Here is a 144179-nt window from a genome sequence, read left to right on the forward strand (position 1 = left end):
CTCTTTCTGGCAGTCGCACACTCGCTGACACTCATCTTTGTTTTTTCCTCTTCTTCTTTTTGGCGGTACAAATAATTTGATTCTAAAATGTTTTGTAAGAGGTGTGCATAGTTTTAAATGTGCGACTTTTCAGTTCGGTCGATTCTTCTTTTTATTATTCTTATTATTATTTAGTTCTTTCCAAAACTTGAAGGTTAGATATTTTGTTTTTTGGGCATATTTTATTGTTTCTACAACCATTTTTTCCCCCATATAATTTCATGTATATAGCGCTGCCTTGACTGGATTCCACCCTGACACACTTACACACACATACCCATACATGTGTGTGTGTGTAAGTGTGTAATAATTGACCCAAACAGACTCCGGAGACACTCTTATATGTGTGTTCTATGAATTAAAAAAAAAAAAAATGCTCTGATTTCCGTTGACTGAAAACACAATGTCTTTGTTGTTGTTTTTATTTTGGATGAAAAGTCTTCCTTTGGAACCGATGTCCACATCACACATGAGAACAGTGGACGTCGTGTATGTTCATTTGTATGATAACGCCGGTGATGTCATCATGATGTCAGAGCCGCCCGCTCGCTGTGGTGGTTTTGCCTCTGTTGGCATGTTATGTTTCACAAACCTTTTCTTTTTTTTTTGTTTTTTTCCCTTCTTTTCGTTTCTTTTCTTTTGTGTTTTTTTTGTTAAAATACCATTTCTGTTGTTGACTTCAATAAACATGCATTTGGGTTAATTCCACCTGGGTCGTTGTTGTTTCTTCTTCAAAGAAATATAACACGCATCAGTATGTCTAAAATCCTTAGTTGTCTGTGATGTCATATCCAGTAAACATGTTTTATTACAGCATAAATAATCAACAGGTCCTAAAAAGGCCTACTTTTTTAAAATTATTATTATTGTGTAGTCAGAGGTCATGTCCACCAGAGGGCAGTGCAACACAATAACTCAGTGTTTCAAACACTCACAAAAGGTCACTTGGTTGTAAAATGAAAAAGTGACTGACTTTAATTCCATTAAATGTGCTTTCATATTGGTGAGCGTCTTTCTCTTATTATTATTATTATTATTGCTAAAATAGGATTTGTCAGTGCCTCGTGATTCTTTCTTTCTTTCTTTCTTTCTTTCTTTCTTTCTTTCTTTCTTTCTTTCTTTCTTTCTTTCTCATCCTTCTATTATTGTTTCCACATGTTGATGCTGAGGAGGGACGGATGTTAATAATCAGCCCTGTGTTGCACATTTAGTCGACTAAGTACTGTACACAGCTGTGTGTGTGTGTGTGTGAGTGAGTATATACAGTGGTTTAGAGGACAACGTGTTAAAAGGTAAGAACCACATTTTGTCATGCAAACTTTAAAGAATTTAGAGCTTTATGACTTATTTAATCAATTCAATCAATCAAACCTATTTCATCACATGCCTTTATTTAATTAATGTATTTTTTTATTCCCAATTTTTATCGGTTTACCTCATTGCTCTTGCGCAGTCATAGTCTTCTTGGTTTTATTCTCTTTGACTTTAATTGACTGATGTTCTTTTTTGACTTTGTCTTGATTCTGTCCCTGTGCGTTTCCTGTTTTTGCTTTGCTTTAAAAACGTATATTATTATTCTTACTATTATTTTTATTATTATAACCATTGTTGAATCTATTGTTGTTTTTTACATTAAAAATCATAGTTGAAAGGGCTGCAAATAAGGATTATTTTCTGAATGGATTAAGCTCTACTTTATTTTCTCGATTGCTGTTTTCATTTATGTGGTTCTCTTTCAAAAATAACAATAATAATAATAATCTATATTTAAAAAAAAAAAAAAACATATAGGATAATAAATCATTTTATTGCCTCTCAAATATTTTCCATTAATTTTCAGGTTCAAAGTGCAGTTCTTGTTGCGGCCACTAGGGCGCCCTCCACCTCCTCATCCTCCTCTCTACGAAGTCCTAACGGAGCTTTGGAGCAGGAGGAAGAGGAGGAGGAGAGAGGGGGGGGGCACTGATTGGAGAGAGAGAGAGAGAGAGAGAGAGAGAGAGAGGTTCAGTCTTGTTTAAATGAGAATCCATAGGAGGTACAGAGAGAGGGAAAAGGGGACGCAGATTGAGAAATCAGGAGAGAGAGAATAATATGGCACAAAAGTAGAACCAGGCTTATTTTACGCACAGGAAAACCGGAGAACGACTTAAAGAAAGGAAAGAAGGAGAACGGGGGAGGAGAAAAAAAGAAGAAGAAGAAGAAGAAAGCAGCGGAATTCTTCCATTAATGTGTTTTCTCCTAATTTGTCCCCGTTTTCTCTCATGACTCAAAGAGGATTCCGGCTAAATCCAAGCAGGTCGAGAGGAATTGATGGTGTCTTTTCGGAGAAGCAGAGCCGAGGGGAGGAATCTGAATGCGCTCGGCTGAACCATGCCAGCTCTGTGGATCATAACTTTGGCTATCACTTTGAACCAAGGTGAGCGATGGTTTCATGCGTAAAGGTGAAAAAAAAAAAAAAAGTGGCAGCGCCACAAAGTTTCCTTTATCTTTCATCTCTCTCATCCTTTCTCTTTTTTTTTTTTTGCTGTTGTTGTTGTTGTTGACTATCTTCTATTTTCCGCTGCTGTGCGTCTCTGGCGCTTTTTGTGTTTTCTGTGCGTCTGGCACAGTGCGCGCACGCGTTTGCAAAAAATGTGTTGTGCTGTTATGGATTCGTGCCGCTCTGGACATCATCATTACAGCTCAGTGGCGCTGGAGAGTTACGGAGTGCTCGGGGTCTCTGATCCGCTGGGATTTAGAGTGTAGTAAACAAACAAACAAACAAACAAATAAACAAACAAACAACAGCCCAGACATTCATTTCTGTCTTCAGTTGCACGTCTAGGGCAGACAGATGTGCAGCAGCGTCTGCACGCGACATTGTTTGACGTGACCTTTGAAACGCATGAGGGGATAAATGTGGTTGACACATCACAAACGCAGTGTGGGTCAACGGAGGAGGCGTGCACGCGCACTTGCATTTATTTTCTTTTGCAAATACACACACACACACACACATATAGAGACACATGCACAGACACACACACACACGCACATTGCGCATAACCTGCCAGCAGGGGATGATAGATGAGACGAGGATGCTGTGCACAGTCTGGTCGCCCGGTTTTAACATGAGTCACACCGGATCAATTTCCAACGCACGCGTCCACGCACATGCGACACGCACGCGCATTGCATCAATTTGTGTCTATGTGTACATATATATATAGAGAGAGAGAGTGTGTGTGTGGAGTAAAGACATGTACCTTTTTAAAATGAAAAATGTGTGTGTGTGTGTGTGTGTGTGTGTGTGTGTGTGTGTGTGTGTGTGTGTGTGTGTGTGTGTGTGTGTGTGTGTGTGATGACCCAGTGCATCCTCCTCTTAGCATGCAAGCAGAGTCTCGCGTGCTCGTGCGCGCGCGGCCTCGCTGAAAAAAGCGTCCAGGTGCCAAGAAAAATTCATATTTTACCGTAAAGACGGAGACGTATTCACTGAACTGGAGAAGAACCCCATTACTAATATTAATGTCCCTGTTTATCGATCACCTTGATAGATTACCCCTCTCGCCCCCCCCCCCCCCCCTCCCCCTCCTCCTCCTGCTCTCTCTGTTTACACACACACACACACACACACACACACACACACACACACACACACACACACACACAGAGACAGACACACACACACACACACACAGATAGAGGCTACAGTAAGAGGCTGAGTGTGAGTTTGTGTTTGAGGACAATCACGGCTCGGAAGACAGAGGTGATGAATTGTTGTGGTCTGCAGCCTTGTGTGTGTGTGTGTGTGTGTGTGTGTGTGTGTGTGTGTGTGTGTGTGTGTGTGTGCGCGTGCCTGTCTCAGCACCTGGGTCTCCAGTGATGAACCACAGACTGTCCTCTGCACAGACAGACAGACTGGAGACCGCCTGAGTGGAATAACACAGGATTTAATATGATTATGGTTTTCAGACAATAAGAATGTAGAAAACAATGAGAAGGATCTTTTCAGAGGAACTCATTCATTCATTCATTCATTCATTCATTCATTCATTCATAGTCTACCGCTCATGTACAGCGGACGCTGAAGTCAATCCCAGCTGAGAGACAGTGTGGACAGGTCCATTACAAGACATAATATTACTGTTATGTTTCTGCTTCCACTGCCATTTTGTTTCTTATTTCGCTGCTTTGGCTCTTTTATTGTTTCTGATTATGGTTCATTCAGTTTGATTCTCAATCATCCCAAAAAAAAAAAAGAACAGAAGAGCAGAGGGCAGAGCAGAAACAGGTAGGAAAACGGTAGAAAACGCGAGAACAGTGAGAACAATGGAGCTCAGCAGAGGACAGACGGAACAGCAGACGGTAGTAAAGAACCGCAGAAAATGGGAGCATAGAACAGACATGGAACAAACATAGAACAGCAGAGAATAGACAGGGAACAGTCAGAACAGCAGAAAAGAAGATCATAGAACAGCAGAAAAGAACAGACATGGAACAGCAGACAGTAGTAAAGAGTAATGGAGAACAGCATAAAAGAAGATCACAGAACAGCAGAGAATGGAGACAAAACAGCAGACAGCAGAAAAGAACAGCGGAGAACAGACATAGAACAGCAGAGAACAGACATAGAACAGCAGAGAACAGACACAGAACAGAGACAGAACAACAGACAGCAGAGAACAGACATAGAACAGCAGATAACAGAAAAGAATAGCAGAGAACCGAGCAATAGAGAACAGCAGAGAATGGAGACAGCAGTACAGGATAGAACCTAACAGAAGAGGACAGAGTAGCAGTTAATGGAGACAGAACAGCAGAAAAGAACAGTAGAGGACAGACATAGAACAGACATAGAACATAACAGAAGAGTACAGATCAGCAGTGAATGGAGACAGAACAGCAGAGAAGACAGCAGCAGAAACAGAGCAGAGCAGAACCCTGATGAGTTCCTCCAGCTGAGCCGGTGTAAGCCTGTAAATGTGATCAGAGTGAATCCTTCCCTCACTTACAGCTGCTGCTGTCTAATGTGTGTTTAGCCTGTTTGGACTGTGCAGGTGTCTGTTGTCTGTTGTTTCTCTCTGCACTGACAGCACAGACTGTGTCTCTGAGCAGAGCTGATTTAGCGCTCGCCTCACAAACACAGGCCAACTACATCGCTGTGTGGTTGACCGCATGTCTGCGGGCTCCGGTGATCACCATACGGCCGTGTATGTGTTTATATATACAGCATATATATGTATATGTGTGTGTGTGTGTGTGTGTGGTGGGGGCTGATGTAGTGTTGCCAGTGTGATCCGACCAAACACTGCTCTGCCAGCTTTGGTCTAACCACAGACGAGGAACTCCCCGCTTCCCCGAGTTGATTCTTGAACAGCACTTTTGCTTGAGCTGAACTTTTTTTTTTGTTGCAGCCCCCGATCGTGCAAGCAAAGCAATTCTCGCTCTGCAAGCACCTGTTCTATCACACACACACACACACACACACACACACACACACACACACACACACACACACACACACATGGACATCTTCCTTTTTCTCTTTTTCTACCATCACGAGAACAGAGCGGAGGCTCAGATGAAAAGAGACAGAGCTAAAAGACAGAGAGACGGAGGCAGGAGGCAGACGAAGAAAGGAAGAGACAGCGGGGTTCGCTCCTAATCTGTTGACAAGAGGGGATGTTTGAGGATAAACAGAGGCGGAGCAGGAGCGCTCAGGAAGCTCACAGAGAGAAAGAGAACGGGGCCCCACTGCCCCCCCCCCCCTCACTGGCTGGAGCAGCTCAGCTGAACCATCAGCATGTGATGGTCTACGTTGGGTTCAGGAGGCTCTGAACAAACCTCAGAGGAGAGAAACTTTTTTGCCTCCAATCTCCGCCTTTTACCCCGGACTTTCAAATGTTGATGTAACGTAGAACACCGACACTATTTAGTACAACTTGAGTCAGTCTTTGAAGGGACAATATGTAGTATTTATGGGTTTATATAACCCAAAATCCACTTTTTTATACATATTATGTGCTCCTGCATTGTCTAGTCGCTGTATAATATTCTTTGTTTCATTTTCGTAGTGTTTCAAAAAGTCATGTAAAAATAACATGGTCGCGGGCCGCTACTGCATTGCCACGACGCCATGTTTCTACGGGAGCCTGTACAGAAAAACGCGAGAGAACAAATCAAGCGTCCCTTTACTTGTAGCGGAAGTCCCGCCTCCTCTCTCTCCGCTTCGTCTGCTACGGCCGCGGTAGCTCCGCCCTCTCCCTCGCCTCACGAACCTCATCTGCTGACACGGAGAAAGACGACGAGGACGACATTTGACCGGCTGAGGATACCGTAGCGCTCAGGGAAGGGAGGGGGTGAGCAGAGGAGCGGTTCTTTGTTGTAAATTTCAGCCTCTCCTCTAGATGGCACTATAGACTACTTACTTCACCTTTAAATGTTTGCTTGTAGATCCCTCTCCCAGACAGAGAATTGAAAGTTATAACTGCATTCGCGGGCATTTTAAGACCACAACACACATGTATGATTCACACACACATACACAAGATTTTTCCAGTAATGTCTAATTATTTTATCTGTACTATCTCATTTAGTTTGGTTATTGTATTTTTGTTTATATTATGTGTTAAAGTTGTATGTGAGTAAAATCACATGGCCTACTTTTAATTTGCACTTTCATATTCAAAGTGAAACACTACATATATATGAATGCTGGGCACGTTAACGGCGTCAACGTTAACGCACATTAACGCATGCCGCGTTTCCATGACGACTGACCGGAAAAAAGACGCGCGAGACGTCATGTTTGCGTGACTCCCGATTGTTAAAATGAGTCTCTAAAGTAACGCTTAGTTTTCAAAAACAGAGGCACACATACGCAGTAACACAGGTACGCTGCTTATTTGCAGACCGTTCCAGTTCGAGTGTAGGCGCGCTAACGGCGCTAACGGAGCTAACTGGTAAACGGTGCCTGCTGCGGCACTTAAACGTGACGGTCACATGCGTCTTTTTCCGGTCAGTCGTCACGGAAACGCGCCATGCGTTAACGTGCGTTAAGTGCCCAGCGCTAACATGTATTATGATTAACACTATTCAGATATATATAAATATATCTAAATTTCTTTCAAATGATAAAATATTTGTCCTCCCACACCTGATCACCAGGGGGCCCCCAAGCAGCCGCTTAGTTTGCTTATGTCTCGGGGCCGGCTCTGGCTAGCTCACTATTGTTGTTTTAAAATGCTAATGTTGCGCACATCGGAACTTGTGTTCGATCACATGATCGCGGTATAAGGTGTAACAGGAGCATGTGAGCATCATCTATTACATGTATGAATAACAAACCCGACCTGAAGTGCTTGAATACTGTGTGAATGTATTGACTGTGATGCTAATCCTTTAGCAACTAGCTGAGAGTTAGTACATCGTGCGCTCATTCAGCGACAGACTGATCCATATTAAATGTTAACAAAAAACAATAAAATAAACTAAACTAAACAATCTGGTCACATTTACTACACTCTTAGAAATAAAAGTGCTAAGTAGAACCATATAAGGTTCTTCGTCTTGCTCTCATAGAACTCTTTTTGGCCCCAGGTTTATAAAGGTTCCACCAAAAACCCTTTTAAAACCCTTTATTCAGGGAAAAGGTTTTTCAGAAGCAAATGGTTCCAGGTAGAACCTCAGCACTTCTAGAAAGACCCTTTTGTAACCCTTATTTCTATAAGTGTACAACAGTCACAGATTTCTATGCATACTGGAAAAAACAGATCATATTATACTCAGGATTAAAAGCTGCTTCATAAATGAGTTTGTTAGCGTTTGTGATCGTTCAAAGACAAAAAGAAACATTCCAGATGATTTCTTTGTGTCCCTGCACATTTAGAACACAGTGTTCCAGCGTGGGCTCTCACTCAGGACTTCTGCCGTTCCACATGACATTGTAATTAACAGCAAATTTACTGTTTATCTAATTACCATAAACTAAATAGACACTGACCTCTGGGCTTCCTGAAGGTCTCGAGCCTCGTGGTGGTTCTCTGCCAAAAAGGAAAAAAAAACAGCAGTGGACCAGAAGTGATGTAATGACATGTTGCTCTATGAGTATATATATATATATATATATATAAAGGAAGGATGATATTAATACAATTGCACCGATAACATTGTCAGTTAAACATCTTGGTGGATTTCCTCATTGGAAGCTCCACTGATGAGCATTTCTTGCATGAGCAGCCTCAGGACCAATCAAACCCCCAGCCTCGGCCATTAGTGCCACACTGTACTGATTGTGCCGTAAAAGCAAATATAAAAGGTTGACTGACTCTGTGTCTCTAATTGGTTGGTTAAAAAAAAAAAAACCCTCCAATGTGAAGCCTTGTACTCTCAAATGAAGATAATTAAGAATGACATGACGAGTGCAGTTTAAGAGCAGAGCAGAGGTACAAACAGCAATCATCCCAAAAGTATCTGACAGATATGACCATCATTATGACACAGGAGGCTTCATCTGAGGTACATCAATAATAATCATCAAAATAATCACCACAACTAGCTACAGCAATGTGTGTGTGGGTGTTCCACGTTTCCATAAGCACATGTGTACATGCCTGAGGGTTCCACTGATACTAGATGAGGTTCCGTGTGTTAAACGAATTTTTCCTTTACAGTAGCGGTGATTCCTCACCGTGTTTGTCGTCTCTTAGCGTTGACTTGTACGTGTGTGGGATTACTTTCGTAATCGATTAATCTGTGGATTATTTTCTCCATTTATCGATTAATTGGTCGGTCCATAAAATGTCAGAAAATGTCGATCGGTGTTTGTCAAACCTGGAAATGACGATGTTCTCGAACGTCTCGTTTTGTGCACAAGTGAAAATGATTCAGTGTTTATGATTTGTGGAGCAAAAGAAACGATGGAAATATTCACATTTAAGAAGCTAAAACAATCAGAAATCTTGTTTTAATCATTAAAAAAGCATCAAACGGACGATTCATTTAGTAATTAGTCGTGTCAGGAATCGACAAGTTGCGATGGGGTTGGAGGTTTAGATTGAGCGTGGCAACGAGCCGGTGGTGGGCGACGCCGTTGAGTCCATCGGCCCTAGGAGCGGGTACGACAGGGATATGGAGCTTTGGTGGGGGTTTTTTGGACGAGGGTTTCGGGGGGGGGGGGAAGCACTACTCCGAGTGAGGACGTAGCCCAGACTATAGCCGGATGGGAGAGATCTTAATCACTTTCTGTTGTGAACTTCAAATTCAAGGTTTTCAAGGACTGTTCATGTTACAGAGAAGTTGCTCATTGTCGTACAGCTGTGCTCCGAGCCCTGACGACTCCACTTTGACTTTATCGACGGATAAGTCGACCTGAAAAAATTAAAAGTCGTTAATGCTCTTCACTCTTAGAAATAAAAGTGCTAAATAGAACCATATAAGGTTCTTTGGCTTGTCCTCATAGGAGAACCCTTTTTGGCTCCGGGTAGAACCTTTTTATAAAGGTTCCACGTGGAACTCTTTTGGAGGGTTCCACCAAGAACCCTTTTAAAACCCTTTATTCAGAAAAGGGGTTTTAAAGGGTTCTTTGGATCAAAATGGTTCTTACTGGAACCATTAGTGTTACCAAGAATCCTCGAAAACCCTTTCTTTGGAAAAGGGTTTTTCAGAGGCAAATGGTTCCAGGAAGAACCTCATATTGACCGATATTTCTGACTCAACTCTCACCCCGGCTTCCCAACTGTCTTGTGATTGGCCAGTACCCGGAAATGACATATTTAGCACACCCGCTCTCAGAAGCACAGCTCCCCCCTCTGGAACGGTGGATGCACTGCTACTCATTATCAGAACATTGTTTTAACAATGTTTTAAAAATAGCTTCGTCACAACTCTTTGACCCAGAGTCAGAAGACACTGTCGCTCGTGAAACACCTCCACAACGGACGTTATTCTTCTTCTGCGGTTCAATGTACGCATCCGGATGTGCCCGGACTAGTGCCTGGAGCAGGAGGATCTGCTGTTCAGGAGAACCGCTGTTTATGTAACCGGACCGGGTTTTTTCCGAGATCTCGCTGAGCCTGAGATTAGCATAAAACACAGCGTTCTCAGCAGTGGCTGAACTGTTTGTTTTGAACCTTCAGGGCTTCGTAAACAAGGTAACGACGCAGATACACAGCAAGTAAAAGAACCCTTTTGGAAACCTTATTTCTAATAGTGTAGTGTGGGGTCTGAAACAGGTAGATGACTAAATCAAGGCCAAGATCAATGTCAAGGTCAGGGTCAATGTCAAGGTAACGTTATACCTAAACCAGCTTAGCACATGATGATAGTGACAGTGAATAATAGTGCTTCATACTAAAGGACAGGATCAAAAGAACAGTGTGAATACAAAGGATACAAAGGTTCCAATACAATACAGGATAACAATCAAAGCAAGATTAAACAACATAAAGACAAGACTGTGTGTCATTCTCTTCTCAAATTGATGTGATGTGGACACAGGTGGACATTAAAAGTCTGACCAGGCTTCAAAAGATTGAAGAGAATGTGCCGATCCTGACAGAAAACATTGTCTGGTATTAGACGTGACCCTCATCAATCTAGCCGATCTGTCGGTCTGAATAATGGAGGCCTGAGAAGGAGAGGAGGGAAGAGGGGAAAAAAGAACAAATATCAGCTCGTACAGGAGGCTGGACAAGAAGACGGAAGATGAAGCCAGGAGAGGCATTTCAAATGAGAGGGTAGAAGGTAACACAGGAGAGAGACGGGGGGAGAGAGGAATGAAATGTCAACGGGGAGAGGATGGAGAGACAGGAGTGAGGAGAAAGTGTCAAAAAAAAGGAGGTGAGATGTTGTGTTGTTGAGGAACAGGAGGATTTTATCTGTTGACGGGAGAGAAGTGTAGTTAAGGACGGATAAATGAAGGTGAATGAGAGGAGAAGGGAATTTAGTTGCTGTCAATAAAATCGCAATTAGATATTTTATCGAAATGGTGCAGGAGAGGAAGGAAGGAAGGAAGGAGGAAACAAAGGAGGAGAATGTAGATGAGAGGAGGAAAGAGGAAGAGATTGATGGGTATTCGGTGGAGGAGGAAGAGGTGTGAAGGAGTAAAGACAGAGGGAGGACATGCTAATGAGGAGGAGGTATAAAAGAAAGGGGGGGTGCAGGCGTGTGGATGAGGAGGAGGAGGAGGAGAGATTTATGTGTGGAGAGGGAGCAGAGGGAAGGAGCCAGGCCTGTTATGGATGGGGCTCTCCTGGGAGAGCAGCTCCTGGACTTCTCCAGGCATTTCCAGGCGTATTTCACCGGCCGCCACGAGAAGCTGCTGCACGCTGCAGTGCACAAAGCGCTGCCCCCCTCGCCCTCAGAGTCCTCAGCCCACCGAGGATAAATAAAGCCAGTGCATTTCACTGCATGTGTGTGTGTTCAATAAAAGTGATAAAAGGCTGGAAGTAACCCTTAGCTTTTGTGGGAGGGGGGGGGGAGAGGAGCGAGAAGCCAAAAACTGTCCGCCTTGACAAAGGATGTCAACAGGAATGGTTTTATGCTTCTCTCTCTCTCTCTCTCTCTCTCTCTCTCTCTCTCTCTCTCTCTCTCTCTCTCTCTCTCTCTCTCTCTCTGTGTGTCTGCACGTGTTTTCTCGCTCGCTTGCCCATGTCTGGGAGTCTCATGTGTGGAGGTGAGCGAGCGAGCGAGAGAGAGAGAGAGAGAGAGAAAACACTTGAATGGGCCTCCCACATAAAATCCATTCAGAGACATCTTGAGGAATAAGAATGAGAAATTGTCCGACGCAGTGAATCAAATCAATCTGATCCATTACAAGATGGCTATCAGAAGGTCTCCCCACACCCCCCCCCCACCCCCTTTCCCCCGTCTTAGCCTCGGATTATGCACACTGCTGCTGGGTAAGTGTGTGTGTGTGTGTGTGTGTGTGTGTGTGTGTGTGTGTGTGTGTGTGTGTGTGTGTGTGTGTGTGTGTGTGTGTGTGTGTGTGTGTGTGTGTGTGGAACAATTATTCAATACCGTACGCGGCACCCAGTAGCACGTAATCAATGAAAGAATTGCTCAGTTAACTCGTGATTACTCGAATGACAGATTGTTAAATTCAAAAGGGGCCGACGCGAACTTGCCGTTGCATCTGAAATAAACGCGAACTATAAAGTTTTGTTGCGACACACGACTGCCACACGTACCAGAGCGAACCAACAACTAAATACTAACGAGTGCATCATCCAACAGCATTTTCAGAACTCAGCAGATAATCCGACTCCTCACCCCCAGTCTCGCTCCATTTCTGATCCAGTCGTATGTTGTAGGCTGAATCTCAGTACTGATCGGTGTCATTGGCTTCATCCTCGGCTAGAAGGACTGAACAATGAACAATGCACAATGCAAAGCGGACATCTTGAGCCGAGGACACGCGACCACGACCTTCACAGTCGTTACTGATTCTGAAAAAGACTCGTTCCGAGGTCACACTAACCCGATTGGTTTCAGCAGATTTTATGACTGAAAGAACAAGGGAACTTTCTGCATGGAGTTTGCATGTTCTCCACGTGTGTGTGTGTGCGTGGGTTTTCTCCTGGTTCTCCGGCTTCCTCCCACAGTCCAAAAACGTACAGATTTGGGGATAAGGTAAATTGGTCACTCTAAATTGACCATAGAGAGTGAGAGTGAATGGTTGTTTGTCGCAATGTGTGGCCCTGGGATGGACTGGCGAACTGTGACCCACCTATCGCCCCATGTCAGCTGAGATAGGCACAGCACCACCACGATCCTCTGGTGGAGGATAAAGAGGTAGATAATGAATGGAATGACTAACTGAAAGACTGGGGGCTCATCACAGACGACATGATTTATCAAACCAACTGAAGCCAAATGAACGCGTCTTGCGAACTCTTGCGAGTTTTGATATCGCTGCTACTTCCTGTCGTCTTCTCCTTCTGATGCTTCCCGTGTCTCACCTTGTTAGCACTTGGGTCGGTAATCCCCTCAACAGAATTCTGCAGCAACTCAGCAATGTCAACTGTCCCCAACCAGTCCTGACCGGTGCAGACTCTGCCCAACTGTGAATCATGGGTAAAAAAAATCGTTTGTTGTCACCTGGTGTGACTGAAGCGAAATCAGAGTCTTGTCACATCTTTGCATTGATTTATTACAATTAGAGAATTAGTACTTTTTGCACACACATCACTTAGTGATAGTGAATTTGACCTCTGCAGTTGGCAGCACTTATCTGCACCCAGGGAGCAATAATACAGGGGATTGATTGGGTGCCTTGCTCAGGGGCTACCCCAGCCCTTGACCTGTCCTGGCATTTGAACCAGCGACTCCCTGGTTGCAAGCCCGGTTCCTTTCCTCTTGGCCATGGGCTGCCACACATTTAATGTGCAATGTCATCGTACAACAAATTTGAATTGAGTTCGATTTGAAAACCGTTGAGCTAATGCTACAGCTAACCAGCAACCAAAATCCCACCTCTGCTCCACCCTCACACGCCATTGCACAGCCACGTTTGCGATCTCGTTGTGAGAGAAAAAGCATTTGGTGTGAACACAAAGTCATTGTTTGCGTTGTGTTACCTACATCCTAATGCTAGAACTAACCGACAGCTTGAATCAGGGTCACTCGATCCCATTTTCCCTCCTTTTCTGATGCAACGTCCGGACACCACTGAAAGAACCTCAGCGGCAATCAGTCGTGCAATATTGCGTCGTACGGGATGTTTACTCGAGCAATTTGAGCGCATTTTTAACTTGAGCAGCTGAAGCAAACGACCCACATTTTGCATCTCCGCGTTGGCCAGTTCGTCTGGAACGCAATAACGTTTAAAATCCGAGTAAATTTGGATGGTTTGTGCCTCAAACTCCAGGATCTTTGTTTTGTTTCCTTCCTCACGCACACTAATTAGGACACTGATTTTGAAGCGCACAATCATTAGTATCTTAGCTCTTGGATTTGCGTGCTCAAGGTTCATTGATGCTCCAAAAAGATTGTAGAAGGTTGTGACATCAGCAGTAGCGACGCCGTCTTTTGTTGTTGAGTTTTCTTACCGACTCTCTCCTCAGAACGTCGTCCGTTTCATGCACATCTGAAAGCTCTCAGAAGACGAGCGCAGATATGAAGAACAATGAGAGCGCAGCATGGGGAGGAAGCCCACACGAGTGACGCGCAAATGATTCCACGGCGACAGCAGTGCTGCATTATTGTGATTCAAGTTGTTTGTTTCATCCTCGTATAAAACACGGTCGGCTCAAAGAAACTCTGCTAAGACGCCATAGCCAACTCAAACCAAAGCCTCTGTTAAAGGAAACATTTGTAATATTTTAATACCGCTTCTTTTGAAAAAAAAATCCAACGCACGACGTTCGTAATCCTAATTTTTCACACCCCACAGACTGAGCGTGCACTTAAATTAACACTTAGTGCCTTCTAATCTTCCTCAGAGACGATCCCCCCCCCCCCCCCCCAAACTTATTCCACTTATCAGAGACTGAACTTGTGCTGCTAAATGATTTCTTTGCACGGCAACGATTTTTTTAAGTTTCAAGATATCCCCCTTCATCCCCCCGTTTATTATTTCTGCTCCTTTGCCGGGGATTTTTTCGACGGTGATAAAAGAAGCAGCGGCGGGGTTTAAAAGATGGAGATGGACAACATGATTACAGATGATGAAAGCTGGTATCCATCACCACCCACTCTGTTTGTGTTTCCATCCTCCCCTCTTCTCGCTCTCTCTCTCTCTCTCTCTCCCCCTCCCTCCCTCCCTCTCCCTCCCTCGCTCTCCTCTTATGTTTTAATGTAAGTCGATAACTATCAGGAACTGATAACACCCTATGGGCTCTGCTCCGCTCCGCTTGGCGAGGCTTGATGAGGCGAGTCGAGGAGGAAAGGAGGGAGAGCTGGGTGAGGTGGTGATGCCGTGTGTCGGAGGGGAGGAGGGAGAGAGAGAGGGTTGGTGGTGACACTATCTCCCCTCGGTGAAAGCCTGATACGCTCGGGTGCAGGAGATAAGCTCGCAGCTCACAGCGGTGGCAGCAAAGTGAAGAGTGGGCAATCGCTTGTTTTCCATAATGGTGTCACAGGTGGATATTGTGTCAGGCTGGGGGATTTGCTTTTGCTCTTACACCGGACGTCAACATTGAGTCTTAGTGATTCATGACAGCGTGCACTAGACAACAACAGGAGGCTGTGATGAAAGCGGTTAAACAGAAATGAAGCCTTTGTTCTTTTTCCTCATCAGCCTGTGATTTCCTCAAAATGTCGTCCATGCAAAGAATTTTATGACAAAAATATATTCCCTTTGTCAGATTAACGTTGTCCAAGTGTGTGTGTGTGTGTGTGTGTGCTGTGCACATTCACAAAAAAGAAAAAAAGATGGGGCAAATGGGGGGGGGGGGAGGGGGGGAGCAAAGACGCAAAAGCATACGTGTTGTGGGGAGAGAGAGAAAAAGATAATTTCTTAGCTCTTCTTTTAAATAAGTCTGTTTCTATAGCAACCGTGCAACCAGCCACTGGAGAGAGAGAGAGAGAGAGAGAGTGGGGAAAGTGGGGGTGCACCGGAGAGAGACAGAAGGAGGGATAGAGTGAAAGAGAGAGTGTGTGTTACCATAGCAACGGAAGAAGAAGGAGGAGGAAAAATGACTTGGAGAAACTTAAAAAAAAAAAAAAAAAACATATAGGAGGAAAAAGGAAAAGGCAAGATAAGCAAAGAATGAGCGAATTTACAGCACTGCAGTGAACGGCCGTGTGAGTTAATTAAAAATGTGATTAATTACTCATTGGAAAAAAAACTATTATATCACTTTTATTGTAGAATTGAATAGTGGAGGCTAAGGATGCATATTCTCTCTAACGAGATAAGTTGAGGTGACTAACGGTGCAGAGAAGACGATCTTCTACACCAGTGATTCTCAAAACTTTTTTATACCGAGTACAACCTGAGAAAATACGGATATACTCTCCAAAGTAACATCATTATCACCAACGTTAAAATACAGTACAGTGGTGTAAATAGACTTTTCACATTACTTTTTGCCCTTACCCTGGGATATACAGTAGAACAGTATTTTTCTCCCAAGTACCAACAGAGGAAGCTTGTGTACCACAGGTGGTACATGTACCACAGTTTGAGAAACACGGGAGGTCTACACATTATTGTACAGAAGTTGAAGATCGTACTCAAAACCTGATCAGCTTAAGATCAGATAAGATTCAGCTCAGTTTAGATCTGTTTATTTATGTCTCTGTGTCTGGGAAGTGTAGCCGATGCACATAAGGTGTCTGAAACCTGTATTTTAGATGACTAGTGCAGTGCCCGTAGGACGTATGTACTCATACAGCGGTAGCTGAAGAAGGTTTTTCAGTTATGGTAATGCATGTTAAGAAACGTAAAGGCTAACAGAGGTTGCACAGTGTTTGTATCATGTTAGCCCTACGCTAATGCTAATCGTAGCCTCGCTAGCTCACCTTTGGAAAGAAGTAGCATGCTAATGCAAAAATAAATATGTCCTTGTGTATTGGTGAATGGACGCCTCGTCGTTTCAGTGTAACGCCGTGTTCTGCGGTGAACCGTGTGAAAATGTCTCACCCACAGTGAGGACAGCCTCTTCACTCCCACCTCCCCGCTCCAGACAGCGCAGCTACTGCTGATGAGCCGCTGCCTGTCTGGTGTAGCGTGATAAATCAGTGAAAATTAAAATTCCTCCAAAAAATTTGAAAATGAAGGATGCACACCATCGGGCCATGCTCAACTCATATCCAAAGTCTTAGAGCGATCTGACTAACGGTCAGCGAGATATGCCTGTGACAGACAGACAGACGCAACTTGCTTTATAGATAGATGTTACAGTGGAAACCAGATTTATCAGGTTTTCACACCTTAGATGAGGAATGTTTGCCCTATGATACAAAAACTTCTTGACAATCGCATATGAGTCAACTCTGCCCTGTAGAAATAGCACCAAATATACTTTGTTCAAAGATGTTAATTATAATGTTTTGTTTCTACACTAAACCAGACTGTAGCCGAGTGCTGAATGTTAATGACTAAACATAGTCATAAACACTTTAATTATATTTTTTAATGATAATATGGCACTGCAAAAGATACTTTTTGTTGTTGTCAGTGGTCAACGTTCTATATTTCCTCTTTATGTTGTAGTATAAAATGTAAGATTTAAGATTTGCTCTTGAAAATGATTTGTGTAAGGCAAGCATAATATCTGCAGGCTGAAAGACCTAATTTATAGGTGAAAAAGAAGGTTTCCAACTATTAATTTGAAATATATCCAGCAAAAACATAGTTCATAGATCTCTAAGGACCACTGAGGGTTTTATTTACGCCGTGAATGGGAGCTAAAAACAGAAGGAGTGACTGTAGACGCTTGAAGTAAGGCCTTGCCGTGATAACAGTGGGTCTGTCGGCCGCCTGATTGTCCATTCTCAGCTCCTGACCACACATGACCTCCATCTCTGTGTGGAGAGGGTGAGTGAGCTATCAGAAACACAGAGAGTGACACCGGGAGAGAGAGAGAGAGAGAGAGAGAGAGAGAGAGAGAGAGAGAGAGAGAGAGAGAGAGAGAGAGAGAGAGAGAGAGTGAGTGAGTGAGGAAGGGAGTGGATTGATTGAGAGTCCCACAGGTTCAGACAGCTCTGACCACAGAGGCCTTGATCTGTTTCCCTGAAAGCAGCGAAGCTACATGATGATCTGAAATAAGAGCCGACATGGGTCATGTCGGGGGAGAGTGACTGAATTCTTTAACCTAAACTGGTAATACGGTGTGTGTGTGTGTGTGTGTGTGTGTGAGTGTGTGTGTGTGTGTGTGTGTGTGTGTGTGTGTGTGTGTGTGTGTGTGTGTGTGTGTGTGTGTTGTTTCCTATATAAAATGTGTTCAGTGCCGCTTTTCTGAGCATGGGATTTTACAAACAAGCAAAACATGTCTTTACTGTGTTCAAAATCTATATTTCTAGTTTATCATTATCCATATTTACATACAATATACCAGCATGGTTGGCGTAGGGGTTAGCGCTTTTACTGGGTTGAGTTGAGTTGGCTTGGGTATGGCTTGGGGCTGGTTTTGGGTTGGGGTTGGGTTGGGGTTGGGGTTGGGGTTAGGTTGGGTTGGAGTTGGGGTCAGATTGGTCAGATTGGTTGGGGTTGGGGTTGGGGTTGGGTTGGGTTGGGTTGGTTGTGGTTGGGGTTGGTTTGGGGTTGGAGTTGGGTTGGGTTGGGTTGGGTTGGGTTGGGTTGGGTTGGGTTGGGGTTGGGGTTGGGGTTGGGTTGGGTTGGTTGGTTGGGTTGGGTTGGTTGGTTGGGGTTGGGGTTGGGTGCGCATGGACAGTGATGAACTAGATACTAGAAGATAGAAGATATAGAGATAGAGATAGAAGATACTGCAGAACCCAGACCTGCGTGTATACCAGTGTCCGCGATAAGTGAAGTGCACTTCGGCGTATGCAGCATGAGCACTTCAGACTGTTATGGCGCGTTTCCATTGTACAGTTCCAGCACTACAGGTTAGGGTTATGTCTATTCAACTTAACTTTACTACTCAGTTTGGTATCAGACACGTCGTTTTCCGTTACTTTGATTCCTTTGTCGGGCCGTCACGCTCGTGACTCGTCCAGTGACACTCTCTGACCAATCAGTTGCCGGCAATCTGTCGACGTCAAGCCGAGTAGTGCTAAAACTGTATAATGGAAACGCGCCATTGCACACAAACACTCTCACTCTTTCTCCTCCAGTCTGTGCTGGCTTACCTTCACCTGCGCACCGATCATTAATCATTAGATTAATCAGCTCCACATGACTCTCTGTGCTTCACACTATAGCAGTCTTTTGAATATCGTCTCACACTCAACATTTGGCGAAGAGAGTGATCTATTTTTTACGTCAGAAGTGATGTAAAATGGATAGCAACACTCGAGAAGTGAGATGGTTGCAGCTCCTTGGAGTATGGTTGACCTTGCCAAGAAGGTTTCAGAAGTAGCTTCTACTGCGAAACTGGGTAGCGGAGGTGTCGTGTGGTGCTAATAATTGTGGTGCATAGTTCAATCTTGCCACATGTAACGACTTCACTAATACGACTGACCCCTTTCCTATTGCCCGTGCGTGTTAACACGTGTTGGTGGCGACACATGTTTCAAAGTCATTACCTGAGCACTTCACATTATAATGTCAGCCTGGTGTCTAGGCTTCACCCGAGTCATATTTTCATTAAAACCCAGTTTATTGCGGAATAATTTTACCCAGGATTAAATGCATATCGTAACCTTTTCCATTTCAGACTGAAGCCAGATGTTAAAAAAAAAAAAAAAAGCCTAATTTACACAAAAGCTGGAGCAGACCAGCTACTGCTCCCACCACGTTGTCTTTACTTGGTGGAATGTCTCGGCAAAGCACACAGGCGGCCCAAAGGTTATTTGGTTTTGAATTATTAAACTGCCAGTGCACTTTGTGAAACTTTTTTTTTTTCCAATGTAAAATGCCTTCACTGTAAAGCTGTAGGTGCACGATCTGACAGTGAGTGTGAGCCGTTCACAATGAAGCTCCACGTGCTTGCGCTTTTGTACATTATTCTGTTTTTTCTCCAGCGCTCAGAAAACACCTTGTAGATTTTGTCCTTTGAAACGGCTCGTGAAAAAAGTTACCTTGTTATAACGCTGAACTGAGCACAGTGAAATTAATAGGGTTTTTGGAACAAAAGGTTTTCAGACAGACTTCCTAACTCTTCCCCAACACGGTTACTTAATCCCTTATAATTAGTCTGCTTGTTTGGAAAAGAGCAATACACATTTTCTCTCTCCGCATCTTTTTGCTCTTGACTTAAAAGATAAAATCGTTAAAAAAAAGTCGTTTGTGAAGCTTACTGCCTGTAAACATCCGCACAGTCTGGCTTTGAACAGCAGTTATGATAAACAGTATGCAGTCGTTAACGATTTACATTCCTCATACTGACTTGCATAGACGTCTAATTATTTTTCCCGAGAAGAATGGTGGTCATAATTAGTCCTTTGCTCGGGCCAATTTCTCTGCATAAATGATTCTTTTTGGATTTAGCGTCGGTGAACTCTGACATGAGACACAACAAAACAAAATTGTTTATGGTTCTTTTCATTTGCTTTTATGGGCCATCATTGTTTGGTAAATGCACCACAGCGGATAACGAGGAGAACATCGTGAATTCTGGCCGAGCTCGCACAGGACAGCTGTCTATTTTAACTGTTACGTTGGGTTGGGTTGGTTGTGGTTGGGGTTGGTTTGGGGTTGGAGTTGGGTTGGGTTGGGTTGGGTTGGGTTGGGTTGGGTTGGGTTGGGGTTGGGGTTGGGGTTGGGTTGGGTTGGTTGGTTGGGTTGGGTTGGTTGGTTGGGGTTGGGGTTGGGTGCGCATGGACAGTGATGAACTAGATACTAGAAGATAGAAGATATAGAGATAGAGATAGAAGATACTGCAGAACCCAGACCTGCGTGTATACCAGTGTCCGCGATAAGTGAAGTGCACTTCGGCGTATGCAGCATGAGCACTTCAGACTGTTATGGCGCGTTTCCATTGTACAGTTCCAGCACTACAGGTTAGGGTTATGTCTATTCAACTTAACTTTACTACTCAGTTTGGTATCAGACACGTCGTTTTCCGTTACTTTGATTCCTTTGTCGGGCCGTCACGCTCGTGACTCGTCCAGTGACACTCTCTGACCAATCAGTTGCCGGCAATCTGTCGACGTCAAGCCGAGTAGTGCTAAAACTGTATAATGGAAACGCGCCATTGCACACAAACACTCTCACTCTTTCTCCTCCAGTCTGTGCTGGCTTACCTTCACCTGCGCACCGATCATTAATCATTAGATTAATCAGCTCCACATGACTCTCTGTGCTTCACACTATAGCAGTCTTTTGAATATCGTCTCACACTCAACATTTGGCGAAGAGAGTGATCTATTTTTTACGTCAGAAGTGATGTAAAATGGATAGCAACACTCGAGAAGTGAGATGGTTGCAGCTCCTTGGAGTATGGTTGACCTTGCCAAGAAGGTTTCAGAAGTAGCTTCTACTGCGAAACTGGGTAGCGGAGGTGTCGTGTGGTGCTAATAATTGTGGTGCATAGTTCAATCTTGCCACATGTAACGACTTCACTAATACGACTGACCCCTTTCCTATTGCCCGTGCGTGTTAACACGTGTTGGTGGCGACACATGTTTCAAAGTCATTACCTGAGCACTTCACATTATAATGTCAGCCTGGTGTCTAGGCTTCACCCGAGTCATATTTTCATTAAAACCCAGTTTATTGCGGAATAATTTTACCCAGGATTAAATGCATATCGTAACCTTTTCCATTTCAGACTGAAGCCAGATGTTAAAAAAAAAAAAAAAAGCCTAATTTACACAAAAGCTGGAGCAGACCAGCTACTGCTCCCACCACGTTGTCTTTACTTGGTGGAATGTCTCGGCAAAGCACACAGGCGGCCCAAAGGTTATTTGGTTTTGAATTATTAAACTGCCAGTGCACTTTGTGAAACTTTTTTTTTTTCCAATGTAAAATGCCTTCACTGTAAAGCTGTAGGTGCACGATCTGACAGTGAGTGTGAGCCGTTCACAATGAAGCTCCACGTGCTTGCGCTTTTGTACATTATTCTGTTTTTTCTCCAGCGCTCAGAAAACACCTTGTAGATTTTGTCCTTTGAAACGGCTCGTGAAAAAAGTTACCTTGTTATAACGCTGAACTGAGCACAGTGAAATTAATAGGGTTTTTGGAACAAAAGGTTTTCAGACAGACTTCCTAACTCTTCCCCAACACGGTTACTTAATCCCTTATAATTAGTCTGCTTGTTTGGAAAAGAGCAATACACATTTTCTCTCTCCGCATCTTTTTGCTCTTGACTTAAAAGATAAAATCGTTAAAAAAAAGTCGTTTGTGAAGCTTACTGCCTGTAAACATCCGCACAGTCTGGCTTTGAACAGCAGTTATGATAAACAGTATGCAGTCGTTAACGATTTACATTCCTCATACTGACTTGCATAGACGTCTAATTATTTTTCCCGAGAAGAATGGTGGTCATAATTAGTCCTTTGCTCGGGCCAATTTCTCTGCATAAATGATTCTTTTTGGATTTAGCGTCGGTGAACTCTGACATGAGACACAACAAAACAAAATTGTTTATGGTTCTTTTCATTTGCTTTTATGGGCCATCATTGTTTGGTAAATGCACCACAGCGGATAACGAGGAGAACATCGTGAATTCTGGCCGAGCTCGCACAGGACAGCTGTCTATTTTAAGCTATAGCTGCTGGCCAGCGAACCATTAGCCTGTTTTACACCGATAGCAAATAGCCATTAGGCGTAAATGCACGCCAGTTAGCCAAAAGCCATCTGCCACACACTGCAATTATGGCACTTTAAAGTGCTGTTGGTAATATAGTAATTATGACTTGAGCATGCATTAATGAGCCAACACAATAGTAACTGCATCTGGGGAAAAGGGGGGGGGGGGTTTCAACGATACCTGCGGTAACAGTCTGTCAGGAGCGTGGAAGCTATGAATACTGATGTTTGTTGGGGGTGCATTAGTTTGTCCGTAAAAACAAAAAATTATTTTTTTTGTCACAATTTCAGTGCTGTCCAAAAGCACTTTGTCCTTCCTTCGAGCTCGGCTGCAAAAGCTGATGAGCCTCTAAAGCAGCAGGTGCCCACTGTTACCTACCATCTATCATTTATACAGAAAACAGAAAAGATGGAAAGCTATAGAGCGCCGGAGATTGTGCGACTCAGCCAGGGAAAGCTTCTGCCGAAAAGAAAAGGTGTCAGTACCAGTTTAGAGCTGTCAGAGTTCACTGCACACTTTAAATCCACCGAGATCTGGCAATATATCACAGAACCTGACAGACTTGAATGTATGTGACCCCGTACGATGCCACCAGAAACAACCCCCGGAGAGCAGACATTATCCCAAACCTGCAGAATCCATTGCTTTGCGAGTTCCCATCACTCTGTATTCTGTGCTGGCTTCAAGTGCGTTTCGTTGGCAGCGATCCAACTCTGCCGTCTCTCGGGTTCTTCGGTGAACTGGTAAATGTTTGCACGTTTTTGCTTGTCCGTGACTGTTTTGACCGTCCCGAAGCAAAGGAGCTATCCACCGTATTTGTATGCAAACAGCCACCAAAGAGACGGGGGTTGGCTGGCATATTGCTTGGCACATACACTGTATGGACAAAAGTATTTGGCAGTCGTGAATCCAGGTGTTTCAATCAGGCTTTGGGTTCAGCTCTTTATCGCAAATGAAGGACGATCTTGACAGCGTACCAAGACATTTTTGGACAATGCTGTGCTTCAAATCTTGTGGCCACAGTTTGAGCAAGACACTTTTCTATTCCAACAGGACTATGAAAGACATAGTGTGATGAGTCTGGTGTGGAAGAACTTGACTGACCCACACATCAAGCACCTTTTCCCATAGAAACACTTCAAAATGTGTCTTCTAAGAAGTGTGGAAGCTGTTATAGCTGCAAAACCCCATCTATATGTATTTGAATACGTCAAAACAGTCGGTTCAAAAAGGGTCATACTGTCTTCTTATATCAGTGAGCTTAAGTTTGGTTCAGTCAGACAGAAAAATACGTTTTTTTTTCATTATCTCGACCTCTTCCTGTGGTCTTCCTCAGTCGTCTTGTTTCCTGTTTTAGGTTCGTCAGACAGAAAGGACTGTGACTATGCCCCCTACTGTCTGAGGGATCTCACATCCTATCACACACCTGGAATGCTGTCCTCAACAGACAGGGGGCGTAGTCACCCCCCTGCTGTCTGTATGAAACAGGAAGCGTGACACGTCACATGTAACGTCACATGACACCTTGTGAGGAAGACCAGAGGAAGTGGTGGAAGCATGTCAAGGTAATCCAAAAAACTTTGGGTTTTGAACAGCACAGCCTCAATATGATGTTGCTTTAGTTCCAATTGTTGCTCGATGGAATTGTGTGACTGAGATTAGCCACAGGAGTTCTATTAGCTGTTATTTATGCCTAAAACTAAATAAAACCAAGTATAAATTCTCTCACAATATCAGTACTTACATGCACCCATCCACGTCCTTTGAGCTCAGCTGCGATGGCTCTTGATGAGCCTCTAAAGCAGCAGGTGCCAACTGGATTACCCGGCTAGCTATTAGCTATTAAGTGTTATTTATATATAAAACAACAACAACAACAACAGAAATACTTCAGTGACAATTATTGTCCTAAAACAGTTCTGCACTGTGTCCATTCTTTGAGCTCAGCTGCGATGGCTCTTGATGATCCTCTAAAGCAGCAGGTGCCAACTGGAGTTGGTGAGTTGGTGTTAGCGATTAGCTTTGTTTAGCTCTCTGTACTGTTCACTAACATTGGGCCCATTGAGACTCTGCTGCTGCTGCCACCGCTAACTCTCAGCGTAAAAAAAAAATCCACATTTGGTGACTCTTTTCCTGGCAAACGACGTCGTCAGCTCAACGTTCAGGTCGACCGACCTGACTCGTTTTTCGTCAAAATTTTGCCACCAGCCTTTTTCGCGTTTCACAATGTTCTGATTAAGTGGTACAATGATTGCAAATCTGCTGGCGTGTTTGCTGAAGAGTAATTACTAGCGTCTGATAAGTGTCCCGGGGAAAGTTTCCCAGCAACGTGATTTCCACCGAGGCTTTATCTCAATTGAATGTGATTGTCTTTGCCGAATTTGGCTCAGCCCTGATCCTGGAAACTGGCCTTTTCTTGCGCACATGATAAGACAACAGATTGCCTTGTATGCCATCCAGCCAAGAATAATGCTGCAAGCTGTAATAATTTACACCATCCAGCTGGGTTTCTCCGCAACTACATGCTTTTAAGAGAGAGAGAGAGAGATAATGCCGCTGCTCACTCTGAGGCTGAGAATCGTGAATGCCACGTTGGATGCATTAACTCTCAGACTCGGATGCATTAAGATGCTCATAATGCATCATACAGCATAAGCACATTGATGCAAATTAGCTGTTAGGCACTTCAGATACGGGGTGGAGGTGTGGGGGGGGGGGACATGAAGAACGAGGTTTCACACTTTCTTAATGTGCCTTTTGTGTTGTTTGTGCAAGCGTGTGCATGTGTGTGTGTGTGTGTGCGTGCACGCCGGCCTTGCATCCCCTCTCTCATGCTCAGGATCCCTGTGCTTGTGTTACTATGGGGACGCCATGCTTCCTATATCTCTCTCCTTCCCTCTTAACCCCCCACCACCACAACCACCTCTCTCATTCCCTCTCTCTCCTTTACTCAGTGGTTTCAGTGTTACCATGGCGACACATGTCTGTCTCGCCGCGCGCTGCCTTGCTACCTGTTTCACATGCTGCCCTTCTCGCTGGGTCAGCCTCTTCGTCTGTTTGTCTGCGTCGCCTCGGGGTGTTTGTGTGCCCCCCGCCTTTCTTTGTTTACTCTTTTGTTTATTTGTTTGTTTATGTGTTAGCTGGTAGCTGCCTGGCTGTTCTCCTGCTTCCGTCCCCAGTCTGTGTTTGCTTGCTTTCTGTCTCAAACACTTTTTTTTCCTCTGTCTCTCCGGCCACCAGGCTTTTCCACCTCTAATCCCTCCTCTCCTCTCCTCTTTCTTCTCTGCTGCTTTGCTCTGTCATTCTCTCATCATCACCCCCCCCCCCCCCCCCCCCCCCCTCCATCTCTGTACATGTATATGTTTTTTTTGTTCTTTTTCAGCCCCCTGACTCGTTTGTTTGTTCCCACATCAAAATGCAAGGCTATCCGTTGAATGTCACCGGGAACACACAGTAAAAAAAAAAAAAAAAAAAAAAAAAGAAGAAGGGGAGGGATTTAGGTAATTTTTGCAGACAGCAGCTGTTGCTATGGCGACACAACTTTTGGATTTGCTGGGGAAGGCAAGGGATGAATAAAAGGATAGACGGAGGGAGAGAGAACATGTGTAGTGATTGAAAAAAAAGACGGGAGGAAAGAAAGACGGCCATATTCATGGCTCTTGTAGCACACGTTGTCCCTGGTTTGTCCTTTCAGCACTTTGTGTTTCGGACATTTTTTTTTAAAACAAAACCTCTTACCTGAGGACAATACCATTAAATCTCTTCACGATCAAAAACCTAGACCAGGGGTCTGCAACCTGCGGCTCCAGAGCCTCATGTGGCTCTTCAGCTCCTCTGCAGTGGCTCCTTGTAGCTTTGAAGAAAAATGTGTTTATTTTCTATTTTATTTTCATATTTTTGACACTTTATTGTAGAGATAAAGGCGTGTATGAAAGTGTTTTTGATATTCTGTGCATGTTACATTCCAATGCGATATATGTACATGAAGAAGTACATATTTGGAGTCCTTCGCATTTTTAGATCCATGTACGTATGCCAGGCAGGTTTTCTCAGTCATAAACTACATAAAATCGTTTTATTTCAAATGTCATAAATGGGACAAACTGTAGTTCTTTAAATATAGTATATTATGTAAAACTTTATACATGATATTAACTTAATTTGAAGATTAAAATAGGTTTTTCTTTGGCTCCAGATTAATTGCATTTGAATGGAGAAGTGACAAAATGGCTCTTTTCATTCTAAAGGTTACAGACCCCTGACCTAGACCATAATGTTTGCTTCAGCTTGGGGAAGAAAAAGACATATTTTTAATAGATTTTTTTGCTGGCAACGATATTCTGATCTAACTCTGGTTACTAATGCGTGTGGAGAACTGCTTTAGTGACCTTTCAGTGGAACATTCTGACCCAAAAATATGAAGAAGAAGAAGAAACAACAAAATCCAAACGCTGCCGTCGTTCTATTTGTTTTTCATCAATCACGAGGTAAATGTCTGTTATTCAAATCCCTTTTTTTTTGCACCGAATCTTTCACCAGTCTGCGCGTTAATGTGTTTACCCCCCCCAAAAAAAGCACCTTATTATAATATGTATTTGAATATTCAAAGTAGGTAGGCAGGGGGTGATGGAGGAGACTGGAGCCTTTGGGTATTGATGTAGAGCTGTGGAATTAGCTGCGAAAAACTTCTATTTATTCAAGCTGTGAGCACTGGAATATGAAACGTCTGGGGGGAAGGAAGAGGGCAAAAGACCTTATCAATGAACCTGGAGAATGAAAGAGGGAGAGTGGGAGAGAAAGAGAAATGCTTGGTGGAGGAAAAAAAATAAGAAAGGAAAGAGAAAAACCAGATTATCACTGAGCAGAGAATTGAATTAGAAGGAGAGAGTGGGTGACGACAGAAAGGGAGATTAGGAAGCGGGACAAGGAAAAGGAACACAAGTGAAGAAAGAGAAATGAATGAAGAGGAAAGACTGAAGGGAAAAACAGAAGAATAATAGAAAGATCAAATGAACGAAAGAGCGAGGGAATGAGGCAAAGAGGTCAGAAAAACCCTCCACCTCTGGACGCCGCGGATCGTTGATGGGAGCGCGAGTTGACGGACGTCAACGTTTACTTTTGATTACGTGGGGAGGGAGTGATGGAGGGAGGAGGAGGAGGAAGAACAGGGGGAGGGAAAAAGTGAGGAAATGCCATGAATTCCATTAAGTGGCCAGAGAAACCACAGATATACTGAAGGGGAGGAGGGGAGGAGGGGAGGAGGGGAGGTGGAGTGACAGAAATGAGAGAAAAATACAGGAAATGGTGGAGAGGTGGAGAAGGAGGAGGGGGGGCAGAGGTTAGACCACCGTACAATAAGACGGATAGAAAGAAAGAAAGAAAGGGGGAATTCTAAGGCAGGGAATGAAGTGCTCGATTCATCACTGCGCTCCTCTGTGGTCCTGACCTTTGGAAAACGGAGTTAATGTTGGACAAGGCAGCACTTAACATTCTCATGGCCTCTATGTTTGTTCTTAAATTGTAAAGAACAGAGCGTCACATTACGCCTGTCCGACTCCTCTCTACACTCACAAACCTTTACAACGCTCTCAGTCAGCGATAACAAGGTCCTGTGGGATAACAACGGGAAGACATATAAGGTCAACTCTTAACGTTTCACATTGTTAAATAATCCCACCGACCAATCATGACTCAGTAATTCCAACTCAATTCTTCTTCTTTTTTTTCTGCTTTGATGCTCCGTAGCATCATAGTCAAACGTAATGATACAGACGGTGGTTTAATAATAATATTGTACATTTGTGTCACGTTCCCGTTGTTTGCTTTGTTTCGGTGTGTGTTCTCTGTTGGAACAAATTCAGCGGAATAGGGAGGTCAAATAGTACTGATGGATAAACTCACTGCTGTTTCTATTTGTGATTCATCCACAATGAGAAACATCGCCCTCGGGTGTGCACTGACTAATCGTGATCAGGTTTATATTCTGCAAACAAATCAACAGTGAAAATAAACGGCAAGAAGGATTTAAAAAAAGAAACATCGCTGACTTAACTTCACCCCTGCAAATGGAAAACACAGTCGGATGGACCAAATGACTAAACGTGATCTTTTTTTTTTTCACCCCTCCCATTTCAAATGGAGTAAAACTGACCCTTCTCGGCCTGGGAAAAATTGCAGAAACTTTGAGTCAGGAAACCTTAGATAAATAGTTTGTTACCCGGGGAATATGCTCGAGCTGGAGACAAAGACGATTTTTTTTTTATTAGCAGCAGAAAGTGTTCAGGAGATCAAGGAGAACTTTTGTGCTGCGCTGATTTTTTTTTTTTAGAGTCGAGCAGAAATGCGCGCGGCGTCTTTGAGCGTGTGTTTGAAGGATCGTCTTTGCAGCATATTTTCAGAATCCCAGAGCAACTACAGACGAGATGAACCACCGGTGGCTTCATGTGGTTTGTCACTGTGAAGCACAAACAGTAGTTTTTATTCAACCTTCATCAAAAGATCCTTTTTTTTTTTTATCAATAATTTGATGATAGCGATGCATGAAATTGGAGAATTGTCACCCAACCCCTTGGCGTTTCAGGAAATATAAGCTTTTTTGCTTTTGTTTTTTCGTCATTGAACATAGTTTCCTTATCATCGACAGCTGCAGCAGGCAGTTGTTTGTTTAAGTGCTCAGCACTTAACAGCAGACATGAAGACACAGTTTGTTACCAGATGAAAAACAACACGGGACATTTAGCAGTTTATATATCCCCCACAGGAATGGTTGGTTTTAAAAAATTAATGGAAATGCCTCCTACTGTACCAGGCTGCAAGTAGAAATTTGGTCTTATAGTTTGTGTTCAATTAAACTCTGGTGGTTTCACGTGGTTTGGTAATAGTAAGTGATATTTGGATGATTACTTAATAATGTTAGTAACAATCAGGTCAAAAGTCTGATCTTAGTCAGACTAAGACAATAATTTGTTTTCTTAATGTCATGTAAACTGACTAAAATCGAGCTAGTCTTAGTCGGACTAACATACCTGGATAATGCGTTTCATAGTCCGATTACTCTACGCTTAGTCTGACTGGAGTCGGACTTGGCGTTTCGTGTATGCGCCAAACTTTTTCTCCCCGGTCTCCCCCGACGTATAAACTTAAAAACCGCAGCCCGATCCACTCGGACTCTGCAAGTTGTCCGATTGTCTGTCTTAGTCAGACTAAGGCCACAACTCGATTAGACTGCATGCAAACCTGCTGACTGATAGTAGTCACTAACACACTAATTGGATTTGTATTGAAATTAATTAATTAAAAACATTTATGGAAATGCCTCCTACTGTACCAGAATGCATGTAGAAATTTGGTCTTATAGTTTGTGTTTAATGAAACTCTGGTGGTTTCATGTGGTTTGGTAATAGTAAGTGATATTTGGATGATTACTTAATAATGCTAGTAATAATCAGTGCATTTACATGCACGTTAAAAGTCTGATCTTAGTCAGACTAAGACAGTCATTTGTTTTCTCAAAGTCATGTGAACTGACTAAAATCGAGCTAGTCTTAGTTGGACTAACATACCTGGATAATGCGATTCATAGTCCGATTACTCTACGCTTAGTCTGACTGGAGTCGGACTTGGCGTTTCGTGTATGCGTCAAACTTTTTTGACGTATAAACTTAAAAACTGCAGCCCCATCCACTTGGACTCAGCAAGTTGTCCGATTGCCGGTCTTAGTCAGACTAAGGCCTTAACTCCATTAGACTGCATGCAAACGTGCTGACTGATAGTAGTCACTAACACACTAATTGGATTCGTATTGAAATCACTGATTGGACAAAAACATGCAAACAGTGACTCATCACAATGAATCATTTATGCGACATTTTAAATGGACTCTCTCCCAAATGTATCGCCCTCAGATCGATTCTCACTTCACAGGTTTCTTACAAAGTGTTTTCAATTTAGTCCTTTTTTCGTGGTGGCTTCTCCATTACATGAGTCCATTTCTCTTGTATTGCTTCCAACCACAAATACTTTACCCTCCGCTATAATGACCAGTGTCAGCTGGTGTTGTAACCTTGAGTCGGGAATATAGTTTCTCAGAAAAACCCATTTCACCACCTTGTGTCGGCGCTGATACTGTAACTGTGCCTGTTTGAGAGGAAATAATGAGAAAGTGTTTCTTTAATCATTGCTGGAGCCCTGTAACAATTTCCTAGCAGGGTTCGTGCCAAGATGAATCAGTCTGACGCTCGGGCAGGCTTTGAACAAATGCCATGGATATGCAGTGATCCCAATAGTAACAGATTATTTGCATTCAGAGATAGTGTATCTGGTGCGAGCAGGTTCCAAGAAAAGGTTGATTTTGTGTTTCACCACGTGCATGAAATGGGTTTTGAAGCTGTGGTCGATTGCTCCAAGACAGCAAGGGGAAGCAGCTCGGCTTCCTCTAAAATGTCATCAAACATGTACTGTGTGGTGTTTACGTTTCAATATGCGATTACTAGTCCGTTCAGAATCGGCTGTTTATCGCGGATGGCAGATCGTCTTACGTGATTTCCCCGTAGCAGCCTCCGCATCGAACCCAGCTCAACGGTGGTTTGGACAATTGCGGCAAAAAAAAACGTCACTTCCACAGAAGCTGAGCTTCTCCTGGAGTCAATGGAGCAGTGGAATGAGGTGTGCGGATGATTAGAGGATGATGATTGGAGGAATTGTGTGAAAGGCGGAGCCAGGATTTGATTGACACCACTGCAGAGTTTACACTCTTAGATATAAAAGTGCTAAGTAGAATCATATAAGGTTCTTCGGCTTGTCCTCATAGGAGAACCCTGTTTGGCTCCAGGTAGAAACCCTTTATTCAGGAAAGGGCTTTTAAAGGGTTCTCTGGATCAACATGGTTCTTACTGGAACCATTAGTGTTACCAAGAACCCTTGAAAAATACTTTCTTCGTGAAAGGTTTCTTTTTTTAGAAGCAAATGGTTCCAGGTAGAACCTCAGCCCTTTTAGAAGGAACCCTTTTGGAACCATTATTTCTAAGAGTGTAGAATCGGACCAGGATTTGTCATGATCATGTTGGCTGTGTGCACAATGCTGCTCTCACAGCATTGTGCACACATATACACTTGTCCTGTCTCTAATATTGGTAGGGGAAATCTGGCTTTCTCCAAATATTGGTGGGGACATGTCCAGATTATTACAGCCAGCTTAAATTGGGATTGGGCTCATAATGACAGTTAATAGGTCGGGTCAGTTTCGGACAGATTTTGCACAGCCTCGGGCTGGGATGGGCGGGTTTTTGTGGGTCTGATCTTAACTCTAGTCTGTAGACAAACAGCTGGTTGTTGTGTGTTAGCTGCTCGGTGATATAACCCGTTTTGGTTTGTACACTCTAAATAAAAACGCTGTTATAGCATTTAGAGTTTCCTTGTTCTAGTCGTCCGTTGCCCTGACTTGAGCTTTCCCTGTTTCAAAGATGGGTTTGAAGTGATATTTCCTGGTGTCCTCCTCATGTCGTGTATGCGTATCACGTTGACTGTGCAAAACGAAGCGTTTGCATCGCTGCACCACCGTTGTGAAATTGCGCCTTGCATCGATGCTGTGATCTCATTATGCGGAAAAATTTGTGTCGCTTTCACTGTGAACGCAGCACAAGAGGGTTTGCCGAACGTAATCTCATTTTCTTAATAAAATATTGACCTGAAACGCAATTAAGTTCCAGACACGTCAGCATTGAAAATATTTGCATCTTACGTAACGGCGCAGTCATTAAAATTTAATTAAAAATGCAGCAATTTTTTCGGTTCAAGCGTTTCCCTCAGTTTTGAGCAGCCCCACATAAACACCAGCTGGTAGACATGAACACACTGTCGAAGTGCTTAAAGGCTCTGTCACACACTAAATGACAGACATGAAGAGCTCACTGTTGTTGTTTTTCCAAAGGATGCAAACAGTTGATTTTGTGACTGCATGCTGTTGTTGGAGTTTGTTTTGTTTAGTTATTTTTTTTCCCCTTGGGAAGAGAAAGTCAACCTTCCTTTAGTGTGATGTGTCTGACAGAAGCTCGACGTTCACTCAGGCCGAGAGAGGAAGTGAGCTGTTTGTGATTCATGCCTTTGGGTCTTTGATATTTGGGAAAGTTTACCATATGCAAAGGCCGGGGTTTTGTGGGTAAACACCGGAGCAGGTTTGTTTGAGGACTGTTGAAGGGGAAAACAAGCAGAACGAGATAAAGAGATGAATGTGAGCGCATCATCACCGTGATCATGGTAACACGGGACTGAGTCTTTGCTGAGATTTGTTTTGAGTCTTGATTACTTTTCATGACTTTCTTTAAAAATCATTGATATTAGCACAGATCCTAATTACAGAGTCAGATCACATGCGTTTACATGGAAACATGGAATTAATGTTATTTTACAGTACTGTTCAAAAGTTTGGGGTCACCTATACAATTTGTTTGTGTTTTCAATTAAAAGTCACACTTTTATCCATCAAAAGTTGCAAAATGAACAGAAAATAAAGTCGACATTGACAAAAGAACCAGCAAAACAGTTTTCAGCTGCGCTAACATCATCGCACATGGCTTTTCAAGGGTTTTCTAATAATCCAATAGTCTTCTAACGTGATTAGCAAACACATCGTACCATTAGAACACTGGAAATGGGCCTCTATACACCTATGTACACATTCCATTAAAAACCAGACGTTTGCAGCTAGAATAGTTGTTTACCACATTAACAATGTATAGAGTGTATTTATGATTCATTTAATGTTATATTCATTTAAAAAAAGGTGCTTTTCCTTCAAAAATAAGGACATTTCTAAGTGACCCCAAACTTTTGAACGGTAGTGTATAATGATGGAGAAACCAGTGTCAACGGATTTTAAATAAAGCACTTTAAGAGTTTTACTCGTTCATTGTTGACGTCATTATCCTCAACATGAGGGTCCGATGAACCTCTGCATGTTTTTGGACTTTGGGACAGAGAACCTGGGGCAAAAAACCAACGTGGGATTTGAACCGGTGACCTTATTTCTGTGAGGCGCTGTGAGTGCAAATCTACTACACTACTCCCTCGTATGACCCTTTTTAGATTTTTAAGATTTCTTAAAAGGAATGCATAATGCATGAAAATGCATATGGTGCTTTAACCGCCATGCAAGCTGATGCTGTATGAATCAGCTCCAGAAAATGAAGTAAATCATCATTATTTTAGAAAAAACCTCTTTCCACTTGTATGCTTTATGTTGGCGCTTTCTCTTTGACCCTTTGACAACATAGGAAGTCAGACAATATTAAGACCTGCTCATTAATAAATCTGCATCTTTAATGCATCAGTAATTAAAGAGTGAAACTCTCTATTACCCCTGGGTATATCCCTGCTATTCCTGTACTAATGTGCTTTTTTTTTTTTTTTTACTTAACCTAGATTTTGAACGCTGGCTTTTGCTTGAGTGTGTTTTTTTTAACACTGTGACCGAGCTCTTATCTCTCAGGACAACAGGAGACGAAGAGTTTTGTTTATTTCACTTTAACGTTTGACAGAACGACACGGCACCTGGTTGAGATGGATTACGTTCTCAAATATGAGACATCTTGTTGTGTTGTGATACCGCGTGTGTGTGTGTGTGTGTGTGTGTGTGTGTGTGTGTGTGTGTGTGTGTGTGTGTGTGTGTGTGTGTGTGTGTGTGTGTGCTGTTTAAGTGTGTGTGTGTGGAGGGTCAGACAGAGCTGCTTCCCTGCTGATAGTCCTGTGACTGAGATGTCCTCCCTCCAACCTCCTCCTTATCTCCCCCCCCCCCCCCACCACCTCCTTCATACTTTGTCTAATGAAAAACCTTCTGCTGTAAACAGACACACACACACACTCACTCACACACACGTACACACACATACACACTGGTAGAGATGCATTTGCTGATATGAACACAAGAGCACATGCGGTATTTGAGCAAAATAAAAAAAAAAAGCCCACAGACACACTCTGACTCTCTGCTGTCATGACATATGCATGTGTGTGTATAATGCACACACATGCACGCACACACATGCACACACACTTGTCCCATGGCTGCATGTGTGGGAGCAAACGAGGCGTCTTTAAAAAGCAAGTCCTCCAGCCCGACTCCACAGAGATCACTTTTCATTTCCCTCCTCCCTTCAGCGGTCGGTCACAAAAACAAGATTTCTTCACTGATGATTTTAGAGTAAAAAAAGAAGAGGCAAATGAAAAATTCATCACATTGGAGGAGAAGTCCAAGATTGAGAGTGTGTGTGTGCGTGTGTGTGTGTGTCTAATCTTCAAAGAGAGTTGTTGAAGGGTTTCAACTTGAAGAATTAGGTTTAGATCACAGGATTAGAGTAAAGGTTGTGGTTAGACATTCAGTCATTGTGGTTAGGTTAAGGGTCTTGAATGCATTATGTCAGTGAGTGTCCTTACAAAGATAAAAGTGTGCATGTGTGTGTGTGTGTGTGTGTGTGTGTGTGTGTGTGTGTGTGTGTGTGTGTGTGTGTGTGTGTGTGTGTGTGTGTGTGTGTGTGTGTGTGTGTGTGTGTGTGTGTGTGTGTGTGTGTGTGTGTGTGTGTGTGTGTGTGCGCGCAAGTGAGTGTGCGTCTATGCACAAGAAATTGAATTGCTGCATCTTTTCTGTGTCACTGCTAATGTTGCATGTCGCATGAACCTCCGGGGGGCTGCAGTGGTCTACACACACACACACACACACACACACACACTTTGTGCTTCATTCATAGTGAGGACCCTCATATTGTGTGTAAAACTGGCCCTTACTCCCGAAAAATCCCTTTAAAGATGCAAGGACCAGCCAAAATGTCCTCACTCTGTGTGGTTTATACCATTTTTTTAGTGCTCACAAAGCCGCCGATACAAGAACACACACACACACACACACACAATTTAGACTTGTACGGTGCCTTTCAATGTACTCAAGGCCATACACACACAGAGAGAGGAAACGACAAATGAGAACAAAGGACAGACAACTATGGTGGCGAAACTTTTTATTATTTTATTTTCAAATTTTTATCAAGCATTAATCAGTACTTAAAGGTGCATTTTGTAATAAATCTAAAGCAACTGGACCATAAAATCCTCCTAATATGTCACAGAGACTCAGGAATAATGTTCATATAACAAACTGAACTCACCAACAACAACAGTACAGACAAAACATTTGCTTTAAAACAAATATTTTGCAGACTGCAAATCATGTTTATGTTTAAAAATCGTGTTTTGGCATGTGGCGCCACCTACCGCCGTCTACCAATCATTGCAGTCAGTAGAGGCTCAGCTGCCGAGCAACCACGGGTTGCCAGTTACGTCAAAAAAACGAAACCTAATTTTGAATTTGAATGTAGTAACCGTTTTTGGCCACATTCTTACATATGGCACCTTTAAACCTTATACAGACTGCATTGCCTACCAACCCCTAACCCTCAACCCACCAAAACACATCAGACACACGTCTTAATCCGAAGCACAAACAACACCTATAAATCAATGAATCAATATTTTTGGCACACACTAGATTAGGGAACACATATTCACCATTATCTAACATGCATATAAGTTGCATACTAGCCCTTTATTAGTAATCATTAAGCACGTATTAACACCTTATTCTACAAAACCTTATTCTACCTCTATTACGACATGAATGAAGATTTTTCCTACATAAGGTGTTAATAATGTGCTTAATATTTACTAATAAAGGGCTAGTATGCTACTTATATGCATGTTAGTAAGCACCTAGTAAATGGTGAATATGTGTTGCCTAATCTAAAGTCTTGGGTTATGAAACTGCACTAACAGTTTCCCATCAAAGCTTTTGTCCGCCTAAGAATGAGAAAAGTGGTCATGAATTTGGGGAAAATGTGGTAATTGAATGCATTTTGTATGAAGGCAAAGAAAAATGGTTCACACGGTCTTCTGTTTTGAGAATGTGATTCATGTTCATTCATGGCAATCCCCCCCCAAAAAAACCTCAAAAAAATTTTATATTATTATTTAAATCCTTTGTGAATAGGTGGATTTAGAGCATGTTGATTATCTGATGGTGATTAAATGAGTAAGATTTTAACTTAAACTTAAACTGACCCTAAATGAAACCTCATTTTCACTTGAGTTGTTGTTGTTTTTGAGATTCAGTAAACCAAAATGCTGCCCTCGCTTTCCACAAAGTGCAAAGTCTTTACAAAGATAGAGACACAAGCACACACACAGACACACACAGACACACACACGACATGCCGTGTTCCTGCTCTGCATCATGGGAGTTCAAACTCTTCCACTGTTCAGAAACCGGAGCATGTATCTGCTGTTCGAATTGAGTGGAGAGAATCAATTGTGCTTGTCATAACACACAGAGACGTGTGAGTGTGTGTGTCTGTGTGTGTATGTGTAAGTGTGTGTGTCTGTGTGTGTGGGGGTGCAAGCAAAATGTGGAGGAGTAGAGTTTGACCTCAGGCTACTGGCTAATTAAACCTCTTCCAGAGAAATAAGGGAGGCAGAGAGAGAGGGAGAGGGAGGAAAGGAAAACAGAAAAGAAGGGGAAGTTCACATAGAGATTGAAAAAGAGAGACAAGGAGAAAATTAGAGGGAAAAAAAGTGTTGGGGGGGGTTCTGGAGTTATTTTTTGGTGAAGTTATTTGAATTGAGAGTTAAAGTGTGTCATTAGAAAATCCCTCTGAAGTGAATTTAGGATTTTGTGGTTCATTAATAAAAAAAAACGTGTGTACCAATTACTAATTTATGCTCCTTAAATTTCTCATCCGAGCTCATAAATTCAAATATCACGACATTAAAGAGCAGTTCGCTTGCTTTATGTGTGACGTGACGCACAATTGTTGCAGTGCTGACACTGTCTGAAGTGCATGTGCGTGGTCAGGTGTAATGAGCTTTAAAGCCACGCTGTGCAACTTTGTTTTTCCCTCAACAATGTTGGTACTCTGCACCTTCCTGCACCTGAACCTCTGTTCTTGCATTATATAAGTTTAATGAGTGTGACTTAAACCTGTAGTGCATCAATATAAGTATATATATACATGACGTGTGTAAAAAAAAAAACACTGGGTGATGTCTTGTACCTCAGCAATGAGAATCTTTCAACCTTATTGATTTGGTTCAGAGCTGTGAAGAACAGTTTTTTTTGTACAGTAAGGTCTCAGGGTCATTTTTTTTTGGCTTGTCCTCATAGGAGAACCCTTTTGGAGGGTTCCACCAAGAACCCTTTTAAAACCCTTTATTCAGGAAAGGAGTTTTAAAGGGTTCTCTGGATCAAAATGGTTCTTACTGGAACCATTAGTGTTAACAAGAATCCTTGAAAACCCCTTTCTTCGGGAAAGGGTTTTTCAGAGGCAAATGGTTCCAGGAAGAACCTCAGCCCTTGTAGAAGAACCCTTTTGGAACCCTTATTTCTAAGAGTGTATGGACCAGATGCTGTATAATGCGGGACGACAGACCTATTGAATTACTCTTTTTTTATTATTTCCAGCACAGTAGAATCCACAGTCAAGAGGTTCAGCTTCTTATAAGTGACTTAATTCCCCCCCGTTTTACACCTGGCATTTGAACGTCTCCTGTGTTCCACATCAAGATCCCTCCTGCTCTTTTTCTGCAAATATTATTTCCAGCAGCAGACCGACTGCAGCTCACAGGATGTGAAGCTGCCGTACCAACGAGCAGAACAATGTTAGTTGCATGTGAAGTGAAGAGTTAAAGTACGGGGGGCGAAGGGGAAGAAGTCGTCCTCGGCAAGCCGCAAAGCAGAAATGCACTGGAGACGCATTGCATTTATACGTCTGTTCAATGTGGTCCCAATGCATCTCAGGTGTATTTACACCTGTATTTACAAGTCGTCAGGCGATTTCCAATTGCAGTCCGATCACAGAAAATGCAAGGTGTAAAGGGGGCGTTATTAGCCTTTTGTGGCTACTTGCTTTTGTCTCATAGACTCCCTTTACACCTGGTATTAGAATGTGTTTTCTGTGATCAGATAGCGCTTCACCACATGCGTTTACACAGGGTGCAAATTGCCAAAATGGCAACTCCTGTTGAGTTGGGGCCACGGTTCCGATCTACTTCTTTGTTCAATTTGGTCTACACTCTTAGAAGTAAGGGTTCCAAAAGGGTTCTTCTGCAAGGGCTGAGGTTCTACCTGGAACCTTTTGCTTCTGAAAAACCCTTTCCTGAAGAAAGGGTTTTACCAGGGTTCTTGGTAACATTAATGGCTCCATTAAGAACCATTTTGATCCAGAGAACCCTCTAAAACCTTTTAGGTGGAACCCTCCATAATGGTTCTTGGTGGAACCCTCCAAAAGGGGTCCAGGTAGAACCTTTTTTTTATAGGGAAAAAGGGTTCTCCTATAAGGACAAGCCGAAGAACCTTATATGGTTCTACTTAGCACTTTTATTTCTAAGCGTGTATAACATCTTCCCACCAAGTTTCGGGAAAATCGGAAATCGGAACTCCATTTTGGCTCTGTTATCACTTTTTAGGGGGCGCTATAGAGCCCTTGAGCAACGAACGGGTCCGAGCACTATGCCAATAGCACATTTTCGCCAGACCTGACCTCTGTGCAAATGTTCAAGAGGTTTTATTTACGTTAAACTCCCTCAAAAATGACCACAATGATATAGAATAATAATATTACTAATCTGAAGGATAACGATAGGTTCCTCGCACGAATTGGTGCCAGGAGCCGTTCAGGCATTCAGGTCAGCTGATCCCTGAGAAAGTACAGTGTTTACATTGAAATACAGGGAGTGAATCACTTTTTCTCAAACACTGTAACCTTCTCTTACTTCACACACCTTGCACATCTTAAACTGGACAACACATTCACAGCACTAAGTCGAGGCTTGGAATAGCAATTTTGTGTTTTAAGTGTTTTCAACTCTCTCCGGTAATTAGCAAAGAAGAACAATAAGTTAAAACGGGGGGGGGGGGGGGGGGAGAAATCATCTTTAAGGTCTCAAAGACATTACTTTGTGGGCGTTGTTATAAAGAGAAAAGGCTTTGATGCACTGCTCTTCACTAACTTTGATGTACAGTAAAATGATTGTCCCTATAGGGCAGAGCGATTTATGTGCTAATATTTTATAGCAGTAATTTCCCAAGCAGGAGTACAGTACCACGCAGAGCCGGGAAACATAGATCAGCCGAAGATGGAAAATCATCAGGATCCACTTTTACTGCAGTGTGAGGCCAACACGAGTGACTTACTTAACGATGCTTTAAGAAAGAACGGAATTGTAGGGATTTGCTCACATTCACAAGAGCATTTTTTGTATTTTTTTATTTAGCTCTTGGGAGAAACCTGAGCAGAATATGTGAGACGCACCAACAATTGCACAGATGAATCAAAGTTTCGAATGATTATTTTCCTTTGAGATTAGGAGCGCTAAAAGTATTTAACTTCCCTATTAAATAAAACAAAATGATCATGTGAAACCTTTTCACTGTGCTCCATTTACGACTAATATACTAGTGCTGGGCGAGTGTTAAGGGCGTCAATGTTAAAGCTAACACTAGCGTACGTTAACGCATGCCGTCTGACCAGAAAAAGACTTGCGTGGCGTCATGTTTACATGCCGCGGCACCGGAGTCCAACCAGCGTTTACCAGTTAGCTCTGTTGGCTCCTTTAGCGCTGTTAGCGCGCCTACAGTCGAACTGGAGCAGTCTGTTTATTAAACGAAAAGAGCAGCGCTACAAATAACCAGCGTTCACCAGTTAGCTCTGTTAGCTGCGTTAGCACCTTTAGCGCAGTTAGCACGTCTACAGTTGAATTGGAGCAGTCTGCTTATTAAACGAGTAGTGCTACAACTAACCACTGTTTACCAGTTAGCACTGTTAGCTCCTTTAGCGCCGTTAGCGAGCCTACAGTTGAACTGGAGCAGTTTATAAAACGAAAAGCGCTACAATTAACCGCCGTTTACCAGTTAGCTCTGTTAGCTGCGTTAGCGCACCTACAGTCAAACTGGAGCGGTCTGTTTAATAAACGAAAAGTACGCTACAAATAACGTGCACTATAATATACACATGAACAAACTACACAATTTGCTCCACAGCAGTACCTGTACTCACACACACACACATATACAGAAAGTGACCACACTTCAGCTGAATGTGTCGAGAGAAAATAGGATTTCTCTTTCTTCTGTCTTTTTCTTTCGTGTGTGCGTGCGTGTGTGTGCGTGTGTGTGTGTGTGTGTGTGTGTGCGTGTGTGTGCGTGTGCGTGCGTACTTCCTTTGCCTTTGCCCAAGATGTTACCACAAAGCTCAAAGAACTCTATTGTCCGACTGTTTCTGCAGCAGCTTGAACTAACTCCACGACTTGTGGTCGTGAGTTTTGAGATTTGAGATCAGTAAAAAACACACACACACACACACACACACACACACACACACACACACAAACTGTGTGGATGATTGGAAGACGGAAACTTAGTTTGTTTTATTCCAATTGATAATTCTTCTTTCAATGAGGCTGTTTTTCACCCGAGTGACGGAGGGGAAAAAGCGAGGAAGAGCGCAAAACAAGAAACACGCCGCGCTCATTTCTTATTCATGCGGCAAATATACAATCAATGTCCCTTTTTTCATAATTCATGCTTCATTTTAAATATTTCGCTGTCAACGAGCCAATTAGTCATAGTCAGAGATGATGTATCCGCTCATCCGTGTGTGTGTGTGTGTGTGTGTGTGTGTGTGTGTGTGTGTGTGTGTGTGTGTGTGTGTGTGTGTGTGTGTGTGTGTGTGTGTGTGTGTGTGTGTGTGTGTGTGTGTGTTGTGTGTGTGTGTGTGGTTGCAGTTTTTCTTAATCTCATGAGTCTAACTGTGCGTGCTAACTTGTGTCTACTTATTTTCAAGTTTTCAGCTTTTGTACCAGCGGTTGTGTTGGAAAACAAGCCGACTCTGCCAAACAGGCTGCTGGGTCTGGGCAAAGGAAAGAGAGTGTGTGTGTGTGTGTGTGTGTGTGTGTGTGTGTGTGTGTGTGTGTGTGTGTGTGTGTGTGTGTGTGTGTGTGTGTGTGTGTGTGTGTGTGTGTGTGTGTGTGTGTGTGTGTGTGTGTATGTGAAGGAGAAGGAGGAGGAGGAGGAGGAGGAGGAGGAGGAGGAGGAGGAGGAGGAAGAGTGTGTTAGGGGTTTGGGGGTTCGTAGAAGGAGGAGGGAAAGAGTGAAAAGCCTAGATTGAAGTTTGGTCTGTTTGTTCTCTCCCCCTTGTCCCACTTACATGTCTCCTGAGGAGCCCAGAGAAGCAAGGCAGCCTGGTGTGTGTGTGTGTCTGTGTGTGTGTGTGTCTGTGTGCATGCATGTGTGTGTGCGAAGCAGTGACACAATCTAGAGGAGAAAGAAATGAGCCTAAAAGGATCAGGATAAAGAGATAAACAGATGGATTGAAAGAGACTGACAGTGGAATGAGGAACGATGAGGGAGTGGAGACATGAGCTGGAGGAGGGCAAACACACACACACACACACACACAGCTGCGGCGCGGCGTGTGATTGACGCGGACCCACAGACACGCCTACAGAACTGAACCAAGGATGAGCAGGAAAGAGAGTGACAGTGGTGGAGAAGGGAGAAGACAACCCAGAGATGGAGACGCGGCCATTCCAAAAGCTGGAGACGAATCAAATCAGACAGCAAACAAACAGACGGACGGACGGAGCAACAGTCCCTCGCCGTTTGTGTCCCAGGTTCCCTTGTGCTCAGAGTAAATGACCCCAAGCATTTGTACAGTAACTGTAAAGAAGCGTCGCCGACAATAAAAAGCTGCGTCTACTCTTAAAACAGTGACAATAAAATAAAAAATGAATTTAGATTCGATCTAAACTGAATAATTGCAACATAAGAAGTTGCAATTATTCAGTTTTGCAACTTCTGTTTTGCAAGAGGTGACCTGAAAAAGGCCATCTCTTTTTCTTTCTTTTTACTTCCTGCATTAGCTCCGCTTCTGCTTGTCCATGACATTTTCTGACCGCAGACAAAATGACAACAAACAGAAAACTCTACATCAGGGGTGTCTAACATACGGCCCGCAGGCCAGAACCGGCCCACCAGAGGGTCCAACCCGGCCCGCTGGGTGAATTTGTGAAAATTGAAAGTCAAATGCTATATTTTTCAGTTCCAGATACCTGTGACTAATGTTCACTAGTTCCCTGTGACATGCTTTGGTCAAAACACCTTAAGGATGAAGCACCACAGCAGTTCAATCACTCTGCCAAAACAGCCCTGCTCAGAACGCTCGCTTTTGAGTGCCTGTCTCTTTAAATATGCAAATGAGACACAGGAAACTACGTCAGCGTCACTGAGGCCCTGGCAGCTAACAGCAGTTAGCATTTGGAAAAGCCATCATTTGCCGACTCTAGCCGGCACATTGCCGTCATATATAAAATGTAAATCCTCTGAGGCTGGAAGTTTGTGTAGAACTCTGTGCTGCACTGTGCAGCCAAGAATAGAACACTTCGCAGACTTCCGCTCTTGCCTGCACTCTCGCGTTTTTGAGGGACAAAGCGGATTCCAGGAATGTCTTGTGACATAGCAAAAGACATAGCAAAGAGTGCGGAAGTCAACATTTTATTTCCTGTACTTAGACTGAGGAGGACCACAAAAACATGTCATCTTTTTTCACTCATAGGGCCTCCAGAGTCCCAAATATAAGTATTAAAATTATTAAAAAGTTGATTTAGCATAATATGTCTCCTTTAAATGTAGAACAAAGGGAAACAAATATTGTTGTTTATCAGTTATTATGCAAATATTTTACTGGTCCGGCCCACTTGAGATCAAATTATGCTCTACGTGGCCCCTGAACCAAAATTTAGTTTGACACCCCTGCTTGTATATCATGAAAACTTTAGTGGGTTCATGTTTTTCTTCTGTTTTCAGAGCAGTAAAAAAAAAAATCCCTCCCACTCAAAACTTAAATTTCATCAACAGAAAGTAAAACTTCATCCACACAGGAAATCTGTGCAGCAGTTTGAGTGCCGTCAATCTGTCAGTGTCTTTGCTCTGAGAGGCTGCAGCTGTGCAGAGAGAGAGCGAGACATGGAGAGTGTATGAGAGAGAGAATGAGAGAGAGAGAGCATGGTGTTTTTTTTTGTTGTTTTTTTTAATCCAACCAGAACTAAAAATCACTTTTGTACAGCAGCACATTTTTTACCCAGATCACATTTTTGAAATTGCATTTTCTTAAAGACAGACTTCATTTCCCTTAATTATCAGCAGGATGGCTGCAAAAACAAAACAGTCGATTGTTGAGTCTCATCTTTCGCTCGTTTAAAGGCGCCATATGTAAGAATGTGGCCAAAAACGGTTACTACATTCAAATTCAAAATACAGAGGTCTTTTAGGTTTTTGGTGTTGTTACGCAACAATGACGTCAGTAATCCATAATATGGGCCTAAACTAAGATAATACAATGGTTTACATAATTTTTATATCCCTATTAACAAAGAAAATACTTAATTTGTAGCATACTCGTTTCGCTGCTTTCGGCGCCATCTTTGTAATGTCAAAGCACGCAATGCATTCTGGGTAGCCCTTGCTCCCAAGGGTGGTCTCGGAAAATCTCAACATTGAGGGCAAATAGCCCTTAAACTTGCCCCATAACTTTATTTTTCTGAGAATCGGGACAGCACTTGCACTAGAGGGAGCGCACATTTTTGAGATTGAGGGTTAATCAAAGGAATTGGAATTCACCCTTCGTCTTGTGGTACTTTTGTACCGAGACACAAACTGCGGTTCGTGAAGTGGAGCAGAAGTAATGAAAAGTCATTGCTCACGCCGTCTCACTGCAATTTTGCTCACTTATTTATGCCACTGTATTTCAAGGTCGGTCATAATTACGGTACTTCTCGAGCTCAGTGTGTTCTCAGGTGTTACTTGGTATAAAAGGTCTGACAACCGCCTGAAGTAGATGTGAAATACCTGATTGTGGAGGTTTTTTATTGTAAGGCGATTATACTCTTACACATACTGTACTCGTGGCTGCTGTTTACAATTCCTGCCAATAAACTAAACCTCTTAAACGTTACACACTGGACCTTTAGTGTCGACAACATGGGACGATGATGCGCTCAAATATTACCTTAACACATTGCTCTTAAATTAGACATCAGGCTGGGAATGAAAGAGATCCCTGGCCTGAACTACACTTCCACACACACTAGACTTCAGATATGTGACAGACTCCAGATCAGCACACGCATTGACACGAAAGGCCAAATTTTTCTTTTTTTTTCCCACCTTTTACGTACGTTATTTGCAGTACCAAGATCAGATCTTCAAAGTCTGTAGCAGCTGAGGTGTCTTGCACTCGCATCAGAGGGAAAAATGATGAATGTTGAATGTTGAATGCCGCTGCGCTGTGAAGTTCTGTCAAAAAAAAAAAAAGAGAAAAAAAAGAAGGACTCCAACGCTCGGCTTTGGCAAGCTTTCACTCACTCTCAGTGCAGTTCTATTATATCTATGCATTAGGAAAACGCAGGAAACGGGCGAGAGAAATGTCAGGCAGTCACCGTGGGGAGGGTGAGGAATTTTAAGTGAATTTTTTGAAATGCAGGGAAGAAAATAAAATGCAAATTAGGTGTGTTTCTGTCAGCAGCGTTGCAGGGAAATAAATTGAATTTCCTCACGGACTTTCAAGAACAGATTTTCTATTTGGAAACTTGTTATCGTGCTTTCGCGTCGGGTTGTGTGAGTGATATTTCATGCTTTCGTTTCCAAGATAGAAATCAAGACACTGCTATTTTGCATAGTGAACCACTGACCATGTAGCTGCACTTGAGGGAAACATGTACTTTTTTTTTTTTGCTTTTCCAGTGGAAGGTCATGGTTTACACAGAACATCTCACAAAACTATTCCTTAACCTGCAGACCTTTTCTCGTTTTTTCCGAACTCGAGTGAGTGTTAAAAAAAAGGTTGACATTTACATTCTCTCCTGTTTTAGTTCTTGGACGGCAGCCCTGCATCACTGCAGCAACCCGATGGAAACTCACTGTAACTTAATAGCGATTTAGATAAAAAAAACCACATGAACATTTGTGTGGCAGCAGAAGCTCAGAATTTCTCTTTTTCTCATCATTAAGACTAAAGCGTTTCCTCGGCCCCTCGGGTTCGCGGTGCTACGGCGACGCTGTTTCTTTCCTCCTCTAACTTCACAGCAGAATCTCATCTCCTCTTCTTGCCTCGGCGGAGTTCACATCACCGATTCTTATTGAAGGGGAAACCTTACAGCCACTGCTGAGCAAGGTCGTTATTTGGATAATGACTAATCTGCTCTCGACTTAGTTCCATTCCTCTGATCCGACATCCAGGTTGGAGTCAGAGGATGTGGCTAATGATGTGGCTGCAGAGTTGTCTGGGAATGTGGAGAAGCACACACACACACGCAGATGAGATACTTACCATCATTAAAGTGTGAGTCTTTCACTTGCTGCTCGTCTTGTAAGTGCTTGTAGGCTCTATTTGACCCACACATTTGACATTAAAGGTCACATAGAGTGGTCCTGTTGCACATATATGTGAGTTATGGAGGTCTACTTACATATATTAACTTGTTTTAATGGTCAAAATCCTCCTAGTTGATGTAAACGAGCCGATTGAAATCTGTCCTTTTCGAAGCGCTTATCAGTCGCGCTATTTCAGCCATAAATCTCGCCCGAGAAGACAGAGTGTGTTGTGATTGGCCAGCCAGCGTAGAGCCTTCCCACCTGTGTTGTGATTGGCCAGGTATCTGGAAGTGACGTAATCTATCACGTCAGCTCTCAGAAGCGCAGCTCCCTCTCTGGAGCGGTGGATGCATTGCTACTCATTATCAAAACATTGTTTTAACAGTGTTTAAAAATAGCTTCGTCACGACTCCCCGCCGCAGTCCCTTTATGACTTTAAACCGGAGTCAGACCCAGAGTCAGAAGACACTGTTGCTCGTGAAACACCTCCACAACGGACGTTATTCTTCTTCTTCCGTTCAATGTACGCAACCGGATGTGCCCGGACTAGTGCCCGGAGCAGGACGATCGGTTGTTCAGGAGAACCGCTGCTTACGTAACTAGTACAGGATTTTCAGTGATCTCGTTGAGCCCCGAGATTACAATAAAACACAACGTTCTCAGCAATGGCTGAACTGTTTGTTTCGAACCTTCAGGGCTTCGTAAACAAGGTAATGACGCAGATACACACCAAAAAAAAAACAGCGTTAATTGGAACTTCCGGTCTAGGTCCGCTTTAACACCATTAGTACATTTTCTTTCCCCCCTGAAATTCCCCTTTAAATATTATTTTCCGGTTCAGCTTCCCGTCTCATTTTGTGGTGAAATAGTAAAAACAATGTCTCAATACCTTTCAGTTGAGAGAAGTGTGACAGAAAGGTGGGTGGAAAAAGAACTGGAGAGGAGAGAACACAGAGAAGGAGTGTGACAACTCGGTACTCGACTACATTTCCATAGATTATATTTGTTGATGGACGACTTTTAAGGCTGAATGATGTTGCATTATTGAAACTCAAATTATATAACTTAATCATAAGTTTAAAAAAGAGGAGGAAGAAGAAGAAGAAGAAGAAAAAAAATAGGTTGCTCACATTGCTGAACTCACAGAAAATCACACAACCCTGCAGGTCTACATCAGCGTTTTACAGCGGCACCTTTTACTTTAGCTCTCCAGCACATTTATAAAATGTGCCTGCTTCACTGAGTGCCCTCAACCTGCAGTAGAAATAAGCAGCTGTTTATAGCAACAAAAAAAAAAGAATAATAATTTTAAAAAAAACAACGCTGTGACAATCCTACTGTTGTTTGCAGACCAAAACAAAGCCAAAAGGAGAGTGAATGCCAAAATTGTCAGCGCTCTGATAAATGCTAATGCAGCTCAGTCTGCTGACTTTGTGTAAGGAGGCAACTGTTTGCCGACAAATCAGCTATTATTGCTTCATGAAGTGATTATATCTCAAGGCTCTCTGTCTGTTTCTGGCGAAAGAAAGAAGAAGAAGAAGAAGAAGAAAAAAAACAGAGCGTCAATGTTTTAGTCGGAGATGTTTGAAAAAAAATGACAAGACAAGAATCATTATTAAAAAATAAGGATATATTTGTCTTCCGTTAAAGACCTGCTGTAAAAGTGCTTGTCAGGTATTCTGTACTGCAATTTTAATAAGTGCTAGACTCTCATCTCTGAATCTCTGTAATATTATTCTTTTCTTGTGAAGACACTCGTTGACAAACCTTTTCTCTTGTGGTGTAATCTATCTATCTATCTATCTATCTATCTATCTATCTATCTATCTATCTATCTATCTATCTATCTATCTATCTATCTATCTATCTATCTATCTATCTATCTATCTATCTATCTGTCTATCTATCTACTGTGTCTTTTAGCTAGCAAACTTTCATTTTAGCTATCTCTCTTTATATATATATAATTTTAGCTAGCAAACTTTCATTTTATCTATCTATCTACTGTCTTTTAGCTAGCAAACTTTAATTTTAGCTATCTCTATATATATATATAATTTTAGCTAGCAAACTTTCATTTTATCTATCTATCTATCTATCTATCTATCTATCTATATATATATATATATATATATATATATATATATATATATATATATATATATATATCTACTGTATCTTTTAGCTGGCAAACTTTCATTTTAGCTCTCTCTCTTTCTCTATATATCATTTTAGCTAGCAAACTTTCATTTTATCTATCTATCTACTGTGTCTTTTAGCTAGCAAACTTTCATTTTAGCTATCTCTATATATATATAATTTTAGCTAGCAAACTTTCATTTTATCTATCTATCTATCTATCCATCTATCTATCTATCTATCTATCTATCTATCTATCTATCTATCTATCTATCTATCTATCTATCTATCTATCTATCTATCTACTGTATCTTTTAGCTGGCAAACTTTCATTTTAGCTATCTCTCTTTCTCTATATATAATTTTAGCTAGCAAACTTTCATTTTAGCTAGCTAGCTATCATCTATCTATGTTTTAGCAAGCAAACATCTATCTATCCATCTACATCTAAATGAGCTCTTGTAGTCCTTAGTCTTTCTTTACTAGTGCTACATGTTGTTCTTGTGTGTCCACCTTTGATGTAAAACAAATCACTTCCTGTGTGCAGTGCTGGAATGTTGAAATTCTAAATGCAGCTATACCGAGAAACACAGATAGAGTCGAGTGGAGCTGAAAGGCCTTAGTCAGAAGAATTGTGCGGACATTTTTAAGCTTTAACCTAGTTGCAGTTGATGTTTCTTGCACTATGACAACACTGTAGTGGACAAAATCAACCTAAATGTAGAATAAATGTCAGTCATAACTGTATATGAATTGTATGTAGTTGATCCTGGAATCAAGTTTTCATCACAGCGATCAGACCTTTGACTTCTAAACGTCGCACACGCCTCCGACACTTTGATCTTTCTTCCTGAAGACTGTTTTAAGCTGTGCGTGTTTGACCTTTTGTGTCACAGGAAGTCAGACGTCAGAATCCACTGTGTTAAGTGAAGCTTGAAGCCGCAACCTTAAAATTTATAACATGTGAGCCGCATTACTTAGAGACTTTTGAGTCTGCACTCGTTCACCCAACCTCAGATCTTCTGAGCGCTCGACTTTTCCAAATCCACCCGAGAGGCCTCTGCACACTTCACGGGCTGAAATGAAAAGACTGGACGCGAGCGCATTTAACATTGATTTACATTAATATCCACACTATTCTGAATCTTGACTCAACTAACCTGACACAAATTATGGTTTTAACAGCTCTACTGAGCTCTAGTCTCTAAGATGATGTCGGCTCACAGAAGATATCTTATCTTATATGGATAAATAATACATGAGGGGAGATGGATGGTAAATACAGCAAGAAATTCTGAGGAGTATAATTAGTCCAAACAGCTCAAAGCACAAAATCCCTCGGCACACACACTTTCCAGGCCCCAATTCTTTCAGTGTGGGTGGAAATATGTTAAAAACAGTCATAAAATATATAAAAAAAAGGACATGACGACTTAAGCACTCAAACTTGTCATGTTGAACCGACAGGCCACCGTGAAGCAACCGGGCTGCAGGAACCATTTCCTGCCATAAGCGCAGGTTAAAGCGGACCTAGACCGGACGTTCCAATTAACGCTGTTTTTTAGTGTGTATCTGCGTCATTACCTTGTTTTGAAAAACAAACAGTTCAGCCACTTCTGAGAACGCTGCGTTTTATTGTAATCTCGGGCTCAGCAGGATCTCTGAAAAAACCCGGTCCGGTTACATAAACAGCAGTTCGGATCGTCCTGCTCCGGGCACTAGTCCGGGTACATCCGGTTGCGTACATTGAACCGCAGAAGAAGAATAGCGTTCGTTGTGGAGGTGTTTCACGAGCGACAGTGTCTTCTGACTCCGGGTCAAAGTCGTAAAAGTGACTCTGGCAGGGAGTCGTGAAGAAGCTATTTTTAAACATTGTTAAAACAATGTTTTGATAATGACGAGCAGTGCATCAACCGCTCCAGAGGGGGGAGCTGCGCTTCTGAGAGCTGGTGTGCTGAATATGTCACTTCCGGGTATACTGGCCAATCACAAGACAGTTGGGAAGGCTCTACACTGGCTGGCCAATCGCAACACAGTCTGTCTTTTGGGTGTGAGATTTCAGTCTGAAACACCGCGGCTGAGGAGAGCTTCAGTAAGGAGATATTTCTATCGGCTCATTTACAGCAACTAGGAGGTTAATGTATGTAAGTAGACCTCCATAACTAACATATATGTGCAACAGGACCACTCTATGTGAGCTTTAAGGACCATTCCACTGTCTTCTCTGAGCTTTTTTACCCCCCCCCCCCCCCCCCCCCCCCCACCTCCTGTGGAAGGTCATGGTGGCCCAGTGTAGCAAAACCATTTACAAAGCTGAGGTTGTGGGTTTGATCCTCAAACAAACTTATTGTGCTTTTGAAGTCTCTCGTCAGGAAAAAAAAAAAAAAAAAAAAAAAAAGAGACCCTTTAAGAAATAGAGAAACTTTTACTGGCGAGATAGCTCACACACCAAGTGGATTTTCTGGTAGCTTAAGGTTTGTAGGTTTGATCCCTGTGAGGTGTATTCATTTCTGAACCCCTATGTCCAACAGGGAGAATGAAAAATGTAGAAATAAAAAACAGAGGATTCTCTTCTCACATAAGGGATTTAGAAGGAGTCCGTGGAGTTTTGGAGGTTTGATACTCGATCCATTCGAGGTGAGAAACACAGTCAAACAGACTGGGAAATAAGTGTCCATTGTGTGACCAAAAAAGCTCATGGTGTTGGAGAACTCGCTGGGGAGGTTGTCAGCTTGTGAGGCTCCGTGAAATGTGAACTCCAAAATGTAGGTGGTGCTCAGAGTTGGTGGTGTTGGTGCATTCAGGGTCCGATGTGTAAGAATTAGACACATCCTTCGCTCACTCCTCCCTTTCCCATGTGAATCAGAGAACTACGGTGGCCTTCTTGTACCACAAAGGATGTTAAGACTCTCACAAATTTCCTCCTCTAAAATGTCGTCAAATATTATGTTCTGTGTTCAATACTAAGCGTGTGCTAGAGCGCGATTAGAATGTGTCACTACACTCTTAGAAATGAAAGTGCTAAGTAGAACCGTACAAAGTTCTTCAGCTTGTCCTCATAGGAGAACCCTTTTGGGCTCCAGGTAGAACCTTTTTGGAGGGTTCCACCAAGAACTCTTTTAAAACCTTTTATTCAGGAAAGGGGGTTTAAAGGGTTCTCTGGATCAAAATGGTTCTTACTGGAACCATTAGTGTTACCAAGAACCCTTGCAACCCTTCAGAAGCAAATGGTTCCAGGTAGAACCTTAGGCCTTGTAGAAGGACCCTTTTGGAACCCTTATTTCTAAGAGTGTAGTGCGCTCAGAATCAGCTGTTTAACGGATCGTCTTACGTGATTTTCGTATTCCAGTAGCAGCCTCCGCATAAAAAAACACTTGAAGCTCAACTTCAACTGTTCTCTATGGGACGACGCAGAATTGTTTTTTTTTCAGTTGGGTGATCTCGACGGCGATTGGACAAATGTGTCGCTTCCACGGAAGCATGATGCATGATGATTGGACAAACTGTTAGAAAGGCGGAGAAAGTTTTTGATCGACCGCGTTGCAGAAACAAACACGACAGCAGAGCCTTTTTGGCCTCAGTCCTGTCTGGATTTTTGCGAGAAAAAAAGTCTGTAGACAAACAGCTGTTGGTTGTTCGTGTGTTATTTGCTCGGCGATGTAGCCCATTATCATTTGTACACTGCGAATAAAAACACCATTATAGCCTTTCAGTTTTACATAATTATCACGCTTATTTTCTACGTTCCTAGTTGTTAATTTGCACAATTTATGTAAGAACTTATGTATAAATAACTGGGCCTGAAATTAGCTTCCCTGTTTCAAAGAGCAGCAATTTGTCTTTGTCTGTGTCTCATATTTCCAATTCATAATGCAAAAACTCACACTCTGGCCCCAAGACCCTTTACCTGAGGTCCTCTTCAAAGCTCCTCTAAGGCTGCGGAGACCAAAGGAGCGTTATTTTTAATAGACGATAACCCTTACAAACATATACTTATGGGTAGCGTAGAATAGAATCCTCCATATTTTACTCCCTGGACCTTTTTAAACCTGGGGGAGGGGGGGAGATAATAGCGTTGAAAATGATGAGTGGGTCATGTTCAAAACAAAAACATGCAGGGTCCACTATGTTGTGTGATGGATCAATATGCACACACACACACACACACACACACAATTGCCCTCCTTCTCCCAAATGATTTTTCACTCTGTGCTCATTTAGTGATGTTAATGCTTGCCGACATGTACAGTGTGCTCTTAACAGCGGCGAGGGGAGGCGCGTTTGTGTTTGTGTGTGCCTGTGTGTGTGTGTGTGTGTGTTTGTGTGTGTGTGTGTGTGTGTGTGTGTGTGTGTGTGTGTGTGTGTGCGTGCGTGCGTGCGTGCGTGCGTGTGTGTGTGTGTGTGTGTGTGTGTGTGTGTGTGTGTGTGTGTGTGTGTGTGTGTGTGTGTGCTCACCACTCTTAAAAAACCAATTAACAGCCCACAGCAGCTGACCATGACCCCCCCCCCCCCTCACTACCTGCTCCAAATGAAGAGGTGAATTAAACATCAACAAGACCAGATTGGGGGTGGATGGGGGGGGATCAGACAAGAGAAATAGAGAAGGATGAATAATTGAAGACAGAGAGAATCATTAAAAAAGTGGGTGGGAAATAAAACTGAAATTAGAGATGAAATGAAATGTGAGAATGCTGAAGTCAATTACAGAGGCTGAGCGAGAGCTGTAGGGAACGGCAGTTAGGTCGGATAGGATTTTGCTGCCAGTGTGTGTGTGTGTGTGTGTGTGTGTGTGTGTGTGTGTGTGTGTCCTTGTCTGTTTCCCCCCTGCCTTTTTTTATTTTATTTTTCCACAGAAAGGAATCAAACTATAACACGAGCCAGTTGTTTGAAGTGCGCGGCACAATCAGGTCGACGGCAGTTCAGTCAGCGATGATGAGAGCGCACTCTCCTTTACAAAGCAGCAACTTCATTATCAGAGAATAAATAAAGCCCAGAACCGGAGGGGGGTTAGGGGGGCCCCATTTGAGCACACGTGCAAATGGTCTGGTACGCGAAAAGCGTCACAGTTTTCACACGTGTCCGATAAATCTGAGAGTCGTGCGGGTCAGCTCCGTACGCATGCACAGCGTCACTAATGCATTTGTTTTGTCAGTGAAAGATGCCAAAATGAACCGGGGAGGAAATAATCACATAATTGTAGCCGATATGCATTTGTACAATCTGATTATGAGCCTAACAATAGAGGAAATGTAAGAGATAGATTTTCTGGTCTTATGAAAATGTTGTAGTATTGGTCGTATCATTGCTCTTGTTTAGAAGAAAATCACACAAAGTTAGCGCTGTTTGATTTCTGACATCTTGGAACATGGAAAATTGTATGTCAAGAAAGAACGAAAATCCTAAAAAGCAAAGGGAAATGAAGGGAAACGTGATTATCGAAAGCACCGACTGGCATAGAGATCATCACAGTGAAAGCTTTATAATCTTCTATCTTTAGATAGTATTATATCGTAGTGCTGGGCGCGTTAACGGCGGTTGATAGCGTCAGCGTTTACGCGTGATGCGTTTCCATGACGACTGACCGGAAAAAGACGAGCGTGACGTTAAAATGAGTCTCTAAAGTAACGCTAAACTTAAAAAACAGAGGCACACACACGCAGTAACACAGGTACGCTGCTCTTTTCGTTTAATAAACAGACCGCTCCGGTTCCACTGTAGGCGCGCTAACGGTGTGCTAAAGGAGCTAATGCAGCTAACCGAGCTAACTGGTAAACAAACAGTGCCTGGACTCCGGTGTCGCGGCGCGTAAACATGACGTCACACGCGTCTTTTTTCCGGTTGCGCTAACATGCGTTGACCTATTGCCCAGCACGAATATATAGTCACCTACCTGCCTGCGTCTTGCGCTTGCTAGTCAGAATTTAGCGAGCAAATTTGCATAGAAAGTGTAGCCAAAACTCCACGTTCCGCTACAGACAATGACTTCCAGTGTTTTGAGGACGGATCTGTGGTTGTATTTTTGTCAAGTGGACGCTTTTGTTGCAAGCTTTTCTTCAAACGTACACACTGTACCCTGAGTGCTGCGTTTTTCCACTTTCATATTTAGCGTTTTTTTAGAATAGATACAGTTGACTTTCCAGTGCAGATTTTTAACTCTGAGTCAGCGACTGTGGGGAACTTTCCTCTGCCATCCTCACCTGCTTTCCTGACACGCTTTATTCACCTCCTGCACAAAACTAGACAGAGCTGTCAGACACACACACCTGTTTCATTTCCTCATTCACGACTTTTATCAAAGTGCACACAGTTCAGCGCATGCATTCTTTTACTGAAGCTTTACAACAGGACAAAATATCAAAATGCGGCTTGAATGGAGGGCCTATTAGCTCGCTTCCCCTGAGGCCCATTTTTTTTTTACGGGATGAATGGCACATGATTCAGTCACACTGTGGATCCATCTGCTTGACGCTGTCCATCGCTGTGACTGTGTGGACGTGAACACGACTGTCAGGCTGTTCAGTGTCAGTCACAATGTTGATCGACACTGTGATTAGCATCCTCCCTTCTGCGTGTTTCCTGATGCTAAACGATAAAAACTGAATTTCAGGTCCAGTGTATAAGATTTAGTGCCATCGCCCTTTCTTGTGCGTCAGGAAAACGATGGGTGCCTTCACATCCCAAGCTAGCTAGCTCTGAGTTAGCTTGTCCCGATCAGTATTTTCCAGTGTTTAATTACCAGCTAGCTAGGTTATTTAGCCTTATCTGGAAGAAAACTTTTTTTTAATAAAAATATTAAATAAAATATATTAAAGGTGAATTGTTCATATAAGAAACTGAACTCACCAACAACAACAGTACAGCCAAAATATTTGCATTAAAAAAAATATTTTGCAGACTGCAAATCATGTTTTGGCATGTGGCGCCACCTACCGCCGTCTACCAATCATTGCAGTCAGTAGAGTCTCAGCTTCCGAGCAACCACGGGTTGCCAATTACGTCCGAAAACGAAGCCTAAAAGACCTCGGTGTTTTGAATTTGAATGTAGTAACCATTTTTGGCCACATTCTTACATATGGCACCTTTAAATAAATAAATAAATAAATGAATATATAAAGCGTCTTTTTATGTCCCCCGAGCGAGGGTGAAAATGTAGTTTTGCAGGTTTGTGTTCCTTCAGGCTGTGTTGCACATTTTATGGGAGTAATTGAGTGCAGTGTGTGTAATTTGTGCAGCGAGTGTGTAGTTGCATGGAGTGCTTCTGCAGCTACACATTCGGCATTGCCTCTGAATGGGTTTGTGTGTGTGTGTGTGTGTGTGTGTGTGTGTGTGTGTGTGTGTGTGTGTGTGTGTGTGTGTGTGTGTGGTGGGCGTCACGCTGCTCCTCTGTTCTGCTCCAAGTGTTTGTAAGGGAAAATAAAAAACGCTGTTTGGCGTAGAGGGGGGACACTGGGAAATCACAGAGCTGCTGTTAACAGCAAACACTGAGTGCACCATAACACACAGCGACAAAGTTATGATCTCCATGTCTGTCCCTCTGTGTCTGTCTCACTCTGTCCCTCTCTGTCTGCTTTCATGTTCATCTCTGTCACTTTAATGCTTCGGGGCCATTACATGTTACATGAGCGATATTTCTCCAACATCAAAATAAACCAGGCAACAGTAAACATATCATCCCACAGGAATGATGCAGTCGCCCCTGACAGCTAATCAGAATAAAACGGGTCACTGTGATCTGAACTTTGGTTGTAAATGGCCGGAGGGACACATGGGTTTGTACTGTGACAGAAAACACAGCAAGCTTCTTCTTTTTTTTTTTTTTTGCTTTATATGAGTCAGAGAGACAGAGATGGATCTATTTTTGACAAGTAGACTTCCTTTTTTTGTTGTTTTTGTTCGCTGCACAGAGTTGACGTTCACGACAGAATCAAACTGAGTTGTGGGATTTAAAAGACGCATTAAAGGGGAAGATATGGAGCTAATAGGATTACATAAGTATTTGTTGAACTGCTGTGGTTTGAGAAGCAAAGACGACCAACACCCTGTGGGGAAAAAAAGGAGATTTAAAATCTTATTTTGGGTCAAAGCCCAAAAAAATTATATTTTAGTAGTATATTATACCCTATTTCTACAAGTGAACCTAGTTCCCTGGTGTCGAAATGAACATGTCTGTGACATGCTTTGGTCAAAACACCTTAAGGATGAAGCACCACAGCAGTTCAATCACTCTGCCAAAACAGCCCTGTTCAGAACGCTCGCTTTTGAGTGCCTGTCTCTTTAAATATGCAAATGAGACACAGGAAACTACGTCAGCGTCACTAAGGCTCCGGCAGCTAACAGCAGTTAGTATTTGGAAAAGCCATCATTTGCCGACTCTAGCCGGCACATTGCCGTCATATATAAAATGTAAATCCTCTGAGGCTGTAAGTTTGTGTAGAACTCTCTGCTGCACTGTGCAGCCAAGAATATAACACCGACGACTTCCGCTCTTCCGGATACTATTGCCCTCGCCTGCACTCTCAACTTACTGTCGCTCTTTTGGCGTGAAGAGGAGGGGCTTGAGGGGAGGGACAAGGAGGGCGTGATGTGCGTGTAATTTGCATATAGAACTGGATAGAGCACCGCCCCCTTCTTCCACTTATTCCTATGGCATGGAAGAAGCTGAAATAAATATTTTTTCTGTGTCCGGGAGCGCAGTTTTAAAATCATTTGAGGCGAGAGATTAGCCATTTAGAATTCAAAAATGTGCTTTGTGTATTAAGATATGACGTATGTACAGCATAGTGGCCGGTATGCCGCGTAGCTTCAAGCTAGGCTAACTGCGACCAATAATCTGTCTAGCGCAAAACAGGCCACCAACACTCACACACTTCATAAGTGCCATAATCTTGTCCCGCCCCCTTCACTGTTATTGGCTGAAAGGATATAATATAAACCACATTCTCCCAGAAACACCCCTGAACCTGAGCAAATCTGTGAGAAAACAGCAGCAGGGGGCAGCGTCTAGTGGTCCATTAAGAATGATTTCATCTCGATCTTGTTTGCATGTGCGCACACAGCATTTAACTTTACTTTTTTCCGCTGTCATTTCTGGTCATTCTTTCATGCCAACAATATTCTCCTGCTTCCACTGTCTCATTTATCAGTGGGTGTTGAAAGAGGAAACAGTCCTGCGTTAAGAATACGCGAGGAGTTGTCTTGATGGAGACGTATCATTCAAATTTCTGTCAGACAGTGAAATATGATGAACAGGCTGGTTTCACAAAAGCCTGCTCATCATATTTCACTGTATAGGGGCTTGGTGCTCATGTATGTATGTATGTATGGGTTGCATGAAAGCGTGTCACATTAGCAAATGACAAAGACTATAATTGTCATATTACAAACCAAAGCTTAAATGTAGGATGGGTTTTAAAGGGGACATATTATGCAAAATCAACTTTTTACTTATTTTAATCCTTATATGTGGGACTCTGGAGGCCCTATGAGTAGGCAAATGGTGATAAAAGACGCAATGTTGACTTCCGCAATCGTTGCTACGTCACAATGAGACATTCCTGGAATTGTCGTCTCGCGGAGCTCCGCTTTGTCTATTTTGCAAAGTGCCGCACAGAGTTCTACACAAACTTCCAGCCTCAGAGGACTTACATTTTATACATGTGGCGGCTAGAGTCGGCAAATAATGGCTTTTCCAAATGCTAACTGCTGTTAGCTGCCGGAGCCTCAGTGACGCTGACGTAGTTTCAGTGAAGTGTTCCATTCCCCTTGTGCAGCCATCTGCCTCGGCCGGTTGGGGTGAAAGGAATGACTTCTTCTGACATGGAATGAAATGAGTTTGAATTTATTGAGAAATGACAAACAATACTGCTGTAAGTGAATGTGAAAAAAATGTTGTTTTGTTCAAGTGGGACACGATTATACAATTAAGACAGGAACATCTCTCTGTGTCTGCTTTTCACTCAGTGCTTCGTCTCTTTCACATCTCTATTTTCTGTGTTTTTTCTCTTTCTAACACACACGCACACTCACACGCTCACACACGCACACATTCTTCCACCTAAACTTTGCCCTTTGCTGCCTTTTTTTTTTCAAAAATGTCAAATACATGCACTCGGCATACACATGCACAGCATCGACAGATATGTGCTCAGGCATGCGTGTAAACACAGACAATATTCACACGCACATTCTCTCTGTCTTGCACACACACACACACACACACACACACACACACATACACACATGTCCTGCCTCAGAGAGATGTGTGTGTGGTAGCTGAAATGGGAGCGAACTGTAGCCTGGAGGCAAATCTACAATACAGGGGTTAGGGTCAGCGTGGCACTTTTTAGGGGTGGGGGGTGGGGGGGGGGTTAGCAGGGTGACGGCTCCAGGCTGCAGTTTAGGGTTACAATCCTAACAAACTGGTCTTTTCATTCCTGCCCAGGAATGATTTTCTCACAGGAAATTGTATTTGGCCTCTGGCGGCCATATTGGAGGTCCTTTGGCTCAAACAGTGGAGGCATTCTTCCGTGCACACTGTGACCACATGGATTAAATTGATACAACGCGCCGCTTTGAAGCGAACGAAGTTAAAATGGCCACCAGCTTTTTCTTTTATATATTAAGTTAAACTCCAACATGAGTAACACATGAGAGGGGAACATGTGACTGAGGTGGCTGCAGTACCAGCTGGTACAGTACACACTACAGTTCAAAAGTTTGGGCTCACCTATACAATTTTCATGTGTTTTCCATTAAAATTCACACTTTTATTCACCAAAAGAGTTGCAAGATAAATAGAAAATATAGTCAAGACATTGACAAGATTAGAAATAATGATTTTTAGAACCAGCAAAACTGTTTTCAGCTGTGCTAACATCATTGCACAAGGGTTTTCAAGGGTTTTCTAATCATCCAATAGTCTTCTAACGCGATTAGCAAACACAATGTACCATTAGAACACTGGAAATAGGCCTCTATACACCTATGTACATATTCCATTAAAAACCAGACGTTTGCAGCTAGAATAGTCGTTTACCACATTAACAATGTATAGAGTGTATTTCTGATTCATTTAATGTTATATTCATTGAAAAAAAAAAGCAATTCTCCTTCAAAAATAAGGACATAAGTGACCCCAAACTTTTGAACGGTAGTGTATAATTAGTTCAGTTTCCATTACCCCTAGAAATGCACAAAATCGTATGTGGGTCACATGACCATGTGAAAACAATCACAGCATCAGTAATAGCAGCAATCGAGATCACTGTTCCAAAACCATTGAAATGCAAAAATGCTTCTTTTTTTTTTGGCTGTCGCAAGATTAGACTTCACGAGGATTAGAGCTTGTACGCAAAACATTGTGCTTTGTTTGAAATTTGAGAAATATTGCTTTTACTTTTGAAAGATCCAGGTCGTTTAAGCTCTATCTTCACTCTCAGTCGCGTAGTAGTATAGTATAGTTTTTCTCTCTTTTTTTCTGAGCAAAAAATGACAGTTTTGACGGCAGGATTCATGTCTGACGACTGCCACAAAGAGTGGTGAGTTGAGAAAAAGAAAACAAATTAGTCATACTGTATACAGGACTCAGTCTAAGTTCAGGAAATAAAACACTCAATGTTGACTTCCGCACTCATTGCTACGTCACAATGAGACATTCCTGGAATTGTTGTCTCGCGGAGCTCCGCTTTGTCCCTAAAAAACGCGAGAGTGCAGGCGAGGGCAATAGTATCTGGAAGAGCTGGATCTGGAAGTGTTCTATTCTTGGCTGCACAGTGCGGCACAGAGTTCTACACAAACTTCCAGCCTCAGAGGATTTACATTTTATATATGACAACGATGTGCCGGCTAGAGTCGGCAAATGATGGCTTTTCTGAATGCTAACTGCTGTTAGCTGCCGGAGCCTCAGTGACGCTGACGTAGTTTCCTGTGTCTCATTTGCATATTTAAAGAGACAGGCACTCAAAAGCCAGCGTTCTGAACAGGGCTGTTTTGGCAGAGTGATTGAACTGCTGTGATGCTTCATCCTTAAGGTGTTTTGAAATAGGGTATCATTTGAATTGTATTCTCCTGAGAGAGTACAATGAGCCAAACAACAGAAGAGAGCACGTCTTTGTCCGAGAAACGTGGCGACTGCTTGCATATTGCAGCAAAAAAAAAAAAAAAAATGACGCACATAAGAACAGAAATGAAGTATAAAATAAATATGTCATAGCCGTCACTCCTGCAGATTAATTTGGTTCAGGAGGCAATGTTCACTGGTGTCATACAGCTCAAATCATTGCTGATGGCTGTAAAAACCGCTGGAACAAAGCGGGCCCTGCTATTGATTCTCTAACCAAGATGAAGAAGCTCATGAATGAAGCATTAGGAGAATTAAATACACAGACTTTTTGGTTTTGTCCCTTCACAAATCAATTTCAAATTTGAAAATACGAAAACAAATTCCATGATTTCAGTCAAAATTGCAGTTTTTCACATTTTCACTGAGGAGTCAGCCCACGTAAGTGTGTTCAGGAAAGTCACTGTTTTGTACTGAATCATCATCCTGCAGCTCATGCATAATAGAATATGTAGAATTTCTTACAATACACTGGGATCTGTGTACTTTACTTAAAAGTTAAAGGAATAAATGAATTGGGTCGGACCTTTAAAGATGTTAATGTTGAATAAAGCAGCCTGGCGGCAAAAAAAATAGCACTATTAAGGATAATGAAATAAAAACATAAAGATATTAAGGCTAATATGGTGGGACACTAAGGTTGTAATTGTGAAGCTCTGTCTATTGTACCAGTGGGTGCATTATGCAATGATACGGAGACAGAGGAAGAGAAGATATGCCTAACATCATCCCTCAGGGTAATAATGCAGAGGTAAAGGCGAAGAAGAGGAGGAGGAGGAGGAGAGAGACAGGAAACAGGCAGAGGAAAAGGAAAGACGAGAAGAAGGAGAAGGGTCGTGTGAGGAAATGGGAATAATGGAGAAATATGAACGAATGGAGTTGGGGAATAATGGAGAGGTGAGGAGTGAGAAAGAAACAATGGAATGGGTGATGGAGAGGAGGAGGTGTAGGAGGTGGGTGAACCTGGGACATGAAGTGATGAAGTGAAAGAAGGAAATAGATAACATGAACTCGGTTCCCGAACCTGATTTTCAGCCGGCTGGAGAAGTTCAAACTGAATAAAAACATTGGATCGGAATGTGAAAAGTTGGTTCTCAGCTGGAACAAAAAAAAAAAAGAACTGTGACATCATCAGTGGGCGTGTCATATCCTGGGGTGTGAAGCAGTAAAGTAGAGGAAGTATGGAGATGTTGACGGTGTGTTTGTGTTTACTTCTGCCTGAGAAACGCAGCGTTACATCCTCCCTCTTACATGGTTCCTCTTAAAGGTGCATTATGTAATAAATCTAAAGCAACTGGCCATAAAATCCTCCTAATATGTCACAGAGACTCAGGAATAATGTTCATATAACAAACTGAACTCACCAACAACAACAGTTCAGACAAAATATTCGCATTAAAAAAAAGTATTTTACAGACTGCAAATCATGTTTTGGCATGTGGCGCCACCTACCGCCGTCTACCAACCATTGCTGTCAGTAGAGTCTCAGCTGCCGAGCAACCACGGGGTTGCCAGTTACGTTAGAAAACGAAACCTAAAAGACCCTCTGTATTTTGAATTTGAATGTAGTAACCGTTTTTGGCCACATTCTAACATATGGCGCCTTTAAACTTAAACGCGAGAAAGCACCAAGGTTCCGAGGCTCTAGAACAGCACCAGAACCAGAACCTGTGTATGTCTGGACGCACGAGTGGAGGACTTAAAGGTCCAGTGTGTAAAACTTTAATTATTTTTCATTTGGCAGTATGAAACTGTATGTAATGTTGCTTTCATTACCACAAAATGAGTGGTGCAATCTGCATTTTTACTGTAGACAACAACGGAAAAACTAAACATCATGCGTTTGGATGCTAACTGAAGGCTACATAGGTTCTTAAACACACTTTTAGGGCTATAGCTTGTACGTAAGTTCATGTACGGGCCAAAATGTGTGACCATGTGTGTTTTGATTGTGCATTGTATGTTTTTATGTTATCTTTATTGAACCAAAAAGTCTCAGGGGAATGTTGAGATGATCCACTTGATGAAAGAAATGATAATGGCAAACAATAGAGCAGATGAAACATACAAACATACATTCTCACTGATTCCAATTAGATTCAATGCCTATAAAAACCTGCATGCACTGCAGATAGGACGATATATGTATGCGTGGAGCACATCATAACTAAGGAAATTTAAGACTATTCATTTTACATCGTCACATTTTGCGAAAGCAACACAAACTTAATATTTTAAGTACTTTAAATATCAGCTCAAAGGGTTGGGTGAAGTGTGTTGAGGTTGAGTTTGTGTTTAGATTAGATTTAGGCTAAGGGTTTTGATTGGGAAAGTATTGGTGAGGCAATGGAATGTCCTCTGAAGTAAGAAGTGTGTGTGTGTGTGTGTTCGTTGGGGGAGGAGGGCGGCGGGTATCCCGTAGGGTTAATTACATCTCTGTTCTCTGTCAGTGTGGCTCTCTCCTCCGCAATCTGAGTCCCTGCTGCAGGCCACACACACACGCGCACACACACACACACACACACACACACGCACGCACACACACACACACAGAGAGAGACATCCATACACACTCAAATATCATTACACACGGCCAGAAATGTTCGGTCCTTTCCTTTTTGTCTTCCTGTCACAATTTCTTTCTCGCTCTTTCTGTCTCCCTCTCCCACACACACACACACACACACACACACACACACACACACACACACACACACACACACACACACATACACACACACACACACACACACACACAGGTTTGCACAGCTATTCTTGACACTGCATTGACTCCCATTCATTAGCAAACAACTAACCCTAAACAAAGCATTCCATTATTCCCAAACTTAACCTTAACTAAATGTAGCCCTCAGAAACGAGGGTTCTGCCTCATCAGGACCAGGTTTTGGTTTCCATGAGGATTTCCAGCCTTAATGAGATCAGTGTGTATGTCAGAAAAGTACACACACACACCACAGTGTGTCCCAGGAGAACATGTGTTGTGTTGTACAGAGTTAGACACGAGGAAGAGGGCTCCGTCTCTCTCTCTCTCTCTTATAATAGCTGTTAATTTTGCATAAATCATGCATGACATGACCCACATGTAAATCACTCATGTCAACAGGATATCACATCGCAGCAGCTCCTCTCTTTCTCTCTCTCTCTCTCTCATCTACCTCTCTATTTGCAAACAGCAGCTTCTGTTTTACACTGATTTATCTCTTCTTCATCTTCTTCTTTCTGTGTCGCTGTCCTCAGATCACTAAGATCACTGATTAAATCCAGGTTTATACACATGTGAGTGTGTATATTTATATACATATATACACATATGTGTATATACTTATGTATATATATGTGTATATATGTATGTATATGTATATATATATGTGTATATATGTATGTATATGTATATATATATGTGTATATATGTATGTATATGTATATATATATGTGTATATGTATATGTGTATATATGTATATAAATATACACACACGTGTATACATATATACACATATGTGTATATACTTATGTATATATATGTGTATATATGTATGTATATGTATATATATATGTGTATATATGTATGTATATGTATATATATATGTGTATATGTATATGTGTATATATGTATATAAATATACACACACGTGTATACATATATACACATATGTGTATATACTTATGTATATATATATATATATATGTGTATATATGTATTTATATGTATATATACTTATGTATATATGTGTATATATGTATGTATATGTATATATATATGTGTATATATGTATGTATATGTATATATATGTGTATATATGTATGTATATGTATATATGTGTATATATGTATGTATATATGTGTGTGTGTATATATGTATGTATATGTATATATATATGTGTATATATGTATGTGTGTATATATGTATGTATGTATATGTGTATATATATATGTATATATGTATGTATGTATATATGTATGTATGTATGCATATATGTATGTATATGTATGTATATATGTATGTATATATATGTGTATATATGTATGTATATATGTATATATATGTGTATATATGTATGTATATATGTATATAATATATACATATATATACATACATACATATATACTATATGTATGCATATATATGTATATAATATATACATATATATACATACATACATATATACTTTGTATGTATGTATGTAGATATATATATGTATGTGGGTTTTTTTCACACGCAATTGTATAATGTACCTTTTCATTGACGACCTGAGAGGTGTAAACTCGTGTTGAAACGTGAGTTTAATCCTTAGAACATGTTTCCATTACTATGTTATGTATATACAGAGGCTGTACCATTGTGCAAATACGTTTCTTGATATGAAAATGCAACTTAATTTTCACTAACCATATAATCACACCCGAGCAAAAAGCACTAAAAATGTTTAAAACCGGATCGTTTTAGTGACATTTGGAAACGCGTCGCAGTTCAAAGTTCGCTTGGCTCGTTTGTATGAACAAAAGGAAAAGAAAAACGGTCTATTTATTACATCTACTTTATATCGTTCCTAAAAGAGCGATATAAACTGAATCGTAACTTTGACTCAACAACACGTAGGAAGACCTATGACCTATAAACACACACATCCCCAGGATGTCCATATATGGAGTTGTGTATTAATGTCCAATAAGCACATCCCCACTGGTCAAAAATCCATCAGGCCTGTGATTAAACATATTTTTCACTGCCCTCGCTTTCTTGATCACAGAAAAAAGTTGATGACAAGTGTACACATTTCTGTGGCTTCCACAAAAGCAGCCTCCTCCTGCACAAATGAGACGACAGGTCTCGTATAATCCTCCCGTCTAACTGGCGAATTTCCCCGTTGTTTGCCACCTTTGTGGCTGAATCCAACTGAGACGCGTCCCCCGGAGCCACGGCGGCCTTCTTTATTAACCAGCTTTTGCCTTAATTAGCTAATAGAATTGCTTTAACCGTGATCCAAGAACAGAGTAGCCTGCGGGAAGACAAACAAGTGGAAGTGTGTGTGTGTGTGTGTGTGTGTGTGTGTGTGTGTGTGACTCAGTGAGGTGTGTGTGCATAAATTAGGTGTAAATCAAACGTTAAATGTGTGCACAAGAATCTGTGTGTGTGTGTGTGTGTGTGTGTGTGTGTGTGTGTGTGTGTGTGTGTGTGTGTGTGTGTGTGTGTGTGTGTGTGTGTGTGTGTGTGTGTGTGTGTGTGTGTGTGTGTGTGTGTGTGTGTGACATGCACCGCAGTCTCCTTCTCTACTTTAATTAACGAGGCTTCCTGCAAGACTTTCCCCAGAATATGAAACTATTTTACCTGATGATGCAAACGGCTGAAAACAGTGGCGTGTTGGTGCCTCCTCCTCCTCCTCCTCCTCCTCCTCCTCCTCCTCACCTGACACTTTCTCTTTATGCAAGAGCATTAATGTATGCCTGCGCTACATTTGTGGGTTTTTTTTTTTTTTATATATATATCCGTGTATTTTAGTGTCACCGAAATCGCCAAAAGGGCTTATTTTGCTGAAGGAAATTGTGTGTGTGTAAGCAAAATCCTTTGTACTGTGTGATGAAAAAGAGCAGGCTGTATCACAGCCTCGGCAATGATGTTCTCGCTACACACACACACAAATACGCACCCACGCAGTGGAATACACACACACACACATACACAAAAAAAATCCTCACTTAAAGTCCAGGGAAAACCTAAGAAAGCACAGCGGGATGAAAACAGACAGAAGCCAAAAGGAAATGACAAATGTGCAAAATTCAACAACAAGACAACAAGAGGACTATTTAAAATGTCAATTAAAATACATTAATCACAAAAATGAGCTGTGATTAATGGCAAATAATATCATCATTTTAATCTTAGTGATTATATTCAAACACAGAATCACAAATTTAATGTGGAATGAACACAAAGGAAGCATATTATGTGATCATTTTTTTGACTTGTGCGTTACATTACTGTGTTATGGCCAAATGTAATCTGATTACACTAACGTGTTACTTAAAGTGGTAGAAGATGAATGGATGGATGCTTTACTGTTTTCCTCACAGTCAGCGAGTACGAGTGCCTGCACAGCTGAGGTTCCATTCTTGAGAAAACGAGGTTCTCCGTCACTCCGGTGTTCCCTCACACGTCTGCTCCATCTCACATTCTTCCGTGTGCTTCCTCACTCAAACATCTCAGTTTCTTCTTGCTCCGTCATTCTCTAATTGGCTGACAGTCTTTAATAACCCATTGAACCAAAGCCGCAGTTAGCTTTTTGCTTTAATGTTTCATTATTGGCCCATGACTAGCACCATTATCATAGAGTGAGTCTGTCAGACGACTCTTTAAAGCGAGGCTTTCCGTGTAGGTTCACAGGTGTGGTTAAGCTGAACTGTTTTATTAGGTTAAATTGTAACCAGGCTGTGACGAGCAATACTATCAGACCTGACCCGAGGGAGTTTTTTGTGCGCGTAGAGCGGCAGAGCAGCGGTGGGCGGAGGTTTGAAGTGTTTGCCCCATAAAAGCTGCTGAATGTTGTGTCTGTGAAACATTTCCCACTTTACGAGCAATCGTCAGTTTAGATTTGCAAAGAAATCATAAAAAATGAATCATTTTGGTTTGTGGACAAAACAAGACATGCGAGGACATCGTCATTTCCAGGTTTTTAGCATATTCTGACATTTTATGATTAATCGATCAATCGATTACGAGAATAATAATCGCTAGTTGCAGCTCTAATTCTGTTGCTTCCATCTCTAGCTAGACATAAAACAAATAAATGCCTGTATGCAGCATGGCTGTTTTTAGCTTTTTGGGGGCGGCTAGTTTGTCAAACTACGATTGCTAAACCTTCACATGATCCATTTTCGCGATTCTTTTTCTGTACCACTACGATCATTTCTTTCTGACACCATATCGCTGTTTTCCATTAATATCCTTACTAACGGAAAAGATGGGTAGCTTTCAATCATTACTATCGTACCTGTCTTTCGGACTCGCCGCACGTCCAGCGATTTTGACACAAAAACACCAGTCACTTGTTATTTTGTTTATATCCTACATTTATTAACACATGAGACACATGAGACAGCTACAAACAAAGACAGGTATTTTTTAATCCTCAGATTAGGCTGAACATGCAGCTGTTGGGCCCCCTGGTGGCCTGGGGGCCACTATGCACTCACTTAGTCTCGCATTATAGCAAGAAACGGCTACGGAAGTTTAGATTTAGAAGTCTACACTCTTAGAAATAAGGGTTCCAAAGGGTCCTTCTACAAGGACTGAGGTTCTACTTCTCTCAAGGGTTCTGGGTAACACAAATGGTTCCAGCAAGAACCATTTTGATCCAGAGAACCCTTTGAAACCCCTTTCCTGAATAAAGGGTTTTAAAAGGGTTCTTGGTGGAACCCTCCAAAAGCAAACCCTTTTTGGCTCCAGGTAGAACCTTGAGGGTTCTCCTATGAGAACAAGCTGAAGAAGCTTATATGATTCTACTTCGTGTACAGTTTTAGATTTGTATTTTGTTAACTAATACTGTTAATGTTGACATCTTTCTTAATAAGGTTTTATAAGATTTAATCCAACCCTTCATTCAGCCAGTGTACAGGTGGATAAAAGTCAGTTATATTTATAGAGCCCAACATCACAAACACAGCTTTACAGCGAGTGACACGCTCTATCCTTAGACACTTACATCCAGTGATAAAATAAAAAAAAAAAACTCCACAGAAACTCTTGTACAGGGGAAAAAAAAATATAAACCTTTACTGTCTCCTCAGAGGAATTTCCCTCACAGACAGGGTTTCATATATATATACACACTATACACACACAAAAGGGACAATAAAAGCAGCTTATAAAGTTTAAACACACTTAACAAATCACCTCAACAGCCTCCATATGGACAAGCAGGAGTCGATAAGACCGGGACAGGGACTGGACTGTGTAGCTCAATACAGTGCAATAAAAGATGGCAGCTCATGGTCAGGTCACAGTGAAAGGAAGTTTTAAAAAAAAAATTGATTTCCCCTCTCTGTGTCCCCTCTCTGCTGCAGCGTGGTGCGTTCGCTTCTCGCAGGAGCCGTCGGACCAGTCGGTGGTGCTGGGAGAACGCGTGGTGTTGTCCTGCTTGGTCTTCAACTACAGCGGCATTGTCCAGTGGACCAAGGACGGCCTGGCCCTCGGCATCGGCGAGGGTCTGCGAGGTGAGGACGGGGGGGGGGGGGGGGGGTTGGGGGGGCGACACAAATACTGTAGAGCGGGAAATAAAAAAATGAAAAAAAGACTGTGCGGCTTCACCGAGCTGCAGGGATCAAAGTGAAAAAGAAGGAGAGGAATAACTCCGCTACGCTTCCAGTTCAGTTTTGACTATAAGAACCCTGACAAAAGCCATTATGGCTGAAATGTGCAGCATTTCTTTAACATTAAAAGGGAATGAAGACTGTACCAGGGAGCGTTAAGAGCCGAGAGGCGTTCGAGTGACAATCTGGACCGAAATGAGTCCTGTATATCGTGCTGAATTAGAGGAAATCCCTCGCAGTGCTGACAAAAGCAGACGCACATTTACATTTTAAGCCGACGCGCTCGTCCAGAGTGACTTATCGCGAGCACGACGTTAGAATACACATCATTTCAGAGACCGTCGCATGCAAAACTGAAATCAGAGGGTCAAAGCCACAACAGACGACTTTCAGGAAACTCGAAGAATTACCCAAAGCACGAATATCCTTCGCTGACCTCGGCCTCGTTTTTCAAAAATGCACTCAACCCACAACCGTGACTCTTCCTGGATGTTGATATTGACATTTTATGGCTGCAGCTGCTCAAAGCTCTTACTCTTTGCCCCGCGATAAATTTTGGCAAGGAATGAAATGATCCCCCAGACTTTCATCTGCTCAAGGATGAAAAAGCTGCTCAGCCCCAGAAATGAGGAAACCGAACCACAGGATCATGAAATGAGGTCTGCAGCTCGCCATCGCTGCCGTCATGCATTTAACTGTTGATTTGCCTGATTAATCGCTCCATAGTTTGGTCTATAAAAATGACTTCCAAACCTCAAAATGACATCGTCCTAATGTCTCCTTTTGTTCACAAACCAAACGTATTCAGTAAACTTGTCGCATAGAAGCAGAGAAACCGGAACATGATCATATTTAAGAAGCTGAAATAACACAATGTGTTACTTTTTAGCGCTGGGCACTTTAACGTGTTAGCAAGGCTAAACGGCTAACGCATGTTCACGCATGGCGCGTTTCCATTAAGACTGACTGGAAAAAGACACACGTGTGACGCCATGTTTACGTGCCACAGCGCCGGAGTCCAGGCAGAGTTTACCGGTTAGCTGCATTAGCTCATTAAGCGGTGTTAGCGAACTGGAGCGGTCTGTTTATTAGACGAAAAAGACGTCGCGTGTGTCTTTTACCGGTCAGTCGTCATGGAAACGCGGCATGCGTGAACATGCGTTAACGTTCTTTAACGTTGACGCCGTTAACGTACAGAGCACTAGTTATTTATATTTATATTATATTCATTTATAACATAATGGTGATGAACACTGGTTGGAAGGAAGGGCCCCCGGGGAATTTTTACTTAGGGCCCCTACAGACTCTAGAATCGCCCCTGGTGGCATAAGGTAAAGAGAGAAAAAAAATGTTTAGAAATGTACAGCAATATCCCAGATATTTTATTCATTGAACAAAATACACATGCACACACACACACCTGACAGTCAACCCACTGCCCACACACACACTTTACTGTACACATTGTCACTCGAGTGATAATCTGACATGTGATGTGAATCCTTTGCTCGACTCGATTTAATTCACAGCTAAGGTCGACTCTCTCTCTCTCTCTCTCTCTCTCTCTCTCTCTCTCCCTCCGGTCATTACCACATTGTGATGGTTACAGTCAGAAAATCACCAGTGTAAATCATGAATCGAACGACTGCAGCCGTTCACAGTTGTGTCTGCTGTATTTTTCCTCTCCCTCCCTCCCTCGTTTTTTTGCAGCTTCATCATCACCTGCTTTATGTGTTTCCCTGATTCCCCCGAGTCTTTGCCTTTAATCTCGCTGCCTCCGCTCGCCTTTATCTTCATCTCATTCCTCGGATAGAGCGCCTTCCTCGGCTCTCTATCCGTCTCCCCCCGCCTTTAATGCTCTTTTTGTCTTTTTACGAGCGAGGTCCCGGGAAAAAACACGGCGGCGTTTGATAAGTGTGTCGTTCCCCGTGTCCCGTTTCTCTGCGCTTGTCCTCTGTCTGTCATCACCTTTCTGTCCATTCTTCTCCCACGTATTGTCTCGGAATCTTTCACGTCTCTTTTGTTTGTATTGTGAAAATGAAAGGACTTTCAGAATCCCCCCCTCCTCCCTCCCTCCATCCTTTCCTGTGGGCAACAAAGACAACAAGCTCAAAGCGAGCAACCCACACGACCATTGTCAGTCAGAGTCAATTTTCCACATCCTCTTCTTTCCTGGCAGTAGCTTTCACCAGTGACAACAACTTGAGCAACATACTGATCTGTTCCATGCTGATATCACTTCTGGAAAGGGCCAATTACAGCTGAGCTAACTCCAGAGCTGAAATATGTTATAATTAATATGAAATAAGAGGCTCGTGTATGTCTTTATAACGAGCCAAATGCAAAAAAACGGAGAGCGTATCAGACCAATACAATCAGGAATGTGCTGAACGACAGCAGAAAACAGACCGTGATAACAAAGACATAAACGTCGCGTAAACGCCAAGTTAATTACGAGTCGAGAAGGAGGAGAGGCTTTGTTTGGAAGGAAAACAGGAGATTTGCGTTTGTGATTTGCGTTTTGTGATTTGTGTTTTGTGATTCGCGTTTGTTTTTTGATTTGTGTTTGTGTTTTGCGTTTGTGTTTTGTGATTTGCGTTTGTGATTCGCGTTTGTGTTTTGTGATTTGTGTTTGTGATTTGCTTTTGTGTTTTGTGTTTTGTGATTTGTGATTTGTGTTTTGTGATTTGCGTTTGTTTTTTGATTTGTGTTTGTGTTTTGCGTTTGTGTTTTGTGATTTGCGTTTGTGATTCGCGTTTGTGTTTTGTGATTTGTGTTTGTGATTTGCTTTTGTGTTTTGTGATTTGTGTTTGTGATTTGCTTTTGTGTTTTGTGATTTGTGATTTGTGTTTTGTGATTTGCGTTTGTGTTTTGCACCTCAGGGCCACCGTAGAAGCCGTAGAAACGCCGTCATTGTGTTCCGTGTCTAAAGCTAACTATGTTGAAAGACGGGAAAAAATACAATTAAATTGTACAATTCCAACGTCTCCTCTCCTCTCCACTCTTCTCCGGCACTGACACGGTGTGTGGAGATAATAAGTCCGGCCATGTGAGACTCATAAGTTGTTACCGTGTGCACAAACAAATGATATTAATTTAGTCTAATCCAACAATGTGTTGCTGGTGCATGAAATAATATGACGTGTAAGAGGTTGTTGTTATGCGCCCTGATTTGATTTCATACAGCTTAATGACAGAGTAGGCGTGCAGTAAATTCATATACCTGCAGTTTGAACACCCACACACATCTCCTGTGTTCCTTCATTCACTGGCACACAAAAAAACAGTTTCTCTACATCACATCGTTTTAATTTATATAAAGAGAAAACCCCTTTTCGTTTTTCAATAGCCATTCTGGATCATGTGCACATGTATGTTTACCATGTTTAAATGTGTAAGGCAAACGCCTGGAAGACACATTTATTCACCTGCAGGCAGCGGTGGTGGCAGTTTATTGTTCATCCTCCTCCCCGGGGTGCTTTCACCTCTGTGGTTGCTATGCTGCGATGTGCCTGAGTGGATGATGTAATCGCTACTAATACTTTTGTCAACCACCACCACCACCACCCCCCCTCACCCACTAAAAACCCTCCTCGTTCCCAGCCCCAAATGCCAGCTTCATTGCCTCCTTTTTCCCCTTTGCCATCTGAATCCATGATGTCATGTCAGGACCGTGCGCGGAGGATCAATGAGTGCCCCCTAGTGGGACGTCATGCTCGATTATGTCTTTGTGTCTGAGAGGCGAGGGGGTTCAGGCAGAGGAGTTCCACAGCCTCTGTGTGTGATGCTGGAAATCATGTGGCCTCAACACATCAGACTGTACACGTGCGTGTGTGCGTGCGTGTGTGTGCGTGTGTGTGCACTCCTGTATCTATTACCTTTGCGTTTTTCTAAAAGAATCCCCATCACGATGATCTGGCTAATGCAAAAATGGTTGAAGAAAGTGTGTTTGACCAAAAAAACTATTAAAGGGCTACTTCACCCCCCCAAGAAGTACAGTTTTTGTGCTAATACCCAGAGATAAATGTCTTATTTGATCCCCAGACATAGCTCATAATCCGAGATACATGTCTCATTCCCACAAACACAAACAAGAGGAAGTTAGGATTGAAAAAAAAATTACGATAAAAGACGGCATCAAAGTCAGAAGAAAATAAGAGCCATACACTGTTTGTCTGGATCAGTCGTGTGTCTGTGGATTACAGGTTGTCCAAAACAAAACAGGAGCAGATACCGTATAGTCCATTGGTTCTCAAAGTGCGGCCTGGGGGCCAATGGCGGCCCGTAGAAACATTTCTGGCGGCCCGCAATAAATTACAGTTGATAGTTTTAATCCAGGAGCTACTAAGCTTGTTAAATGTTTATTGGACATTACTTGATACAGACCAATAAGTGTTAACAAAAATACTGGGTATTTACCTGGTTTCTATATGGTGAATTTTAGTGTATTAGTGGGTTATAAACTGGTAATAAGCAGGTAGCTACAGCCCCCAATTACTAGCTATTTACCCAGTAAATATATGGTAACAGAAATGTGTTACTTGGTATTAACTTGTAATTAGAAGGTAAGAACAATGGCCAAAATACTGGGTAATTACCCAGTAAATTATAAAGCGTTATTATATGAACGCTTAAATTACATTATATAAACGCTTATATTACTTAACGCTAAACTGTAGAACTGCAATCTGGTCATTAAAATGATTACAAATGGGATTTCTGTTTTTTTTCCTTTGGCGGCCCTCAGTCCAATGTTGGGTTCCTAAATTGGCCCTCAGGTATCAAAACATTGAGAACTCCTGGTATAGTCTATATAAAACAAGTCGTTCTTTGTGCCTCATATCCTTACGTTATGTACATACAATTTCATTTCATTTCATTCTATTTTTATTCTATATACATATATTGTGCTAATAGACCCTAATTTCCCAGTTTAGGATTAATACAGTACATCTATTTTATTCTATTCTCTTCTAAATTACAGCCAGAACAAAACACAGAGAACATATCACTCCAACTTTAGCCTCTTTACACGCTCTAAATTTAAGGGTTCATTTTTACAGTGTTATTATTTGTTTTTAAATGGCTTTATGGCACGGCGTCCTCACACCTGATGGAGCTCTTAAACCTTACAATCCCATCCAGAGCTGTTTTTGTATATCGCCTGTACAGCGCGACGGTCAAATCGACTTTATACTGAGCCATATCGACGATAGAAAGGGCGTCAGAGCGGCGTTTGTCCATCTTTTTACGAGGAGCGCAGTTGTTAAGCGCGGCAAACCGTTAATAAGTTAAAGATAATATAACGTCTTTTACTACGTTCAAGAGATATGTGTTTCATAACTGAATCACAGCTTTGTTTTATGCATGTTATTAAAAATACAAAGATTAAACTAACACTAAATTAAGTGGTTGAGTTCATCTTTTTTTGTTCTTCTGTTCCCTGCATTAAAAAATATCACTCTTTCGCCCGGAACCGTTAGAGAAACACTTCACAGCACACTGCACCTTTTGTGCTATCTCTCCATTGTCAAGGTTTTATTTCCTGACATTTTGAGATATATGTCTCTGAGCTCGCTTCCGCAACCTCAATAAAATGAAGGTGAGTGGAAGTGAAGTGCTGAAAAACAACATCCAATGTCCCTGTCACTCTGGATAATCCACACAATAATATACTTGGGACAGTTCTCACCGGGACAAGTGCACAGTGGATTTTTAATTTAGATAAACGGTCGCCCTTAAATGAATACGTTTACCGTCCATACTCCATCATCGTCTTTACTTCTTTACCACTTCCTGCCCAGGCTGACAGGAGTGGGGGTGGGGGGGGGCGGAGCTAACATTCCGACATTCATCATAACAAAAGATATCACAGTGTGTGAAAAAATAGCAACTCTAATAATGTCTTCCTTCCCCGTGGATACAGAAAACATAGCAGATAGAAGTAAAACAAAAAAAAAAAGTTGTATGCAAGAACTCCAAATTAAGTTTGTGTCTGTGTGTGTACCCCAGTGTACAAAGCTATCGTTGTGGGGACATTTTATCTGGGCCCCTCAACTTTAAATGTTTTTTGCCAGGGTTAAAACTTGGCACATAGTTGTGATGGTTAAGTTTAGGTTGTAGGGCTAGGAAATGCATTTCCTCCCGCAAAAGATCCACATCCATCAGAAACACACACGCACCTCATGATTCCTCAACAGTTTTGAGACCAGAGCCATTATCACTGAACAATGAAACTCAAAAACTTCCCAACATGACCAAATACAGCTCACGGATGCCCTGTTTTTGTATATTACTGCAGTGTTATTGTGCAGTGTATTGTTATTTTTAGGTGAAATGGATGTTTTAACTTAATTACCTCCCTCAAATGCTTACATTGGCACTGATTGAATGATGATTGTGGGGTTAAAAGAATGTATGTTGGATTATATGAATGTCAACGTGAACGCACGACACGTTTCCATGACGACTGACCGGAAGAAGACGTGCATGACGTCATGTTCACGTGCCTCCTGATATAAATATAAAATGAGTCTCTAAAGTTACGCTAAACGTTCAAAAACAGAGGCACACATACGCAGTAATACAGGTACTCTGGTTATTCGTAGCGCTGCTCTTTTCGTTTAATAAACAGACCGCTCCAGTTCGACTGTAGACGTGCTAACCGTCGCTAATGTAGCTAACGCAGCTAACGGAGCTAAATGGTAAACATGCCTGGACTCCGGTGCCGAAGCACGTAAACATGACGTCACGCTCGTCTCTTTTCCGGTGAGTCGTCATGGAAACGTACATGTTAACGTGCCAATCAGCTGTGGCTAGCTAGCAACCGAGGCTGTGAGAAGCTGCTCCTCACTGTTCCTTTGAGAAGCTGCTGTGTGTGTTCACCGTGGAATGATAAGGAAAAATGCAGAATAACTAAATAGTGGCTGTACTTCTTAACAGACAGAGGCTTCTGGTCATGTGGACTTCTCACTATGTCACTGCTGCTATGCTAGCGGACGCGTTAGCATTAGCATTTAAGCTAGCGGACTTTATGCTAACACGTTAGCGTGACGCCAGCACCTCGAACCTCTTATTAACCTTCTATCTTCTTATGGGGTGAGTTTTCATTAACATTGGTAATCTACGTTACGTTAGTGTTCTTTCGAAGTCATATACAGGGATTAACAACACTTTTTCAAGCTAGACACCGTCTTTTAATAATCTGACAAATGCAACAATTCATGTATACATGGCCAGGATATAACATCTAAAGATTATACTACAATAATACTAATACTAGTGAATATACTACAATATTACAACTAAAAGTAGCCTCCTGACTAAAATGGACTATACAATGATGGAACTGTATTTACTGCAACTGCATCGCAGAATGTTATTTCAAAAGGAAAAGAAACAACAAAAACAGATAATGGAAATGTGCCTACACTAGTGTAAGGACAAGAAATGATAACAGAATAAGCCAGTTTCTAATGTGTTGTATATGTATAGTAGCTAAGTGTTGTGTAAAGCTTAGAAATAACACTTTCAGAATGAGCAGGACACTCAAAATGTCCCTCAGCCTACTTGTAGCTGGTTTTTCCATAGCTGAGTAAATTATGTCCTCACTAATGTATAGTTTGTGCACACTTTCCAAAGCTGTCGCTCACTCGCTCCAAAATACAAACACTATCCACCAACTCAAGTCTTCTGTGAAGCCATCAGTATTATGATTTGTGATAATAGCATCCTCTTTCAGTGATCATTTAATTTGGTTCATTTCTGACCCTGAAAGAATAAACCAAATCATGACACGGAACAAAACTAGAAACTTCAGTCGAGTGCATGAGTCACAAAGTATTGACTGACAATCTGTGTCTCCTGCAGCCTGGCCCAGGTATCGCATTCTGCGAGCTCTGGACATCGGCCAGTACAACTTGGAGATCTCCCATTCCGAGCTGTCTGATGACTCTCTGTACGAGTGTCAGGCAACGGAGGCTGCTCTGCGCTCCAGGAGGGCCAAGCTCAATGTACTCAGTAAGTGGACTGCAGATACAGGGCAGTGTGTTCTCCTCGGCCATTAAATGTCCTGTTTTTTGGCCAGTAATTGAACAAACAACCCTTTTCTTTCTCAGAGCTTTTGCTCTCAATAGCACCATTTCTTTTATGCATAATTCCTGTTTTTCCTCACAGAATCTATACATTGAACTTTTCTTTTTCTGCAACTGCTGTATATTTTGTCAACGCTATGTATTTATGCGTCGCTTAGAAATAAGGGAGGAAAGTAAATGAAAAGTCAGCTGGTGTTTTAATATGATTCTTAAAAAAGCATATTAAAGGTGCAGTCTGTAACATTTAGGGAGGTCTCTTGGCAGAAAGTGAATATACCATCCGTACATGTCTTTATAATCCTTTATATTTATAATCCTTTATAAAAGTATACAGTATATGTGTATATGTGTGTGTATAGGCTTGTTTGTGTGCATGATTGCACTTCTTCATTAGGGCATGTATGTGCACGTGTTTCACCTCCAGTTCCCCCTGAGGACCCAGTGGTGGACGGATCCCCAGAGCTGCTGCTCATGGCCGGAACTCCGTTCAACCTGACCTGCGTGACCCGTGGGGCAAAGCCTGCAGCGCACATCCAGTGGACCAAGGATGGAGTCCCTTTAGACGGAACCCACCAGTCCACGGTGAGTCACACACACGCACACACACGCACACACACACACACACACACACACACACACACACACACACACACACAGACGAGCAGATGATAGCAAACACGTGCACACAGGGGGGAGCAGTCATGCAACATAAAACACACATAAAACACATAAAGTTTATTACACCAAAATGAGATCTGCTTAATCTCATTTATTTAGCTACATGGTGGCCTCAGAAGGCCAGCACCACTTCTACTCTGCTCCTCAGTAACATCCACTTGCAGTCTGTTTATTTCTTGGTTTATGTGCTTTTCTGCTGTGGGAGTTTGCAAAGTGGCAAACGGAGTCACCGCAGGCCGTGTACAGTCATGTATATTAACTTATCAAATGACTTCCTCCATATGGGAAACTGATTTTTCTACCTTTGAACCAGAGTTTGATCATTTTTGATCCATTGAAAACAGTATTTTTGTTTGATGGTGGCAACACTACAGGACAATGAAAACATCAGTGATGTATTGTTGAAATAAGACTTATGTGACATCAGATAAAGAGACTGACACAATACAGATGCACATACACAATTTCAGATGTTCATCTTATTATATCATTCATTTTGCATAACAACATCGAGAACGTGCATCATTATTACTCATGGGATTCGCATAGCTGGATCATTTGCGTGTACTCTAGCTAACGCTAACGCTGCTAGAGCAGTAAGGAAGTTCAGAAACTTCTTTGCCGCCCTTGTGATCGAGCTGCATATGAAGGATAGGGACGGCGAACTAGATATAAGGAACCGCCAACATCTGACCAACAGCTTGAATCAAAGACACATAAGCTGGACTGGTGTGTATGTGCATGAGGCTCGGAGAGCATGAGGATCTGCTGTTCAGGAGACGGGATCCTTATCCCATGATTCCAGGCTTTTTCAGAGCGCTTGCAGAGCCCGAGAATACAATAAAACCCAGCGTTTTCACCAGTGGCTGAACCGTTTGTTTCAAAACTTTAGGGCTTCATAAAGGAGGTAATGGCGCAGATACACACCAACAAAACAACGTTAATTGGAACTTCCGGTCTATGGGAGCTTTAAATAATTGTGACACTTATCACAGTGATGTACTTTGCACTCTTATCTCTAACATTCACGCTCCATGCGCTCTTGTGTACTCTCCTACTCACATGAAATTCTGCCTGTGTACACACACACACACACACACACCCTCCTTTGCTTTCATATGCAGAAGCAAACACTGACTCATGCACTCAAACACAGATGTTTTTACATCTCATGCCCCACACACACGCATGCTTCTACATATTACATGCTGCACTTGTGTTACCACACGTTAATACTGACCACGCATTAACACGACCCGCGGAGGGCTGAACACACTCTCGTCGTGACGCACGTTTTTTTTTTGTTGCTGTATTTCACAAACACCTCACCTCCTCCGTCCAAGAAACCAAGATATATATATATATTTTTTTTTTAATATTATGCAAAAGATTTAAAGCTTAATAGCTGATCTAAGTCAAAGAACATATTCATACTGTGAGAATTGATATCTGTGAAAAATGCCCATTGGAAAGCTGAGATTGTGTCTTAATGATTTGCTTCTTCTGTCCAACCAAACCACTTACATCCACTCTAGAATATGAGGAGATCAATCCTAGTGTCACAATAAAACTACAATTTTATTGTATTCATTACTAGTATATCCACTAATAATGATATCCTCTTCCTCTCCTCTCCTCACAGGAGGTTCTGTCAGACCGTAAAAGGGTGACGACCCGGAGTTACCTGCCTATCACGCCAGTCGACACCGACAGCGGAAGCAACTTCACCTGCGTGGCGACCAACCCCGCAGTGCCCATGGGCAAACGAACCTCCATCTACCTTAATGTCCACCGTATGTTTGTCCTTTTTTTTTTCCTTTGATAAAATCTAAACATGCAAAAATAATGTCCATACATAACTGCTCTTGTTTGACTAACCTGCCGCAAAAATTACACATATGTACAGTTTACATAGATTTACAGCCCCCCCCCGGTTTTACCCCAGCCCTGGACTCGTTCCAGGTCTGATTTAGCTGCTCGAGTTGTTTTTACAACAATTCTGAGGCCAATAATTTTCATGTAAAGCAGCTCAGCAAGTTGATTTCCTTCACCATCGTGAAAATAACGAACTCTGTGTTTAAAGGATTTCAAATGTGTCCCTGAAGAAATAAGGAATGATTGCTCGCAGAGAAGTCGCAGTTTGAATATTCAATCAAGAAGATTGATGTGTTTTTCCGACCCGGTGTTGTTAGTAATTAGTGGGAGAATAACTGCAGTAACAGTAGATGTGGAGTCAGGGCTGTGTTAGTACAGGACGCTGTGGTGAGGCTTTTCCCTTTTTTTTGAACAACACCTCTTATTGTGTAATTTATAGTTTGTGTGACTTATTTATGTGGGAAATCAATCTTTGTGCTGCTTGGCAATGGTCAAATACACCAGTCATCCACGCCATCATTCACTTTATTTTTAGTCGTCCTCTGAATATTGTTGCTTTCTGCTGTAGATCCGCCGACGGTGACCCTGTCCATCGAGCCTCGCTCCGTTCTGGAGGGTGAGAGAGTCACCTTCACCTGCCAGGCCACAGCCAATCCTCCCATCATGGGCTACAGGTAAATAACATGTGCACTACTGCATCGCACGTGACCACTATATTGTCCAACTGCAATAGTGCTAATTCTTGCTGCTGCGCAAATATTGACTATAGGAGACATATTATGCAAAATCAACTTTTTTATCATTTTAATGCTTATATTTGGGACATTGGAGGCCCTATGAGTAGGCAAAGTGTGAAAAAAGATGACTCACTCATGTTTTTGTGGTCCGCCTCAGTCGAAGTACAGGAGATAAAACATGCGAACTTCCGCACGCTACGCTGCTATGTCACTATGTCTTGGCTCCACCGTGCAGCACAGAGTTCTACACAAACTTCCAGCCTTAGAGGATTTACGTGTCCAGTGGATACATATATGACGGCAATGTGCCGGCTAGAGTCGGCAAATGATGGCTTTTCTAAGATGTGACCTAAGTTTCTAAAGAAAAAAACACTGCGTGACTCAGACGACCTTATTTCCACGGGCAGGTTGTGCTCAGGATGTGTGAGCATGTTGTGTAAGTGTAGAAAAGACACACACACAGAAAAAAACTCAACACAAACCAAATGAGCCAGTGAGGAGAGTTGGTTTTAAGCTGAGGTTTCCCAGTGTGGGATCACTGCCAGGTGCTTAGGCACTCAGCCCAATGAGTGTATATTAAAATACCATCTAATGTCATGTGTGCAATATGGTTATATGACTTTGAAGGAGATATCTGGCAGTGTGCAGTACGGATAGCGGAAATGAATGAACGTTCTTGTTTTCACACGAAGGCCCTTACAAATGTTAAGTTTACAAACTCAGGCTGATTTTATGAAACAAAACACAATTTAATTGTGGAAATTATTATTTGGATCACAGCTAAAATGTCCTTTTTTTTTTAACAAAACCTCGTGACCATCATGTGGAGGATAAAGCAGATGAAGATGGATGGATGATGGATGATGGATGACAAAAAAAACAAAACATTTTTAATGATGATATCTCCCGCTGACATTTGGTGACGTGCTCTTTCCTCCCGTCAGATGGGCTAAAGGTGGCGTGCTGCTGGAGGGAGCCAGGGAGAGTGTGTTTGTCACCACGGCGGATCACTCCTTCTTCACTGAGCCGGTGTCGTGTCAGGTGTTCAATGCCGTGGGAAGCACCAACGTCAGCATCCTGGTGGACGTGCACTGTGAGTAGACAGCTGTGTGGGCCTCTCGTGTGCTCATGTGTCGTGCAGAATACTTTTGCAATTCAGTTAATTTCACATTTCAATCTTTCAAGCAAGGGCTTATTACAATAAAGCCTATACTTCAGGTCGGCCCGTGGGCCAAAAAGCTTTAATATCCGGCCCGGTAGATTTATTTTTTTTATTTTTTTTTAAATGCTGTTTTAAGACACTAGAGATAGTAATAATAGCAAAGTAATAGTATATAATTTTGCCCAGTATTCAATTATTTAGCAACAAGTTGTCCCTAAGAAAGAAAGATAGTTTTTCTTCATGATGAGTGATTTAATTCTCCCTTAATTGAAGTGCTTCTCTACTCTTAAATTTGGGTCAAAAATGTTTATGTTTAATAACTAGAGAATGCCATACACAATTATAATTGTATTCCTCTAACTTGAATTTTGCACATTTAATTTAAAAAAAACACGTTGTCCCTAAAAAACACGAGAGTGCAGAGGAGGGTAATCGTATCTGGAAGAGCAGAAGTCTGTGAAGTGTTTTATTCTTGGCTGCACAGTGCAGCACAGAGTTCTACACAAACTTCCAGCCTCAGAGGATTTACGTCTCCAGTGGATACATTTTATATATGACTGCAATGTGCCGGCTAGAGTCTGCAAATGATGGCTTTTCTGAGCTGTGACCTAATTTTCTAAAAAAAAAACACTGCATGACTCAGACACCTAATTGAAGTGCTTCTCTACTCTACTAAAAAAATTTGGGTGAACAATGTATGTTTAATAACTAGAGAATGCCATAAAAAATATAATTGTATTCCTCTAACTTGAATTTTGCACATTTCATTTTAAAATCTGACTTTTGTAAAAGTTGATTTTCCATCTCTTACTCTTTTACAGTCGGCCCAATTCTGATAGTGGAACCCAGGCCGGTCACAGTGGACGTTGACTCCGATGTCACTCTTAACTGCAAGTGGTCTGGAAACCCTCCCCTCACCCTCACCTGGACTAAAAAGGGCTCCAGCATGGTGAGAACAAAACAAACCTCCACCCCATTGAAATAAGTAACACAAGAACATCCAATCATTCATATTCTTACCGTTCAAATTGACTCTGAGACGACTACCTGTCACCTTCTGCCACTTTTTAGGCCCACAATCCCTGCCCATATTAATGTGTAATAGCCAGACTTCATAAATGTTTGCTGAGTTGTAAAGCAGACGGTTAGTAGGGAGACTCTGTCTTCATATCTTAAATCTTTAATTCATGTCTAACAAGTTAAGAAAAGCTCCAGGAAAAAAAACACTAATGGAGCCTGCTGAGTAAATCAACATCTTTTATGAATTAAATATGGATAGTTTTCCCTGTCTCCTATTAACGTCTCCTCCTGCCTGACTATGCTCTCCTCCTCACCGATCTTCTCAGCTGCTTTTTTATTCATCCGCTTCTCTGTCTGCCTATATGTGTGCGTGTGTGCGCATGTGTGTGTGTGTGTGTGTGTGCAGGTGCTCAGCAACAACAACCAGCTGTATCTGAAGTCAGTGAGCCAGGCTGATGCAGGTCAATACGTCTGCAAGGCCATCGTGCCGCGGATCGGAGTGGGAGAGACCGAGGTCATGCTCACCGTCAACGGTCAGTCAATGTTCAAACCAACAAGTGTTTTCATTATCAAATGTTAATTATTATTATTATTACTATTTTTTTAAATGAATGACATCCCGTACTGATTTCCTTCAATGTCTTTTGCATCTGGTTAAAACGAAAATTTCACTTATATATGAATAGAGTTTTTCCAGTTTTTTTATTTTGTATAACTTGAACATTTTATACATGAAGTCTGTGAGAACATTGTTTGGAGATGGTTTCTATGAAATAACTAAGGCAACTAACCAAAGTCACACGAGTGGTTTTTGTTTTGTTAGTGGCACTTATTTTTTCAAGGAAAAGCATTATATTTATTTTCTGTTTGCGTAGACTTTTTCACATAAAACTGGCTACATTATTACTCAAAGCGGAACTTTGCAAGTCTGGTTGCGTCTTCTCCTTTTTCTCCATAGAGCTCCCCCTACAGTTTTGGAGTGCATGCTTCTTTTACACTCCATCAAATTTACTTTTTAATAATTTTAATACTCATATTTGGCACTCTCATTTTCCAAATGCTAACTGCTGTTAGCATTTGATATGAGCCTCAGTGGCGCTGACATAGTTCCCTGTGTCTCATTTGGATTTAAAGAGACAGGCACTCAAAAGCGAGCGTTCTGAACAGGGCTGTTTTGGCAGAGTGATTGAACTGCTGTTGTGCTTCATCCTTAAGGTATTTTGACCAAAGCATGTCACAGACATGTTCATTAGGACACCAGGGAACTAGGCTAACTTGTAGAAATAGGGTATAATATGACTTAATAAGACTTTAAAAGACAAGATCCATTTCTCAGGACTCCAGGTATGTGGCCCCTAATCTTGCAAGGCTGCTTTTCCACCAAAAGCCAACAATCTTCCCACTAACAAGCCGTTTAGCCATCACAATGACTCGGAAGCTGTTAAATTAGGATACAAATGCTATGTAGTTCTGCTTTAACTTTGGCTTTTTTGACATAATTTGCTACATCACCCTGATTTGATTGAGACAAATATTTATTTTGAATTGAATCTTGAGATACAGAAAGATTCTCACCCCGTCAAAGATATTCAGTAAACTGGCATTGAAGAGCAAAGAAATCAGAAGATAACATTTTGGTGAGCCAACATCAGGACACAGTTGAAGCCCTTTTTGACCTGATAGAAAGTCTGGAGGCTGCGATGGTCAAGCTGTGATAACAGCATACTGTATGTGCCTCTTTGACTTTTCCTCCTCCTCGTTTCACAAATTACACAAACAAGAGAACCTTTAGCAGGAAATAGCCGCTGCTGATTTTTGAAATTTGGTCCAACGTAGAGCTACTCGAGTCCCTCCGTTGCCTGGAGCCTCTGAAATTTTCCAGAACACCCCCCATAGGTTGTCGATACCTAATCACTCAATCAAATAGTTGCTGCAGCCCTGGTGCTGATATCAGCAAAACTATGTAGAACAACTGCCTTTACACAGCAAAGCCCCAGCTCCTGCCTTCAGGTGGTTGAGTAGGGAGTACTCTTATTTTAAGTCTGGTGGTTCCAATCCAGAATCTTTTAAAATGTACTCAAAGGCACTTTGCAAAAGAAAAAAAAACACAAACAAAAGAACAGACCGGCTAAAAGATACAGTAATATAAAGAGTATAAAACAGTTATAGCAGTAGAAATAAAAGGAAAAGGGGGAGCAGCAGGATCATAAATTAAAAGCACATTTAAAAGGGTCAGTTGTGAGGGCGGTTTTTGAAATAGTAGAGTCAGCGAGAGGTTTTCTGAGCAGTGAAAGTGCCGGTGGAATGTCTGTGTGAATAGGTGAATGTCAGAAAAGTGCAGTCCATTTGCCAGTTGGTGTGCCAGACATGAAAGGGCAATATTAATCCACAAGAAACCGTGCATATATGCATGTATCTGTGTCTTTCTGACAACCGAAGCCACTGAATTTCACTAATAATAGCACCAGGCTTTTGTTGACCCGGGCCTGATTGATTCCAGCCCAAGCCCAGCCCCCGACACCCCAGCAGCTAATTTGAAACAGGCTCAAAGCCAATATTTCAATGGCAAAACTCTCTCCCGGAGAGACCGGCAATGGCTTCATAAATCAAAACTGATTCACCCAAAGAACACAATGATGAAAAGTTCAAACGCTCTCTAAATCTGCTCCAGCTGACAACACGCCCGACAGAAACAGAGAGGACGGTGACATTCATTGGCACGTCCTTGGTAAAGTGAGAAGTGCAAAAAAAAAAAAGAAGCTTGGAGGCTTCGTAATGACTGATGCTCGTTCACTAACCAGACAAAATGTTAACACACTTCACCTTTCTCCCATGTTAATGGGATTAAACCTTCTCATACTGATTTTATTGGCTCTCTAACAAGATATAATAAGGTACAACAGAGGTGGTTTCTGGTCTTTGAAACAGAGGAACGTTATTTCAGGACCAGTTATTTTTCCCTCCACTCTTGAGAAGCTGAGCTTCCCCGGAAGTGAAGATTGTGCGGCGTTTGTCCAATCTCTGTCTAGCTCACCACAGTGAAGACAAGCTATACTGTGCTGTCTCATGTGACATTTTAGAGAGCTTCCCTTACTGTCTAAGAAGTTGAGACAGTCCACACTATCCCCCGGTGTTTTAGAGATGCAGAAATAGACAAGTTTTAAAATGCTGTTGACTCTGTTTTAGCTTGAAAACTTCGGGGCTACATTTTAGTCTGGATGGGCAAAAAGTAAAGTTGCATTACTCACATTCACTTCCTGAGTTGTTCTTATCAGCCCTGAACAAAAATCATATAAGGTTCTTCGTCTTGTCCTCATAGGAGAACCCTTTTTGGCTCCAGGTAGAACCTTTTTATACATTTTGGAGGATTCCACCAAGAACCCTTTTAAAACCCTTTATTCAGTAAAGGAGTTTTAAAATGGTTCTTACTGGAACCATTAGTGTTACCAAGAACCCTTGAAAAACCCTTTCTTCGGGAAAAGGGTTTTTCAGAAGCAAATGGTTCCAGGTAGAACCTCAGCCCTTGTAGAAGGACCCTTTTGGAACCCTTATTTCTAAGAGTGTATAGTCTTCTACAGTAGTATAAGCTCCCCCCACCAGCTGAGTCATATCTGAGGAAGCCTCTTGGATGAGACGTGAAACGTCTTCAACTGAACTCAATCGACGCCTGAAGACTTTCAGTTTCACCTCATTATTGGTCTAATTAAATAAATAATTTTTCTCATTACTAACACTCTCTGAAACCAAGAAAACAACTTCAGAGGAGAGAATCTACGTCCGGTGCATGAACAGTGTTCAATCTGAATGATATAGACATGATATAGATTTTTAAATGTGTTATCATGGACATGGAAACCGAGCAAAAGATGCAGATCTTTGTGTCTGAAGCATCTTTTGAATGAAAAAACCAACAAGATAAAAAAACACATTATTAGCGCTTTGGGGGAGTTGTGAAACTACTGATGCAAGAAATATAGTAGATTTTCAACCTTTGTGGACATTGAATAGGTTTGTACTGTATACTCTGCTTCACTGAATGGGTTAACTGTAATCCTGTCGTAGAGTTGATTTGCAGTTCACCATCAGATCCCTGATAACCTCGCCACAACACAATGAGCACCAACAGTAAAAAGTGGAAATATTAATGATTTCCCTCCTCTAAAAATGGAGCCCATAGGTCGTCTCTGCGAGCAGCTTGTTATGTTTTATCGTTTGCAGCCAAAGTAATTATGATGGAGCAAAGGAGGAAGTTAGGTGATAGTGTATAAAGAGCAGCAACAACTGCATTGGTTTACAAGTCTACAGTTGATTCCACACTCAAAACTAGTATATATACTTCTAGCCAAACAGTCTCTGTGTTGTTGATGATCTGACTTTGGGACTGGGACCTTGCTCAAATCTTAAAATTGCCTGACAGATCATCCTTAAATCTGCCCTAAAGCACTAAAGTGGTAAAGCTCTGAATTACCTGCAATTAAGTGTCATTTATTTACATTGCAGTCGATGTGTAAAGACTGGATGTGCTGTACGTACAGTAGAGTCCAGGGGTGTTTCAAAGGACTTTGAGGACCTAAGGTAAACGTGACCTTTGGGGTGGGGACACAGTGCCGGAAACAGAACCACCCCCATCAACCCCAGTCCCCCAAGAAACACATGACACTAAACCACAAACCTTTGTTTTGACTGAGACTAGTTTACTGTTGTTTCCCCTGGATTGAAAACCAATCCATTTTTTTTCTGCTGCTGTAAATCAAACCCTTAACAGAATTATTGTATCCATTGCAACAGAATCTCAACTTATTCTCTCTGTCATTGGTTTGTGCCTTTGCTTTATTTTTTAAGCCCCTGAAGACCTGAAGTTTTTTCGAGGTATCCGTACAGTGACACACTGGTTATTATGAGTCTTTTTGAAAGAGACTAATTCATAGCATGAGGTCTCATTAGGGGAGTTTTCCAACCAAGATGACATTGCAGTCTCCTGAACATAAATGGCCAATCTCTGAAATGAAAGACATCTTCACAAAATTGTTGCTGTGAATTATCATCTTGTGGACCCAGTGGACGCCTCATGTCCCCCACAGCCAGTTAACTAACACTCCATCACACATACATGTCCAATTTACTGCAAAATTTGAAGCTCCCTTCATCCGACCCCCATTTGAACCAGACACGGTCATCTATAAAGCAGACATGAGGACCAAGAAATGTTTTAAACAATGTTTTCACACCTAATATTCCACTAGACTTGGTGCGATTGGGGTTCAATTGGGGGTTGCGACAATCAGTTTGCTTTGCTCCGAGTTTGCTTTCACAGTTTTCACACTTTTGAATAACATATTCCGCTCCTCAATAATTAATGAAGGAGAAGATGAGACAAACATCCATCCAGCCATCCATTATCTACCGCTTTATCCTCACGGGGGGTGCTGTGCCTGTCTCGGCTGACATAGGGCGATTGGAGGGGGACAGTTTCGCCAGTCCATCGCAGGGCCACGAGACAAACAATGTACAAGAAAACTCGCAGGGCAACTTCTGTTTCCACCGCAATGGGCTCAGCCATTTCTGCCAATGTCTCCCCCAAGTGGTCCACGTTATGTAGTACACATGTGAAACCGCTGCGGTGCTGTTTTGTTTTCTTTTTTTGTTCTCAAAGTCTCTCCGTCCCTTCTTTCTTTTGTCTCGTCCTCTCAGGTCCCCCCATCATCTCCAGTGATTCGGTCCAGTACGCTGTCAGAGGCGAGAGAGGGGAGATCAAGTGTTACATCGCCAGCACCCCCCCACCGGATAAGATCGTAAGTCCATTCTTTGACGTTGTAATTTGCTGCAGAGGTGCTTTACAGATATAAACAGTATTTGTCTCAAACAGAATTCTACTGAATTAACAGATTTAGATTTTTGACGTCAAGTATGTCCCATTTGTGTGAATTTCTGAATTGGATGAACCAATTTGAGAATCAGTTCAATTTGAAATATTGTGCTAATTATGATGCACTTTTACAACAAATATGTCATTTGAATGACACATTAAATGTCAAAACAGTCACAGGTCAGATTTATAATGTCCCACAACAGTCATTTATCTGCCCGTTACCCACTAACTGCCATAACTCAGGAACAGAAGGTGAGGATTTTGAACCTTGTTTCCTGCAACATGACTGTTTAACAGAGGTTCTTACATGTGCCAAACACAAGTGGCATTGTTCTGTAACTGCGCCGCGACTACGTGAGAACGATGTGTTCCATTGCGCGGCAGCAGCGAGTGAGTGCGACTCATCGGAAAACAGCTGCTGTTGAACTGAAAGACAAACCAGGGAACATGGTGTGAAGTAGATACGACGCAAAGAAACAGCCAATCTTTTTCTAATGGTTTTGTGTTTGGAAAGTTTTATTCAGGCACAAAAGCAAGTTTTAATAAAAATCATGCATCAAAAAAGCTTGTTTGTACACCGGAGTATTAGGGCCAAAGTGAAGAATTTTCTAGTCGTAATATTATGAGAATAAAGTGGTAATATCATGAGTATTAATTTGTAATCTTTTGAGAATAAAGTAGTAATATTATGGGAATAAAGTCATAATATTATGAGAATAAAGCCGTAATCTTTCGAGAATCAAGTCGTAATCTTTCAAGAATAAAGTCTTAATCTTTTGAGAAAATTTTTTTAATATTATGAGAATAAAGCCGTAATCTTTCGAGAATTAATTTGGAATCTTTCGAGAATAAAGTCATAAAATCATGAGAATTAAGTTGATATCTTTCAAGAACAAAGTCGTAATATTATAAGAATAAAGTTGTAATCTTTCGAGAATAAAGTCAGAATATTATGATAATAAAGTCTTAATCTTTCAAGAAAAAAGTTGTAACCTTACGAGTATAAACTCGTAATATTATAATAAAGTCGTAATCTTTCGAAAATAAAGTCGTAAACTTTCATTTACATTTTTAGAATGAATCAATTGAAAGAGCATGCGTTTCATTGTTCTATGTTTCCTCAGTCAGGTTAGATTATAAGACAAAATCTTTTTAAAACGTGGGTTTCCCTTTATTTATTGATTCATTTATGCCACTACAAAACACTGTTTTGGTTTTAACGTGGTAAGAAAAGTGAAACGATGATTTTGATTGTGTGTGAGTATTTCTATAAACCTGTAATTTACCACAGCTGCTGGCAAACGTAGAAAGACGGGTGCGTTGAAGGTGCCTTGTAAGAGATATATGAACCTTGAGTATAACTGTATAGAACTGTCTCTGTGTACAGCAGTGTGTTCAGAATCCAGGTCTTGAGCTACAGTATAATGACACTGTGAGAACCTGAATGGTCTTGGCGGAGGTTTGCACTCTCTGATGTTTTTCCTCTATTCTTGTCCCTGTGATAGAAACGATGACTGTATGTGATCTTATTGCTCTGCGGTATTTCACTGAGAAAGAAAACACACCGGCTGTTCTGAACCTATGACTACACCTGAAAACACACATACAAAGGGGAATAAAAAGAGGTTATATGTTCAGTCTTGATGGAGATCCTGACTCGGAGGCTTACCCTCTGCAGTAAACCCCCTTTAGATCCCTTCCCACGGTTTAATGTTATCATTGGATTGGATGATTTAGCACAGACACATGGATATACAGTATGTTGTTGATTCTCTTACTTAAGTGATCTATGTTTCTTTGTTCGTGCTGGTACTCCTGGTTGGAAATCACTTTTGAAAGATATCGCCCATTGACATTAATTGCTCTGCCCTATAGGGACAATAATTTTGCCGCACTTCAAAGATAATGTAGAGCAGTGCATCAAAGCCTTTTCAGACTTACAGCCACTTACAGTACAACAAAGTAATGTCTATCAGCTCGAGCGAGGATGATTTCACCCTCTTCATATTGTTTTATTCTTCTTATAAAAGACCGTAAAGCAACACTGTATATAACTTTTCATGGACTTGCTGTCACTATGGCAAACGCATCACGATTAAAGACCTTTTGATGGTCTTCCTTTTCTTTGTCAGACCTCAGTTCAACATGGTTCTTGAGTGTTCTGGGCCCGATTTTTGTCTCTGACTGTTATTAAATTGCACATATTCCCGCTCGGCATGCTTCCACGCACACTAGTGAAGTCTACCTACTGTGTGTTTGTAGCCATTCATTTGTCCCCGGCACACAAGCATTAGCACGGAATCGACATCACTGAATGAATCGGAAACGGCGGCACTCGCACAGAGTGCCCACGCCAGCGTGAGTCCAATTTTCAGAAGCTTTCTACAATACTAAATGTCTCCAATTGCATTTATTCTTCAACTCTCAAGAAGATATTCAAGACTTTTATGTATTTTAAAGTTTCTTTGCAGCATAGGCATCTTTTTTGCCGGTACAGGAGTAGAGATAATGGAGTGGAACAGCCAATAGGATCGACCGCTGTCTGAACTTTGATTGAACTGCCCCGTGATTGGTCAAAGCCTTTCCGTGACGCCACAGCTTCAGTTGTCGAGCTGTAAACGGAACCTAGAGTAGATGCAGAATTGTAGATCAGATCGCTCACTTGATTTAAATAAAGCTGAAAGTTATGAAAATGATGGAAGTATTGATGACCCAAAAAAAAAGCCTGCCATCTGTACCTTGGAGACATGGATTAGTTTGTGAATGATCAGTGGGTAATATTTTCCCTCTATTAATCCTTATAAAACAGCATATCGGCTTCTTTTCCCTATTAAAATGTACAGTATATACAGAGGCATACAGAGAATGTGCAATATAGTGTCAATCTGATGAAAAAAACATATATATATATCATTTTTTGTGAATTTTGTAAATACGTCACAGTTCAATGTTCACTTGGCTCGTTTTTATGAACATAAAGTGGGGGGAAAAAAACGGTCTATTTTTTGACTTCTGCAAAATTATTGCTACTTTATATGACTACTAAAAATGCGCTATAAAATATAAAATGATTCAATCCGATCCAACTTTATTTATAATGCACTTTAAAAACAACAGCTCAAACAAATTGCCGTTACATCAGAGGTAAATATAAAAAATATGAGCCCTAATAAACCTAAGAACAAACAATAAAATACTGTAGAAAGTATGAAAACAACACAAATAAACAAGTCATAAAATAAAACTATTTAAAAAAAAAAAGATAAAACCAACCGTCTCGTACATATATGGTTTCATAACTTTGGCTCAACGACACATTTTGTAAAGCCTGAATATGTGACTGATAAACACATACACACCCCAGGATGTCCATATAAGGAGTTGTGTATTATTCCCACAGCAATGTACCATGGGTGCACCTGCGGCACAGATCCGTGCCGTGTGAGCACTAAGGGACATTTGACCCACTGTTCATTAAAGTCGCTCCTCTTAAAGGTGCATTATGTAATAAATCTAAAGCAACTGGCCATAAAATCCTCCTAATATGTCACAGAGACTCAGGAATAATGTTCATATAACAAACTGAACTCTCCAACAACAGTAAAGCTAAAATATTTTGCAGACTGCAGATCATGTTTTGGCATGTGGCGCCACCTACCGCCATCTACCAATCATTGCAGTCAGTAGAGTCTCAGCTGCAGAGCAACCACGGGTTGCCAGTTACGTCAGAAAACGAAACCTAAAAGACCTCGGTATTTTGAATTTGAATGTAGTAACCATTTTTGGCCACATTCTTACATATGGCACCTTTAACAAAACTCAAGTGTGACTTTGTGCATACATGTGATCCTGCTAAAAACAAACACTTTTTTAAACAGAAAATTTGAAATATGCCAACGTAAAAAGGCGGTATAATCTTGTAAAACTCCACACGTGCGGCTTTAACACACTGATATTAATCATTAGTGATTTACGGCCATCGTGAAGGAGTCACCGACTCCAAACCCTCCATTTTAGTTGGAATTAGAGCAACAGCTAAAAAAAAAAAAATATTTCCAATTCAGTGATCTCTTTCAGAGCAGGACCCATTTTCTCTTTAAAAGAAAGCTTTCACACGGATTGTCCTCGCAGCAAAGCGTAATGGAATATCTCTCGCGAACGTGCCATAACTGCAGAACTGCTGTTTCTTCATCCTCGCCTTCTGCTGAAGTCGCTGAGTGCAAGACTTGATAAAACTGCAGTTTAATGTAAAGAGCCAGTGCACTGTAAGCTACAAAATAACCAATATCGTGCGCGTGCGATATAAACCTTTGAACGCACGTGAATCACAAAAAAAAAAAAATGGAAATAAATCCAGTAATGACATTTGAGTTTGAAGGCTGGGATGAGTGAGTGAAAGTGTGGGGCTGAAGTAGACAAAGATGAGAGAGGCAGAAAAATAGAGAGAGCGTGAGAGTGTCAAAATCTGTACCTTTCAGCATCAATTATCCCATTTTTCTTGCAGCGCCGACATGACAGAAATCTCGGCTTTAGGAACGCTTTCGCCTCCTCCCGCACAGGCAGAGCTCAGAGCGCATAATGTGATACGACGTTATAGTCGCAGCTTAATGCAGAGACACAAGGACTCATAAAATATAGAGTGTAATTCTCTGTGTATGTGTGTGTGTGTGTGAGAGAGAGAGAGAGAAGAAAGCAAAAGCCAAACAGTCGTGGAGTAATGTTGTTATTGTGAGGAAGAGTGATGAAGAAATAATGAGTGGGACTGAAGATGTGGTCATAAAGGAAGTTTGTCAGGCGTGTTTCTTTGTTCATTTTTGAAAGAAACCAGGTTAAAAGGTACATCAGGCCAACATATGGCTCCATACATATTTAATACAACCCCTGCTCCATATTTAATATCCTCCGTTGTTAATAATTTTAACCTTTCAGTGACAGAAATTATGGATGACGTCGTACCTATAAAAACAAAAAAAGCACCCTCAAGGAATGAATTGAAAAGGTGAGCGCATTAAAACTGAGCGCGCTTGTAAATCCGAGCACAAGTGGCAGAAGACCACACTGATTAGAATATTTAAGATCTGTTTATTAAAATCAATTAATCTCATGTAGACGATGCTGTTTTTTAATTGCACTAGAGAAAGCACTCGGAGAGCGCAAACCTCTGCCATGGATGCTGATTTACTCTCAGTTTCAACTCCTGTTTCAACAAAAATACTGAATCCGTAATCCCATAATTTCCTAAATAAGCCATAATTTACATCTGATCGTAATCCGTCCTTTACTTTTATGCTGCACGCAAACGAACAGATAAACTGAGCTAATCACTGAAACTCCATGTTATATTTAGTACTGGCCGCATTAACGCGATAACGACGCTTTACGGCATCAACGTTAGCACATGACGCGCTTCCATGATGGGAAAAAGACGCGCGTGACGTCATGTTTACGTGACTCCCGATTGTTAAAATGAGTCTCTAAATTAACGCTTAACTTTAAAAACAGACGCACACATACGCAGTACACAGGTTCGCTGGTTATTTGTAGCGCTGCTCCTTTCGTTTAATAAACAGATCGCTCCAGTTCGACTGTAGGTGCGCTAACGACGCTAAACGAGCTAATGCTGCTAACAGAGCTAACTGGTAAGCGGTGCCTGGACTCCGGTGTCCTGGCACGTAAACATGTCCCAGACGTCATGGTAACGCGTCATGCGTTAACGTGCGTTAACCTAACGCCCAGCGCTAGTTATATTTCAGCGTAATGAACTATAAGAAATACAGCATAAGTGATGTTTTTCAACTGTTTTTGATTTGTACCCCTTGTTATTAATGCTATTATTTAGATTAGCTTGTGCTGGAGGATTAAAGGGCAATCTAAAACCTTCCATTCCTAGGAAAACATTTTTATTCCTATAACATAATATTATGGCGTATAATACGTGGTCTGATATACTGGGCTGTAAAGACAACGATAGGAACAGATCCCACCCTGGGCAGAGTTGTGAATAATTTAATAAACAAACTCAGAAAACTTAAATGTTGTGTTTCTCGGGTGCCTCCAAGACTCGGTCCTTACGTCACTTTCTCCCTGATTTACCTGAGGATTCTTATCCCTTGCTTTTCAGCTGCTGTGTAATTTGTTTATTCTCCCACTCGGGCTCGTCTTTCACCTTTTATGACGTTTCACATCGTGCCCGTGCTGACGACACCAAGTCATATATTTATATAATATCTGTTTTTGGCAACAACCGTACACTCACAAATGGCATCGTCCAATAGGCTGCAGCAATCAAGGACAGAACGTGAATTCTTTGTTCGACCCTGATATTCTAACAACTGCCTTTTCTAATGTTATCATCCATGTCCAAGATATTTAAGCCTTGGAACACAGAGCATTTCGGCAGCTTTTTTCCATTACTATGTTAAAACGTACAGTTTATACAGAGGCTATAAGAATGTGCAACAAAGAGCGTCTTGTATCCTTTTTTTTTTCCAGCACAAAGTACTCATAATGTTTAAAATCGGATTGAATTTGTGAAATTTGGAAATGCGTACAAGTTTTAAAGTTCACTTGGTCCTTTTTGTGACTTCTGTGCAGTTATTGCTTCTTTATATCACGACGAGAAATGCAATATAAAATGAATCATGACTTTCAGTCAAAAGCCTGAATATGTGACCTATAAACTCCCTACACACCCCAGGATGTCCATATAAGGAGTTGTGTATTATTCCCACGGCAAATTGCCATGGGTGCACTAAGGGCTAACCAAATATCTGGTTCATATTTCTGTTTGACAGGATTATTGTGTGTGTGTGTTTGAACCTAAATGTGTTTACACAGTCACATTATGGGGACTTGTCTTGCTTATGGGGACAGAAATCAAGTCCCCATAATGTAAATTATCATTATTTTAAGGTAAATACATGTTTTAAGGTTAGGTTGAGGGTCAGGGTTAGGATTAGGCCAGTACTAATTATAGTTTAGTTTAGGGTAAGTCTCCAGGAAATGAATGTAAGTCAATTCAATGTCCTCTGAAGTCGTGGAAACTGTGTGTGTGTGTGGTTAATACTCTTTAAGATAAGATAAAGGGTGATTAGCATTATTGATCCCTGAGGAGGAAAACTGGCTGCTTTACAGTGGTAAAGAGCTTGACTTCAGATAAACATCAAACAAATTAAACATATTGGAGATTGCGTCGTCGCCACATTAATCCACGTTCCCTGCCGTCTTTATCAGGACCTGGTTTACAAATGTTCTTGTCTCACATATGGACCACCACACCTATGCAAAGTGAAGTATACCTGCTTTTGTTTTTATCCTGGCGCCGTAAAAAAAAACATGTAATTAGAGGTAGAAGATGCAGTGAATCAAGTGTGTTGATGGGATCATCCGTCTGTGTGCTTCAGGTCTGGGCCTGGAAGGAGAACGTGTGGGAGAAGGAGAAGGGCACCCTCCTGGAGAGGTACACCGTGGAGCAGAGTAAACCTCAGTCACAGGGTGGCGCTGTTCTCTCCACGCTCACAATCAACAACGTCATGGAGTCGGACTTCCACTCACCGTACAACTGCACCGCCTGGAACTCCTTTGGACCCGGAACCATGATCATCACGCTGGAGGAGAAAGGTGAGGAGCAAATAAAGGAGAACGTGTTGGCTCAGTGTTTGTCATTCTTTACTAAAACAAATCTCCGAATTTAAAGCTTTGAGATTGGCGTTGTGTAGGTTCTGCACAAGGAAGTTCCCAGACGTGCCTTTGGTCGGCCTCTGCACCCGAATGTTGTTGGTTTTTTGTTGTTGTTTGTCTGTTTGTGAGCAGCAGATTTAGATTATGGCCCAAGGACGAAAAGATATGATTTTGATGGTGAAGTGGACATGGATTCAGGATTTAGGACTAACAAACGTTAGTTTTTGGTTGCACATTTAGTTCCCAGAACTCTAAAGGGTTGTATGAAGGTTGTAGAAAAGTAACGTTCTGGGAACCTTTAGAGAACTTTCTCTAAAGGTTCTAAATTTTCTACAACCTTCATAAAACCTTGAGAGAGTGTTCTCTAAGAGAGTGTTCTCTAAAGGTTCCCAGAATGTTCCCCTGACTTAACCTTTCTACAAACTTCATACAACCTTGAGAGAATGTTCTATACATGTTCCCAGAACGTTTCCCTGACATCACTTTTCTACAACCTTTAGAGAACATTCTCTAAAGATTCACAGAGAGCTACTTTTCTACAAAATCATACAACGTTCCCCGAACATTACTTTTCTACAACCTTTAGAGAACATTTTATGAAGGTTCCCAGAACGTTTCCCTCATGTTACTTTTCTACAAACTTCCTACAACCTTAAGAGAACGTTCTCTAAAGGTTACCAGAACTTTACTTTTCTACGACCTTACAACCTTCAGAGAATGTTCTCTTAAGGTTCCCCTAACGCTCTCTAAAGGTTACCAGAACTTTACTCTTCTACAACCTTCATACATCCTTTAGAGAATGTTCTCTAAAGGTTACCAGAATGTTACTTTTCTACAACCTTTAGAAAACTCCCTATAACGGTTCCCAGAACGTTTCCCTAACGTTACTTTCAAACAACCTTTAGCGAACGTTCCCCCAAAGTTACGTTTACTAATATTGTATTATAGACAGTTTTAGATAAAAGAATAGGCAAACTTGATAGAATTCTGAAAGTTTTATGTTCAACCAAAATATAAACAAATCATATACAGAATAAAAAAATATGATCAAGTCAAAGTATTGTTTATAAATATGAACCATGTTTGTCTGTTTGCTCCTGATGTAGATTATTGGACATATGTGCAGGACTGACAAAAGCCCCTGTTGTAAGTCCATTCAGGACTGGGATGCTTCTTATTCTGAGAGCTTTCTACGTCACGTCACGCTGAGAAAATAATTCCTTCACGCTCTGTCAGTCGTAACTGAATTATTATTTCTCCTGTCAGATTTCTCAGGCCTCAGAAAATCTTTGAAAGAGAGCTTGGATTTGTCCCCGTGCGTACTATTACAGTGTGTTTATCCATTATCCCGCTCGCAGACATGTTTTATCAACACTGCCAGGCCTCAGAGATTCAATATTGAAGTGAGGGGACAAGAGGATTTTTATGTTCTCGCAGGTTTGTCCCGTAGAAGAAAGAGGCAGCAGTTTGTCCCTCAACCTGAACCTGAACCGCCTTTTTTTCTGCTCACGTTTGTTGCAGATATTGTTCCAGTGGGAATTATCGCTGGTGGAACCGTGGGCTCCTCCATCCTGCTGCTGATGTTTCTACTGGCAGGCGCCTTCTTCTTCTACCGCCAACGCAAAGGCAGTGAGTGCACACATTGGTTCCTTTAATGTGTGTGTGTGTGTGTTTGTGGGGGGGGGTTGACACACACACACACACTGTGTCATTTTTTCCCTTTCATCTGTCATTGTGCCATTCCACAAAGAAAGGAACATATGTCAAACGTATAGCATTTTATTCCAGTGAGATTAATGAATATTCATATCAGTCAAACTGCCTTTAAATGTTCTTCTTCTGTTACGGAATTTCGGTTTTTTTGTGTGTTTTTTTTTTTTTTTTAAATATATAATTCTATAATGCAGCTCATACATTGAAGATGACAGAGCGGGAAGCAAGAGCATTTAAAGGTGAATAGTGTTTAAATGATGAATTCCTACACTTTATTCCTGCACAGCCTACGGCGATCCAATTAGTATTTATCATCGCAAACCACGCGTCCATAAACCGTCCAACCACAGAACACGTGGCGTCTGCAAGTTGTTTCATTTTCATCCGCTCCATTGCAAATAAAGAGTTGGGGAAAGACAATGAAGGTGACTGGCACATTCCCCAGAGGGATTTTCTAGGGATAAGAGTATATTTTCTGGTTCCGGGCTGATAACACCAGAGCGGCAAAGATATTGTCAAGAATAGGAACTCAACCGAACATCATTGCAGCTCCAGATAAGCGGCTTCTTCTTCTTTCTTTTTTTGTAGTGTATGACGCAGTTCAAGGCTTTACAGATTCAAATCTCTACTTTTGAGGTTTGTGGCTGTGGAAGAGACTCAAATATTGACTGTTCTCTGTGAATGAAAGAGAACAGTGTCATGTTTAATACAGAGCCGTACCTGAAATGCCTCGCTGGCCTCTCTGTGATGCAGTGAAACTTAAAAAAACCTTTTCATCAAGTGCCATAGAACGTGTTTGAATGTGCTACTGTAGCTTTTTCATGTTGATAGAACCCGCACTCAATTTTGGCATTAATAGGTCTGCCATTGTGACTTAGTAATATTACAGAGACTCTGGTGTTTATGCAGGTATGAGTGGATTATTTAAATGGGCCAGCAATGTCTGAATAAATGACTGAAAATGCAGTAAATTAACCAAGTGCCCTGTATATTTTAACAATGTTTAACACTCACCACATTTTTCAACAGTGGACTTTTGTCTGTTTTTATTGCATTGCTTTTTAAATGTTATTAGTGGATGTACATGTGCAGGGGACTGTGCATGCTCAGTGAAAAATACAGGTGCGTTAAACATGGACGCAGTGTGTCGTATCCAGGGATTGGTAAAAAAAAAAAAAAGCATCGGCAATGAAGAGAATTACTTTGTCCGTGAGCTCTGTTTCAGTGGTGTTCAGAGTATTTCGATTTTTGATTGATCGGTTCTTAAGCTGCATTTTGGGAGCTGAACAGCAAAGCAAAGCAACAAAACTCCAATACGGGTTGGCATCGCTCGACGCTGCTCCATTCAAAGTCGATGAGACGTGTGTTTGCATTTTTCACTTTAATCCTCAAGATTTAAACTCAGACCCCTCTCTCTCTCTCTCTCTCTCTCTCTCTCTCTCTCTCTCTCTCTCTCTCTCTCTCTCTCTCTCTCTCTCTCTCTCTCTCTCTCTCTCTCTCTCTCTCTCTGCCAGCATAACAAAGTGTTAAATGCAGGAAAATATGATCAACAAAGCCAATCATGGCCCAGACCAGGCGGTCAGGAGAAGAGTTCTTACTTTGTGTTTTAAAGGAGACGTATTATGCAAAATCAACTTTTTAATCATTTTAATAGTTATATTTAGGACTCTGGAGGCCCAATGTGTGAAAAAAGATGACTCAGTCATGTTTTTGTGGTCCTCCTCAGTCTAAGTACAGGAGATTAAAAAGGCGATGCTACGTCACAATGAGACATTCCTCGAATTGTTGTCTCGTGGAGCGCCACTTTGTCCGTAAAAAACACAAGAGTGCAGGCGAGGGCAATAGTATCCGGAAGAGCAGAAGTCTGCGAAGTGTTCTATTCTTGGCTGCACAGTGCAGCACAGAGTTCTACACAAACTTCCAGCCTCAGAGGATTTACATTTTATATATGACCGCAATGTGCCAGCAAATGATGGCTTTTCCAAATGCTAACTGCTGTTAGCTGCCGGAGCCTCAGTGACGTATTTTCCTGTGTCTCATTTGCATATTTAAAGAGACAGGCACTCAAAACAGAGCGTTCTGAACAGGGCTGTTTTGGCAGAGTGATTGAACTGCTGTGGTGCTTCATCCTTAAGGTATTTTGACCAAAGCATGTCACAGACATGTTCATTAGGACACCAGGGAACTAGGTTCACTTGCAGAAATAGGATATGATATGAGTCCTTTAACTAGACTGATAAATACCGTCGGCCCAGAATATAACTGGAGGTTGTGTTTTTGTTCCAGGTCGCCGCGGTGTCACCCTCGGTAAACCAGATATCAAGGTGGAGACGGTTAACAAAGAGACCCACAGCCTGGAGGAAGAGGCGGCCAATGTCTCCACGGCAACCCGGATGGTCAAGGCCATGTACTCTGTGAGTAGATACCCATCTGAGTCACCGGGGGACATGGTGAGGAGAAGTATGGGTCATTGGTCTTCGCTGTACAGATACACTGACACAAAGGGCAACATGGCAGGGAAGACGAACACACACACACACACACACATAGCTTGACTGTGAGCATAAGTACACACTCAAGAAAGTCAGATTCTTGTACATCAAAAATATACTTGACTTGAAGAGACAAACATGAAGAACACAAAGTCGTACAATGCACAAACGCACACATGCACTATTAAAATTAAACTCTGATCATATAAGCACTTGAACACAAGAGACAGACAATAACAACAAGCACAAAGAGTACACACACGCGCACACAACAAGCAATCGCTTTAACGTCATGTTTCTTTCCTTTCCACCCTGGAGAACCTGCTAGATGACGCTCCTGTGGCGCAGCTTTAAAGCTCAGCCCTAAACCTTTCTTTTTTCCAACGACTACGCGTTTCTCATCTTCCCCTCTCCCAGGATGAAAAACCTGAAACTCTGTTTTCCTCTCCCCCTCCCTCTCTCCCTCCTCCTTTCCTCTCTCACCCTCCCTCTTTTTTCCGTGTGTGTGTTCCGTTGTTTGATGGTTTAGTTTCTGCCCTCTGTTTCCCTCTCTCCCTCCACTCAGCCGTTCAAAGACGACATGGACCTGAAGCAGGACGTCAGGAGCGAGGGCGACACGCGGGAGGAGTATGAGCTCAAGGTGAGACGCATCCCGGGTTGGCTTATCATTATAATTCTGCACCATCACAGGTCATGTGGTCATATCTACGTCAAAGGTACAAGCTTTGCATTTAGCTTTTCGTCATTGTCTGTGCCCGTCATGTTCCAAAACCACATCAGATATACGTCATCACAATAGGGCTGCAACGATTACTCGAGTGATTACAAAAATTCCTTGAGGCAAAAACTCTGCCTCTAGTATTTGTTTTTTGTTCCACACGGAGCGTTTTAGCAGACGCACGCTGCACATCCAGATTTCAGCTGGCGCCATGGCAGAGAGGGAGAGCGAAACAGCCCATAAAAGGCAGAAAATGTCCAAAGTGTGGCACCATTTCACACTTAAACAAGAAGCCAACAAAGTGCAGTGGAACCACAGGACAGCACGTCCTCAATGATTCAGCATCTGAGCCCAAAGCGTCCAGTTGCTAACGCTTCCGCCACACGCTAACGTAAACATTGATGTTAGCTAATTTAATGTAGCTTACTAGGGCTGCAGCTATAGAATATTTTTGTAATCGAGTATTCTACCGATTATTCCTCGATGAATCGAGTAATCAGATTTAAAAAATAATAACAATAATAATAATTTTGCGTTTTGCATCCTCGGTCAATCGAAAAAATAATCGGTCAAATAATGGATTACAAAAATATTCGATAACTGCAGCCCTACATTAGAGTCTAATCAAGCTCTTTCAATTTTGGTTGTTTTGACGAAATGAGAGCCAAAATATGCACCTAATCTCTAAAACATTGAAAGTCATGTTGCGCCCGGTCATATCAAATGGTTTCACTACGTCTTGTGTTCATGTTCACGCTCTGAACGCTGCATATGACGACTGACCGGAAAGAGACGTGTGCAACGTCATGTTTACGTGACTCCCGGTTGTTAAAATTAGTCTCTAAAGTAACGCTAAACTTTAAAAACAGAGGCACACCAGTTCGACTGCAGGCTCGCCAACGGTGCTAAAGGAGCTAACGGAGCTAACTGGTAAACGCCGCCTGGACTCCGGTGCAGCGGCACGTAAACATGACGCCATGTATGTCTTTTTCCGGTCAGTCGTCATGGAAACGTGCCCAAAACTATTTTTAACCCAACTTTAAACATTTAAACTCAAGCAAGTGAAACAAACAACACAAATGTTGTGTCTAATATGAGATTTGCATTTTCTCACGTTATATATAATCCGATCACATCACGTTCACTGTGAATGCACCACTAGAGATTGAACCAATGTTATTCACGTAAACTCAAGCTCGTCACAACATAGGCTAATCGTTATTTGACCAGTTACTGCTTCTTTCATACGAGTCCAAAATCTCACAGTCTTCTCTGTCGTCCCAGGATCCGACCAACGGCTACTACAACGTCCGCGCCACCACCCACGAAGAGGCGCGCCCCCAGTCCCGTGCCATCCATTACCAAGGAGAGTTCCGTTCCCCGAACCCAAACAGCGGACCCACCGGCGCGACGTCTAGCGGACCATCAGCCGTTCCCAGCGGTGCGGTTCCCCCGGGCGGAGTGCCGGGCTCGAGGACTGGCTGCTATGACCCACGGCCGCCGTCCAGGATGTCTCACGCCACTTACGCCCAGTTCAACACCTTCACGCGCGTGCCACAGAGCCAGCAATCGCCCAGTCTCCCACCTCCCAATCCACCTCTTCAGTCACCGGGCGATTACCCAGGAGATTGCGGTCTGCTGGACAGCACAACCCAGCTCGCTTATGACAACTATGGATACCCTTCCCAGTATCCGAGCTACCGTATGGGCTTTGCTCCGCCCATAGAGGAAGGGCCAGCATATGAGATGTATCCAACAGGACAAGGGACCGGGCCAGGGCCGGGACCGGGACCGGGACCGGGACCAGCACCAGGGCCGAGTCAACAGAGTCCTGAAACAGGGCTGGGGAAATACGGAAGCTCCACTCGCTTCTCGTACTCGTCTCCACCATCTGACTATTCCCAAAGACACACACAGCGGATGCAGACTCATGTGTGAGAACGTATTTACACACACTTTGCTCACTTTTTTTTATTATTATTACTATTATTATTATTATTATTTCAGCTGTACTTACAACACAAAGAAACTTTGAGACATTCACATTCAACATTCAAACTTCTTGTTTTCTGTGTCCACGGCAACTAGTGCATGGAATTATTATCATGATTATAATAAAACCCACAGCAGTCGGCAGCGTTACAGTGCATACACTAATAGGTAGCAGCGAACACGCGGCGTAGAGCGGCGTTTCAACCACACAGCGGTGTTTGCACGCAGTGTTTTTTTACGCTTGGACAAAAAGCAACAGCGTGCCACAATCAAGAGGAGGAGGTGTGAAATGTGGAGCGAGCACTTTGAGAACAAGAAGAAGAAGTGGGGGCAAAAAAAAAATCTAGTTTTGTTCTTTGCTCTTCATCCTTTTTCAATCCCATCTCTGTAAATAGGTGCAAAAAAAGTGATTTCCTTGTACAAACCTATACAGTGTGATGCAGTACAGCAAACCACAGACTACACACACACACAGATGATTTGTTTCTATATATTGCAGCAACGTGGCAGCTTGGACTTTAACTACATCTGGCACTTTGTGATCCTCTTCCCTCACTAAATCCTAACCCAGTGGCCATTTTTTTTTTCTTTTTTTTTTTCTACAAGATCTACCTTGATTTAAGTGGGACAACGCTTCCAAACGTGGTGGTCCAGTGAGTGACCAGAGTGCCAACGCTTGTGCCACACAAACGCAAAAAAAAAAAAAAAGAACCTAAAACGTGTATTAACGTGCGTGAGGAGTGGATGACGAGGTTTTGCAAAGAAAAAAAAATGCCACATCGGAAAAGGACGGGATTTGGTAGCAAATTAGCATCTCTGCAAACTTCTGCTCCACCTCAACTCGTATTTTTAACCGTCCTGTCACATTTCACTCCAGGTCGAAGCTGTAAACAGTGTTCGTTTGGGAAAAAAAAAAAAAAAAAAAAAAAACAGTGTGGCAGGAGTCTGAGATTTTTGCTTTTAAAAAAAAAAAAGAAAAATACCTCCCTGTTTCTTTCTCACTTGCACAGTAGAATAGATTGGTTTTTTTTGTTCCCATATTTGTACGAAACCATAATATTTGAAGAAAAAAAAATGGCATTACATTTTATAGTATTTTTCTAAAGGAGTTGTGGACCAAAGGTTCAGAGGTTTGGGTGACGCGCGCTTTCTAATGTGTATGTGCCAACGTCATTGTGAATGGTTTCCTAAAAGACGACAAAAAAGCGCTGGGATGGAGATGGATGGTATTTTTTTAAAAGGGTGTTATGGACTATGGAAATTAGAACATAAAAAAAAAGGACGGGGGGGTTTCATTATGAAATGATGGATATCCAGCCAGGAGAAAAAGGAGCCTCTTGCGTGGATGTGAAAACCTTTCCCGTTTTGACTTCCGGTCACGTGACTGGACTGCCTTTTTCAAAAATGTCGACGACATTCAAAACATGATGGATGGAGAAGAAGAAGCAGCTGCTCGGGTCAGCGATGACTGTAGATTAACATATCAAAATGAAGGTACATGCAGGCTTGGAACTGGCTCATATGTGGTGCTTTGTACATGTATAAGTTCAACATGTTGGTCTCCTCACTGCAACAGTGCTGTGTTATGCGTGAGGGTTTTTGTTGTTGTTGTTGTTGGGTTTTTTTTACCATTATATTGTATCAGCTTTGGTGAGTGTTTACCGCAAAGTAGAGCTGCAACTAACGGTTATTTTGGCTTTCTGGATGAATGGTTTGGTCCATTTTGATCAGCGTTTGTCAAACCTGGAAATGACGTTGATGTCCTCGAATGTCTTGTTTTTGTCCACAAACCAAAATGATTCAGTTTTAATGATTTCTTTGTTTGTGTGGAGCAAAGAAACAAATTAAATATTCACATTTCAGAAGCTAAAACGATCAGAGTTAGTTTCAGCTCTACTGCAAAGATCATGATGATTTGTGTTTAAAACAAAGAAATACTCGCCTCAAAAAAAAAATCACACAATATGAGCAAAAAATTGTGTATAATTATCTCCGTAACAGCTTTGAACAGTCACATTTACTCATAAATCAAGAATGCATTCCTCTCATGTTTGTTTTCAGACACCACTCCAAGGTTTCACTGCTCCATTCTGTGCTTTTTCTTCTTTAAATGAAAAATAAAACTCCACCAAAACAAGTCGTGGTGGTGTTTTAAGGCATCGCTAGTGTTTGATTACTGGCTTCTTTCTTCCACGCGTATGCAAAACAATTTAAAACTCCAGTGCGTCATTCTGAGTCGTTACCAAAACACTACTGTACCTCTGCAAGACGTATAAGTCAGGATGAGATCGATGCGATGGATGGAGATGCTAAAAAAAAAAGCCCTACTGTTGTGTTTTTTTTGTTTTCTGTGTGTGAGCAGCACATGATTGGCTCAATCAAGGAAGTCATGATAGGTGGTTATGCAGATTCTTTGCAGTGAAAAGACCTGGGTTCATGACCCTGTGTGTGTGTGTGTATGTGGTGGTTTTCTCCGGGTTTTCCAGTTTCTTCCCGCAGTCCAAAAACATGCAAATTTGGGTGATTAGGTAAAAGTGCAAGAGTGGATGGTTCTTTGTCTCCGTGTCCCTGTGATGGTCTGTCAATATGTCCAGGTTAAACCCCGCCTTTCTCCCTATGTCAGCGGAGATTGGCACAGAGCGACCCTCGTGTGGAGGATACATCGGTACACTCTTAGAAATAAGGGTTCCAAAAGGGTTCTTCTACAAGGGCTGAGGTTCTACCTGGAACCATTTGCTACTGGAAAAACCCTTTCCCAAAGAATGGGTTCTTGGTAACACTAATGGTTCCAGTAAGAACCATTTTGATCCAGAGAACCCTTTAAAACCTCTTTCCTGAATAAAGGGTTTTAAAAGGGTTCTTGGTGGAAACCTCCAAAAGGGTTCCAGGTAGAACCTTTATAAACCTGGAGCCAAAAAGGGTTCTCCTATGAGGATAAGCCGAAGAACCTTATATGGTTTATTTCTAAGAGTGTGGATGGATGGTTATGCATATTCAAAAAACAATTGTTATCCTTGCAAGATAGTGGAGTGTATTGACATTGTGGGAAACTGACTGGCCTTGAGTTTTGTGCTTTCTTTCGTCAGAAATCCTTTTTTTTAAAGTTTTTTTAAAAAAAGGGCCATATCGACTTTGTCAGACTAAGAATCTCTGTTTTTTGTTCCTTGCTCAAAATCAAAGGCTGCACAGTCTTAATACGTATAAGCCACCACATGAAAACCTCGCAGATACAGTACATTATGTTAATTTGGTGTTTAAGGGGCAATGAAACTTGTATTTATTGGGCCCTTTTTTTGTTGTTGTTTTTTTGAATAAACACTTTTGGAAAAAGTAGAGCGCAGCCACGTCATTCCTGATGAGAATATCAGATGGAACCTTGACGCCTTCAAGGTCACTATATAAAAGCGGGGGACTGCAGTTATGGAGAGAAGAATGGCAGATGGAGCACCCTTTTAAATTTATATGGTTATCACAGCCTTGGTACTGCATACTATTACCTCTTTACAGCCTTTTTTACAGAGTTGTAGCCGCGCGGTATTTTTGCATCCCGACTTGTCAATGTCGCGATGACCTTGTGTAGGACGAGTACGTTTGACAGCGAGGAGGCTGCGAGACACGTGGGGTTGTTGGTGGACCAGCTCATCTCGGATACATTTTAACTTTTAAAGGCGTTGTGACATGGGCGGCACATAAATATATATAAAAGATGCCAAATGTGCGCACTGGATGTTTTAAATTGGTTCTGCAGTTTTAAAGAGGAAAGAAGTGGTGTTTTATTTTATGTCCTTTTTTCACCCCACCACCACCACCTCCACCACCTCTTCCTCACATGTACCTCTCACTGCAGTGTGCGCTGACGTTCTTTGCTCTCTACTCTCTGGTGTCATATTAATAACCACCTACCAGCTTCCAAATTTAGAGGATGAACCTCGTTAAAAAAAAAATCACTTGCAAACCTTTCTCTCATTGCTTCCTTCCCGAATCTTTCTTCAAGAGCGATCTTGTAAATGTGTGCATGCCGGTGGACTGGGAGTCTGATTCCAGATGAATTCATCGCGTTCCATGTTCCGCAACTTTCGTCATCTCTTTTCTTACTATGGAAATCTGTATTTTTAAAAAAAGCTACGTTATGAGTATTATTTTGTGGTGTTTTTTGGAAGAATTGTGTGTGTGTGATATATATTTTTATTTTATCCTGCGTGTATTTTAACGAGGGAGGATTTTACGCATCTGTCGCCAAAATAATAACCGCTCATCCAGGCACACAGACGCACAGCTAACGTTCTTGTCTCAACTAGGCCAAACCCAGACTTGAACCAGGCCAGACCCACGGCTCTTATCCATGTCGTGCCGTGCCGTGCTGTGCTGTGCTGTGCTGTGTCATCCTTGGCCAATAGTGACTTTGTCCGTCTATATTTACCTTTCAAAGTTTCCATCGGCCAAAAAAGAAAGATGTGAGTTAACACAGCAGCCTCACAGTGTGTGTGTGTGTGTGTGTTGTGTGTTGTTGTACATAATGTTGGCAGCATGCACTGTAACAGCTGTGTGTTTTCATACCATTCTAAACACGGTGGGACCACTGGTCTGTAGAGAATCCGGGGGTTTGACTGATGCTTCTGGTGAATATCTGGTTCATCGACCCGTCACGTGACCACCTGCTGGAATGATGGAGGTTCCGCCTCCTGACCACACCTGCACACAAACGAGCCCTGAAAGAGCCACTGATGTTAAGTCATTTAAAGGTCCAGTGACAGTTTATTGAATGAATGAATGAATTTACTTCCAATCACTGTGTTTATATACGTGTATAATCTCTTTTTATATAGCCTTAAAGCTCTATGTGGACAGGATTAGTTTTACATGGCGAGGGTTTGGAGCACAAGGGCCGTCGAGTGACATTTGCAGAATTTTACAGGAGAGCTACATTTTTATCGATTGTAGTTACTTGATTAAAAACAACATATTCGAGGAAACCTATACTTTTATCGAGATTAGGCTTCAAAGAATCCTTATTTTAAAGGTGCCATATGTAAGAATGTGGCCAAAAAAACGGTTACTATATTCAAATTCAAAATACCGAGGTCTTTTAGGTTTCGTTTTTCTGACGTAACTGGCAACCCGTGGTTGCTCGGCAGCTGAGACTCTACCGGCTGCAATGATTGGTAGACGGCGGTAGGTGGCGCCACATGACGCCAAAACATAAACATGATTTGCAGTCTGCAAAATGTTTTTTTTAATGCAAATATTTTGGCTGTACTGTTGTTGTTGGTGAGTTCAGGAGGATTTTATGGCCAGTTGCTTTAGATGTATTGCATAATGCACCTTTAATATTATATTAATATTTTGATTAAAAAAAATAATTTCCAAATTCTTTTTCCAATTGCCAGATTAGGCTAAATAACCTAGCTAGCTGGTAATCAAACACTAGAAAATACTGACCGAATGATCGGGACAAGCTAACTCAGAGCTAGCTAGCTAGGGATGTGAAGGCACCCATCGTTTTCCTGACACACTTAAGAAAAAGGGCTGGTGTGATCGCGATGGCACTAAATCTTACACACTGGACCTTTAACTCTTTTATTTTGAAGGCAGATGTGGCTAAGATGTAAAAATCACCTTAAAGCTTCTGTCCAAAACGTCATCTTTGGCTAACCTTTGGCTACGTAGCATTCCCCTCTGTCCGTCTCTGGATCAAACCAATACGAGGAAATAAGCATCAGTCAAACCCCTGGTGTAAATCATGTGAGTGGTAAAGACAGTGTGGAGGAAACACTGTGAGGCCTTACAGGACGCTGGGAAATATGTCCGTTCTGACGACAATGAACCGCAACAGTGACGAGGATTTCAACGTTGAAAAAAAACGGAAACGTGTGAAGTGTGCATGACGACGCCAGCGAGCGAACGCGAACAATCATCATCATGTGAGCTATTCTCCATATTCCCTTTTTTTTTTTTTGGTTTGTTTCTTTTTAAATCTCTCTATATATATTGTTCACATGTTGGCTTCGAGTGCACACGTTTATTCTCTTTACAGCAACTCAAGAAAAAAAAAAAAAAGAAACCGCGTGAAACAAGATGTTGTTGAGTTATGTTCGTGTTTTTCTGTCGTTTTTTTTCTTTCTTTCTTTTCTTCAAATTGTATGTAATTATTTTTCCACCATATTACAGAAAATAAAAAGAAGACATGGCTTTCATAAGAAGTGGGCTGACAGCTATTTTTATTTCCTGCGTTATGAAATGGTCGTGTGAATGAATAAACCAAAGTTAATTATTTTTATGACATTTTCTAAAGTGCAGGTGTGTGTGCGTGTGCGCGTGTGTGCGTGTGTGTGTGTGTGTGTCATATACAGTGTTTACCTGGATGTGAGCTGACATGACAGTGGAGCATCTGCAGTCTGTATTTAAAATCCATTTCCTCCCTGTGGAGAGGAGAGAAGTTAAAGAGGTGCCATAACTTTTCTCCTCTCCCCCTTGTCTCGTCTCCTCTTTTCTCTCCTTGTTTGGCCTCCACTCTCCTTTCTTCTTGTCACTCTCTTTCTTTGTCCACCTCTTCTCTCCTCTCCTCTTTCCTCCACTCCTGAAATCAGTTTTTTTTGTCAGTCCTCCTCACATCTCACTGCTTCATCTTGTCAGTTGAACTCTCACCTTTCCCTTCTCATTCTCACACTTAATTATTGTGTCTCCTCGTCTGTCCTTAAAGTAGACATATTATATTATACTCTATTTCTACCAAGTGAACCTAGTTCCCTGGTGTCCTAATGAACATGTCTGTGACATGCTTTGGTCAAAACACCTTAAGGATGAAGCATCACAGCAGTTCAATCACCCTGAACAAAACAGCCCTGTTCAGAACGCTCGCTTTTGAGTGCCTGTCTCTTTAAATATGCAAATGAGACACAGGAAACTACGTCAGCGTCACTGAGGCTAACGGCAGCTAACAGCAGTTAGCATTTGTTAAAGTCATCGTTTGCCGACTCTAGCCGGCACATTGCCGTCATATATAAAACGTAAATAACTCTGAGGCTGGAAGTTTGTGTAGAACTCTGTGCTGCACTGTGCAGCCAAGAATAGAACACTTCGCAGACTTCCGGATACTATTGCCCTCGTCTGCACTCTCACGTTTTTTAGAAACAAAGCCAACAATTCCAGGAATGTCTCATTGTGACGTAGCAACGAGTGCGGAAGTCAACATTGCGTGTTTTATCTCCTGTACTTAGACTGAGGAGGACCACAAAAACATGAGTGAGTCATCTTTTTTCACACTTCGTCTACTCATAGGGCCTCCAGAGTCCCAATATAAGTATTAAAATGATTAAAAAGTTGATTTTGCATAATATGCCTCCTTTATTTGACCTCTTCTCGATTTCCACTCCACTCACCATCACTCTTTTCCACGCTCTCTCCCCTCTTTCTTAGTTCTTTATTCGTCTTTTTTCCCTCTCCTCTCCTCTCTGAATGACAGGAAAAGATGGATGCAGGGTGTAGAAAAGGTAAAAGGCAAGGAACAACTAACATAAACCACATGAGGGGGGGGGGAAGAGAGAGAACAAAGAAACAACAAGGACAGAGGAGCAGACGGGGAGCGTTTCCTCGTCTTAGAGTGTAACAGTGATTATCGCCCTCCTCTCTCCTGCTCTCATTGAGGAATAATATGTGGAATAACCTTCAGTGGTGCAAACCCCCGACTCCAGAGGAGTGCACCCCCTCCCTCCCCCACCTCCACCACTTCCATTTCATCCTCTTGTTCTCATTTGAAGTGGCCGTCGCGTGGATTATGGGCCCCTCTCGTTCTTGGCACCGCAGACACGGTGAGAGATATATTATCATATTAGTATAGTCGAATGATGTAATCCCTTTCAAGACATTTGTCCTTCGCACACCCTCTGTCCCTCCGCAGATGATGTCACCGGCGTTGCCTCGAGGAGGCAGAGAAGTTGTCAACTGCTTTGTTGGGCGTTTTGTTCTCCGCTTTGACGCTGCTGCCATCTTGTGTTCAAGGGGCAGGAGTGTGAATTAGAGTGAAGGAAGCGATTATTTAGAATGGAACTGGTGCAATATAGACTACTCACAAAAAGTGAGGGATGTTTGGCTTTTGGGTTCAATTTCAGAATGCATTTAAAATGCACTATAACTTTTACAAGTTAAAGGGATAGTTCGGAATTTTGGACATAAGACCTATTTTCCAACTCAGCCGGTGTGATGGAGACGTCTGGAGACGTTTTCAAGAAATTTCATTCAGTTCTTCTAGTTGCCGAGTTCGCTGATGCTATGGCTAGCGCGAGTCGATGATACAAGTTAGCATGGCATTAGAAACACTCATACCGACTCCACAGTGCACCCGAGGCAAATCGATTGTAACGGCAGACTATCGATGTACATATCTGTGTTGACCTAAACTTTTAAACGCACATGTCCAATTGTTCAACGTTTCACTACTTGAATTTGAATTGAATAACATGCTGTTCTCTAACAAGGTGATTGACCGCAAAAATCACAACAACTGATCTGATGTCGTGGTTCAAAAGTTCTACAGTCGTCTTCATCATGATGTTCAAATTTGGACAATTAAGACAACGCTTTAAAATTGATCAAGTTATTGAGACATTGAGGTTTTTTTAGTTGTGGTATTGTCACCACTGTTGTTAGCTCTTGTTTGAGATAAAGAAATTACCACTGCATCCTTTTACTTAAATGCCCCGCTTTCATGGTAGAACATCACTGTGTCATGAACTTTTCATCGGGATGTTCTTGCCGAATAACCCCAACTTTTTGTGAGTACACTAGAAATAAAAGTAGAACCATATAAGGTTCTTCAGGCTTGCCCTCATAGGAGAACCCTTTTTGGCTCCAGGTGGAACCTTTAATAGGGGTTTTAAAGGGTTCCCTGGATCAAAATGGTTCTTACTGGAACCATTAGTGTTACCAAGAACCCTTGAAACCCTTCAGAAGCAAATGATTCCAGGTAGAACCTCGGCCCTTGTAGAAGGACACTTTTGGAACCCCTTATTTCTAAGAGTGTAGTGTATATATTGGGTGTCCTTGGTGTAACTGTAGCTACTGATGTGGTCTGTTGGGTTAGGGACAGATAACAGGAGGCCGACTTAGAATAATGGAGCTCTTACTTCGTGTCCCTTTAGACTTCAGGACAACAAAGCTCCAGGAAAATGTTGACTAAGTCATTTCTGTACAAAATACAGCGAAAGTGAACGCATTCCGGATTCAGTATGCAGGGAAAACATGGCAGGGAAGGTTTTCCCACACTGGATCCTGTCAAATACAAAAAGGCGTTGTTTAAAAATACAATTTCAGGCCCCCATGTGGACGTCCTCTAAAGCACTGCTGCCCTCAACAGTTCCCAATCAACATTTTGAGGACCGAAATAACCATTGGAAGTTCACCTCCCACTCACGACCTCCTCCCCCACTGAGCAGTCTGTCCCTTTGATGTCACGAGTGATAAAAAGTTGAAAGGAGCAGGTGACGTCACGGAACAAAAACTGCCTCACTCAACAAAACAACCCAAACCGATCAAATTATGGATCGGTCCATCGACCGTACGGAGAGACGGGCGCGCATGTTCCTCGCCGCGGCGATCATCCACGTCTTCGAGAGAACCGGCGTGCACAAGGAGCTCTCTCACCAGGAGCTGTCCTTCTACATCTCGCGCCTGATGAACCGGACGAGGCAGGGGCTCACCGTCATCGAGGGTCACGTCCCGCACATCAACAAGGCCGACTCGTTGGCGAAGGTCGTCGTCACGGAGCTCCAGGAGAAGTACGGCAGCATGCTGAAGAACATGCTGCCTCAGCAGTATCTGGCCGTGGAAGACTTTGTCGTTCTCTGCTTACAAAAACACGCCAAGAAGTGGTTTCAGAAGCGGGAGAAAAAGAACTCGCACAAGTGGGCAGTTTTTTTCAAAGGTCTCGTCTTAATCGTTTTTTGCTTTGCTTGTTACATAGTCTTTATCACGTGTATGGCCATGGGCCTTTTAGTTGTATAGCTCAAAGTGACATCCTCTGTCCGTAGATTAATAAATGTGTGACTTTCTGAAGAAATTATGCATAAGCATTGTTTCCTCTCACCTGACAACATCGTGTCCCGTCTTTTGCTTACTTGCAGTGTTGCGTTCCAGGAACCACAGGAAAGAGCCAGTGCTACTTTAGGTCAACTCTTTAAGCCCGAAAAATACCATTGTATTCATCCGCTATAAAAACATAGTAAAACAAAACGAATGTGTTCTTTTTTTTTAACTGTTGCTCAAAGTTAAGACCCTAATACTCACAAGTCCGAACGTGAATCTAAAATTTAGATTCACGTTTTTTCTTTTTCTTTGCATTTAATGCAAAGATTACCATTTAGAGAGACTCAGGAATAATGTTCATATAACAAACTGAACTCACCAACAACAACAGTACAGACAAAATATTTGCATTAAAAAAAATATTTTGCAGACTGCAAATCATACTTATGTTTTGAAATCATGTTTTGGCATGTGGCGCCACCTACCGCCGTCTACCAATCATTGCAGTCAGTAGAGTCTCAGCTGCCGAGCAACCACAGTTTGCCAGTTACGTCAGAAAACAAAACCTTAAAGACCTCTGTATTTTGAATTTGAATGTAGTAACCGTTTTTGGCAACATTCTTACATATGGCACCTTTAATCTTTCCTGGCTCGTTTCGAATTTTGTTTTAGACGAAAACAATCGTTTATAAGAACAAGTGAGGGTGAGCAAACAACAAATCAGGGAGCGCAAACAACTATTTGGACTATTTGGAGGGGGTTGCGCTATGTAAATGTGATGATTCTGTCTCTTAGCTCTCAGAAGGTGTACATCTTTCAGACTGAATTTACATGTGTTAGACATTGTTGGAAAGCTTAGAAATCACACTTTCAGAATCTGTAAGTGCCATGGTTGGCCACATATGTGTTTAAAGATGGATGATTGGAGTCACTGTCTAAAATTCCTTGGGATATCAGTGGAAACTGTTGGCAGATTAGTCGGCCTCTTGTGTTAATGCTGCGTTTTTTCATACAGAAATTTGTTTCGATGCGGAGATTAATCTGAGGAGGTGAGGAAACAGGCAGCAGGTCTTTGGCACTGCCCTGGTTTAGGTCCAGGCTTTGAGTAGTTGGCTATTGGTACCAAATTTTTTATTCAAAAAATGGTTACATTATGGACAATATAGTATAGTTGGACGTACTACATAGTATAGTATGACGCTATTTTAAAGTTTTGGATCAAAAAAACGTTTTTCAAAAAAAATGGTCAGATTTTGGACGACATAGTATAGTATGTCGTTTTTGTCAAATTTTGGACCAATTTTTTTTTTTTTTAAATGGTCACATTATGGACGACATAGTATAGTAGGACGTACTACATAGTATAGTATGACGTTTTTGTCAAGTTTTGGACCAAAAAAACTTTTTCAAAAAAATGGTCAGATTATGGACGACATAGTATATAGTATGTCGTTTTGTCAAATTTTGGACCAATTTTTTTTTTTTTTAAATGGTCACATTATGGACGACATAGTATAGTAGAACGTACTACATAGTATTGTATGACGTTTTTGTCAAGTTTTGGACCAAAAAAACGTTTTTCAAAAAAATGGTCAGATTATGGACGACATAGTATAATGTCGTTTTTGTCAAATTTTGGACCCAATTTTTTTTTCAAAAAATTGTCACATTATGGACGACATAGTATAGTATGTCGTTTTTGTCAAATTTTGGACCAAATTCTTTTTTCAAAAAATGGTCACATTATGGACGATATAGTATAGTTGGACGTACTACATAATATAGTATGACGTTTTTGTCAAGTTTTGGATCAAAAAAACGTTTTTCAAAAATATGGTCAGATTTTGGACGACATAGTACAGTATGTCGTTTTTGTCAAATTTTGGACCAATTTTTTTTTCAAAAAATGGTCACATTATGGACGACATAGTATAGTAGGACGTACTACAAAGTATAGTATGACGTTTTTGTCAAGTTTTGGACCAAAAAAACGTTTTTCAAAAATATGGTCAGAATTTTAACGACATAGTATAGTATGTCGTTTTTGTCAAATTTTGGACCAAATCTTTTTTTTCAAAAAATGGTCACATTATGGACGACATAGTATAGTAGGAAGTACTACATAGTATAGTATGACGTTTTTGTCAAGTTTTGGACCAAATTCTTTTTTTCAAAAAATGGTCACATTATGGACGACATAGTATAGTTGGACGTTCTACATAGTATAGTATGACGTTTTTGTCAAGTTTTGGACCAAAAAAACGTTTTTCAAAAATATGGTCAGAATTTGAACGACATAGTATAGTATGTCGTTTTTGTCAAATTTTGCAGGTATAGGTCGTGGGTTCAAATCCTTGCTTGGTCAAAGCTTTTCATGTTGTTTAAAAAAGCACAGTATGACTTTTTTTTTAACATCACACAAAGATTTGACAAAGCTGGGGATTGAACCCACAGCCTTAGGCTTTGAACACCAATGTTTTGCCAATTGAGCCACTCGTTGCCTTAACCATTGAGATGTTGTCTATTTGTCACATTGTGGACAGTGTGGTATAGTATGACTTATTTGTCAAATTTTGGACCAAAATGTTTTTTTCCTAAAAAATGGTCAGATTTTTGACGAAATAGTGTAGTATGACATTTTGGTCAACGACATAGTATAGTATGACGTTTTTTTCAAGTTTTGGACGACATAGTATAGTAGGACGTACTACATAGTATAGTATGACGTTTTTGTCATGTTTTGGACCAAAAGAACGTTTTTCTAAAATATGGTCAGATTTTGGACGACATAGTATAGTACGTCGTTTTTGTCACATTTTGGACCAATTCTTTTTTTTTTCAAAAAATGGTCACATTGTGGACGACATAGTATAGTAGGACGTACTACATAGTATAGTATGACGTTTTTGTCAAGTTTTGGACCAAAAAAACGTTTTTCAAAAATATGGTCAGAATTTGAACGACATAGTATAGTATGTCGTTTTTGTAAAATTTTGGACCAATTTCTTTTTTTTCAAAAAATGGTCACATTATGGACGACATAGTATAGTAGGACGTACTACATAGTATAGTATGACGTTTTTGTCAAGTTTCTGACCAAAAAAACGTTTTTCAAAAAAATGGTCAGATTATGGACGACATAGTATAGTAGAACGTACTACATAGTATTGTATGACGTTTTTGTCAAGTTTTGGACCAAAAAAACGTTTTCAAAAATATGGTCAGATTTTGGACGACATAGTATAGTATGTCGTTTTTGTCAAATTTTGCAGGTATAGGTCGTGGGTTCAAATCCTTGCTTGGTCAAAGCTTTTCATGTTGTTTAAAAAAGCACAGTATGACTTTTTTTTTAACATCACACAAAGATTTGTCAAAGCTGGGAATTGAACCCACAGCCTTAGGCTTTGAACACCAATGTTTTGCCAATTGAGCCACTCGTTGCCTTTACCATAGAGGTGTTGTCTATTTGTCACATTGTGGACAGCGTGGTATAGTATGACTTATTTGTCAAATTTTGGACCAAAATGTTTTTTTCCTAAAAAATGGTCAGATTTTTGACAAAATAGTGTAGAATGACATTTTGGTCGACGACATAGTATAGTATGACGTTTTTTCAAGTTTTGGACGACATAGTATAGTAGGACGTACTACATAGTATAGTATGACGTTTTTGTCAAGTTTTGGACCAAAAAAACGTTTTTCTAAAATATGGTCAGAATTTGAAAGAGCTAGTATAGTATGTCGTTTTTGTCAAATTTTGGACCACATTTTTTTTTCAAAAAATGGTCACATTGTGGACGACATAGTATAGTAGGACGTACTACATAGTATAGTATGACGTTTTTGTCAAGTTTTGGACCAAAAAAACGTTTTTCAAAAATATGGTCAGAATTTGAACGACATAGTATAGTATGTCGTTTTTGTCAAATTTTGGACCACATTTTTTTTTCAAAAAATGGTCACATTATGGACGATATAGTATAGTAGGACGTACTACATAGTATAGTATGACGTTTTTGTCAAGTTTTGGACCAAAAAAACGTTTTTCAAAAATATGGTCAGAATTTAAACGACATAGTATAGTATGTCATTTTTGTCACATTTTGGACCAATTTCTTTTTTTTCAAAAAGTAGTCACATTATGGACAACATAGTATAGTAGGACGTACTACATAGTATAGTATGACGTTTTTGTCAAGTTTCTGACCAAAAAAACGTTTTTCAAAAAAATGGTCAGATTATGGACGACATAGTATAGTAGAACGTACTACATAGTATTGTATGACGTTTTTGTCAAGTTTTGGACCAAAAAACGTTTTCAAAAATATGGTCAGATTTTGGACGACATAGTATAGTATGTCGTTTTTGTCAAATTTTGCAGGTATAGGTCGTGGGTTCAAATCCTTGCTTGGTCAAAGCTTTTCATGTTGTTTAAAAAAGCACAGTATGACTTTTTTTTTAACATCACACAAAGATTTGTCAAAGCTGGGAATTGAACCCACAGCCTTAGGCTTTGAACACCAATGTTTTGCCAATTGAGCCACTCGTTGCCTTTACCATAGAGGTGTTGTCTATTTGTCACATTGTGGACAGCGTGGTATAGTATGACTTATTTGTCAAATTTTGGACCAAAATGTTTTTTTCCTAAAAAATGGTCAGATTTTTGACGAAATAGTGTAGTATGACATTTTGGTGGACGACATAGTATAGTATGACGTTTTTTCAAGTTTTGGACGACATAGTATAGTAGGACGTACTACATAGTAAAGTATGACGTTTTTGTCAAGTTTTGGACCAAAAAAACGTTTTTCAAAAATATGGTCAGAATTTGAAAGAGCTAGTATAGTATGTCGTTTTTGTCAAATTTTGGACCACATTTTTTTTTCAAAAAATGGTCACATTGTGGACGACATAGTATAGTAGGACGTACTACATAGTATAGTATGACGTTTTTGTCAAGTTTTGGACCAAAAAAACGTTTTTCAAAAATATGGTCAGAATTTGAACGACATAGTATAGTATGTCGTTTTTGTCAAATTTTGGACCACATTTTTCTTTCAAAAAATGGTCACATTATGGACGATATAGTATAGTAGGACGTACTACATAGTATTGTATGACGTTTTTGTCAAGTTTTGGACCAAAAAAACGTTTTTCAAAAATATGGTCAGAATTTAAACGACATAGTATAGTATGTCATTTTTGTCACATTTTGGACCAATTTCTTTTTTTTCAAAAAGTGGTCACATTATGGACAACATAGTATAGTAGGACGTACTACATAGTATAGTATGACGTTTTTGTCAAGTTTTGGACCAAAAAAACGTTTTTCTAAAATATGGTCACATTTTGGACGACATAGTATAGTACGTCGTTTTTGTCACATTTTGGACCAATTCTTTTTTTTTTCAAAAAATGGTCACATTGTGGACGACATAGTATAGTATGACGTACTACATAGTATAGTATGACGTTTTTGTCATGTTTTGGACCAAAAGAACATTTTTCTAAAATATGGTCAGATTTTGGACGACATAGTATAGTACGTCGTTTTTGTCACATTTTGGACCAATTCTTTTTTTTTTCAAAAAATGGTCACATTGTGGACGACATAGTATAGTAGGACGTACTACATAGTATAGTATGACGTTTTTGTCAAGTTTTGGACCAAAAAAACGTTTTTCAAAAATATGGTCAGAATTTGAACGACATCGTATAGTATGTCGTTTTTGTAAAATTTTGGACCAATTTCTTTTTTTTCAAAAAATGGTCACATTATGGACGACATAGTATAGTAGGACGTACTACATAGTATAGTATGACGTTTTTGTCAAGTTTCTGACCAAAAAAACGTTTTTCAAAAAAATGGTCAGATTATGGACGACATAGTATAGTAGAACGTACTACATAGTATTGTATGACGTTTTTGTCAAGTTTTGGACCAAAAAAACGTTTTCAAAAATATGGTCAGATTTTGGACGACATAGTATAGTATGTCGTTTTTGTCAAATTTTGCAGGTATAGGTCGTGGGTTCAAATCCTTGCTTGGTCAAAGCTTTTCATGTTGTTTAAAAAAGCACAGTATGACTTTTTTTTTAACATCACACAAAGATTTGTCAAAGCTGGGAATTGAACCCACAGCCTTAGGCTTTGAACACCAATGTTTTGCCAATTGAGCCACTCGTTGCCTTTACCATAGAGGTGTTGTCTATTTGTCACATTGTGGACAGCGTGGTATAGTATGACTTATTTGTCAAATTTTGGACCAAAATGTTTTTTTCCTAAAAAATGGTCAGATTTTTGACAAAATAGTGTAGTATGACATTTTGGTCGACGACATAGTATAGTATGACGTTTTTTCAAGTTTTGGACGACATAGTATAGTAGGACGTACTACATAGTATAGTATGACGTTTTTGTCAAGTTTTGGACCAAAAAAACATTTTTCAAAAATATGGTCAGAATTTGAAAGAGCTAGTATAGTATGTCGTTTTTGTCAAATTTTGGACCACATTTTTTTTTCAAAAAATGGTCACATTGTGGACGACATAGTATAGTAGGACGTACTACATAGTATAGTATGACGTTTTTGTCAAGTTTTGGACCAAAAAAACGTTTTTCAAAAATATGGTCAGAATTTGAACGACATAGTATAGTATGTCGTTTTTGTCAAATTTTGGACCACATTTTTTTTTCAAAAAATGGTCACATTATGGACGACATAGTATAGTATGACGTACTACATAGTATAGTATGACGTTTTTGTCATGTTTTGGACCAAAAGAACATTTTTCTAAAATATGGTCAGATTTTGGACGACATAGTATAGTACGTCGTTTTTGTCACATTTTGGACCAATTCTTTTTTTTTTCAAAAAATGGTCACATTGTGGACGACATAGTATAGTAGGACGTACTACATAGTATAGTATGACGTTTTTGTCAAGTTTTGGACCAAAAAAACGTTTTTCAAAAATATGGTCAGAATTTGAACGACATCGTATAGTATGTCGTTTTTGTAAAATTTTGGACCAATTTCTTTTTTTTCAAAAAATGGTCACATTATGGACGACATAGTATAGTAGGACGTACTACATAGTATAGTATGACGTTTTTGTCAAGTTTCTGACCAAAAAAACGTTTTTCAAAAAAATGGTCAGATTATGGACGACATAGTATAGTAGAACGTACTACATAGTATTGTATGACGTTTTTGTCAAGTTTTGGACCAAAAAAACGTTTTCAAAAATATGGTCAGATTTTGGACGACATAGTATAGTATGTCGTTTTTGTCAAATTTTGCAGGTATAGGTCGTAGTATGACATTTTGGTCGACGACATAGTATAGTATGACGTTTTTTCAAGTTTTGGACGACATAGTATAGTAGGACGTACTACATAGTATAGTATGACGTTTTTGTCAAGTTTTGGACCAAAAAAACGTTTTTCTAAAATATGGTCAGAATTTGAAAGAGCTAGTATAGTATGTCGTTTTTGTCAAATTTTGGACCACATTTTTTTTTCAAAAAATGGTCACATTGTGGACGACATAGTATAGTAGGACGTACTACATAGTATAGTATGACGTTTTTGTCAAGTTTTGGACCAAAAAAACGTTTTTCAAAAATATGGTCAGAATTTGAACGACATAGTATAGTATGTCGTTTTTGTCAAATTTTGGACCACATTTTTTTTTCAAAAAATGGTCACATTATGGACGATATAGTATAGTAGGACGTACTACATAGTATAGTATGACGTTTTTGTCAAGTTTTGGACCAAAAAAACGTTTTTCAAAAATATGGTCAGAATTTAAACGACATAGTATAGTATGTCATTTTTGTCACATTTTGGACCAATTTCTTTTTTTTCAAAAAGTAGTCACATTATGGACAACATAGTATAGTAGGACGTACTACATAGTATAGTATGACGTTTTTGTCAAGTTTCTGACCAAAAAAACGTTTTTCAAAAAAATGGTCAGATTATGGACGACATAGTATAGTAGAACGTACTACATAGTATTGTATGACGTTTTTGTCAAGTTTTGGACCAAAAAACGTTTTCAAAAATATGGTCAGATTTTGGACGACATAGTATAGTATGTCGTTTTTGTCAAATTTTGCAGGTATAGGTCGTGGGTTCAAATCCTTGCTTGGTCAAAGCTTTTCATGTTGTTTAAAAAAGCACAGTATGACTTTTTTTTTAACATCACACAAAGATTTGTCAAAGCTGGGAATTGAACCCACAGCCTTAGGCTTTGAACACCAATGTTTTGCCAATTGAGCCACTCGTTGCCTTTACCATAGAGGTGTTGTCTATTTGTCACATTGTGGACAGCGTGGTATAGTATGACTTATTTGTCAAATTTTGGACCAAAATGTTTTTTTCCTAAAAAATGGTCAGATTTTTGACGAAATAGTGTAGTATGACATTTTGGTGGACGACATAGTATAGTATGACGTTTTTTCAAGTTTTGGACGACATAGTATAGTAGGACGTACTACATAGTAAAGTATGACGTTTTTGTCAAGTTTTGGACCAAAAAAACGTTTTTCAAAAATATGGTCAGAATTTGAAAGAGCTAGTATAGTATGTCGTTTTTGTCAAATTTTGGACCACATTTTTTTTTCAAAAAATGGTCACATTGTGGACGACATAGTATAGTAGGACGTACTACATAGTATAGTATGACGTTTTTGTCAAGTTTTGGACCAAAAAAACGTTTTTCAAAAATATGGTCAGAATTTGAACGACATAGTATAGTATGTCGTTTTTGTCAAATTTTGGACCACATTTTTCTTTCAAAAAATGGTCACATTATGGACGATATAGTATAGTAGGACGTACTACATAGTATTGTATGACGTTTTTGTCAAGTTTTGGACCAAAAAAACGTTTTTCAAAAATATGGTCAGAATTTAAACGACATAGTATAGTATGTCATTTTTGTCACATTTTGGACCAATTTCTTTTTTTTCAAAAAGTGGTCACATTATGGACAACATAGTATAGTAGGACGTACTACATAGTATAGTATGACGTTTTTGTCAAGTTTTGGACCAAAAAAACGTTTTTCTAAAATATGGTCACATTTTGGACGACATAGTATAGTACGTCGTTTTTGTCACATTTTGGACCAATTCTTTTTTTTTTCAAAAAATGGTCACATTGTGGACGACATAGTATAGTATGACGTACTACATAGTATAGTATGACGTTTTTGTCATGTTTTGGACCAAAAGAACATTTTTCTAAAATATGGTCAGATTTTGGACGACATAGTATAGTACGTCGTTTTTGTCACATTTTGGACCAATTCTTTTTTTTTTCAAAAAATGGTCACATTGTGGACGACATAGTATAGTAGGACGTACTACATAGTATAGTATGACGTTTTTGTCAAGTTTTGGACCAAAAAAACGTTTTTCAAAAATATGGTCAGAATTTGAACGACATCGTATAGTATGTCGTTTTTGTAAAATTTTGGACCAATTTCTTTTTTTTCAAAAAATGGTCACATTATGGACGACATAGTATAGTAGGACGTACTACATAGTATAGTATGACGTTTTTGTCAAGTTTCTGACCAAAAAAACGTTTTTCAAAAAAATGGTCAGATTATGGACGACATAGTATAGTAGAACGTACTACATAGTATTGTATGACGTTTTTGTCAAGTTTTGGACCAAAAAAACGTTTTCAAAAATATGGTCAGATTTTGGACGACATAGTATAGTATGTCGTTTTTGTCAAATTTTGCAGGTATAGGTCGTAGTATGACATTTTGGTCGACGACATAGTATAGTATGACGTTTTTTCAAGTTTTGGACGACATAGTATAGTAGGACGTACTACATAGTATAGTATGACGTTTTTGTCAAGTTTTGGACCAAAAAAACGTTTTTCTAAAATATGGTCAGAATTTGAAAGAGCTAGTATAGTATGTCGTTTTTGTCAAATTTTGGACCACATTTTTTTTTCAAAAAATGGTCACATTGTGGACGACATAGTATAGTAGGACGTACTACATAGTATAGTATGACGTTTTTGTCAAGTTTTGGACCAAAAAAACGTTTTTCAAAAATATGGTCAGAATTTGAACGACATAGTATAGTATGTCGTTTTTGTCAAATTTTGGACCACATTTTTTTTTCAAAAAATGGTCACATTATGGACGATATAGTATAGTAGGACGTACTACATAGTATAGTATGACGTTTTTGTCAAGTTTTGGACCAAAAAAACGTTTTTCAAAAATATGGTCAGAATTTAAACGACATAGTATAGTATGTCATTTTTGTCACATTTTGGACCAATTTCTTTTTTTTCAAAAAGTAGTCACATTATGGACAACATAGTATAGTAGGACGTACTACATAGTATAGTATGACGTTTTTGTCAAGTTTCTGACCAAAAAAACGTTTTTCAAAAAAATGGTCAGATTATGGACGACATAGTATAGTAGAACGTACTACATAGTATTGTATGACGTTTTTGTCAAGTTTTGGACCAAAAAACGTTTTCAAAAATATGGTCAGATTTTGGACGACATAGTATAGTATGTCGTTTTTGTCAAATTTTGCAGGTATAGGTCGTGGGTTCAAATCCTTGCTTGGTCAAAGCTTTTCATGTTGTTTAAAAAAGCACAGTATGACTTTTTTTTTAACATCACACAAAGATTTGTCAAAGCTGGGAATTGAACCCACAGCCTTAGGCTTTGAACACCAATGTTTTGCCAATTGAGCCACTCGTTGCCTTTACCATAGAGGTGTTGTCTATTTGTCACATTGTGGACAGCGTGGTATAGTATGACTTATTTGTCAAATTTTGGACCAAAATGTTTTTTTCCTAAAAAATGGTCAGATTTTTGACGAAATAGTGTAGTATGACATTTTGGTGGACGACATAGTATAGTATGACGTTTTTTCAAGTTTTGGACGACATAGTATAGTAGGACGTACTACATAGTAAAGTATGACGTTTTTGTCAAGTTTTGGACCAAAAAAACGTTTTTCAAAAATATGGTCAGAATTTGAAAGAGCTAGTATAGTATGTCGTTTTTGTCAAATTTTGGACCACATTTTTTTTTCAAAAAATGGTCACATTGTGGACGACATAGTATAGTAGGACGTACTACATAGTATAGTATGACGTTTTTGTCAAGTTTTGGACCAAAAAAACGTTTTTCAAAAATATGGTCAGAATTTGAACGACATAGTATAGTATGTCGTTTTTGTCAAATTTTGGACCACATTTTTCTTTCAAAAAATGGTCACATTATGGACGATATAGTATAGTAGGACGTACTACATAGTATTGTATGACGTTTTTGTCAAGTTTTGGACCAAAAAAACGTTTTTCAAAAATATGGTCAGAATTTAAACGACATAGTATAGTATGTCATTTTTGTCACATTTTGGACCAATTTCTTTTTTTTCAAAAAGTGGTCACATTATGGACAACATAGTATAGTAGGACGTACTACATAGTATAGTATGACGTTTTTGTCAAGTTTTGGACCAAAAAAACGTTTTTCTAAAATATGGTCACATTTTGGACGACATAGTATAGTACGTCGTTTTTGTCACATTTTGGACCAATTCTTTTTTTTTTCAAAAAATGGTCACATTGTGGACGACATAGTATAGTATGACGTACTACATAGTATAGTATGACGTTTTTGTCATGTTTTGGACCAAAAGAACATTTTTCTAAAATATGGTCAGATTTTGGACGACATAGTATAGTACGTCGTTTTTGTCACATTTTGGACCAATTCTTTTTTTTTTCAAAAAATGGTCACATTGTGGACGACATAGTATAGTAGGACGTACTACATAGTATAGTATGACGTTTTTGTCAAGTTTTGGACCAAAAAAACGTTTTTCAAAAATATGGTCAGAATTTGAACGACATCGTATAGTATGTCGTTTTTGTAAAATTTTGGACCAATTTCTTTTTTTTCAAAAAATGGTCACATTATGGACGACATAGTATAGTAGGACGTACTACATAGTATAGTATGACGTTTTTGTCAAGTTTCTGACCAAAAAAACGTTTTTCAAAAAAATGGTCAGATTATGGACGACATAGTATAGTAGAACGTACTACATAGTATTGTATGACGTTTTTGTCAAGTTTTGGACCAAAAAAACGTTTTCAAAAATATGGTCAGATTTTGGACGACATAGTATAGTATGTCGTTTTTGTCAAATTTTGCAGGTATAGGTCGTGGGTTCAAATCCTTGCTTGGTCAAAGCTTTTCATGTTGTTTAAAAAAGCACAGTATGACTTTTTTTTTAACATCACACAAAGATTTGTCAAAGCTGGGAATTGAACCCACAGCCTTAGGCTTTGAACACCAATGTTTTGCCAATTGAGCCACTCGTTGCCTTTACCATAGAGGTGTTGTCTATTTGTCACATTGTGGACAGCGTGGTATAGTATGACTTATTTGTCAAATTTTGGACCAAAATGTTTTTTTCCTAAAAAATGGTCAGATTTTTGACGAAATAGTGTAGTATGACATTTTGGTGGACGACATAGTATAGTATGACGTTTTTTCAAGTTTTGGACGACATAGTATAGTAGGACGTACTACATAGTATAGTATGACGTTTTTGTCAAGTTTTGGACCAAAAAAACATTTTTCAAAAATATGGTCAGAATTTGAAAGAGCTAGTATAGTATGTCGTTTTTGTCAAATTTTGGACCACATTTTTTTTTCAAAAAATGGTCACATTGTGGACGACATAGTATAGTAGGACGTACTACATAGTATAGTATGACGTTTTTGTCAAGTTTTGGACCAAAAAAACGTTTTTCAAAAATATGGTCAGAATTTGAACGACATAGTATAGTATGTCGTTTTTGTCAAATTTTGGACCACATTTTTTTTTCAAAAAATGGTCACATTATGGACGACATAGTATAGTATGACGTACTACATAGTATAGTATGACGTTTTTGTCATGTTTTGGACCAAAAGAACATTTTTCTAAAATATGGTCAGATTTTGGACGACATAGTATAGTACGTCGTTTTTGTCACATTTTGGACCAATTCTTTTTTTTTTCAAAAAATGGTCACATTGTGGACGACATAGTATAGTAGGACGTACTACATAGTATAGTATGACGTTTTTGTCAAGTTTTGGACCAAAAAAACGTTTTTCAAAAATATGGTCAGAATTTGAACGACATCGTATAGTATGTCGTTTTTGTAAAATTTTGGACCAATTTCTTTTTTTTCAAAAAATGGTCACATTATGGACGACATAGTATAGTAGGACGTACTACATAGTATAGTATGACGTTTTTGTCAAGTTTCTGACCAAAAAAACGTTTTTCAAAAAAATGGTCAGATTATGGACGACATAGTATAGTAGAACGTACTACATAGTATTGTATGACGTTTTTGTCAAGTTTTGGACCAAAAAAACGTTTTCAAAAATATGGTCAGATTTTGGACGACATAGTATAGTATGTCGTTTTTGTCAAATTTTGCAGGTATAGGTCGTAGTATGACATTTTGGTCGACGACATAGTATAGTATGACGTTTTTTCAAGTTTTGGACGACATAGTATAGTAGGACGTACTACATAGTATAGTATGACGTTTTTGTCAAGTTTTGGACCAAAAAAACGTTTTTCTAAAATATGGTCAGAATTTGAAAGAGCTAGTATAGTATGTCGTTTTTGTCAAATTTTGGACCACATTTTTTTTTCAAAAAATGGTCACATTGTGGACGACATAGTATAGTAGGACGTACTACATAGTATAGTATGACGTTTTTGTCAAGTTTTGGACCAAAAAAATGTTTTTCAAAAATATGGTCAGAATTTGAACGACATAGTATAGTATGTCGTTTTTGTCAAATTTTGGACCACATTTTTTTTTCAAAAAATGGTCACATTATGGACGACATAGTATAGTATGACGTACTACATAGTATAGTATGACGTTTTTGTCATGTTTTGGACCAAAAGAACATTTTTCTAAAATATGGTCAGATTTTGGACGACATAGTATAGTACGTCGTTTTTGTCACATTTTGGACCAATTCTTTTTTTTTTCAAAAAATGGTCACATTGTGGACGACATAGTATAGTAGGACGTACTACATAGTATAGTATGACGTTTTTGTCAAGTTTTGGACCAAAAAAACGTTTTTCAAAAATATGGTCAGAATTTGAACGACATCGTATAGTATGTCGTTTTTGTAAAATTTTGGACCAATTTCTTTTTTTTCAAAAAATGGTCACATTATGGACGACATAGTATAGTAGGACGTACTACATAGTATAGTATGACGTTTTTGTCAAGTTTCTGACCAAAAAAACGTTTTTCAAAAAAATGGTCAGATTATGGACGACATAGTATAGTAGAACGTACTACATAGTATTGTATGACGTTTTTGTCAAGTTTTGGACCAAAAAAACGTTTTCAAAAATATGGTCAGATTTTGGACGACATAGTATAGTATGTCGTTTTTGTCAAATTTTGCAGGTATAGGTCGTGGGTTCAAATCCTTGCTTGGTCAAAGCTTTTCATGTTGTTTAAAAAAGCACAGTATGACTTTTTTTTTAACATCACACAAAGATTTGTCAAAGCTGGTAATTGAACCCACAGCCTTAGGCTTTGAACACCAATGTTTTGCCAATTGAGCCACTCGTTGCCTTTACCATAGCGGTGTTGTCTATTTGTCACATTGTGGACAGCGTGGTATAGTATGACTTATTTGTCAAATTTTGGACCAAAATGTTTTTTTCCTAAAAAATGGTCAGATTTTTGACAAAATAGTGTAGTATGACATTTTGGTCGACGACATAGTATAGTATGACGTTTTTTCAAGTTTTGGACGACATAGTATAGTAGGACGTACTACATAGTATAGTATGACGTTTTTGTCAAGTTTTGGACCAAAAAAACGTTTTTCAAAAATATGGTCAGAATTTGAAAGAGCTAGTATAGTATGTCGTTTTTGTCAAATTTTGGACCACATTTTTTTTTCAAAAAATGGTCACATTGTGGACGACATAGTATAGTAGGACGTACTACATAGTATAGTATGACGTTTTTGTCAAGTTTTGGACCAAAAAAACGTTTTTCAAAAATATGGTCAGAATTTGAACGACATAGTATAGTATGTCGTTTTTGTCAAATTTTGGACCACATTTTTTTTTCAAAAAATGGTCACATTATGGACGATATAGTATAGTAGGACGTACTACATAGTATAGTATGACGTTTTTGTCAAGTTTTGGACCAAAAAAACGTTTTTCAAAAATATGGTCAGAATTTAAACGACATAGTATAGTATGTCATTTTTGTCACATTTTGGACCAATTTCTTTTTTTTCAAAAAGTGGTCACATTATGGACAACATAGTATAGTAGGACGTACTACATAGTATAGTATGACGTTTTTGTCAAGTTTTGGACCAAAAAAACGTTTTTCTAAAATATGGTCACATTTTGGACAACATACATCATATGTCTGTAAATACCATGTGCATACTGTGTATATTTTACAGACCGGTTATAATGTACATTCTACATTCTATTTTTAAACCTATTTTTATAGTCAGTGTTACAGTTTTTCTCCATTGGTTTGGCTCATTTCTTGAAACCTGAATTACATTCTCAAAACTCTAAGATCGTTGGCACAACAGTCTTACAGTTCAGCACAACACCATAGTTCACTTGCAAAAGCTCATATCTTTCCCAAAACTGTTCACTCATGCTTCAAAACTAAATTCCTTTCCCATATAAATAGTCAGTGTCACCAAAATGCAAGAGATCCTTCTCAATTGGTTTGGCTCATTTCTCGAACCAGACTGGACGTTCTCAACTCTCTTGGTGCTTTTGACAAAATAACCTGGATGGTTCAGCATAACACCATGGTTCACCTGCAAAAGCTCATATATCTCCCAAAACAGTTCACTCATGTGTCAAAACTAAATTTCTTTCTCATATAAATAGTCAGTGCTCCCAAAATCCATTGTCCCTTTGGCATCGTGTAAGCACTGCAAGTCAAAATGTTTAGATGTTTTGTCACTGTGGCAGAGGAACATTGAAATATCCCTCATGTCCACCTCTCAGTCTTAGCCCAGTCCTTCATTGCCATTGGTTACTGTACTAGTTTGTTTTGTCCAGCTAACAGAATACAATTGTGTGGAATACTGACTTTTTTTTTCAGGATTTATGGTAAGAGTACCATCCAAGGTGTGACATCACACATTGCACTCATACTGCCGAGGAAATTGTAACCATTTTTATTCACAGATCTAAACTAACTTCCATACATCAGCGGAAACAATATATAGTATATATACAATATATACAATATACTGTCATATAAACATAAACAAAATAAAGCTGGAGATTCAAAACTAACATTTATTGAGGACATTTCTGTCCTCACCTTCCTGGCCATCCACACACTGCTGTCTGTCTGGCCACAGATTCTCATCCACATCACAGAGTATATTCTCTGATGCTCATATACTTTCTCCCACCAAGCAGAGAAAAACTCCTCAATACGATTGAGGAAAGGAGAGTAAGGTAAGTAGGATCACCATGACCATCCTTGGATGAGTAGTGAACCAGGATCTGATGAGCGGGGCCATAGAGGAAATTCACATTGTCTCACACAAGTGCAAACTTTTGTAGGTGAGGCCCGACCAGACCTCTCATTTTCAGGGATCAAATCAGAATGAAGGTGGTCCAAGAAAATGAGGAGCTTCTGTGTAATTGAAGTCAAGGTGAAAATAGAACTTTACTAACAAAGGAGGAGTTTCACACATCTCAGATGACAGATCAGATCAAAGAATGTGTCAATTATGATATATTTTTCAAATGTTCCAAGAGATTCATATATGATATTCATGGTATTATATTCTTGACTAATTTTGACAATTGAACAGACTATTGTGCAAGTGATGACTCACACAATGAAATGATGCTGACATGTTTTGCAGAGAACAACCATTAGACTGAGACTTCGACAATCAGTTTAGATCAACAAGATCTATTCACTTGGAAACTGTGCTAAATGAAGGCTAACTGTGCTAACTGTGTGCTACAAGTACTTAATCATTTGCAAAGATGTCTAAGACAATTGCAATTTGATAAATGAATGAGAAATGCAATTATGTTGTGGACAACTGCAAAGTGGTTTGGAGATTTGTCCATGTAGTTTTGAGAATGTCATTTCTGTTTCAAGAAATGAGCCAAACCAATGGAGAAAAACTGTAATATCTTTATGTATTGTACTTTATATATTGTATTTCTTTTTGGTGATGCATGTTTATTATTTATTAATCCTTATTTTTATTATCTTTATTGTCTTTGACAAAAACGTCATACTATACTATGTCGTCCAAAATTTGACAATGTTTTGAAAAAATCTATTTTGGTCCAAAATAGAATATTTTTTGAATAAAAATGTTTGGTCCAAAATTTGACAAAAACGTCATACAATACAATGTCGACCAAAAATTGACCAAAAAAAAGTCATACTATAGTATGTCGTTCAAAATTTGACACACCAGCCCCCAAAATATTTTGTCCAAAATTAAAAAAAAAAAGTCACGGCTTAGCATTCTAAGCAACTTAATCCTCTGCAGGGGCTTTTTAAGAAATTCTGGGGGGAGGGGGGCACAGAGATTCTGTAGAAATTTATTTTTATAGCACTTTAAAAAAAACAAAAAGACTGACTTCAGTTTAGTACAGTGTATAAATACAGAAAGTAGATATGATGAGAAACAACATAAAACAAAAAAGCAATATATAACACATTTTACACTAAAAACTTGAGAACTAAGGAGAACTAACTAGCAGAGATTTAACCCTCAGAACACAGAGTAACACATAACTTTGTTCCATTACTATTTTAAACATACAGAGTGGATAAGAATGTGCACCATAGAGTGTCGTGCAAAAATCTTTTTCACTGACTGTATAAACATACCTGAGCAAAAAGTACTAAGAAAAATTAAAATCAGTATATACTTTGTGACTTTGCGCAATTATTGCTTTATCAATTAATGTGATATAAAATGAATTGGAACTTGGACTCAACAACACATAAGAAGAAGAAAAAAATACACATTTTTTAAAGCCTGTGTGATCTTTAAATACACACTCCCCAGGATGTCCATATAAGGAGCTGTGTATTATTCCCACGGCAAATTACCACGGGTGCACCTGCACACCTTTTTACACATTGTCTTCAGGACCTGGCCAGGTAGTGGACCTGATCATACACACTGGACCCGTTATCATGTCCGGTCACAGCAGGCTCTTCTGTTACAGTTCGGGCCTGGAAAATAAGTCAAAGAAAATGTACATGTAAATCATAATTCATAGATAGATAGATAGATAGATAGATAGATAGATAGATAGATAGATAGATAGATAGATAGATAGATAGATAGATAGATAGATAGATAGATAGATAGATAGATAGATAGATAGATAGATAGATAGATAGATAGATAGATAGATAGATAGATAGATAGATAGATAGATAGTACTATACTATGTCGTCCAAAATTTGACAAAAATGTCATACTATACTATGTTATCTGAAATTTGAAAGATTTTTTTAAAATACATTTTTGGTCCAAAATTTGTCAAAAACGCCACATTATACTATGTCGTCCAAAATTTGACAAAAACATCACTATATACTATGTTGTCCAAAATCTGTCTTTTTTTATTATTATTTTTGGTCCAAAACTTGACAAAAACATCATACTATAATGTCGTCCAAAATTTGACTTTTTTTTTGGAAAAAAAAACTTTGGTCCAAAATTTGACAAAAACATCTTACTATACTATGTCGTCCAAAATTTGACCATTCTTTTGAAAAAAAAAATTCCGTGCAAAATTTGACAAAAACGTCATACTATACTATGTCGTCCAAAATTTGACAATTTTTTGGGAAAAAAAATTTGGCCCAAAATTTGACAAAAACATCATACTATAATGTCGTCCAAAATTCAAACTCTAAAATCCCTTTGTTGTTTTCTCTCAAAGGTAAATATAATAATGAGAGTCACTCACCTGAGCAAATGCATACACTGTATTTTCAAGTGTCTCTCTTTCACCTACAAAACAAATCACTTGCTTTAATATACCTTATATTTTTCAAACAATTTTTAAATTTGTTAAACTAGTTGTTGACTCATATTTAAATTGATACATTGATAAGTGATAAAAGGCATAAAGAATGTTGATTAGAATGTTGGAACGAATTAAAATCGACATGCTGTAATAATGCCGTGGATTCCACTCCGTTTAAAATGTGAATGCTCTAAGATATTAGCAATTATTTGATTCCACCTTTGTTCTGTGCGGCAAACGTATGGCTTTTTCTTCTTTTCTTATGACAAACATAAACAACTGTGAAGATGGTGGCTATGGTCACTGTGGCAACCACAACGCTGACAGCAATGTAGAGTTTTGATGCTTCAGAATCTGTGATTATAAAAAAAAATAGAATACATTTCAAGGTGATGGTCTTTTCTTCCCTTGTACTTGCGTTTAATTGAACTTAAAAGTTATTTTGTCTGTCACTGACCTGCATGTGAGTAACAAAAAGGGGCAATGCTCGTTATGTTCCTTTTCAAGCTGACTTGGTTGCTGTGGTTACAGGAAATAGTCACGTTATTTGACAGATAGAGACGGAGGGAAGCGCCTGAGGTCGTGACCACACTTCTCAGTCCTCCGTCTTCCTGGCTGCAGGTTTTTGTGTCACATCTAAAAGACGCGTTGATGTGACGGGAGTCCAGCGTGCTGCAGGTCACCGTGACGACACACATCTCGGCACCTTTGGACACGTTGTCCACCGTCAGCTCAACTGGAGACACTGGATCTGAAAGTGGGGAATGGTTGTGTGGAATGGAGTAAAAGAAAGAAAGACGGCAGCAGGTGTCCTGGTACCTTCTGAAATGTTGAGAAACTGTATACCTTTTTTTTAATATAATTATTATAATGAGCTAGCTATACTATAGCATGTCGTCCAAAATTTGACAAGAACATCATACTATACTGTTGTACAAAATTTGTCAATAAAAAAAAACAAAAAACAAATTGGTCCAGAATTTGACAAAAACATCATACTATACTGTCTTCCGAAGTTTGAAAGTTTTTTTTTTTTTTTAAATACATCTTTGGTCTAAAATTTGACAACAAAAACGTCATACTATACTATGTCGTCCAAAATTTGGCAATTTTTTGGAATAAAAATTTTGGTCCAATACTTGACAAAAACATCATACTATACTATGTCGTCCTAAATTTGACCTTTTTTTTTTTTTTTTTTAATAAATCTTTAGTCTAAAATTTGACTAAAACGTCATAAATTTGGCAATTAAAAAAAAAAAAAATGTTGGTCCAAAATATGACAAAAACGTCATACTATACTATGTCGTCTGAAATTTGAAAGTTGTTTTTTTTCTATATACATTTTTGGTCTAAAATTTGACAAAAACGTCATAAATTTGGCAATTAAAAAAAAAAAATGTTGGTCCAAAATATGACAAAAATGTCATACTATATATATATATATATATATATATATATATATATATACTATGTCGTCCAAAATTTGTCTTATTTTTTCTTTTTTTTAATTTTGGTCCTAAATTTGACAAAAACATCATACTATACTATGTTGTCCAAAATTTGACAAATTAAAAAAATAATAATAATTTGGTCCAAAATTTGACAAAAACATCTTACTATACGACCAAAATGTTGAGAAACCGTATACCTTGAACTGTTACGTTGTATCCAGCGAGTGTGTTTTCTTTTGTTTTCCCTGTCAGTCGGGCAATATAAACTCCACTGTCTGCCTCTTGGAGATTCTTCAAAGACAGAGAGAAGTTGTTCACATCGATCCTTCCACTGTATTCATCAGTGACTTCTGGTTCTTTGTTAGGTCCAAATGTCACTAAAATATCACTGTTATTAAACTTCCATATTAGAAGGATAAATGTTGCTGGTATATCCGCCTCCGGGACCTTCAGAATCACATCGCTCCCTTTCTCCACACATAGAGGAGTCACAGCACTGGACCCTGTAGAGACACAAGAAGCACACTACAATAAAAAAAATATATACTCTGACACATTATTGTTCTTTAGTCTGGATGTACAGTAGATGTTCTGTCAGTTTATTCTATAAATTCAAGTTTTATTCTATACATTCAAACTTTAATTCCACATATTCAAACTTTAATTCATATATTCAAGTTAGATAGATAGATGATATAGTTGAAGACACCATCGCGACGCCATCGTGGCACAATGAAGGTGCAGCAGGATGTTGATGCAATCAGTCTAGCATCATTTTTGCATATGATGATTGAGTGTTAGCTTATCACTCAATCAAAAAAACGTTGAATATTAGTATAAATAATAACGTGTTACCTTGCTCTGGACAGAAAAGCAGCAAAAACACAGCACATGGGAATGAAACAGGTCCCATTGTGATACAGTGTCAATCACGAATATGGAAGAAGGAAGTAACTCTACGACTTCCTGAGTCACTTCCTACATATGACATATGACAGTAATGTCATATTTGTAGACCCCTCAAGAGGGTGCTGTTGTCCAGTTTCTGGGAGGTGCTTTTCAACACACACACACACTAGTTTTCATAGCCCAGTGAGGTCATATTATAGACATAATGCCTTAAGCTAATCATCATAGATGTCATAGATGAATTTGATAATTTTTAAATTTAATCGATTATGGCACTTGAAAATAAAAATTTCTGATTAGCAGTTGGCTATTAGCCATAGATGTCGTGAACAAAACCCAGTCAGTCCTGGTGAGAACATATTGAAAATTTAGCTTTTATTGTATCTTAAAGTTGATGATTTCTTTATTCTTTATTTATTTCTTTATTACATCACAAAGTTGATTTATGTGCGATTAAAAAGTGTGGGACTTTTAACTTGAAAAATGTCTGTCTTGTATTCATTTCCCTGCGAAACAAATGAGATATCATTACCAGTTTATGGGTAGAAATATTGTTTTTATAAAAAATATTTATTTCTTAACATACATATATATATATGTATATATATATATATATATATATATATATATAAACACACACACACTTAAATACATGCACACATTTATACAGTAGAAAGTCATCCTGGCACTCATTGCATCTTGCTTGGGGGTTTATTCTTGGCAGACAGGTCAACTTTAGAGTACAGGGTCTCTGGTGAGTCCATGTTTGGCGTCGTGGTGGATTTTTTTTCGTCCGGTTCAGTGTCAAATGTCACTTGGGCGTAGGTGGAGGTTGGAGAGAAAACTGTGACAATTTCTGTGGGATTCGGATCCACGGTTTGAACTGGATTATTGCTCTAAAAATGATAATAATAATAATATTATGTAAAATTAATTAATCAAAACAAAATGAATGTTAACGGCGAGCAAGATGAATGCGCCTTATAGCAGAAATGATGCAGGAATTCAGAAAGCAGATAAAGGAGAAAAACATGTGTTTACCCTTTAGGTCTTTCTGGAGTCCCACTTCCCCTCAATGCTGATTGGAGCCTATAAAAACCCATATGAGCCAATTTATGCCAATTTAAACCCAGATTTAAATTATGCATCTGAGCGTTCACACTCACACGTTTAGAATGCAATCCGTTTTAAATACGCAGGCACAGAATCCTAGACGGACACAGACCTTGAATGGAGCCGCTGCAATGTCCGCGCATGCAGACATTTGTGGTGGCTCTCTGCAGACATGGAACACAGGGAGGATGACGACGGTGCAGTTAAAGCAAAGTTATTTGGACACAAGGAAGTGCATGTGTAACATAGCAAAAGAATCAGTACTGCAGCATGACTGAAGCACATGCTCTGTGAGCTTTAACTGTGGCCCAAAACAACACAGCTAAAGGTCAGAGAGCGTGACTTTCTGTCCCATTATGCAAGGAAGCTTTTCACCTCATCAAACCCTGTATCTTTAAACACAAATTAAACACTTACCTGAAGAGTGTCATATATTGTGTTATCACAGTCCTTTCTTCCATCTGCAGGTCTACCTGTAGAATATTATATGAACATATGTCGGAATGTTTTCATTCGTCGCCAAAGGCGGCAAGTCTGCCACGTTTTACACCGCGGAACAAACCAAACAGAGCGACAGCATATGTTCATTTGTTGAATTTGCTGATATGGAATGATCTTTACTTCCCAATAAAAACATTTAGGACGCAAAATAAATGACAAACAAAAACATACATTAAATATTATGTAAATAAAAGATATATGATAAGATATGGTATAATATGATATGATATGATATGATATATGTAATTTGATTCAATGTTGATATATATAATGTGATATCACCTCGCTGGCAGCTGTGCACACACGCTGGGTTTAAAATGGCGCTGGGTCTGTTTATTAAACGAAAAGAGAAGCGCTACAAATAACCAGCGTACCTGTGTTACTGCGTATGTGTGTCTCTCTTTTTAAAGTTTATCGCTACTTTAGAGACTCTTTTTAACAGTCGGGGGTCACGTAACCATGACGTCAAACGCCTCTTTTTCCGGTCAGTCGTCATGGAAACGCCACATGCGTTAACATGCGCTAACGTTGACACCGTTAACACGCCGAGCACTAGTTTTAAAAAACTTAAAGAACTATAACTTGATATCAAACTGGTGGGCCGCATGTAGCCCGTGGGCCACCAGTTTGACACCTCCTGTCTAAGGTAACTACACTCTTAGAAATAAAAGTGCGAAGTAGAACCATATAAGGTTCTTCGGCTTGTCCTCGTAGGAGAACCCTTTTAAAACCCTTTATTCAGGAAAGAGGTTTTAAAGGGTTCTCTGGATCAAAATGGTTCTTACTGGAACCATTAGCGTTACCAAGAACCCTTGAAAAACCCTTTCTTCGGGAAAGGGTTTTTCAGAAGCAAATGGTTCCAGGTAGAACCTCAGCTCTTGTAGAAGAACCCTTTTGGAACCTTTATTACTAAGAGTGTACAATACAAGTTCAAGAATTCAAAATGAATTATATTTTTCTAAAACGTTGGGGTGTTTGGAGGTTGGAAAGAAGTCATTTATCTCTTTATTTTGACTAGAATATTTTGGAAAAGCCGGATGAATATGAATCGATGATGCTCAGAGTCAAAGCTATGGAATGCAGAAAATAATAAAAGCAACTTGTTAATATTCGTGTTTTTGATGACGTTTGCTCCTTTTGTCATTCAGTAAATCAATGACTAAGCAGCTGCTGGAAAAGGGAATAAATGAATAAATGACAATGTGAAGACGCCCTCCTCTATTGAGCTGTATGTCTGTGTGTTTGATGCAGATGTTTTATGGCATTTTTCTCTGCACACTGAACTTACATTTCAAGAAAAGGCCAACGAAAAGGACAAGGAAAAACCCGATGACAGTCACAGATATCGCAGCGATGATGTTTTTATTTACAACTGTGGGAAAAGAAAAACAACAAATGTTGATTTGTGCACAATTGACGATTTGATTTGTGCAAATGTGCACGAAATGAGCAAATCTTCTACTCCAAAAGAAAAACCAGATAACTTAAACTCAGCACTATTAAGATGAAGATAGTAGCTTTCTTAAATTGTTATTTGGCTGTTATTTCTTACCAGGTATTGTCGGGCAGAAGTGTTGAACCTTCTTCACGGCCTTTAGCTCGCTGACCTGGTTTCTATGGTCACAAATGACCGAGCCGTTGACCAGTTTCATTTGGAGCGAAGCACCAGAGGCTGTGACCTTGGACGTTTCCCCTTCCAGCAGACTGCAGTTTTTGGTGTCATATCTTAAAATGCCTTGGATGTGTGAGTCCGGCGTGCTGCAGTTCACAGCGAGGACGCACGAGTCTGAGCTGTTGGACACGGACTCCACTGTCAGCTCAGGGGCAGACACTGGATCTAAGGGGAGGGAAAACAGGCGTGTAATGGCCGCACACTGAAGCTTGTTGCCCGGTGTGCGGCCATTTTCCTGGACATGTGAGAACTGGAAACAGAAATTAGCCCCCTAACATAATTAAGCTTTTTCTGGCTGGAAGTTGTTTTATAAACTCTCGCACACCGGTGTCCATAGAGAAAATTGTCGATTTTGCATCGCGGAAATCCAGAGTTGTTGATCCACTGCTGCCTCCGGATTTCCACTGGACGCGGTACTTCAGTGGCGCGGTTCTGCTTCGACCTCTGCCCAGCGTCATTCCCCACCGAGCGCGTTACAGCGGCGGCGCGGAGCCTTGGGAGCCAACGGTATTCACGGGAGATCGCGCGATAATCTTGAACGGACGCGAGTTCGCGAGATCCCGCGATAGACTGTGGAAACAACAACAACAACACAGCTTCTTTTCATTCTCCGACGTGGAAGAACTGTTGATCTGGTGTCATAAATAATTTTATGTTTCTCCACTCCAACAGTCAGTCTCTCGTCGTACGTTATACGACTCTCTGAGACGCTCTGATTAATTGACCTGGCAGCACCGGTCACGGCGTAATGTTGATGCCAAGTTGTGACAGGCTATATGACCTGCGTATTATGTTTTATTTTGAAAGGGGGGCGGAAATGTTTTACTTTGAGTCTGTGTCGCACTTCCCGTACACGGTTCAGCAGCGGCAACGGCAAAAATAGAACTGCTACCGATCGATAGCGCTGTGGCGCGGTGAGCCGCTTCTGGGACGCTAACCCAGTGGAAATGCTCTCATTGATTAAAGTGGAAGCTATTTGCAACGGCGGCCGCGCCGCTGACGTGCCGTGGCTGTAGCGCGTCCAGTGGAAATCCAGGGCGAGTCCTTTGCTTGGACCAATGTGAGACAATCCCTTGTGTCCCACAAGATAAAAATGCAGATGTCCTTTATGGACTTTGGTGTGGCAGAGTTTAAAAACCTAAGCGTCCAGCCAGAGGGCGTTGTTGAATAGTGAGATAAAGTGGTGCACACATGATTAAAATATTGTTAAATTTAGACAGGCATGCGTTTTATTAGGCGGGCTATTTGTGCCTATGCTGGTAATCAGCGTCTGGGTTCAATGCTCAGCAGCATGCTCAGAAAAGTCATGGATTACACATTTCCACAATTAAAAAAACCTGAACTATTCCGTTAAAGACAATAAAGCCACATACCTTCAACTGTGACGCTGTATTGAGCCAAACACGTGTCGTTGTCACCGAGAACCCTTGCAGTGTAATAACCCGAATCCACTTGTTGCATGTTCTTCAACAGCAAAGAGTAATCTGACGAAATCGCGGCCCTTTTTTCATAACTGCCAACTGTGTTGTTTGTGTTATCAGGAAATGCCCTCACTATATTGACGCCCTTATCAAATTTCCATCTAAATTCAGTGCGTTTCACCAGACGAACAGGAGCCTCGACTTCCAGGTGTGCATCCGTCCCCGCCTCGAAAAATAAAGGAGTTGCAGTGCTGCATTCTGTAAAAAGAAAAAGAGAATTAATTTAATGAAATCAAGGATAAACAAGGAACATAATGCCCAATATTGGACTTCCTGTTGCAGTGACCACTTTGCACTGTGTGTGATTTTCTCAATTTACTCCATCTCAGTCATAGAGATTAGGATTAGGCTCGATGGAGTGCGAATGTCACTCAAGCGTGTTTGTTTTTGCATGTGGCTCCAACGATATAGATATAAATAAGATAGAGGTTTCAGTTCCTTCAGCTGCGAGGTAGTGTTTCAGTGCTCAAACAAACAGTCAACATCTGCTTAAAAGCAGATAAAAAAACAAGACTATCGTCGTAAAAGACAACAATGCATCGACATTGTTTGTGCAACTGACAAAAGAGTAAAGGGAACTTTACTTCCCTTTTGCTTGCTTCTCCTCAGACAGTAACTTATATAATAATAATAATAATAATTCATTCAAACTAATCAAAGACCTACTATCATTTAAAAGTGGTTAACCCACCAACCAATAAATCAACCAATCAGTATTTGAAAGATTAACAAATGTGTAGACTTCAAATCGCCTTAGAGCTGGTTTCAAACAGTATAAATGATATTGTGACATATAAATGACAACAACAACAACAACAATAACAACAACGGTTAAGCAATATTTGAAGGAAAAGGTGTCGTAAATGAAGACTCTACCTTGAGCTTCGTACGAGCGCAGCAGAGAAGTGCAGCAGAGAAGAGCGACGAAAAACATCCTGTCAAATGGACGGTGCAAGGAAGTGACTTACTCTATACCTGTGTCTCTCTGTGTGTGTGTGCGTGCGTGATTTCCGCACACACAAGCCTTCATCCATTTCCTCATCAACATTGACAGAGAGATTAAAGGCAGGCACTCGATTTCAGTCAGAATACATTAAAATGATTGGCAATAAAGCCAGAATGTGTGTCAAATTACCATTTTTGATTTAAAAAAACAAACAAACAAACACGCTTTAGGACAAAAGAGGTAAGAGCCAATAACTGTACTTAAAATTAACTTTATTTACAGAAAAGCCTACAAGTTAATAGCAATAGAGATGCTATGTGAAGCATGTGTTAAGTGAAAAAAAAAAAAAAATTTAAACTAAACAGAAACAGAAACACCACATGGAGCGAGAGGAATCTCCTTGTGCGTTCGTTTTGTGGCAATAAATTGACTAACTTTTTGGTCATGACACATATGGAACTTTTCTAAAAAAAAAAAAGTTTTTAGTGGAAGACATTCAAAAATGTACCGTAATAGCTCCTCATACACTTTACTTTACATTTGTTAGCGACTGAATAGCATCATTTGATCCCTCCAGACGTACGACATATTCAGAGCCCACATCATTTCATCTTCGCTGAATCTGTCACATTTAAACATCACTGCCACTGCTCTCGTTTTCATCAAAACCAATGAGTGATTTTGAAACTTTCACCTTCACCTACTTACTCACCTATGGTATCATTATCTCACCTTGCCACCTTCTGACGACAAATGGAAAGGGGGGGTTTTCAACAGGTTAATTTCACAGTGTTAGAAAATAACAACACCTCCTTTTCCACAAAGAAAGGAGAGACTCTTAATCATTTACAGTAAAGTCCTTTACATACATGCACAATAAGTGTCAGTGATCAGTTTTCTCAAAGTCACTGAGACAAAAAAACAACAACAACTATCTGTTGTAAACAACTGAAAATTAACATGTAGGTGCTTTTAGTAGTGCTTTAAAAAATCACATCTCCCCTAAGGTTAGATAACCTTTCTAAGGTGCAATTGTACATAATGTACATAAAGTGCTAATATTCTGTTTTTGAAACAGCAGTGACAGCTGCACTCCAGAGAACCTCAAACCACAGTTAAACTGTGCTACATGCGTGTGTCACATAGATTAATCCCCTGTGCTTTAGTGCACATGTAACGCCACGTATGATATGAAAACTCAGGCAGTCAGACAGTTGTTTTTCTTAGCAATTTCCCCATTTAATGGGGAAATCATAAGCGTCGAGGGGGAACCACGTCACCCACACACGCCAGAAACTCAGTGTCGGATGACCTCACATATTCAGGTGTACACTTTTCCAAATACATCTTGTGATTTTTGCATGACTTTGTTCTCGGGTAATACCCAAACAGCCCACCGTCCTGTCAACATCCTCTCATGTGTTTATTTTTAACCTCACATTCAAATGTAAAAGAGTGGTTAGGTAGAATGTTATTCCAGACATAAGGTCGAAAGGCAGGTTTCACACCCTGGACTGGCCGTCAGTCCGTCACAGAGACAAACAACCATCCACTCTCACACCTATGGTCAATTTAGAGCGTCCAATTTGCGTAATCGGCATGTTTCTGGACTGTTGGAGGAAACTCCAAACTATGACAATTATAAAGTGACCATAAAGTCATTCATAATAGTCCATGTTTGCTCTCTGTGTCATTTGGTGTAACCAATATATCTTTCTCGTGTAAGTTCAGTAAGGCGGTCTGAAAAAGACCAAGTGTCCAAAAGGTGTTGAACAGTGATGTTTTTGCTGTTGACACTGAACTTCTCGCCCTCTGTGAAACTCTGCCGTGTTTCACACGTTGCTGATGCGAACACTGAGCGGAGTGTCTCTGACCCGGCCACGTTCATCGCCTCCCCGCTCTCTGTAGCTCTGCTCCAGGCGAATCTTCTCTGGATCGGTCACCTCGGACACGCTCCCACCCCCGTTGCTCTGGTGGTTGTGCTGGGGGCTGGATGGTTTGAAAATAGGCATGGTCTTGGTCTTGGCCACTTTGTCGAAGAAGGCAAAGTCTGCTACGTATTTACCCGATGGGGAAAGGGAGACTACAGGGGGAAACTCATAGCCCCAGAGGATCTCGTCGGGCAAGTAGGACGTGCGGACCTGGCAGGTGGCAGAGGTTGGCTCCACTGTAGCGCTCATGATCACCAGCAACTCAAAATCAGCAAGTTCTGGATCTGTCCAGCCTCCACCTAGATAGGACATAAGAAGGTTGTAAAAAAAGGAATAATTGGAAAGAGGAAATGAAGAAGTGATAGAAACACTCAAACTAAGCAGAAGGCAAGTACTATTTTATCAGTTTGGTTCAATGTAAGAGACCCCAAAGGTTCTTCAAACCAAGTAGCAACCCGCCATCTGTGAATAGCCACTTCCAAGTTACCATAAATGGCGGTAACTTGGAGGGTGCCAATCACAGCTAGGAAAGGTGGGGTCGCTAGTCCATCACAGGGCCACATAGAGAAAAACAACCATTCACTCTCCCACCTATGGTCAATTTAGAGTGTCTAATTTGCCTAATCCCCAAATTTGCATGTTTTTCAAATGTGGGAGGAAAATGGTACACATGAAATGTACGGAGATGCTACATTAGAAAGATTGTGGCCCATGATACAAAGTTGATGCCCAAAAATATGTTGTGTTTTATCATCTGTCCGACTTTTAATGGGACCATAACTTCATTATGTACTGTACATCATGCTGTAACGAAGACCCGACATTAGCAATTGAGACCATAAACCCATCGAGTGAGAAGTTGGTTTATTTTCTCATTGACCTACATATGCCCCTGATGGTCATACAGTCCATCGGTCCATCCATTATCTATAGCCTTATCCTCTTTCGTAGGGTAGCGCGGGGGGGGGGGGGCTATCCCAGCTACGACAGGGCGATATGCGGGGATACACCCTTGACAGTTCATCAGTCCATCACAGGGCCACACATAGAAAAAAACAACCATTTACTCTCACACCTATGGTCAATTTAGAGTGTCTAATTTGCCTAACACCAAAATGTACATGTTTTTGGACTGTGGGAGGAAACCAGAGAACCCAGAGAAAATCCACACACACACACGGGGAGAACATGCAAACTCCACGCAGAAAAGCCCTTGTTCCAACCGGGGCTCGAACCCAGGTGTTCTTGCTGCAAAGGCAAGAGCGCTAACCACTAAACCAACCGTGTGGCCCCTTGTCATACAGTCTATCTTCTGCCCTCAACCCCAAACTTACCCTTGGCTGCCCAGGCTCGCATAGGGCTGTCATCATCTATGACGTGATAGAAGGTAAGGGGCAGGATGAGGAAGGGACTGTCACTGGAAGTGTCCACCTGGAAGGGGACATTTCTCTGGTCCAAACGGACCGTCTCGCCTTCTTTGGTCAGAGATGACTGGAGCAGTTTTCCATTCACCTGGATGGAACAGTGTGTCCAAGTTCTTAAATCAGTTCACCGTTTTATAAATTGCTCTGGACAAAGAGACATGTATTCATACTCCACACTGACCTGACACCCAATGAGAAGACTCTTGCGCATGTTGGCCACTCTGATCATCAGGCAGGGTCGGCCTTCAAGGGTCGACACCACCGCGTGTTGGCTAAACTTTACCGTCTCGCCTCGCTTCTTGGGCCGAGCCACCTGACCAGAGAAATGTAAAAGTGCATGCACTCAAAACAGAAGCACACAACATTTGATATGGTGCAGGAAAAGAATATAAGAACAATACTGATGTTGTTATAGTGACTACCTTGGCCAGGAAGGTACCAGTGATGAAGATCTCCATCAGCATGGTGAGGACCAGCTGGATAATGAGGAGGACAATGGCTGCCGGGCATTCTTCAGTGATGCAGCGAAAACCATAGCCAATGGTAGTCTGGGACTCCAGGGAGAAGAGGAAGGCTCCAGTCAAGGTCTGCATCTGCATCACACAGGGGGTGTGGTTTGACGGCGGGTCAAACTCTAGAGGAACATGGTTAAAAAAAACCTGTTATTAAATATGTTACAGTACATATACATATAATATATAACATGGACTAAAACAGCGTTTCTCAGCCCTGGTCCTCAGGATGGACTGACCTGCTCCCGAGGACCAGGTTTGGGAAACACTGGACTAAAGGGATGAACATATTAGACTTCTGTTAGATGTTTAGACCTCTCAAAACACATTTCTTTGCATGAAAGTAAACAGGAAACACTTTGAAATGTGGCGCAGACACTCGAAACTCACCGATGAGCTGATTAGAACTCGGTGAGCAAACATCAAGGACATATTGTGACCTTGCCAATCGCATTTGAACTTGTGAATGTGAAGTTTCCTTCAAATTGGGTACGAACGTTCACTCGATGGACTGAAAGTTTGGTCGATGACGATCAAAAATAAGGTTACCGCTCACAGATCACAAAAATTAAAGGGGCGTGGTGACATAAAATCAGATGATGCATGATGTTGTTGATAAATCAGGTTTTGTGTTTTTAAGCTTGAGGTGGAAAAGTTTGCACGTCGATAAA

At 40.6% G+C, this 144179-nt stretch overlaps 2 protein-coding genes across 3 annotated transcripts in view; one reads left to right on the forward strand and one right to left on the reverse strand.

The window, feature by feature from the left end:
- Positions 1–2409: 2409 nt before the first annotated feature.
- kirrel1b (kirre like nephrin family adhesion molecule 1b) lies at positions 2410–102359 on the forward strand (the record flags this gene model as incomplete). 2 transcript variants are annotated; one of them, XM_083890015.1, is made up of 15 exons in its annotated part: positions 2410–2455; positions 68139–68288; positions 76254–76403; positions 76902–77059; positions 78798–78948; positions 79599–79704; positions 80712–80860; positions 81751–81878; positions 82356–82482; positions 87641–87741; positions 95222–95438; positions 97020–97127; positions 99498–99625; positions 100233–100343; positions 101706–102359. In XM_083890015.1, the coding sequence occupies 15 exons, from the start codon at positions 2410–2412 to the stop codon at positions 102357–102359; spliced, it is 2484 nt and encodes an 827-aa protein (XP_083746141.1). The 2 variants fall into 2 exon arrangements, with proteins under 2 accessions (XP_083746141.1, XP_083746142.1); XM_083890016.1 differs by having other exon boundaries at positions 100269–100343.
- Positions 102360–141473: 39114 nt separating this feature from the next.
- The window catches only part of LOC310926816 (ATP-sensitive inward rectifier potassium channel 10-like), a gene marked incomplete at its 3' end in the record, with an annotated part of 6621 nt that continues 3915 nt past the window's right edge, over positions 141474–144179 (reverse strand). The window contains exons 3-6 of the mRNA XM_083889010.1: positions 143419–143630; positions 143178–143309; positions 142907–143084; positions 141474–141871 (exon numbers count right to left, since the gene is read on the reverse strand). Coding sequence (XP_083745136.1) covers positions 141474–141871; positions 142907–143084; positions 143178–143309; positions 143419–143630 — 920 coding nt within the window. The remainder of the gene's footprint in view (positions 141872–142906; positions 143085–143177; positions 143310–143418; positions 143631–144179) is intronic.

Source organism: Microchirus variegatus (genome assembly GCF_963457635.1).
Source record: "Microchirus variegatus genome assembly, chromosome: 5".
Taxonomy (NCBI): domain Eukaryota; kingdom Metazoa; phylum Chordata; class Actinopteri; order Pleuronectiformes; family Soleidae; genus Microchirus; species Microchirus variegatus.